Source organism: Calliphora vicina, chromosome X, assembly GCF_958450345.1.
Source record: "Calliphora vicina chromosome X, idCalVici1.1, whole genome shotgun sequence".
Classification (NCBI taxonomy): domain Eukaryota; kingdom Metazoa; phylum Arthropoda; class Insecta; order Diptera; family Calliphoridae; genus Calliphora; species Calliphora vicina.
The window spans coordinates 8085593-8229771 of record NC_088785.1 but is presented as its reverse complement, the minus strand read 5'-3'; the positions used below and the strand labels follow the sequence as shown (position 1 = coordinate 8229771).

Below are 144179 nucleotides of genomic sequence, written 5' to 3'. Positions count from 1 at the left end.
TGAAGTGCCACTGTGTTCCGGTGTTTGCCAATTGTTCTACCAAATCCTTTGGAAGGGAAGACCGACAACGATTGTTTAAGATTTGTAGCTCTTTATTGGCACCAATAAAATTGGTACCACAATCGAAATACAAGTCAGTGCAGATTCCGCGACGTGCTGTGAATCTTCGAAATGCAGCTACAAAAGACTCAGTAGATAAACTCGTAACGCCTTCTAGATGCACTGCCTTGGTCACCATACAAATGAAAAGACAAATATATCCTTTTGTGGTCACGGTATTTCGAGCGGTGGATTGTTTTATCGTAATAGGACCAGCGTAATCTACTCCACTATGTTTAAAGGGCCTGCTTGGTTGAATTCTCACTGCAGGAAGTTCTCCCATTATTTGCTGTGCTGCTTTTGCCTTATACTTAAAACACGTAATACAGCGTTTTTGAACACTTTTTGCCATATTTCTGGCTGAAAGAATCCAGAATGTTCGTGAAACGTAAGCCTGAATTTGTATAAGACCACCATGAAGGGTTTTAATATGTGCATCTATAAAAATCAAACGAGATAAGGGATTAGTTTTCGATAAAATAATTGGATGTTTTAAATCATAATGAAACTTTGCTTTGTTAATCCGTCCACCGACACGCATGATACCAAATTCATCTAAATAAGGACATAAGTTTAAAATGTTGCTACTTTTTGGAAGAGGTTTGTTATTCATTAGGTTTTTGATGTCATCATAAAATTCAATTTGAGAAATTTGTATTAATATCCTCAATGAACGTTGAAGTTCATACGTTTTTAGGAATCCTGCTTCTCTACAGTCCTTTTTTGTTCTGAATCGTAAAATGTAGGCGGTAACTCGTATTAACTTATTAAACGAAGAAAATTTAGTTAAAATTTCTGGAGACGTAAGATTTTCTCAATTCTGAAGTAGTTTGGTAAGTCTCAGTGGGTTGTGTTGGCCAGTAACTAGAGGATAGAGATAACCATTTTGGTCCAGTCCACCATAATTTATGATTCACCAATTCTAATGCACTTACACCACGTGATGCACAGTCAGCTGGATTACTTTGACTGCTAATATATCGCCACTGACTGCTATTAGAGAAACTTTGTATTTCAGCGACACGATTACCGACAAATACAGTCCATTTTGAGGATTCTCCCCTTATCCAGCATAATACCGCCATACTGTCTGTCCAATAACAAATATTAATAACCTTAAAATTTAATTGTTTTTGAATTTTGTTCATTAGTTTCACCAGCAAAACTGCCCCACACAACTCCAGTTTTGGTATGGTTAGCTTTTTTAATGGCGAAACTTTCGTTTTAGATTGAATAAGATTCACTGTAGATAACCCACTGTGATCAATTAAAACTTTCACATAGATTGCGGCAGCATACGCCGATTGTGAGGAATCACAAAATCCATGCAGCTCCACTCGACTGTTTTGTAAACCACCGAGCCAACGAGGTATTCTTATTTTTTCTAAATGCTTTAATTGTGATATATATTGGTTCCAAGAATAATTAATATGTGTTGGTACCACATCTTTCCAGTCGATACCTTCAAGCCACAATTTTTGAAATGTAATTTTAGCATTTACAGTTACAGGGGACAGCCAACCCAATGGGTCATATAGCTTAGCAGCATCGGATAAAATACCACATTTAGTTAAATTTTCTTGAATTTTAAAATTTACCTTAAACGAGAATGTATCACTTATTGTATCCCATTCTAAGCCTAGCGCCTTTACCACATTTTGTTTATCTAGTCCAATTTTGTTTGCATTTTCCTTATAGTCGTCTGGAATGTTCGACATTAATTGATCAGAATTTGACGTCCACTTTCTTAATTTAAATCCACCGGAGGCTAACAGTTTTATTAGTTGATCTTGTAGACGAATTGCACAATCTAATGAATCGGCACCTGAAATAACATCGTCGACGTATGTGTCATAACGTAGAGTATCACTTGCTAGTAAATATGAATCCTTTTCATCTTGTGCTAACTGGTGCAATACTCTAATAGAAAGGTATGGAGCGGGAGAAGTACCATATGTTACTGTTCGAAGTTTGTAAATTGAAATTTTCGATTCAGTAGTGTGTCGCCAATCTTTTCGATGTCCGCTCTAAATGCAATTTTGAAACGACGCCATCTATTGATTATTGCTGACAGATAATTTTGAAGAGCAGGGCCTGGTGACAATTCTTCATTTAATGATGGGTAGGGAAAACGTCTGCTACTACCATCAAACACAACACGTAGTTTTGTTGTTGAACTACTTTCGCGTAAAACGCCATGATGGGGAAGAAAAAATACGTGAGGTTTAAGATCTTGAGGGTAAATACCAACTTTAACCATATGACCCAATGTTTCGTATTCGGCCATAAAATTTCGATATTCAGTAGCTAATTTTGGGTCTTTAATAAATTTGCTTTCCATATGTTTCAGGCGTTTTAAAGCATTATAATCTGTATGTTGAAAGACGGTTAACCGACATCGAAAAAACCGGTTAAACCGGTTAACCGGCATATATGTGTAGAAAACATAAAATGTCAAATAAAGCTTTAAAATTTTTAATTTTTAGTAGTCAGTAATGTTTAATATTAAATAACTATAAATATACAAAAGTGCTAAGTCCATTTATTTTGTAAAAATTTCAAAATTATTATCTCAGTCAATCGAATTGAGTATAACTATGTTACTAAATATATAATACTTGTTTTAATTATTGGTTTATTCATTAAATTTCAACCAGAAAAATGTAAATCATAAATTGTATATTATAATAAATATTTGATAATTTTGAAATTTATTATCTGTGAAATGAAACAGAAAATGTTACAAGACAAAAAAAAAGACCTATAGCGCACTTCTTCTTCGCTGTGATTATTTGTCATTATAAAAAAACTCCATAATCAGATTTCAAAAATATTTCAAATAATGGATTTCAGAGCGTTTTTGTCTCTCCTGTAATATTTCTGAAAAGTTGACGAAATGATTAATAAATTAAAATTTTAAGAACAAAACACACTAATGAAGTCAAATTTATTGAAAGAAGTTATGTACATCGAATTCAATTTAACGTTTGGTAAAATCATCACTAAGTTTTAATAAATCATAAGTAAGATTTAGTCTAAACTTATAGAATTATGCGGAATTTAATTTTTAATAGTTTCATTATGTGAAATTTATTCTGAAAAAGATTTTAAGTAAACTCATCGTCCTCCACTATTTAGGATCATTGTAATTCTTAGAAAATATTAATCTAAAGAGGTTTGTATTGTATGTCAGCAGTTTAGGTTTCAAATCAGACCAATAATGTGTATACAATGAATATTAAAAATACACAAAAACGTGAGATTTATTAATTTTAGTCCCAAATTTTAAAAACCGGTTAACCGAGTGATAAAAACCGGATAAACCGGTTAACCGAAAATCAACATTTTAAATTAACCGGTTCGCAAAAAACCGAGATTTCGATGAAAAACCGGTTTTTCGGTTAACCGGTTAACCGGTTTATAAACACTATTCGTTAATGAAGGTAAAACATAGGCGCTACTTTGAAGTTAAAGTTGGAGTTATATTTAGATGTTATTGTAAAGTTTACATATTTCTTTGTTGTAATAGTTTTACCACTTATACCATGAATTTGTGCAAAAGTATTATGTTTTTTCATTTTTAAAGTCTGTACAGCATTTTCCGTTATTAGAGTCGCTTGTGCACCTTGATCTAATAGTGCACGAATAGCAAAAATTCCGTTATTTGTTTCAAACAGAACTTTGACTGTTGCTAGTAATACTTGAGGTGAGTTTATATTATTAAGTACAGATAAATTGCAATTAAAAGTAGATTCATTTAGAAGAGGTTGTGAAGAATTAGCTTGACTTTCTTGGTTAGGTACAATGTTTGAATTAGGTGTAGGTTCTTGAAATTCGTTATGAATGATAGTGTGGTGTCGTTGCTGACACAACTGACAACATGTTTGTAAACGACATTCATCAGCAAAATGACCTGGGTGAAGGCAATTTTTACAAAGGCGTTTTGAAAATATTAAATTACGTTTGGCAGGTGAAGAAAGCGCGGCAAATTTAAAACATTTATAAAGTAGGTGTCGTTTCTCGCAGCAAGGACAATTTTCATCATTTGCAGTAGTTAAATGAACACGATGATTTTGAGGACGAACGGAATATTTAGACAAACGGGTGAACGTATCAGCTCCTGGTTGTAAATGGTCACTAATTGACTCTAGGGTACGGAATGTGGTTTCTAAAAAAATAAATAGTTCTTTAATGTTAGGAATTTCTTTCGAAGCTTTTAAAGACTGCTCCCATTCCTTGCGAGATTGAACATCCAACTTTCCGACTGTCATGTAAATTAAAATTGCGTCCCAATTGTCACAATTTACTTCTACCGTATTTAGAAGAGATATACAATTTCTTGTGTTATCCAAAATATGTTTGATAGAATCACATGAGCCATCAGAAGATGGGATATTAAATAATTTACGAAGATGGTGTTCTACTATTTTACGTTTATTATGGTATCTTTCGTTTAATGCTAACCATGCCAGATCATAGCTTGTATCTGAAGATGGATATTCCGATACTATCGAAAGTGGCGTTTCATTGCAAGAACTTCGCAAATAATAAAATTTTTGTACTTTAGAAAGTGAGGTGTTGTTGTGCACTAAAGAGATAAATAAGTCTCTATATGAAACCCAATCCAATTAGTCACCTGAGAATATTTGTAGATCTATTTTCGGTAATCTAACCTCAGCACATACAGATTCATTTCTTTGTGTTAAAGTTGGAGTGCTAAAAGTACTAGAAGTTTGTGTTAATCCTTGTTGTAGCTGAGAACGAATAATTATTTTAAAAGATATTTACGATTTTTGTGATTTAGGGATGTAAATGAGTTCACAATATTGGTTTAATTACACAGGGGAAAAGAAATTTTGGTGACGGAAATTTCAACTACGTTTTGTACGAGTTGATGAACCCTCAGTACAATGTTAAACATGTTTTTTTCCAGTCAGCTCGCGTTTTCGAAATATCACGGTTTTTATATTCACATTACATACCCTATTTTTTGGCATTTTTCTTATAAATTTTGGGTAATGCAGCTTAGAATATGAAATTTTAAATTACTTCTTTAGGTAATTTAAATCTAACTGCAGCAATAGAAATTTGAATTTTTTAATTACGTGATATACAAAAGTTAAAAACATGACGTTTCCAATAAATTTTTTTTGGTTATTTTTTTTAGCATTTTGGTTATTTTTTTAAACAAACTTGGTTACAGATATTTTGAGGTTGTGGTAACACTGTTCACTATTAAAATAGAGAGAGAATTTTATAATGTGTTCTCAAAAGAGCAACTCTCTCACGCGTACACAGAACCAGTGTTGCCATATATTTTTTGAAGAAAACTTTTTATTTCTAAAAAAAAAACTTTTTTTTCAACAAAAAAACTTTTTTAAGTACATTCTAAAATTACAAAACCCAATTCGTACATATATGTAATCAAACTGAGATAATTTATGTGAATTTAGTGCTGGAGACACTTTCAATATATTCAAATCAATCTCCCCATTTAGTGAATGAATTTGGGGACTATCATTTTGAAATTATCGGTTCAACTTAATTTTCCAAAAAAAACTTTTTTTAAAAAATAAAACTTTTTGCGTCTCAAAAACCTTGAAAAAAAGGGAAAACTTGACATATGGTAACACTGCACAGAACACATATTGTACAAAAACAACAACCACGTTGTTTGAGCAAATTGCGTTTGCGCTTATTTAATTTTTGTTGTTTGCTATTGTCAGCAAATAATTGAGCAACGCAACCACTCCCATCAAGGCGAATCTAAAGAAGGTGACGCGCAAGATGCATTTAATAAGGTGCCATCGGCAGCACAGCTGATTATAGAAATAGCTCTCACAAATGTCAAACTACATATATACAAAATATTCGCCCGTACGCCCGTATGTCAAACTCTATATATAAAAAATAAGTGAATTCGCCTGTATTTATTTCAATTCGCCAATGCAGTCACCTTGTTAAATACGCCTTGGTGACGCGAGAACTAAAACATGTATAAAAACAACAGGTACTTTGTTTTTTTCAAAGTTGCCTCTTGTTGTTTTTGCTTTTGGGTTTGCTGTATTTTTCGCCACAACAACCACAAGTGAATTGACCGTTCACTTGTCTAAACAATTCGCCTTGACTCCCATATTGTTATTCTATTTTGTTTAGCCGTTTTTAACCATGAAAGTAAATAACAAACATTTCAGAAAAAGCTTTTTGTTCGATTGTTGTGTTTAATTCTTTTAATACCCCTGTCGGACTTTTATGAGCTGACTCAAAATCAAGTTGACTTATTGCTAACTCATTTACAACTAACTTCTGAAGTAACTCAATATTGATGCAGAGATGAGCTATTTGTTGTTTAAAACATCTGACTTCTTCTCGATAAGTATTCAACTAACTTTTGACTCCCTCAAAGCTGATGCAGAAATAAACAAACATTAAAGAGAGTAAAAAGCAAATAAGAAAAAATAAGTTCAAGGCGAATTCATATAAGGTGTTCACATTAGCCCAGCTGATCATCAGCTGTTTTATCCAAACTGTCAAAATTTATATGTGTGTGTTTGTATTTGTGTTTTTAATGCGTCCACTCAAAGTAAATTAATAAAGTAGCGACAGTACTACAACAAATACAACATTTACAAAAACCACAAGCAATTTTGTTTTTGGTTTAAGGTCTGAGCTGTCAAAGTTGCCTGTTGTTGTTTTTGCTTTTGGGCTTGTTGTATTTTTCGCCCCAACAACCACAAGTGAATTGACAGTTCAGACCAAAGTAAAAAAAATAGTCAGCTGTTCTACTGAGTCTACTTTATTAATTTACTTTGCGTCCACTTTTTTCTGTTGTTTTATATACAATTTCTTCTGTTTCTCCACGCGTTTGAACTCATCATTGAACATTTTAACATCCTCCACATAAAATGAAGCAATAAAAATATATATTACACCAGTTTTTTGTTAAATTCCACTTTAATATTGAATTCGCCTTACTTGTGTTTTTTGACAGATTGGGTAAAAAGCAAAAACAAAATGTATGTTGTTTTTGTATTGTTGTATTTGTTGTAGGGATGAGTACACCTTATATGAATTCGCCTTGAATAAGTTCTATATATTTTTTCTTCATGATCATGACAGTTAAAACTGTATATATTTGTTTTGTTTTCATTTTTAATAAGTTTGTCTAGAAATTTGAGGTGGACCACATACGCAAACGGCTTAAAAATGTCGCTTTTTATTAATTTCAGCACATTTCTAATTACTTTGTCTGGTTTCTTCTACATTATCTCGAACTGCATCTATTAAATGCTACGATAAGTAGAAAATGAACGAAGTCACTCGAAAGTACAATCTTCTATATATATAAAAGAGTAACGTTACTGACTGACTGACTGACTGACTGACTGACTGATTCATCATCGCACAGCCCAAACGGCTGAAGCTAGAATCACGAAATTTTAACTGTGGGTTCCTCCCTCCCCAAAACGATCCGATAAGAAGGGATTTTTGGAAATTCGAACGTTTAGGGGGTAAAAAAGGGTAAAAACGGGTAAATTCGGTAACCTTATATCTTCAAAACTAATAAAGATACAAAAAAACTTAAAATTGCATGTTACTCCATTTAAAAAATAAGCTGACAGGTGTTTCGTACTTTTTCGAAATTCGAAACATTTAGGGGAGAAAACGGGTAAAAACTGTATTTTGGTACTTTTTTTGCACCCTATGTATCTTTTAAACCAATAAACATAGAAACAAATTTTAAATCGTATTCTTTAACTATCAAAAAATAAAAAATATAAATTTGGTACTTTTTGGAAATTCGAACCCCTAAGGGATAAAAATTGTATTTATTTTTGGTTTGGATAAAATATGTTTTTCTATAATTTGACATAGACATAATAATATTTTATTATGATCTCCCACCACGATACAGAAATTTATTTGAATTAAATTTTACCAAAGCAATGGGGATAAAAAAGGTACCAAAAAGGGGATAAAATCGGGAAAATACATTTTATTTGAAATTATTAAGCCAATTTTGATAATTTTTTTAACATTGGTTCCTGGATTCATACACAAATTAACTAACAGGGTGTTATTTGGAACTCGAGTGCCAAGGTGTATATTGGGCCAAATCCGGGTAAACAGTTTGGTACTTTTTTAAAACATATTTTTTCTTGGGCACATTAACACAGATTTTAATATTTTGAGACATGTCTGTAGCATAAACAATTTTGGCAAAATAGAATATTTTTAAAGTTCGAACTTGAGGGGTGTTCGAGGAAGAAAAGGGAAATTGGTACTTTTCTCCTAATGGTACTTTTTTAATATTTTAAATTATTTCACTTATCGACATTAAAGTTAGCTGATTTGTATCTGAGTGAAGTTTGTGTTAGGCATAGGGTATAATATTTAGGTACCAAAATGTGTGAACTGAACTATAGGTACTTTTTTGTTCTTCTAATGGTACTTTTTTGAAATTTCTATAACAATGGACTTAGAAACATGAAATTAAACATATACGGTCCTAAGTGAGTGAGAATTCTAGGGGGAGACTTTTTGGTACTTTTTCTTTATTGGAATGGTACTTTTTGTAATTTCTTCACCAATGAACCTAGAAACATAAAGTAAAGCTTATATATAAACCGAGTGATTAGGAAACCACAAGTGTGGGTTTTTTGGTACTTTTTCTATATTATAATGGTACTTTTTTGAATTTTGTATAACTATGGACTTAGAAACATGAAAATAAGCATATATGGTCCTAAGTGAGTGAGAATTCTAGGGGGATACTTTTTGGTACTTTTTCTTTATTAGAATGGTACTTTTTGTAATTTCTTCACCAATGAACCTAGAAACATGAAATATAGCTTACATGGGCAAGAGTGGGTGGGAATCCACACGTGGCTGCTTTTTGGTACTTTTTCTATATTATAATGGTACTTTTTGAATTTTCTGTAATAAAGGACCTAGAAACATGAAATTAAGCGTATATGGTCCTATGTGAGTGAAAATTCAAGCGGATACTTCATGGTACTTTTTTTTATTATAATGGTACTTTTTTTAATTTTGTATAACAATGGACTTAGAAACATGAAATTAAGCATATACGGTCCTAAGTCAGTGAGAATTCTAGGGGGAGACTTTTTGGTACTTTTTCTCTATTCGAATGGTACTTTTTGTAATTTCTTCACCAATGAACCTAGAAACATGAAGTAAAGCTTATATGGACCGGAGTGAGTGGAAATCCACAAGTGCCTGATTTTGGTATTTTTATATATTGTAGCGGTACTTTTTGAATTTTCTGTAATAATGGACATAAAAATATGAAATTAATCGTATATGTTCTAAAGTGAGTGAGAATTCTAGGGATAGACTTTTTGGTACTTTTTCTTTATTCGAATGGTACTTTTTGTAATTTCTTCACCAATTAACCTAAAACCATGAAATTAAGCTTATATGGACCGGAGTGAGTGGGAAACCACAAGTGGGGGCTTTTTGGTACTTTTTATATATTCTAATGGTACTTTTTGAATTTTCTGTAATAATGGACATAGAAATATGAAATTAGGCGTCTATGGTCCCAAGTGAGTGAAAATTCAAGGCCATACTTCTTGGTACTTTTTCTTTGTTCTCATATGTACTTTTGTGAATTTACTGTAATGAACCTAGCGTTTCCAAAAAACCAAAGAATTTAAAACTGCGGTTTCGTTTTTTTTTTGGGTTTTGTGATAATTTTTAAATATTAATTGTTATAGAAACAAAATTAGTTGATAATAGGAAAGGCTATACAAATTTAAAATTCAAACTTGACGGGTTATGGTTTAGTGAATGCGAATTCAAAAGCGATAATCAATGGTACTATTTGTTTATTGCAATGGTACTTTTTGAATATTTTATAATAATTTTAGGCACACATGATTCTGAATGAATTTGAATTCACAAAAGGTGTCTTTAGTGGTAACTTTCTTTTGCAATTTCTATAATAATGGACCCAGAAATATGAAATTAGACATTTACAATTAGATTCACAAAGGGAGACTTAATAGTACTATTTCATTCTTCTAATTGGGGTGGCGAAGCGCACCGGGTCAGCTAGTCTAATATATAAAAAGAAGTTTACACTTTGATTTCAACACTAACTGCGGAAACGGGTTGACCGATTTCAACCAAAATTTCAGGGTACTTAGATTTTCCTATATATTCAGCGAAAAAATTAAAACCAATCAAATTAATATTAAAATATAAAGTTAAACAATGATAAAAAAAATTTCACTAACCACAAGCTAGCTCATTGTGAGTTAGCTTGTGGTTAGCTGAAACTTATGCAGAATGACTTATTTAAATTAACTATAAGTTAACTTGTAAAACCTAATCATTAATTAGTCAGTTCATAGCTAACTTATAGTGCCCTCATACTTTATGTGCCACAAGCTAACTCATAATGAGTTAGCTTGTGGTTAGCTGAAACTTATGCATAGTGAGTGAGTACTGACTCGCTGTGATGACACTACATGGAAAAACTGAATAGGGATTTACAAGGGAAATGAGCTAGTTTTTTAGTCACCTGTGACTCATTTCTGATTGACCATTAGTTAGTTTTAAGTTAACTCAAAGTCCGACTGGGACCTTTAAAGTTTATGGGCAAACACATACCACCATGAGTATATTTGTGTGCGTTAAGCAGCAGAGAGATGACTGACTGCACTGACTGTAATAAAAGAGAGAAAATCATAAACATAAAAAAATCCGCAATATAACCTTGCTTCTACAAATGCTAAACAGAAACTGATTTGATTTTGATCTCTGAGATCGTAACAAAGCAACAAACAAGTGGTCAAGGCGAATTCATACAAGGTGGTGGTAGTTCTACAAAAACAACAAATGTCAAAAAACAAAAATTAAACAAATATGTATTAAAACTAAATATAGTGTAGATAATTGAATAGTGAGGGCTTTACTTATTTATGCAAAATATAAATATTTTGTTAATTAGCTTTGAATATATAGATGTTGAAGTATAAAAACAAGCTTTGACAGATGTTAGAACCAAACAAGCGAAAAAAGAGTAATCAGCTGATTGACTGACTCCACCTTGTATAAATTCGCCTTGCAAGTGGTCATTTCAGTAAAACACAGACACACTAATACACACAAGCTTATAGTGTAGGTGTGTCAACAAAGCGTCAGCAGAATTTTTTGGCCTATGCACGCGTGCATTAGAATCCCAATTTTGCCCATGTTAAAGTTTAAACATAAGTGACAAGGCTATATACATACATATATGTAAGTTTGTCATTCCGTTTGCAATTTCTATAAAATTTTATGAAATTTCAACAGATTATGTAAACGATTCTATATTGGATTTGCTGTTACGGTTCCATATGTGTTCTCCTATTTTAAGATTTTCTTTTCTTTAAATCTTATATACAGGGATGGAAAATTATATTTTTGTTCCGTATTAAAATAGTATTAAAAAATTACTTTCATCATCACCAGAGTACTTAAAATTTTAATATTTTCATATTACAGCAGCTTTATTTGTTATCACAAAATTTTGTTATTTTTTTTTTGTTATCACAAAATTGTCTATACAAAGTGCTGTTGAATACGAGATTTTCTATAGAAAATGCTGTTATAATAGAAAAGATTTTTAAAAAAAATGCTTTTTTTCATACGATTTTCTATAGAAAATACTGTTATACACAACATGTCCAAAAAATATAGTTAGAGACAAGATTTTCTACAGAAAAATATTTTATTTCCTATAGAAAAATGTTACACTCAAGATTTTCAACAGAAAATATAGTTATACCTACTTAAGATTTTCTACAGAAAATATTGTTACGTTTTAACCTTTTCAAAACGCTGGTTTATTTCCTTTAAATAAACCGGATACTTTTGATTGCAAATAAAAGCCGTTTAGTAGTTTAAAAATTGTAACAACTCTTTATTTATTAAAAATGTACAACAATCACAGAATTAAATAGCCACTCAATGTTTTTTTATACACGTTTATAAATTCTCAGAATTACAGACACAATTTATAATGTACACGAATTGACTTGAAAAACACAACACACTTTAAGGCACTTAGATGATGTTTATTCGAAAAGCGTCTCTGATAAACTCACTAACGACTGCAACCTCTGCCACTATTTATAACTCTGCATTACCATCTAGAAAGTACTTTAACTGTCAAAGTTCGAATATTCTAGATCATACGCCATCTGTGGTGTACTTTCTTCAATGTTCTTTTACTGATTATTCGAAATCGAATACAGCGTTGCCAACTTACAATCAAATCAACTGAAAGCTTTTATTTAATAATACCCACAGATATGTTACAGTTTTACAGCACTGTTACTTGAAAGCATTATGCTACTTTTAAATCAGCCCTTAAAATCGTTATAATTGAATTCAAGTACAATTTCGTAACACTGCCCCCGCTTAAGCCTGTTCGTCCCGAATAGGCATAGATTCACTTCTCCCATAGGCAGCTAGTCGTTTCATATGTTAAACTTTAATTCCCGATATCGGTCTTCCACATTTCCGTATTCTATAAACCATGTCGTCCAATTTCTTAATTACCCTATGTGGTCCAGTGATTCATTAATTTGGATGACAAACCCTTATTACGTTGTGAGCTATATCTGGTTTTCATTTGGTCATTTGTCATTTTAATTCGTCTCCGAACGAGTTCATGCATTTCTTTTTCTGCTGAAGCACCTTCACTCATCTTGGAACCCGGCCTGGTGATCTTTTCTCTGCGGGACAGACCAAGCACTCCAACAGGAACCATTCCGTCGTTGCACTGTTCAACGAGGGCCTCCATTGTTACATGGCCACTTCTCACATCCGCTGGTTCCAACACCAACAAACCATAATCCTCCACTTCCTCACGGGCCCATACCAAATCCTCTGACTGCGGTGGCAACCTTTTGTGCTCAACAAAAACTAACTTTCTTACTTGAGACTTGCTCTCATATCCGATGTCAACTTTGGATATGACTTTTTGTCCCATATCCAAAGTAATACTGTGACTAATCATGAAGTCTGCACCAATGATTACTTCGTCCACAATATCGGCAACAACAAAGACATGATTTACGCTAATACCACCAATAGTTAGTAGCGGTGCGTAGACTTACATTGCAAATTGGTTCCATCGATTTCTTTACTAAATCTGTTCTGATGATAGACTGCGACGCTCCCGTGTCCATAGTAAGGATGTGCTTCCGACCGTTGATGTACCCACTAGCAGTAAGATTGTTATTTTCCTGCTGCAGTACTGATATGGAGATGGTAGGGCCATCAGGTGTGGGTGTCAGATCCTGTCCCTCAGTGCTAGCTCGCTTTAAAGGTAGCTCCTGTAATACTTGATGATTCACCAGCTGGTTATTTCTTGATGGTGAAACATATCTGATTCGCTTTCTTGGTGCTCTGCAGTTTCGCTGAATGTGACCCATTTTTCCACAGTTATAACATTTAACTTTGGCTTTAGTTTGTCTCTTACTTAAAGCCTTTAAAACTGCCTCTTTTAATTCCTTTAATTCGTTGACCATACTTCTATCATTTTCAGTGCCATCCTCGATTTTCCGCACATTACACACCCGGGGCTTTGAAATTATCTCATTGGCATTCTGCACTCTACCACGCAATTCCATTCGGTATATTTCTTTCATGTGTTCTCCACCATACTTACGTTGTAGAGCAGAGGTTCGCAAAAATAAATCCTCTCACCAATACACTTACTCTCACCAACACATTCAATTCTTTATTTTATTCAGTGCACCTACAAACACACAAATACAAAAACTGAAAAAATAAAGAAAAAGTCATACACCAATGCTCATGCGTATTCCTAGTTGTCTCGTTGAGTGGACAACGACTACTAAAATGTAAGAGCATAAGAATACGTGTGATTTGATTCTGCACAATTGTGCTATGGGCTGCGCATTACTGTTGTAGAGCATCCATTATGTCATCATAGCTATTTCTGTTACTTGCTGGTACGCTTTCAAGAACTATTGCTGCGTTCCCTTTCAAGGCTAAAATCAATTCTATAGCTTTTTCTTCATTGTTCCACATGTTTCTAATGGCAACTGTAACTGGAACTTGAACACATTAAATGGTGTAGTGCCATCAAAACTAGGGGCCTTTATTCTACTAGAGGATTCTGGAATAATTCGTACCGCTCCTTCTTGATACTGATGACTATTCACTTTTGTTACCAAGTCGGACACCTTTTTGTCAATTTCATCCATTCTGTTGTTAATAACTGCTCCTTCTTGACATTGAACATTATTCACTTTTGTTTCTAAGTCCGAAACCTTTTTATCAATGGCATCCACTCTGCAGTTAATAACCTCAGACATTTCCTGAATTTTCTCATCTGTTACTCTAGAAGATTCTTGAAGTTTCGCTTCCATTTCCGCTAAGTGTTTAATAGTTTCTTTGACTTCAGCTTTAACCTCAGAACGAAGTTTCTCATTGTCGGCAAGAAGTTTCTCATTGTTGACTCTAGAAGTTTCTTGAACTTCAGCTAACAGCTTCTCGTTGTTTACTTGAGTTTTTTCTAAGATGGTTCTAGAATTTTCGTTGAATTTCGCTTCCAGGTTCTCGTTGTTTACTTTAGAAGTTTCTTTAACTTCTTTAAATTTCTCCATCATAACAGCAAACATTGTGGATAAATCCATGCTGCTTGTTGTTGCACGGGTAGAAACTTCCATTTCTTCCTTATACTCAAATTCTTAAGCACCGATGTCAATATCACGCCGCTTGAATTCGTCTATCAGCCTCTTCTGCAATTCTGCCTTGTTACCTGCTGTTGGTAGCTCCAACTTACTCAATTCTTTCTTGAGTTGTTCAACTTTTAGTTCCTCAAACTTCATGCTTATTAATTTGCAATCCCACTTCTGACAACAATTGTTACGTTTTAACCTTTTCAAAACGCTGGTTTAGTTCCTTTAAATAAACCGGATACTTTTGATTGCAAATAAAAGCCGCTTAGTAGTTTAAAAATTGTAACAACTCTTTATTTATTAAAAATGTACAACAATCAGAGAATTAAATAGCCACTCAATGTTTTTTATACACGTTTATAAATTCTCAGAATTACAGACACAATTTATAATGTACACGAATTGACTTGAAAAACACAACACATTTTAAGGCACTTAGATGATGTTTATTCGAAAAGCGTCTCTGATAAACTCACTAACGACTACAACCTCTGCCACTATTTATAACTCTGCATTACCATCTAGAAAGCTCTTTAACTGTCAAAGTTCGAATATTCTAGATCATACGCCATCTGTGGTGTACTTTCTACAATGTTCTTTAACTGATTATTCGAAATCGAATACAGCATTGCCAACTTACAATCAAATCAACTGAAAGCTTTTATTTAACAATGACCACAGATATGTTACAGTTTTACAGCACTGTTACTTGAAAGCATTATGCTACTTTTAAATCAGCCTTTAAAATCGTTATATTTGAATTCAAGTACAATTTCGTAACAATATTGTTATACACAAGTTTTTCTACAGAAAATATTGTTACACACAAGCTTTTCTATAGAGAATATTGTTATACATAAGATTTTCTATTGAAAATATTGTTATACACAAGATTTTCTATAGAACATATTGTTATACACAAGATTTTCTACAGAAAATATTGTTATACACAAGATTTTCTACAGAAAATATTGTTATACACAAGATTTTCTACAGAAAATATTGTTATACTCAAGATTTTCCACAGAAAATATTGTTATACTCAAGATGTCCTATTCTACAGAAAATATAGTTATAGACAAGATTTTCTATAGAAAATATAGTTATAGACAAGATTTCTATTGTGTATAAAAAGATTTTCTATAGAAAATATTGTTATACACAAGATTTTCTATAGAAAATATTGTTATACACAAGATTTTCTATAGAAAATATTGTTATACACAAGATTTTCTATAGAAAATATTGTTATACACAAGATTTTCTATAGAAAATATTGTTATACACAAGATTTTCTATAGAAAATATTGTTATACACAAGATTTTCTATAGAAAATATTGTTATACACAAGATTTTCTATAGAAAATATTGTTATACACAAGATTTTCTATAGAAAATATTGTTATACACAAGATTTTCTATAGAAAATATTGTTATACACAAGATTTTCTATAGAAAATATTTTTATACACAAGATTTTCTATAGAAAATATTGTTATACACAAGATTTTCTATAGAAAATATTGTTATATACAAGATTTTCTATAGAAAATATTGTTATACACAAGATTTTCTATAGAAAATATTGCAATACACAAGATTTTCTATAGAAAATATTGTTATACACAAGATTTTCTATAGAAAATATTATTATACACAAGATTTTCTATAGAAAATATGGTTATACACAAGATTTTCTATAGAAAATATTGTTATACACAAGATTTTCCACCGAAAATATTGTTATACACAAGATTTTCCACAGAAAATATTATTATACACACGATTTTCTATAGAAAATATTGTTATACACAAGATTTTCCACAGAAAATATTGTTATACACAAGATTTTCCACAGAAAATATTGTTATACACAAGATTTTCCACAGAAAATATTGTTATACACAAGATTTTCCACAGAAAATATTGTTATACAGAAGATTTTCCACAGAAAATATTGTTATACAGAAGATTTTCCACAGAAAATATTGTTATACAGAAGATTTTCCACAGAAAATATTGTTATACACAAGTTTTTTCACAGAAAATATTGTTATACACAAGATTTTCCACAGAAAATATTGTTACGAATTGAATTCAAATATAACGATTTTAAGGGCTGATTTAAAAGTAGCATAATGCTTTCAAATAACAGCGCTGTAATGGCAGACTGTAACATATCTGTGGGCATTGTTAAATAAAAGCTTTCAGTTGATTTGATCGTAAGTTGGCAACGCTGTATTCGAATATTCAGTTAAAGAACATTGTAGAAAGTACACCACAGATGGCGTATGATCTAGAATATTCGAACTTTGACAGTTAAAGAGCTTTCTAGATGGTAATGCAGTGTTATAAATAGTGGCAGAGGTTGCAGTCGTGAGTGAGTTTATCAGAAACGCTTTTCGAATAAACATCATCTAAGTGCCTTAAAGTGTGTTGTGTTTTTCAAGTAAATTCGTGTACATTATAAATTGTGTCTGTAATTCTGAGAATTTATAAACGTGTATAAAAAACATTGAGTGGCTATTTAATTATGTTGTTGTTGTACATTTTAAAGAAATAAAGAGTTGTTACCATTTTCAAACTACTAAACGGCTTTTATTTGCAATTAAAAGTATCCGGTTTATTTAAAGGAAATAAACCAAACGTTTTGAAAAGATTAAAACGTAACAATTGGTGTCAGAAGTGGGATTGCAAAATAATAAGCATGAAGTTTGAGGAACTAAAAGTTGAACAACTTAAGAAAGAACTGAGTAAGTTGGAGTTATCAACAGCAGGTAATAAGGCGGAATTGCAGAAAAGGCTCATAGATGAATTTAAGCTCCGTGATATTGACATCGGTGCTTACGAATTCGAGTATAAGGAAGAAATGGAAGTTTCTACACGTTCAACAACAAGCAGCTTAGATTTAAGCACAATGTTCTCGGCTATGATGGAAAAAAAGGAAACAGCCAACCAGAAACTTCTGTCTGAAGTTAAAGAAGTTCAAGAAACTTCTAAAGTAAACAACGAGAACCTGGAAGCGAAAATGAACGAAAATTCGAAACAGCTTGCGAAGGTTAAAACTGAACTTCTTGCTGAAGTTAAAGAAGAAAATAAAATAATGGAAATGAAATTTCAAGAAACTTCTAGAGTCAACAACGAGAAACTTCTTGCCGACAATGAGAAACTTCGTGCTGAGGTTAAAGCTGAAGTCAAATAAACTATCAAACACTTAGCTGAAATGGAAGCGAAACTTCAAGAATCCTCTAGAGCTACAGATGAAAAAATTCAGGAAATGTCTGAGGTTTTTAATAGCAGAGTGGATGTCGTTGACAAAAAGGTGTCCGAATTAGAGAGCGGCCTAGAAAAACAATCCCAAGATGTTGATAATAAATTTCTCGATCTGGAAATGAAAATTAATAATCTTCAATGCCAAGACGGACCGGTGCGAATTATTTCAGAAACATCGAGTAGAATAAAGGCTCCTAGTTTTGATGGCAGCACACCATTTAATGTTTTCCAGTTCCAGTTTGATACAGTTGCCAAAAGAAATGTATGGAGTAATGAAGAAAGAGCTATAGAATTGATTTTGGCCTTGAAAGGAAACGCAGCAATAGTTCTTGAAAGCGTACCAGTAAGTAACAGAAATAGCTATGATGACATAATGGATGCTCTACAACGTAAGTATGGTGGAGAACACATGAAAGAAATATACCGAATGGAATTGCGTGGTAGAGTACAAAAACCTAATGAGACGCTACAAGACTTTGCGGCAGAAATCGAACGTTTGATGCAGCTTACATATCCAGACGAAAACCATCCGTTATTGGACCATTTCAAGATTGAGGCATTTGTGAATGGGCTTCGTGACCCTGATGTAAAACATGCGGTTTATGCCACACGGAAGTCAACATTTGCGGAAACCGTTTCATTCGCGTTGGCACAAGAAACAGCAAAATTAATGTCTAAGCCGCAAATATGCAAGGTACGGAATATCGAGGTTATAGCTGAAAATGAGAGAAATATATTCAGTGAAATAAAAGAGGCAGTTTTAGAGGCTTTAAATGAGAAGAAAGGTAAAGCTAAAATCAAATGCTATAACTGTGGAAAAACTGGTCATATTCAGCGAAACTGCAAAGCACCGAGAAAACGAACCAGATCTGTTTCGCCTCCAAGAAACAACCAGCCGTCAAATCATCAATCGTCACAAGAATCACATTTAAACTAAAACGAGCTAGCACTATGGGGCGAGAGCTAGCTCCCACATCTGAGGGCCCCATAATCTCCATATCAGTAATGCAGCAGAAAAATAGCAATCTTACGGCTAGTGGATACATCAACGGACAGAAGCACATTTTTACTATAGACACAGGAGCGTCGCAGTCCATTGCCAAGCCCGATTTAGTCAAAAACACAATTAAACCATTACGTGGGGTAAGTCTGCGCACAGCTACTGGGGAGCCAGCCACTGTCTATGGTAAAGTAAATGTGAAAGTAACCATTGCCAATGTTAGCGTCAATCATGTATTTATTGTTGCCGATATTGTGGACAAAGTAATCATTGGTGCTGATTTCATGATTACTCACGGCATTACTTTGGATATGGGACAAAAAGTTATGATTTGGCGAAATGTGGAAATACCCCTTGACGTCGGATATGAAAATAGGACTCAAGTAAGAAAGCTAGTTACCGTCGAGCATCAGAGACTACCACCACAGTCAGAAACTTTAGTATGGGCCTGTATGGAGGGAGATTGTGAGGACAACAGTTTGTGGGTGGTAGAATCAGCAGAAATAAAAAGTGATCTTATAACAGCAAAAGCCCTCGTTAAACCCTCCAACAACAAAATAGTTCCTGTAAGAGTGCTTAACCTGTCCAGCTCTGTAAAAGTCGTTAAGCCAAATTCCGAAATAGGTCGATGCACTTCAGCAGAGGCAGTAATCAATTGCGAGAAAAACCCGGAACATGCCAATAAATCCACCAAGGAACACGAGCTACTAGCGGAATATGTGGGGAAATGGGTAGGAGGATTAGCGCCGCCCGATAGAAATAAGGCCAAGCAGCTTCTGAAGAAACATACCTCGGTCTTCGCCTTAAAAAGTCAAAGCCAAGGTAGAACGGCAATTGTAAAGCATCAAATAAATACTGGCGAAGCGAGGCCCATAAAGCAGGCGCCCAGAAGTATTCCTCTAGCAAAACGAAGTGAGGTGAAGGAGTTGGTTAACGAAATGGAGCGGTATAGAGTAATCGAACCATCTTCAAGTCCTTGGAGCTCGCCTGTTGTGTTAGTTAAAAAGAAAGACGGCAGCACTAGGTTTTGCGTCGATTATAGAAAGCTGAACGACGTTACCAAAAAAGACAGCTACCCGCTACCAAGAATTGACGACACCCTGGACACATTAGCTGGAACAAAGTGGTTCTCCACATTGGACTTGCAAAGTGGTTATTGGCAGGTAGAGATTGCAGAAAAAGACAAAGAGAAAACTGCGTTTAGTGCTAGTGATGGATTATGGCAGTTTAATGTGATGCCCTTTGGACTCTGCAATGCTCCAGCCACATTCGAGCGTTTAATGGAACATGTGTTGAAAGGACGTCACTGGAAGACATGTTTGGTGTACCTCGATGACAAAATTGTCATGGGGAAGTCTTTCGATGAACACTTGAAAAACCTTGAAGAAGTCCTTAAACGAATAGCAGCGGCTGGACTAAAACTTAGCGTAAAGAAATGTGCATTGTTCCAGAAAGAAGTTAAGTATTTAGGGCATCGCGTAACAGCAGACGGCATATCAACAGATGAGGATAAAATACAAATGGCCAGAGATATATACAATACCCAATCAGGAAGCTAAAACGGTTATAAGCGTATTTGTGAACAACTGGGTGTGTCGCTATGGTGTTCCACTGGAGTTGCACTCGGATCAGGGTAGAAATTTTGAATCCGCCGTATTCAAGGAAATGTGCGATGTATACGGAATAAGAAAAACCAGAACAACGCCAATGCATCCTCAATCTGATGGCATGGTCGAAAGATTCAATCGCACCCTGGAGGAATATTTAAGAAGAGTGGTCAGTGCACACCAGAAGGACTGGGATGAACACATACCAAAATTTCTATTGGCATACAGGTCAGCTGTTCATGACTCAACCTCCCGAACACCTGCAAAAATTGTCTTCGGGACAGAACTCAAGTTGCCTGGTGATTTAGAATTCGGTATTAAGCCCTCATCAAATAATGAAAACACTTCCCAAGAGCAAGATGACCTTAACGAACTTCACGAATTCGTAAGCAGATGAATAAAAATTACCAGCGACAAAATGAATGCCAGATACGATCGAGCAGCGAATTCTGAGGGATTTAATGAAGGCCAACTTGTACTGCTGTATAACCCACAACGCAAGAAAGGACTGTCTCCCAAACTACAAACCCATTGGGATGGACCATACAGGGTGATGGGAGAAGTGAATCTATGCCTATTCGGGACGAACAGGCTTAAGCGGGGGGCAGTGTTACGAAATTGTACTTGAATTCAAATATAACGATTTTAAGGGCTGATTTAAAAGTAGCATAATGCTTTCAAATAACAGCGCTGTAATGGCAGACTGTAACATATCTGTGGGCATTGTTAAATAAAAGCTTTCAGTTGATTTGATCGTAAGTTGGCAACGCTGTATTCGAATATTCAGTTAAAGAACATTGTAGAAAGTACACCACAGATGGCGTATGATCTAGAATATTCGAACTTTGACAGTTAAAGAGCTTTCTAGATGGTAATGCAGTGTTATAAATAGTGGCAGAGGTTGCAGTCGTGAGTGAGTTTATCAGAAACGCTTTTCGAATAAACATCATCTAAGTGCCTTAAAGTGTGTTGTGTTTTTCAAGTAAATTCGTGTACATTATAAATTGTGTCTGTAATTCTGAGAATTTATAAACGTGTATAAAAAACATTGAGTGGCTATTTAATTCTGTTGTTGTACATTTTAAAGAAATAAAGAGTTGTTACCATTTTCAAACTACTAAACGGCATTTATTTGCAATCAAAAGTATCCGGTTTATTTAAAGGAAATAAACCAAACGTTTTGAAAAGGTTAAAACGTAACAATATTGTTGTACACAAGATTTTCCACAGAAAATATTGTTATACACAAGATTTTCCACAGAAAATATTGTTATACACAAGATTTTCCACAGAAAATATTGTTATACTCAAGATTTTCCACAGAAAATATTGTTATACACAAGATTGATTTTCTATAGAAAATATTGTTATACACAAGATTGATTTTCTATAGAAAATATTGTTATACACAAGATTGATTTTCTATAGAAAATATTGTTATACACAAGATTGATTTTCTATAGAAAATATTGTTATACACAAGATTTTCCACAGAAAATATTGTTATACTCAAGATTTTCTACAGAAAATATTGTTATACACAAGATGTCCTATTCTACAGAAAATATAGTTATAGACAAGATTTTCTATAGAAAATATTGTTATACACAACATGTCCTATTCCACAGAAAATATAGTTATAGACAAGATTTTCTCAAGAAAATTATTATACCCTTTACCATGAGTGGCAAGGATATATAAGTTTGTCATTCCGTTTGTATTTTCTACATTTTTCCTTTGCGACATAGCCATGTCCGTCTGTGGGTTGAAATCGACTTTCCGAAGAAATCGGTCCACAAATGTCTGAAATATATTTTTGACCTATATTACTGTATTACTGAGTCATTAATATAGACAATATGGATATCTAACGATAGATATTTCAAAGAGCTTTGCAACGACGTATATAAGACCATAGTAAGTTGGACCTACAATGGGTCAAAATCGAAAAAATAATTTTTAACCCGAATTGGTTTTTTCACTAAGTTTAAAAAAAAAATTAAAAAACAATTTGGAAAAAAAAATTCAAAAAATTATAAACATAAAATTTAATTTTTGTTTACCTAAAAATATTTAAAATTTTTATTTTAAAGTATAATTTGTTGAAGGGTATTTAAGATTAGGCACAGCCGAATATAGCTGTCTTACTTGTTTTCACTAATTTCTTTGTTTTTAGTTTTGGTACTTAAATAAATTAAATATGTATGAATTAATTGCAACGAATCATAGAAAGAATAAATTTTACATTAATGACAACTGAACTGACAGATTATTGCTCAGCAGTAATTGTTCAGGCAATCAGTAGAGCAATCATTGCGCAATGGATTGCTACATATCAAATTTGACAATTATTGTTTCAATTTTCAATCAAGAAAACAGCTGATTACATATTTTTGCACAATTTGTACTAAAATTGTTTTCAAGATGCGTGCAGCCTACGTCACTGGTTTAAATATTTATAAATTTTAATAAACAGTACAGTAATTTTGACTTACCTGCACAACCAACTTTGCACGATATTTTGTGCAGGTAAGATAAAAATGCAGTTAACCTTAATACACTTACGTGCTCATTGATGCTGGTAAGTGCATTTACAGTTTACTGCCCAAAAAAGCAACTAACGGCAAATAATTTACATGAAGCTTTGTGATTTTTCCGTCTAAACATAACGACAAATTTGTTATTTTAGCTACGTTTCAATTATATGCAAAATGCTCTTAAGTGAAAGGCAGGTAAGTCAAAACTACTGTATATGTAAAATAATATCAAGAAAAGCTTTATCGTGTGGCTGCAGGATAATAGAAAATAAATACTACATATAACATAAAATACATATATTATTAAATTTTCATGCAAATATTACAAAATCCTGAACTTGAAAAATATTTTCTTACACTACGTCTACAACTGCCATGAAATGATTAACATGATGCTAGTGTTGGGTATATACTCATCATTTTAGGCTTTTATCAATGTTTTAATACGGTTGTTAAGCCATGTGATTTAACAACTCTCTTATAACATCATGTTTTAACAGCATTTCGTGTCTGTTGTAGACGGGGTGTTATTATAATAAATGTAAATACCAGGGCACACTTAGATAGGTGACTGCGATGAAACAGCTGATTATTTTTTTTATTCAGTTTGAATTGTCAATTCACTTGTGGTTGTTGTGGCGAAAAATACAACAAACCTAAAAGCAAAAACAACAACAGCAAAAACAACAACAGTCAACAACAGTTCACCTACTTTTTAACAAAAACAAAGTACCTGTTGTTTTTGTATTGTTGTAGTGATGCAGTCACCTTTTTTAGTGTGCCCTGGTTAAAAACTATCGACCAAGGCAAGGCGTATTAACAAGGTGAGTGCGTCCCGGCAACAAATACAACAATGCAAAAACAACAGGCAATTTGTTTTTGTTAAAATGTACGGTAAATGTCAAAATCAAGGCGAATTAAAATATTACTATGTTATTTACAATAACAAATGTAAACATAAACAAAGTTTGACACAAAGTAAATTAATAAAGTAGACTCAGTACCAAAGTAAATTAATAAAGTAGACTCAGTAGAACAGCTGACTATTTTTTTTACTTTGGTCTGAACTGTCAATTCACTTGTGGTTGTTGTGGCGAAAAATACAACAAGCCCAAAAGCAAAAACAACAACAGGCAACTTTGACAGCTCAGACCTTAAACCAAAAACAAAATTGCTTGTGGTTTTTGTAAATGTTGTATTTGTTGTAGTACTGTCGCTACTTTATTAATTTACTTTGGTTTGACATATAGTGTACATAAAACCACAGCGAATTAAGAAACAGCTGATTTTATACACTCACCTTGTTAATACGCCTTGGACCAAGGTATATTAATTATAAGGTAGTGTTTTTCGCCGTGGTGCAGAATCAATGTCAAACTTTGTTTACATTTTGTAAATGTCAAACTTTGTTTTGCTGTTAAATTCGTTTATGTTTTAAAACCAATAATAATACTACACGAAATTAGTTTTATTTTTAAAAACATCAAATTAAATGACAAACAGATTTAAATTTATAAACAGTTTTTGTTTAACAAAAATTCGCTTTGATTTATTTGTGGGCTGTTTTTGACATTTTTCCTTGACAGCCAATTCGCCTTCAAATGCATGCACAATGTCAAACTACATATAAAAAATTATAACCAATTCGCTCGGTATCAAGGTGCATTTAATAAGGTGCCATCGGCAGCACAGCTGATTATAGAAATAGTACGCACAAATGTCAAACTACATATATAAAAAATATTCGCCCGTACGCCCGTATGTCAAACTCTATATATAAAAAATAAGTGAATTCGCCTGTATTTATTTCAATTCGCCACTGCTGTCACCTTGTTAAATACGCCTTGCTTGGTATTCTGAATTCGCCGATGACACTACCTTATCAAAGTAAATTGACAGCAGTGGCGAATTGAAATAAATACAGGCGAATTCACTTATTTTTTATATATAGAGTTTGACATACGGACGTACGGGCTAATATTTTTTATATATGTAGTTTGACATTTGTGCGTGCTATTTCTATAATCAGCTGTGCTGCCGATGGCATCTTATTAAATGCACCTTGGTCTGAACCAAGGCGAATTTATATACTAGGTGGTGTTGATTCTACAACATTTACAAAAACCACATGCAATTTGTTTTTGTTTATGTTTTGTTACTTTTACGTTTGTTATAGCATTCGCCGCAACAAACACAAGATAATTTGACAGCTCAATCCTCTAAACAACATTAATCAGCTGTGCTATCAACACCACCTGGTATATAAATTCGCCTTGGTCTGAACTGTCAATTCACTTGTGATTGTTGTGGCGAAAAATACAACAAGCCCAAAAGCAAAAACAACAACAGGCAACTTTGACAGCTCAGACCTTAAACCAAAAACAAAATTTCTTGTGGTTTTTGTAAATGTTGATTTGTTGTAGTACTGTCGCTACCAAGGCGAATTTATACAAGGTGGAGTCAGTCAAACAGCTGATGATTTTTTTTTCGCTTTTTGGTTCTAACAACTGTCAAAGTTTTTTTTTATATTTAAATATCTACATATTCTAAGCTTATTAAAAAAAAATTTTTGTTTACATAAATAATTAAAGCCCTCACTATTCAATTATCTACACTATATTAAGTTTAAATACTTATTTGTTTAATTTTTCATTTTGGTTTTTTGACATTTGTTAAGACCAATCGTTGTTTTTGTAGAACTGACACCACCTTTTATGAATTCGCCTTGGTCGCTACTTTATTAATTTACTTTGTAACAATTAATTATTAAATTAATTTACTTTGCTTTGTAATATACCAAGGTGCATTTAATAAGGTGCCATCGGCAGCACAGCTGATTATAGAAATAGTACGCACAAATGTCAAACTACATATATAAAAAATATTCGCCCGTACAACAGGCAACTTTGACAGCTCAGACCTTAAACCAAAAACAAAATTGCTTGTGGTTTTTGTAAATGTTGTATTTGTTGTAGTACTGTCGCTACTTTATTAATTTACTTTGGCTGTCACCTTGTTAAATACGCCTTGGTAATATACCTTGCTATCGACGACAGCCATTCATTTTTTGTTCACCCAGCCGCCGCCGATGAAAATTCTACGACGACTTGGATCTCTGTGCTCGGTTTGTTTTCTTATTGTTCATTTTGAATTACTTAAATTAGGAAAAAAATATCGTGCGAATGCGTGTGAGTAGACCTTAATTAGGTTCTCTTTCTCGTGAAAAACTCAAAATGAAATACATAAAAGATTTTTAATTAATTTATCGCCATGAATAAAAAAGTAACGTGAATTAAAAATGGATAGTTGTAAAAGATATATAAAATCTACAAAACAATAACATAATATATAGACAATAATGTTTTAGTGTAAGAAACAACATTTGTTTATTTCATAAACCCATTTTGTGTATGCATTGACATACATGTCCATTTGAGACAAATACGACATCATAAAAAATACTTTTTCGTGTAAAATGTTTTTGGGAATTTCTTTATATCCTTAAAATGGTAAATATTTTCTGAAAAATTGTTTTATTACAAAGTTATTTAAATGGCTTGTTAGGAACAAATCTAATATGCGCGTATATTCAATTCTTAAAAAACTTACCGCAGTCGAATTTTTTTTATACCTAACATACAAATATTTCGATTTCGGTATTTTTTCGTCACCAATAATTTGAATTAAAAAATTTCGTCATTTTTTCTTTATGGTAAAAGTTTTCAATTTTGCATTATGTGAAAAAAGTTGGTAATATGGTACTGTTTATTAACATGAAACCAAAAATTCCTTTTTGAATTTATGACAGTATGTACATCAGAAAATTTTGATATACAGGATAAGTGATTTCAGCGAAGCCGGTGTTCGATAATCTCCAGAGTTTTAAGTCTCTTCACCCGGCCAGAAAATTTTATGAAGTAATTAATAATAGAGCCCGGAACAAATGAATATCCCTGTAACGCTGTATATTTTATTTTTTTTTTGCTGTTGATAGTATCTGGAGAATATCGAACACCGGCTTCGATAAAAATACATTTATAGCCATTATTACAACATGCCGTTATAGTTAAAGTTACCTTTAATGGTACTTTTTTCTATTGCTTAAAGTTACCTTTAACTATAACGGCAAGTTGTAATAATGGCCCTTAGTGTCAATATTTTCATAAATGGCATATAGATTTAAAATGTGGTTTTCATTTCGCAATGTTAATAAATTTTACGGTATTGCATATCAGATGAAAGATATTCTGAAGCTCTACCCAACTATACTCATATATAGCTATAACCCGGTGAGCTTCGCTATCCATACTGTAATGATTTACAATATATTTAGTCTATCTAAAATTAGTTTCTAATATAATAAAAAGTATATTATTTATTTCTTATTTTCTAACCATAATATGAATTGTAATAAAATAGAAAAGTTTAGAACAATTAAAATACAAGCTGATTTTGTAATGATTTTGATGCGCAAATATAAAATATAGTACTAAGATCAGCTTAACAAATATGAACTGTGTTAAACATTTGGTTTACATCTCAACTAGCCCATAGACTAGAGAAATCTGTTGGAACTGACTCTATTCCTGTTCGTTTTATTAGGGATATATATCCTTACACATCCAGCTTTATTAAAAAACATTACTATTTGCTGTTGTTGTAGCAGCAGTGATTGCTGAGTTAACATCCCTTGGCCGAGTAAACTCGGGTCATACTGGTGCGTAGAACCGGTTGTCGTGGGAATTAAGTTTTTAGGTAATTAAGTCTGCTGTTATATCGTTTATTAACTTTACATTTTATACCATGAAACATTTTTTGAGAAACCGTTGAATTTATAGATAGCTTCTGTTCATAAAGAGTGTTCATTATAGCATCATCTCTCAGCAAATTGGATTCATTTCGTCTTAATGCTTCCACTGCATCCTTAATGGGGTTTAAAACATCCAATAATATTTCTAAATTTGAAACAAGGCCTTCATTAAACAAAGATGTTAAATTTTAATCTATTAAAGTTTTCTTTAATTAATTTTAAATAATTCCCGGGAACCCAAATTTAGGAAATTTTCATAAGATTTCCTACATTTAATGGACTTAAGACGAATTCTATATTGTTAAGACTTAAAAGACTGGTCTAGTAGAACACGTGATTTGACATATTCTAGATATTCATCATTGGTCGTTTTGTATGAAAGTCACTAGATTGTGGAATACAATGATTTCGTACCAAGACCGGAGATTTTCACACTCCTTATTTGCATTGAAAAACATTTTCCTGACAAATTTTTACTACTTTGTATATTTATTTATAGGAAATAGGAAGAGAGTAGTTCGTTCCTTCTGCTACCAAGAAAACATAGAACAAAGTTCGCGACGCTTTACATTATATACAAAATGAACAACTGAGATGTTTTTAATCTTCGTAATCGTTTTAGAAATATACATTTTTTTCGCTGCATTTTCCAATTTTTTTAAAAAAAAAACAAAAATTAAAAATTTTCCTAAAAAATAATTTTCGTTTGCCAAAAAAAAATTATATTTCTAAAACAACTGTGGAGATTAAAAAAAAGTTTTAGACTTACTTAAAGGTAATTATTCTATTGCGGAATTTCGCTTTGTTTTAGTTTATTCAATAAGCTAAACCGTTTTTGAGTTATGCGAATATATCGAGCCTTTAGCGTCAAATTATCGCAAGCGACATTTTCTAAATTTTTTTTATTGCAGAAATTAAAATTTCCTCAAAGTAGGACACCTCGGATATGTTACATTTTTAAATCGATCCTATTTCTTCGTTTGTGTTCCGATTTCAATAGATATAGAATCTTTTCATCGAGCGCTACAAAAGACCTGGCCGTAGCTATCAATTACCTCTTATAGCTTAGGAGATATTCGCATTTGAAAATTAAATTTTCAACAGTTTTACCCAGCCTACTCCATTTTTTTGATAATAGAAAAAGAAGTGTTTAAAAATAAAAAAATTTTTTATGTAAAATTAAAATTTAGGGCAAAAATTCTCAAATCGCATATTCGATATTAAAACACAGTAACCGATTTTAGATGGCCCAATATGCTTTTAATTATTTTTTAAAGGGTTTCAATAACTCAGACCCTGGTATGGATATTATAGTCAAAAAACTAAAAATTTCCATTTTTGGGATTTTTCAAGAATTTTTGTGGAATTGCGGGATTGCTGATAATACATTTCAAAATTCGTTTTTATTTTTCCATTTTGAATAGAAAATTTTACATAACTGTGAAATTTCATTAAAAACTATTCATAAATAACAATTTTATTTCAATTGGAAAAATTTTTATCTATGCAAAAATTCAATAAAAAACTTTATTTGTCATATTTTTCAATAAAGTATTGTATTTAAAATTTTTTTTCAAATTTTTTCCATGAATTTTTAATTGTCAAAAGTTATAAATATTTTTGAAAAATCGACAAATAGCTTGAAAGAAATTATATTATATCGCATCATAACATTTTTAATTTTATGTATAAATTTCAAAATAATCGAAAAAACCTTCTCCTGTATCTCGAAAATACGAGTTAACCTAAAACTGTTGGCACCACTGAATTCGGAGTACCCGAATTAGTTTAACCCACCGGGTGCCCCGCTTGACAGATTTTTAAACTAGCACAGTGTAATCAATACATTAGTAATAAAATATAAATTCATTTAATTTTTTATTTTTAGGACGGATGGATTTTCGATGTGCAGTTGAGCCTACTCATGCAGCTAAAGTTTTGACACAATAATGTGGCAAATTTCAAAGTACATCGCCATATTCTCTTCACAACTAGCAAAAGACTGAATTCATAATATAAAATAATAAGATTTTACTGCCAATTTATGAACAATTATCCGAATATTTGAGGCGTAATGAATTGAATAGAAAAATATTTTGAAAAATAACTCAAACGTCATTAATTTGTATATGGAAAAGTTGAAAGGAAACCATATTGCCTCATTACAAATATAAAGAGAGTTAGCACGAAATTAAATTTAGAAACAAACAAAAATTTACTGTATATATGCATTTTTTATTATTACAACTGTATTATTAGTTAAGGAAGAGAATATAAGTATTTATAAGATTAAGCATTTAATTTTTATAATATATGTATATAAGGAGTTACATAGAAATATGACGTTCGAAACGACAAGCTATAGTAAAGATAAATCGAGATCTGTTTTATTTTATGAAATCAAATTTAAAAGGAAAATAATAACTAACACAGAATGTTCCCCTCTAAACGCACGTCAAAGAAAAACAAATATCTTTTTTGGTTTTCCTATACGAATACTGTTGTACGGAATACATTGGTTGATCCTGTGGTCTTCAATCGTAGCGGTAGTGGTAGAGTGTTTGGGAGCACAGCATACAACTAAAAATTGGAATTCTACACAAACTCAAGTATTTTCATCTGGCGAAATCGTCGCTCAATTTACCTTACCTCAGATAACAACAGGTCATGGTGAGAAACAATCTGTTACTTCACTTGATGGACTGCCAACCACCTCAACTATTACGTCAAGTACTGGAAATTATTCATCAACTGGATCATCGTCTACTACAACTGCAAATGGCAGTTCAAAGAATTATCTAACACATTTGGCGTACGATTACAAACGTAATGTTTTTTATGCGGGAGCAACAAACAAAATTTTACAATTAAATGAAAATCTAAGAGTGTTGTCGCAAGCCTTAACGGGCCCCAAAAACGATTCTCCTCAGTGCCATGCCAGCGGTTGTTCGGAAGATGTTGAGACTTCACTCGTAAATAATCACAATAAGATTCTTATTGTGAGCTATTCTCAAGGGGATGGCATATTGATTGCCTGTGGTAGCGTGCGTCAAGGGGCCTGTGATATATATAATTTAGCACGGTTTCCAAAAAATCCACTATTCATCGATATACCTTTGGCGGCGAATGATGAGTTTGCCTCGACGTATGCCTTTGTCGGACCTGCAAAGTATTCGTGGAAAAAGGAAGATATTTTGTATGTCGGTACAACATTTACCAATGTGGGAGACTACAGACATGATGTACCTGCGATATCTTCGAGACGTCTAGAGGATTTAAACTATGCCGAATTCGAAATCAAACAATCTATTATAAATATTGATGTTAAGTATAGAGACCATTTTCTGGTCGATTACGTTTATGGGTTCAATTCATCAGAGTACGCCTACTTTACTATAGTTCAAAAGCGTTCTCACTTGGCCGAAGAAGCTGGATATGTTACACGCTTGGCGCGTATCTGTATTACCGACTCAAACTATGACAGTTATACCGAAATTACCATACAATGTTTGGCTACGCATAATAATGTTGATTATAATATTTTACGTGATGCTAAAATTACTGAAGCCGGTCAAAAGTTGGCCCAACAAATGGGTATCAAAAGAGGTGAACATGTTTTGGTAGCAATTTTTTCACCTTCCCGCGAAATAACAAATCAGCCTCAAGATAAATCTGCGATGTGTATTTACAGCCTAAAAGAAATAGAAGAAGTATTCAACGAGAATATACATCTATGCTTTAATGGCACAATAAAGGATCGTAATTTGGGATATATATCGGGCACGATAGATGACGGCCGCTGTCCTGGTGTAGGTTTTATTAATATGTATTTAATTGTTATTCAGGATATCAATATATTGTATTATTTTTTTTAATTCTAGACAACTGGCAATGTGTACAGCTTTTGTAATGTTGGACTTAAAATAAGTGGAGTTTCACCCATATCGTCTCATGCGCTATTCCACTTTGATAATGTTTCTATAACATCTGTAACGGCAACTACAACTGGACCACATTCATTAGCTTTTCTCGGTACAGACAAGGGTCAAATAAAAAAAGTATTGATTTCTGGTCATCATCCTGGTGAATATGAAGAAATAATGGTAGATTCGGGTAACCAAATACTGCAGGATACTATGATGTCACCTAAAAAAGATTTTCTCTATGTGCTATCTAAACATAAGGTATGTACTCGGAATTCTATTTTAAAATATTCGATCAATATTTGTCGAACTTTTTTCAAGCATAAACTATTGATGGTACTATTTTAAAAATTATTTATGAAACAAATTCCGTTTAAAAAATATGTCTAGAGTTCTAATATTTACTATCAAACCTTGTTTTCCAACTTATTATAAAATAAGTCAAGTAAATATATACAATTTTATTTAGATACACCCAGTAAGCAATGTTTCGCACTTTTTATCGAACTTATTTCGAATTAAAATCGAAAATATAGATTTATTATTATGCTCTATTCAAAGCAGAATAATTTTCGACACCCAGTTCTTAGTTTAGTTTTGTTTATATAAAATTTTATTTTTTCAATTTTCAATTTACCTATACATATATTCGAATTTTATTGATTTAATTTCAATACAAAGAAGCCTTCGTGGCCAAATACTACATGTATTGTTAAGAATATATCTATGTATGTAAGTAATATAAGTAAATATTTAAAATAGAAAATTAACTATATAAAAGGCTCCCCAGCCATATAAATATTGCATCAAATTTAAAATTAAAAGCTTCTTTAGCCAAAGTTTTAACAATATAAATGGATAAAGATATAAAAATTAAGTTGTATAGTTTAATTTTGACTTCTATTAAAGTAGTCCAAGAGTTTATTTGTGTATTTAAGGTAAGAATACGAAAAAAGTTTGAGATCAATAGGAAGTATACTCCAAGTTCGGTGAATTCTTATCAAAAAGTGGAACATCAATCTGAATGTTGCGTGTTGAATTAATAAAATAAACATATTTAAAAGTAATTGAGGTTGTCTATATCTCATGATTTTGTAAAAGTGAAGCAAAATACGTAGGTTAAGATAATCATTTAATTTAAATTTCAAAAATATAGGAACAAGCGCCGAAACTCGATCATGTTCTTGTTTATTTACATTAAAAACATAGCGTAAAGTTTTTCTGACCACTTCCTCAATAATATTCAAATTATAGGCCCAAGTCCCAGAAAAAACCTCAAGGCAGTAGTTAACACGTGACATTATTAGTGAAAAGGCCAGTCGACTGCTGGTGTGTTTTGGTGTATAAGCTTTTAAACTGTACAGATTTCTCAAGACCAGACAGCATGAATTAGCTGGAATTAACATGATCCGAAAATTTGAGTTTCGCGTCTAAAATAACACCAAGACATTTTAGAGAATCAGTAAAGCAAATTTCACGACCACTGATGAATAATCTGGGGGATGACAAATTTCTATTAGATGAATTAAATTTTATAGCTTTTGATTTGGTAGGATTGATCTCAAGCGAGTTCATATACATTCAAATAGATATAGAGTTGAGGTGATCATTTAAGGAATTTTCAAAATTGATTTGTCATCAGCAAAAACATAGGGTTGACATTTGCTATTTTTCATAATTGAAATGTCATCATTCAAATAGATAAGAAATAATATAGATCCAAGAACTGACCCTTGGGGTACCCCCGAAGTAACTAGACCAGTACTAGAACAAGATTCATTTAAGAAAACGTATTGGAATCGATCAATGAGATATGTATATATTAATTTGAATGCTGATTTCGAAAAACTGAAGTTCTCATGGAGCTTTTTTTTATATTATATATTTTTATACCCTTCACCTTCGTGAGAAGGGTATATATAAGTTTGTCAATCCGTTTGTAATTTCTACATTTTTCATTTCCGACCCTATAAAGTATATATATTCTGGATCCTTATAGATAGCGGAGTCGATTAAGCCATGTCCGTCTGTCTGTTGAAATCAATTTTCTGAAGGCCCCAGATATCTCCAGGATCCAAATCTTCAACAATTCTGTCAGACATACTTTCGAGAATTTTGCTATTTAAAATCAGCAAAATCCGTCCATAAATAACGGAGATATGAGCAAAAATCCGAGACAACCTCTGAAAATTTCATCAAAAAACACAATGTATTGTGTTTTTTTGACAAAAAAGCAACAAAACGTATGTTTTTGGATGTGCATGCTTTGCGTATTTTGTTTTTCTTTTGTGTTTTGTTTCTTTTGGCGTTGTTGTTTTTTATACAATTAAACGTATGTTTGGATCAGCGTTGCCACTGAACAAATCTTATTCCTACCAAATTTTTGTCAAAAAACTACCAAAATCGTTTTAAACCTACCATTTTTTTAAAATCATATACATATGTATGTATGTTAAGAATAAAAAATAAGTTTTGATTTTATTAGACATACTTTCTGCCAGTTCTGCTGCTCTTATACCATTTACGTCATAAAAACGTGATATAAAATACAATTTTAAACTGTCCCATTGTTCTATAATTCTTGCAATAACACCTTCTAAAGATAACCATCTTGTTTGGCAAACACCTAATATTTTATGAGATTTTACAGAACAGTATTCCTGAAATTCTTTAAGCTCGTTAATTCTTTTGGGACTATGAGAGAAAAAAGTATATATATTACCACAAAGAAGCTCATTATTTTTTGGCAACAAGTTACATGCATAACTGGAGCAGAGTTGGAGTGAGTGACATGTGCACTTAATGTAAAACAAGTCAGTTTCATTAGTAAGTAACGTCACCAGCCATAACGTTAGCACCGTCTGTAACCAATCCGATCAAGTTTTTTAAAGGAACGTTATGTGTAGGGTTTTTATCCCGGTACAAATTTCCCGGAAATTTTGCCAATTTTTCACTACCCGATTCCCGGGATTTTTAGTCGGGAATCCCGGGAATTAAAAACTGACGAAAATACATTGAAAACAACTAAGAACTCCATTTCGCCAACAAACAGTGAAAAGTTTTTTTTACAGTTTTTTGCTTATATTCTTATATTCTTTAAATTTCTTCTTCAAATCCATAACAAAATAGCTTCTCAAATTTATTAATTGATTAAATTTTTCTTCAATTCAAATCTAGTACAAAAAGGCTTAAGAAAAATTTTTTCAATTAATTTTGTAAATGATTTGATTTAACAAAAATTTAATCATTCAAAGTTTGAATAAATTCTGTTATTAATTAACTTTAAATTTAATTCAGTTTAAACAAAGGCTTTGGAATGAATCTAAAAAATTAAATATTAGGAATGGATTTATGGAATAAAAGGCTGACATTTTTCAATTACGGATTAAGATTTTAGTGAATTAAGCTCAAATTTTATTAATTAATTCGAAGCTCTGATATTTAATAATTATAAGTTTATATATGTATGAAATTTGGCTATAATATTCCTACAGTATCTTTATATATTTCGGGAATAGCCGGGTACCCGGGAATGTAGAAAAAATTTTCCGATTCCCGGGAATCAAAAAAGGTCGGGAAATTAAAAACCCTGTTATGTGCCGAAAAGAAATCTGTTATAAGTTGGAAAATTGAAACTGCATCTGCCTTAGTGATCTCTAATAATGCGATAAATCTATCTTGTAAATAAATACTTTTTGATCCAACCTACCAAAAATCAATTTAAACTACCTTCCTACCAAACGAAAAAAATCCTACCAAATTTGGTAGGAAAAGCCCAAAACGGCAACGCTGGTTTGGATGTGTGTTGGTTTCATTGGCTTGCGTATTTTGTTTTTGTTTTTTCTTTTGGTGTTTTGTTTCGTTTGGCGTTGTTGTTGTTTTTTGTGTTCTTGATAAATTTAGGATGCTGTACGCTGAAAGTGGGCAATGTACATACATATATACTAATTATAAAAAATAATAATGCATCCACAACAAAGGTGAAGGGTATATAAGATTCGGCATAGCCGAATATAGCACTCTTACTTGTTATATTTATAACCGGTTATGGCCAATAGGCTAGGTTGTTGAAAATAAATAAAATATGTTTGCGAAGAAATAAAATTTTATATAAACATTATTCAATAACATATTCCTAAAAAATATAGTTTAAAGCTAGGTACTCTGTTCAAAATTCCGTGCGAAATGCTGTCAAACTACATATAAAATATTTGGAATGAAATATATGCGAAATAATTTCGCAAAAGCAGTACTCTGTTTTTATTGTGGAAAACATGTGAAATACATCTGGCAACCTTATTTTTCCACACGAAATAACATAAGCAGCACTTCTTTCGCACGAAATTAAAACTGTCAAACAGCATATAAAATTTTTCGCATGAAAAAACCATAATTTTTCGCAAATATGAACAGAGTAAAATGCTTAAGACGAAAAATGGATGGAGTACTTCTTAAAAAAAGTTCAGTAAATTTTTGATGTTTATTAACTATCAACAACATTGTTGGATAATAATAAAGGCATTGAAAATTAATAATTTCAAGAAAAACTTGCTAGATGAAATTGGTTGAACATGGAAACCAAACATTATTTTTAATATCGAAAAAGGTATAAATTGTTATAAAAATTAGGATCAGAATGAAAACCATTTTTCGACTCTTTATCGCTCTGCACTCTACATAGGAAATCACGCACATTCTCGCTATGATAATAATTCTATATTGAAGAAATTTTACAACTGATCCCAGTGAACTGAGTTTAAAGGAAGAATTCTACTTGTGGAAGCTTAGTACCGGAATTCTGTAACTTTTGTCGTTAAGTAATCAAAATTCGTTAGTTAAAAACATTTATCGTTAAGAGATATTCCGAATTAAATTTTTCGGATTATTTTCGTTAAAAATAGTCGGTAGATAACGACATTTGTCGGTAGGTTAAAGACAAATAAAATGTTCTAGTTGAGCCATAACGATAATTGTTTGGAAGTTAGTTTTTTAACATAAATATTTGAAATAAGTTGTTCTTTGAAAGTACGATTGGTCAACCTTTTTGTATTCGTTAGATACGGACTGCTTTGAGTTTTAAATATACATTAATTATCATTTTAAAATAAATTTGGACATAGATTATATTGCTTTTAGAAAATAGTATTCGAATTTTAAGAGCAATTTTTATATGTGTTAGGAGTTAACCAGGGTTAACCAATATACAATCTGGCATCCTTATTTTATACTGTCACATTTGAATTTAGCTTTTCAGTATTGTAGCCAAGGCGTATTTATACAAGGTGGAGTCAGTCAAACAGCTGATAACTCTTTTTTTTCGCTTTTTGGTTATAACAATTGTCAAAGCTTGTTTTTATATTAAAATATCTACATATTCTAAGCTTATTAACTAAATATTTATTTTTTACATAAATAAGTAAAGCCCTAACTATTCAATTATCTACACCAGTCATGCCCAAGCCCTATACTCTTGTTGCTCATTTGTTTTTGTAAATGCTCTTAGCTATAGGCTGTGTGTTTTGTATACTCACTAGAGCACTCATCACTAGCAATACAAAATACACAAACAACTTTGTCTTATTATTTTTTTGTCGTTCTTCAAAGCAACAACACTTTCGTATGCTTTGCTGGTAAACATTGACGACTGCGATCATCAATGTAGATTTTGTTTTTGTTTGAAATTGAGTTTTTTTTTTCTTTGTATGAATTGGTTTTAACAACAAAAAATATTGAATAAAAAGTAGTTTTTCTTTAAATGTATTGGTGTTTACTCTTCCATAAGGAACTTGTGGGCACCCCTGATCTACACTATATAAAGTTTTAATACTTATTTGTTTCATTTTTAATTTTTGGTTTTTGACATTTGTTAAGACCAATTGTTGTTTTTGTTGAACTGCCACCACCTTATATGAATTCGCCTTGATTGTAGCTTAACCGTCCATCTCAACTAAGCGTCTTTCATATTTTCTTTAATAAATATAGTTTAAGTTAAATATTAAAAGTTGTCTTTTATTTACAGTGAATGTCACTTAAAATCGTACACCATCGTAGTAAAATTTTATTCATTAGTTTTAGAAAGTTGATGTTTTGGAAATATTTTAAATTGCTATTTTTATATTGTGTGTGCTATTACCTATCAGAAAATTGGGTATAATTTTAATTGCCCTTATCCACAAATAAAAAAATTGGGTAAGACTGTCAGTGCCCAGAATATCAACGCTTCATTTAAAATCGTAAAGGCACTAAGAAATAGCAAATGATACCCTACAAAGTATTAGGATTATTTAATATTAACATTTTTTTTAATTTTTAAAGTTTTAATTATAATTTAATATAATTGTACGAATTTAAGTGAAATATGAATTTTGTGATGTTCATTAATTTTCATCAATATTTTTGTAACGAATTGAGGTTTTGTTAACTTTTTTGTTGAAATACATATTTTTTGTTCCAATTAATAAAATGACTTTTAATTTTTTATATAATCACCTATTATTGACTGTATAATTTCATAATATTTAAAAAAAATATGTTGTACGATTTTGAGTGACACTCACTGTATATACTTTTAAAAGTACAATACGGGGCATAATATCCATATTTAACACATTTCTGGAGTGTATAGTGTTTATCCCTATATTCAAACTTCTTAGAGACAATATAAACCATATTTGGCGATGTAATACGAGTATAACCTTATTTATATAAGGTTAAAAAATCGTTTTTAAGACCGTATTCTAAGAAGGAAATTCATCCGAATTTGTTGACTGTCCTTATAACAACACATATCTAAATTCTGAATCAATGATCACTTTTGGCACTTTTGATTTTTAGAAAAAAAAGGTCGCTCCGATTAGATTGTTCATTAATTGCCTTACTGTAAGTCGAGTGCCATTACAAATACGCAAACAATCATACAAACAAACACACATTGACTTTTATATATATATATATAAGGGTTTCAAATGTATACAAATTTTAACATTTACTTAATATTGTTGGTAGTCCGCGCTCTTCTGTACTAAAAATTAATATTGATAGCTGCTATAGCTTTCCCTATATATAATTTGTCATTATATCTATGGAAGGTGCCACGCCCACTTTTGCTAGTTTGTCCATTTTTGGCCTAAATATGTAATTCATACAAAGTTTCATTGCTTTACATATCAAAATTAGACACATAGATATGATTTTTAGTATTTAGTTTGTATGGGATGTGCCACGCCCACTATTGATAGTCCGCCCATTCTTGTCCTAACTATTAATATTGATGATAGAATAACCGTGCAAAATTTATGGACTCTATCTCTTATTGTATCCCATATAATAGATTTTAATTATCATCATATGGGAGGTGCCACGCCCTCTGTGGCTTCTACTCCCATTTTGGCCTCAAATATTTATACAAACGGAGGACTATAGCTATTATAGTTTCCAAAATATTTGATATTTAAAATTAACTTTGTATGGGAGGTACCACGCCCACTTGAAAATTCAAAACAAAAATACAGTCAAAATTTCAAGCAAATCTGGTTAGCCGTTTAGCCGTCTATAGACGTCAAACCAACAAATATACATATAAACACACATTCACTTTTATATATGGGGCATTTCACGTCAAGTGAACCAACTTTTGAAATCGATGTCTTCCGATCGATGAAATTTGCACCAATGTTAGTTCTATTGGATAGTAATTCGGACACCATTTTTCAACAAGATCGGTCAAGAACTCTCTGAGTTATAGGAGGTCAAAATTTGACATTTTGGCCAAACAGGTGTTTTTTTTATCCATATAACTTATTACCTATTGTTCTTAGCAAAATGTGTCCCAAATAGTTTAGATAGCTATTTATGCAATCTTTCGAAAAAAAAAATTAAAAAAATTTAATAAAATATTTTTGATTTTTTTTTTAAATCAAAAATATTTTTGACTTTTTTTTTCAAAATGGGCCCTTTTTATTTTTTTTTTTTATTTTTTTTAAGAAAGCTTAGGTCTTTTCCTAAGCGACCTATATGGTCGCTTAGTGGGATGCGAGTGGGATATCTATCAAAAAAAATATTTTGTAACTCAAGATTTAAAATTTTTGAATTTTTTTGCAAAATCAAAAACTTTGTTGACTTTTTTAAAAAAATGGACCCATTTTTTAATTTTTTTTTTTGCTCAGAAGAAAGCTTATGTGTTTTCCTTTAACACCCTTTTTGTCGCTTAGTGGGATGCGAGTGGGATATCTATAAAAAAAATGTTTTGTAACTCAAGACATACAATTTTTTACTTTTTTTTTAAAAATCAAAAACCTTTTTGACTTTTTTTTTCCAAAATGAACTCTTTTTTTATTAATTTTTTTTTCTCAAAAGAAAGCTTAGGTATTTCCTTTAAAACATTTTTGGGCGCTTAGTGGGATGCGAGTGGGATATCTATCAAAATAAATGTTTTGTAACTCAAGACAAAGGTTTTTAAATTTGCACTATTTTAATTTTTTTCATATTTGTGTGTAAACCTTAAAAATTAAACTTACGCAGAGAAACTAGACACATTAGCCTTTCCGATGGTATGTAACATACCCAACTAAAATTTCATAGCCTCGATACTGTAATACCCATAATATGTTAACCTCAGGAATAAAAATCACTTTTTTTCTATGGAAATGTTGAATAATTTAATTTTGTTATTTATTTGTAATAATAATTAATTTAATATATAATAATAATAATAATAATAATAAAAAGATGAATAATTTAGTAAAATTTAATCTTAATCACAATAGATCAATTTATATAATAACTATTTTTACACTTAATTTATGAAGATTTTAAATTTTCAAATATCCATACTTTTATCCTCCTTATTTGTCACCTTTATTAGCTGCTTTTTTTTTGTCAATCCTTTCTTGGCGTTATTAGATTCAGCTACTGATTTCGCTGCTGGCTTCTTTTTTGGCTTTGGAAAGAAATCGCATTGAGTAGATGCAGAAAACTTTTTTAATTTGAGTCTTCCATCGACAAGCGGTATGAAAGCATGGTATTGAGCAGTGCCATCGATTGTTACCGCAGCATCGAATCTGCTCTTTAGTGTTTTCAATGTTTCCTCATGATCCTCTTTGCTACTAAAAACTATTTTAGTTTCTTTACAATAATTCTTTGCCCAATGGAATAAAGCAGTCGCATCTAAGATGCGATCTTGATGAGAGCACTGGAGGCTATACTTCGCTGCATTTCTTTTGAGGTTTGCTCCAATACCATCACATGCTCCTTTACCATGAGCAGTAGGATGAAAATGCCACTCAGCTGGCATTCCAAAATCTTTTTCATGAGCTGTAAGATTTGCGAAGCTACTTTTGTTTTTAAAATGTTGATGAGCTCCGTCCGAATTTAAGGCAATCGCGGTAATGGTGTAAATCTTCTGATGAATCATCTTTTAAGTAATTTAAGTTGATTTCCTTCAACATCAATTTAACATTTTCATGGTAAATACAAACACATACTGTGTGAGTTCCGCTGCTTCCTGCCAAAACGCAATGTTTTGGCCTCAGTTGTGTAAATTTTGTGAATCCAATTTTGACATCCTCGTATTCAGATTGAAATGTTGCGAATAATTCATTCAGGTTACAGAGAACCATTCTCTTCTGCATTTGAACTTTCTTGCCATCTATTCGTACAGACATCCAGTCTTTCATCCCTGGCATCAGGCGACTCATATCATCTCGCTGATAAAACTGAGTTATTAGAGATTTAGTATCGCACTCCAAAGTTTTTCCCTTCTTTTTGTTTGGGAGTGTGAGAATCCCATGCTCAGCAACCAATTGTTTAGCAATTCTTGCTTTTCGTTGAGACGGTCCAAACTCAGTCATTGTTTTTGCAGAACTCCATGTTCTTGGAGCAAGCGTGAGAAGTTGAATTCTTTCAGCTTCACTCTGTGACGTTTTGTATTTCTCTTTTATTTGTTCAAGAACTTCTACTGCATCCTTATGGTATTGGTTTCGACACTCATTCGTTGAATTTGAAAAGTTAGAATAACCATCATCATCAACAGTTCTGTCTTCATTCTCGGAATTACTTTTGTCTTCATCTGGAATAACTTCAACGCAAGGCTCATTACTATTCAAATTCGGTAATTCGTTCAACTTTCCGAGCTCTTTCCTGCATGATCCACAAATTTTCAATCGTTTTGACAGCGTAGGGAATTTTTTTAATAAGCCGTCGGAAATATTTCGCATATCTGATGATCTGTGCTTCATTTTGTTAAAGGGATTAAAACAAAAAGACGAATAAATTTCATTTTCAACCTTAGCCTTTTTAGAAGTCGTAGACATTTTGAATTTTGTAAGTATTTATGTAAATAAAACACGTCTTAACTTTAACGCTGTTTCTAAAAAACTGATTTCCGTATGTCTTCAGAATGACAATAAATAGTTTTTTAAGATCATATAGGTAGTACGTTTTAATGAATGAGTCTAAAATCTTTTATTAGGGTCAAGAAGGGCTTACATACTAATGTACCTAGTTTAACCAAATGTTACAAATAATAATAAAAATAAACCACCATATAAATAACATACCTGTCAACTTCTACCTCTCCACCCACTTCTTAAAGTCAAATGTCATAAAATAATAAATAAACTGGTACTTCGGAGAAGGGCCATAAAATATTTCCACTTGATTCCAAAAATTTGTTTCTGGGGCACCTGATATTTTAACAATGAAAATCACGTGCGCTGAAAACTACCCCTAGGATTGACTAAAAAAGCCGCAAGATACAAAACTCAGACAAATTTTGGGGGTGGAAAATTAATAGCGGTCGGCCTCATATTGCACCCCTCCAGTGGCTATTATCGGTCAGTTGTTGTGGTTTTTATTTTTAAGGTTTTAGAAACACTTACACACAAATATGAAAAAAATCAATTTAAAAACATTTGTCTTGAGTTACAAAACATTTATTTTGATAGATATCCCACTCGCATCCCACTAAGCGACCAAAAAGGTTTTAAAGGAAAAGACCTAAGCTTTCTTTTGAGAAAAAAAATTAATAAAAAAAGTGTCCATTTTGGAAAAAAAAAAGTCAAAAAGGTTTTTGATTTTTCAAAAAAAAGTAAAAAATTGTATGTCTTGAGTTACAAAACATTTTTTTTATAGATATCCCACTCGCATCCCACTAAGCGACAAAAAGGGTGTTAAAGGAAAACACATAAGCTTTCTTCTGAGCAAAAAAAAAAATTAAAAAATGGGTCCATTTTTTTAAAAAAAGTCAACAAAGTTTTTGATTTTGCAAAAAAATTCAAAAATTTTAAATCTTGAGTTACAAAATATTTTTTTTGATAGATATCCCACTCGCATCCCACTAAGCGACCATATAGGTCGCTTAGGAAAAGACCTAAGCTTTCTTAAAAAAAAAAAAAAATAAAAAGGGACCATTTTGAAAAAAAAAGTCAAAAATATTTTTGATTTAAAAAAAAAAAATCAAAAATATTTTATTAAATTTTTTTAATTTTTTTTTTCGAAAGATTGCATAAATAGCTATCTAAACTATTTGGGACACATTTTGCTAAGAACAATAGGTAATAAGTTATATGGATAAAAAAAACACCTGTTTGGCCAAAATGTCAAATTTTGACCTCCTATAACTCAGAGAGTTCTTGACCGATCTTGTTGAAAAATGGTGTCCGAATTACTATCCAATAGAACTAACATTGGTGCAAATTTCATCGCGATCGGAAGACATCGATTTCAAAAGTTGGTTCACTTGACGTGAAATGCCCCATATATATAGATGTGATTATTTATTCACTCGGCTACAATTTTATCTACAAACATGAAAAAATAGTGAACATTTTAGTAAATAAAAATGATTTTTTTAATTTGAAAAATATTATTATAAAAAGTTACAGAATTGCGGTACTGGGCAGTAATTTGATGCTAGTCAAAACCTAAAGTAGATACATAAGTATGTTTATTTCAAAAACAATTATATTTAAAAATGTTTAAATATTTGTTATTTTTTTTATTTAAGAATATTGAAGCGTTAAATTTGACAATCAAAGTACAAAAAAAGTCAGCGTTGCATTGTATAAAATATACAATTTCAAACAATTGCATTCACAATAACGTAAGAATCTTCTTCGAAATTGACGTTCATACAGAACGACAACGGTGATGCCAAATGGTAAAAAAAAACGCCAGAAACGCTGGGTTCTTTATTGCGGAATTTGGTCCATTCCAAAAACGATGGTTTCAGTATGAAACAATGTTGTTAATATAACAAAACTGTTATATTAATATAACATAAGTTATAATGAATATACTAATTAATTAGTATGAGTTAAAATAAATTCAAACAAACATAGAAATTGTAGAAAACATTTACTATTGTTATGTAAAATTGTATATTTTTCTTCTTATAGGAATACTTTGCTATTAATTTACTAGAGTAAATTAAAAAGACAATAACAAGACGAAAATTGCGACCAGCGCAAAAATATGTACATATAAAAGGTTATACATAAAACATAAATAAGACAATACAAACTAACGTATCACAGACATGTTTATATATACATAAAGAGGACTTTGCGTTAAACTTAAATTTTAAAATTAGATTTTTTAAAAAAATTAAAAAGTAATGAGAAAATATTGAGATCGTTAAGTTTCAATAAATACTTAATAAATTAAAGTTAGGAATATTGAGGTTATTAGACCATGTGTGGTTAATTTTCAATCTGTTGATCAATGTGATTTTGTGCGTTTTATAAAATTAGGGCCTTTGTTATTTCTAATCCAGTATCTAGTATCAAGTTTTAAATTAGTGAATTAAATATAATAAACTGTTAGGTTAATCTTTCAATATAGTGAAATATTTCACTGTTCAACTATCATTAGTGCTGTATTTTTTATGCACTATCAAATTTGAGTTTTAGTGAACAATTGTTCAACTTCACTATCAATTGTTTAGAGGTGCTGTTATTTTTCAATAACCACTATTGCAAATCTACTCAAGTACATCGGCGAGGAACTTGTATAGATTAATGAAGTAATTTAAGTTGGATAGACTGGTAATCCGACATATTTTATACTTAAATTTGGGTTTGGTGAGTCTAGTAAGTCATTGACCAAGAGTCGATCGTATTGTGTGAGAATCACTATGATATCGTTACATGGCCTTCGTTCCACTCTTTGTTAGCCTTAAGAAACATTGCCTAGAAAATTTAAAGATTTCAAAATATTACATATATAATATATTTCTTTCTCATATTGAATTAAATATACATATACATAAATGAATATAATATTGTAGCAATAGCCAACTGGGCCTTAAAAGACTCGCAGCACTTTTTGAACTATAGGCGATTTATCTATATATATAAAAGAGTAACGTTACTGACTGACTGACTGACTGACTGACTGATTCATCATCGCACAGCCCAAACGGCTGAAGCTAGAATCACGAAATTTTAACTGTGGGTTCCTCCCTCCCCAAAACGATCCGATAAGAAGGGATTTTTGGAAATTCGAACGTTTAGGGGGTAAAAAAGGGTAAAAACGGGTAAATTCGGTAACCTTATATCTTCAAAACTAATAAAGATACAAAAAAACTTAAAATAGCATGTTACTCCATTTAAAAAATAAGCTGACAGGTGTTTCGTACTTTTTGGAAATTCGAAACTTTTAGGGGAGAAAACGGGTAAAAACTGTATTTTGGTACTTTTTTTGCACCCTATGTATCTTTTAAACCAATAAACATAGAAACAAATTTTAAATCGTATTCTTTAACTAACAAAAAATAAAAAATATAAGTTTGGTACTTTTTGGAAATTCGAACCTTTAAGGGATAAAAATTGTGTTAATTTTTGGTACTTTTTCATAAAATATGTTTTTCTATAATTTGACATATGAGCTCCCACCACGTTACAGAAATTTATTTGAATGAAATTGTACCACCTCAATGGGGATAAAAAAGGTACCAAAAAGGGGATAAAATCGGGAAAATACATTATATTTGAAATTATTAAGCCAATTTTGATAATTTTTTTTAACGTTGGTTCCTGGATTCATACAAAAATTAACTAACAGCGTGTTATTTGGAACTCGAGTACCGAGGTGTATATTGGGCCAAATCCGGGTAAACAGTTTGGTACTTTTTTTAAAACATATTTATTCTTGGGCACATTAACACAGATTTTAATATTTTGATACATGCCTATAGCATAAACAATTTTGGCAAAATGGAATATTTTTAAATTTCAAACTTGAGGGGTGTTCAAGTAAGAAAAGGGAAATTGGTACTTTTCTCCTTATGGTACTTTTTTAAAATTTTAAATTATTTCAGTTATCGACATTAAAGTTAGCTGATATTTATTTGAGTGAAGTTAGTGTTAGGAATAGGGGATAATATTTAGGTACCAAAATGTGTGAACTGTACTATAGGTACTTTTTTGTTCATCTAATGGTACTTTTTTGAAATTTCTATAATAATGGACTTATAAACATGAAATTAAACATATATGGTCCTAAGTGAGTGAGAATTCTAGCGGGAGACTTTTTGGTACTTTTTCTTTATTGGAATGGTACTTTTTGTAATTTCTTCACCAATGAACCTAGAAACATGAAATAAAGCTTATATATAAACCGAGTGAGTGGAAAACCACAAGTGTGGGTTTTTTGGTACTTTTTCTATATTCTAATGGTACTTTTTTGAATTTTCTATAACTATGGACTTAGAAACATGAAATTAAGCATATATGGTCATAAGTGAGTGAGAATTCTAGGGGGAGACTTTTTGGTACTTTTTCTTTATTCTAATGGTACTTTTTGAATTTTCTATAACTATGGACTTAGAAACATGAAATTAAGCATATATGGTCCTAAGTAAGTGATAATTCTAGGGGGAGACTTTTTGGTACTTTTTCTTTATTCGATTGGTACTTTTTGTAATTTCTTCACCAATGAACCTAGAAACATGAAATAAAGCTTATATGGAACCGAGTGAGTGGGAAACCACAAGTGTGGGCTTTTTGGTCCTTTTTCTATATTCTAATGGTACTTTTTTGAATTTTCTATAACAATGGACTTAGAGACATGAAATTAAGCATATATGGTCCTAAGTGAGTGAGAATTCTAGGGGGAGACTTTTTGGTACTTTTTCTTTATTCGAATGGTACTTTTTGTAATTTCTTCACCAATGAACCTAAAAACATGAAATTAAGACCGGAGTGAGTGGGAATCTACAAGTGACTGCTTTTTGGTACTTTTTCTATATTCGAATGGTACTTTTTGAATTTTCTGTAATAATGGACATAGAAATATGAAGTTAAGCATATATGGTCCTAAGTGAGTGAGAATTCTAGGGGGAGACTTTTTGGTACTTTTTCTTTATTCGAATGGTATTTTTTGTAATTTCTTCACCAATGAACCTAAAAACATGAAATTAAGACCGGAGTGAGTGGGAATCTACAAGTGACTGCTTTTTGGTACATTTTCTATATTCGAATGGTACTTTTTGAATTTTCTGTAATAATGGACATAGAAATATGAAGTTAAGCATATATGGTCCTAAGTGAGTGAGAATTCTAGGGGGAGACTTTTTGGTACTTTTTGTTTATTCTAATAGTACTTTTTTGAATTTTCTATAACAATGAACTTAGAAACATGAAATTAAGCATATATGGTCCTAAGTAAGTGAGAATTCTATGGGGAGACTTTGTGGTACTTTTTCTTTATTCGATTGGTACTTTTTGTAATTTCTTCACCAATGAACCTAGAAACATGAAATAAAGCTTATATGGAACCGAGTGAGTGGGAAACTACAAGTGGGTGCTTTTTGGTACTTTTTCTATATTCTAATGGTACTTTTTGAATTTTCTATAATATAATGGATCTAAATATGAAACTAAGCGTATATGGTCCTAAGTGATTGAAAATTCAAGCGGATACCTCATGGTACCTTTTGTTTATTCTAATGGTACTTTTTTTTAATTTTCTATAGCAATGGACTTAAAAACATGAAATTAAGCATACATGGTCCTAAGTGAGTTAGAATTCTAGGGTAGACTTTTTGGTACTTTTTCTTTATTCGAATGGTACTTTTTGTAATTTCTTCACCAATGAACCTTGAAATATAAAATAAAGGTTATATGGACCAGAGTGAGAGGGAATCCGCAAGTGGCTGCTTTTTGGTACTTTTTCTATATTCTAATGGTACTTTTTTGAATTTTCTATAACAATGGACTTATAAACATGAAATTAAACATATATGGTCCTAAGTGAGTGAGAATTCTAAGGGGAGACTTTTTGGTACTTTTTCTTTATTCGAATGGTACTTTTTGTAATTTCTTCACCAATGAACCTAGAATCATGAAATAAAGCTTATATGAACCCGAGTGACTGGAAAACGACAAGTGTATACTTTTTAGTACTTTTTCTATATTATAATGGTACTTTTTTTTAATTTTCTATAGCAATGGACTTAAAAACATGAAATTAAGCATACATGGTTCTAAGTGAGTTAGAATTCTAGGGGAGACTTTTTGGTACTTTTTCTTTATTCGAATGGTACTTTTTGTAATTTCTACACCAATGAACCTAAAGCCATGAAATTAAGCTTATATGGACCCGAGTGAGTGGGAAACCACAAGTGGGGGATTTTTGGTACTTTTTATATATTCTAATGGTACTTTTTTTGAATTTCCTATAATAATGGACCTAGACTTTCCAAAAAATCGAAGAATTTCAAAACCGCGGTTTCGGTTTTAAAAAATTAAAAACCGATCGGTTTCGGTTTTGTGATAATTTATTAAATCTTAAGTATTATAGAAACAAAATTAGTTGATAATATAGGAAATGATATACAAATCTAAAATTCAAACTTGACGGGTTATGGTTTAGTGAATGCGAATTTAAAAGTGATAATCAATGGTACTATTTCCTTATTGCAATGGCACTTTTTGAATATTCTATAATAATGGACCCAGAAATATGAAATTAGACATTTACAATTAGATTCACAAAGTGAGACTTGATAGTACTATTTCTTTCTTCTAATTGGGGTGGCGAAGCGCACCGGGTCAGCTAGTAATTTTATATTCTTCCTATTGATTTGTATGTAACTATTGAAAAGTATAATGAATAAACAATACTATTTTTTTTAGATAACCAAAATACGAATTGAACATTGTTCTGTTTACACGAACTGTTCTTCTTGCCTTGAGTCGCGCGACCCCTTCTGTGGTTGGTGTTCTTTGGAGAAGCGTTGTACCGTGCGTTCCACATGTCAAAAGGATACTTCTGCTGCTCGTTGGTTATCATTAGGCAGTGGTCAACAATGTATTGATTTTGAGTCAATATCACCCGATAAAATACCTATTACAGAAGTCACGCAAGTGCAACTAACCATTCGCACTTTACCAGAGCCATTCAATGGGAAGTATCGTTGTGTATTCGGCAATTCGACGCCCATAGATGCTGAAGTTCTTGAAAATGGATTATCGTGTATGACACCACCATTGTCCCAACGACCGCTTATTGCACCGAATACGGATCATGTTTTAGTTCCATTGTCTGTACACAGTTCGGAAACAAACAAAGATTTTGTCACACGGTCGTTTGCTTTTTTTGACTGTTCACGACACAGTACTTGTCAAACCTGTGTACACAGTTCGTGGGATTGTAATTGGTGTATTTATGATAATAAATGTGTGCACAAAATGCAGCAATGTCGTAACTTGGAGAAAGTTATTGTTAAAGAGTTGGAATGTCCTCATTTGAAAAAGACCGAAGAACCAATACTATTGCCTGTACGAGTTCCAAAGGAAATACGTTTCGAAATTGAGAACCTGCCGAAACCAAAGAATGCTCATTCAGGTTTTTTGTGTACCGTCCAAATAGAAGCAGCTCAAATGTTATTACCGGCTCGTATTGAAAACAACCGAATAGTGGTGTGTGAAAAAACACCATATTTCTATGAAACAAATACATATGAATATCAAGCTAAAGTGGATATCACCTGGAATCGCCAACATTACATAGATACGGCCATTGTTACACTGTACAAATGTGATGTGCTGGGATCACATCGTGAACATGCCGATTGCAGTTTATGTGTTACGAGAAATCCGATATACCAATGTGCCTGGTGTGCGAATTCGTGTGTCTACAACGAATCGTGTTCGACAATAACGTCACTAAATAATAATTTAGACATGGACGTATCATCGTCATCATCATCACTACTGTTGCCTTCAACCCATAACTTTGAGTTGTCAAAATTTAATGAATGTCCTAGACCTCGTATAGATATGATTAAACCATTGTTTGGTCCTATCGAAGGTGGTACTCTTGTAACAATTGAAGGTAGTAACCTGGGTATACGAGAAGAAGATGTAAAGGGTAAAATATCCATAGGATCTGTACCTTGTGAATTGGTCAATTATGAAATTTCGGTTAAAATCGAATGCCGTACGGGTGCCGTTAGTCATGAGCTAACTGCACCCGTCAAAGTTTTCAATGATGCCGGCTTTACCGAGTCTAGTGTACAATTTCAATTTAAGGATATACAATTGAATGGTTTAACACCAACCGTGGGTCCTAAATCCGGTGGCACTAAGATTACTTTAATGGGTAAATATTTGAACATCGGTTCAAACATACGTGCATTTTTAGATGAGTATGAATGTCATATAAATATGATACAGGCCTCATCATCACGCTTAACATGCATTACTTCGGAGGCTACGCAACCCGAACCAATCAGAATTTTGCGCCTAATGGTCGATGGAGCCAATCGCACATACACATGCCAATTGCCCCAGCTACAACAGAATATGCGCTCACTTTATGATCAACAAATTTTGTTTCATAATAATTACCATTACAATTTGCCCTCTCTTCCAATGCCCTGCTCAATATTCAATTACACCCAAGATCCCACCATTATGGAGATTAAACCATTACGCAGTTTTGCCAGCGGTGGTCGGCTCTTGACAGTGCATGGCATGTATTTAGATTCAATACAAAAACCAGAACTAGAAGTGTTTTATGAAGGTGAACGCCTAAATAAGACTACTTGCGCCGTTATAAATTCCAGCCAAATGGAATGTCCATCACCGGCAGTATCTCGAAAGTTTTTAGCATATAAAAACACTTTAGACCAACAAAGAGATATTGTCCGCCATAATCAAGCTACTGCATCATCTTCATCACTTCCATCCAGTTATAATTCCCCAAGCAAGCGAAATGTTCTTTATAATAGTGATATGTCTTATATTTATAGTACAACCGGAAATATTAATAATAACAACGATGGTTTTTATCAAGCCCAGGATGTGGCGGCTTTTGTAAAAATACGCGAAATCCAGTTAAATCTTCAGCTGGGGTTCAATATGGACAATGTTCAGTGGGTTAAGGACTTAAATAAATTTTTTCCCAGCCTAAGAAGTTCGATTGTATATGTTCAAGATCCTAAGTATCATCCATTTAATGAAAATCTAAAACTTTACAAGGGTGATACGCTGGTAATTGAAGGAGAAATGTTAAATGTTGCTGCAGATGAATCAGATGTTATAGTTACCATAGGAACGGCACAATGCAATGTAACCAGCCTAACGCTTACCCAATTATTGTGTACCCCACCTGAAAAACAACCGGCACCAACAAATGAAAATGGTGTAGTACAAATTAATGATTTACCCCTTGTTGTAGTGAATGTCGGTCGCAACATGCGCTTCGTAATAGGTCACATAAAGTATGACCTACTTAAACCCTACACCTTTTCACACGCCATGTGGGTCATTGTTTTTACAATTCTTATTGTTGTTGTGCTCTTCATAATTGTTTTATTCATATACCGACGAAAGACTACCCATGCTGAGAGGGAATATAAACGCATACAAATTCAAATGATTACATTGGAGAGTAACGTACGTTCGGAATGTAAACAGGCATTTGCAGAATTACAAACGGATATGACAGATTTAACTGCCGATTTGGAAACATCTGGTATACCCACCTTAGATCATATTAACTACATCATGAAAGTATTTTTTCCAGGCGTAACAGATCATCCCATATTGAATTCTCCAAAGGTAAGTGTTTTTTATGTATGTATATTAGGGAGGTTTTTTAATCTTTCATTGGAAGTGCGTGTCGGATTAGTGTGGCACTTGGCATTAAACTCATTGGCTCTGAAGTTTCGAAATGCGTTTAGAAGAGGAAAATTGTATTTTTAAGTTTTTCCTAACAATTGTTACTAATTTTTGCCAATATGCATATGAAAATTGCATAATGAAAATTTAAATGCAGTTTAACTTGTTAGCATAATGTTAAATGTATTCATGACGAGTTTTTAAACATCAACTAAATTATCACAATTCAGGTCAGAAATTGTTTTTATCAATCTTTTTACTTTTAATAAGTAAACAAATTGTTTTCCATAAAATAAAATACTTTTTGTCAGTTTTTCGAGTTCAGTTTTTTTAATAAAATATTTTTATTAATTCATGTTTATTTTCGATATTTCTTTATCCGTCGGATATCATTTTCAAGAAAATTAGTAACAATTATACATGATAAAAACGTCATAACATCTCCGCACTTATTATTGCATTTATTATTCCTATTATTTTCCATTTTTACTTAAATAAAAAAAAGAAAAAATTTAATTTAAAATTTATTTTTTTCAATTTATTTATATACACATTTTACAGTTGTTTTCATAAGTTAAAACGAAAACCAAACCAAACATTTAGCTATCTGTTGCAAAAGTTTGCAGATCGTGGCATCAGTAGAGCACAAATTTACTGCATTTACGACCATACTCTTCCTCTCAAAAGTATGTGAATTATCAAGATTCTCTGTATTAGAAATAAATTTATAGGACACAATAATGTTATGGGCAATCCACATTTGAACATTCCAGATGAATTATACTTTCCTGTCCGCATTAGCATTAATAAATTTCAAGTTTACAACACAATCAGCAGGTTACAACACAATACAATACATTAAGAGCTAGTTTCTTACTTGTCAGTTAAACTCATCTTAACACGCTGTTATATTAAACCTAAAAAATATTTTGCCGGGATTTAACCAATGCTTGTGTTTTTTTTTGACTTTAAGATTAAATGGCAAACTATTAAAGTTATATGCCAGGATATTCCACAGTTTTCCTGTCTCGACTTATACCTTCGTATAAGAAGCAGGTATGTACTATGAAATTTTGATTTCGAGTTTTTAAATAATGGTGCTCCACCAGGTTATTCTTCACTAATGAATTTTGTATGGTTCAATTGAGTTTTAATGGGTCTCCTCCAATGAGTTTTGAATTGCCCTCCACCAGGTTTCTCTTCACAAAATATGTATATCAACTGTGTCTTCTCATAACCTCAAATCAAGGTTATAACAAAACGAACGCATGTGGATTAACATAAACGACTCAAAACTGTGAAAACAGTTATGCGACACATAAAATCAATACTAATGCGACGTGAGACGCAGATCTCTCGAAAGCCAAACAACAAAAATCGGCCTGACTGTCCTTAAGAGATAATGGCGATGACGCGCGAGTTGTTCCTCAACTCAGACCTGCTCCACGACTGAATGGTTGTGTTTCTCACTAATGGATTAATTCTAAAAATTTGTAATTCCTTAAAATTTTTCATATAAATATGGAAGTTAACCCTGCATCTCCTTTGGGTCAAAATGACCCAAAAACTGTATTATCGCCAAACTTCGGAAAAAATGCAAATTTTTCAGATATTTTAAAAATTTTGCTACTAAATAAATAATTTTGCAATTGAATGCAAAAGAATCGAAATATGTACGCAATTATCGTTGTAATGAGATATAAATGACAAAATTTGGTTAAAAAATGTTAAAGTTATTACAAATTCGCCAGACCATTAAATTGTTTCAGGCCACTTGAACAAAAAATTAACATATTTCGAGAAAAATTAAAATATAAGCTAATTATACCCTTCACCTTCGTGAGAAGGGTAATATACAGTATTGGCCATAACTAAAGCATGATTTTTTTTCATATGGTATTTTTTTGTATAAAATCATAGTTTTAAATATCTATTATGTATTATTTTCATTTGTTAATATGTTTAGTATTGATAAACAAATACTTTCAAAGTTAACCTTTCTATAAGAGGTAACTTAAAATCAAAAAATATTTTAAGGTAGAAAATGAAACGGACAAAACTAAAGCACCCCTTCAAGGATATACTATAAAAAAAATTTTAGTTAATTTTTTGTTGCAAATCCTTTGTTTTGGATGGCACAAGAACATCTCTTGGCATAGAAGGTAATATGTTTTTATGGCGTTTTTCAAATTTTCCTTCCCAGGCAATTTTAACGGCATGAAATAAATCGTGAAAATTTCCAATCCTTATTTCAACAATTTTCACGATTTATTTTCATATTAACTATGTGCCAAAAGTTCTCAATAGGATTGAGATCGGGAGATTGACCAGGCCAATGAAGAACTAGAATCTTATTGCTGTGAAGCCAAGTCTTACAAACTTTGGAGGGGTGCTTAGGATCGTTATCCTGTTGGAAGCTCCCTATAATTGACATCTCTTCACTGGCATAAGGCAACATTACAGCTTTCAATACATCACGGTACATGAACCGATCCATAATCCCATAAATTTTATGATTTGGCCCAAATTCTTGACCAGAAAAGCAACCCCAGACCATTACATTGCCTCCTCCATGTTTAATTGTTCCTTTGCAATACCTAGGATTCAGTCTTCCTCCTTTTGGTCTGCGTACACGCCTTATTCCAGCGGAACTTTTTAAGTTGTATTTGGATTCGGCAGGGAACAGTACTGTCTTTAATTTTTGGACACTCCAGTCGATGTGGGCTTTGGCAAATTTCAGTCTAGCTTTCTTGTTCTTAGCTGATAGAAATGTTTTTTTTTTGCTGTCATCAGCTGAATAATCGGGCTTCTACTACTCTTCTACGGATTGTTCTTTCGCTAACGCATAATCTTAAACTTGTTCGTACTTGAATAGCTGATGCTGTAGGATCTTTTTGTATTGCTCTTTTGATCAAGAAATCATAATATCGTGTTTTTTTCGCGAACGACCTCCAAAATGCACCGGAGATTATCGACTAGTCTTAAAAAATTTTGAAACGAGCCTGGAAATAACTGATCTGTTAATTGAATATTTGTTACTAAATTCATGTAGTGATAAGCCCGTCTTCCAGTCTTCAATAACTTTAATTTTAAATTTACTGGAGTACTTGTTCCTTGTCATTGTTTTTTTTGCAATAAACTCTATAAAACTTAAATTTTGCACACTACGTCTTCCTATATTTTTATCTTTTGGAATTTTTAAGTCCATTCATTGTGATTCCCGATAACTCACATTGCAAATATGCAGTACCGAGTCAAATTTTTAAACATCTTATAAGAAGGTGCTTTTGTTTTGTCCGTTGAGTTTTGAGTTTTTATATGATTTATCATTTTAAATTAATTTTTAATAAAATTATCTTTTACTAAATGTATATTAAATGAACATTAACAATATTAGTTAATAAAATATATACAAAATACATCCCAAAAAAGCCGTTTTTATGAAAAAAAATTATGATTTCAAAAAATCCATTGAGGGGGTGCTTTAGTTATGGCCAATGCTGTAAGTTTGTCATTCCGTTTGTAATTTCTACATTTTTCATTTCCGACCCTATAAAGTATATATATTCTAGATCCTTATAGATAGCGGAGTCGATTAAGCCATGTCCGTCTGTCTGTCTGTCTGTTGAAATCAATTTTCTGAAGACCCCACATATCTTCGGGATCCAAAATCAAAATTTTTAACCCGAATTTTTTTTTCAACAAAAAAAATTTTTAAAATTTAAAAAAAAAATTTAAATAACAATCGATTTTTTTTTTCCAAAAAATTAAAAAAAAAACAACTGGAAAAAAAATTAAATTTTGTTTACCTAAAAATATTTAAAATTTTGAAGTATAATTTGGTGAAGGGTATATAAGATTCGGCACAGCCGAATATAGCACTCTTACTTGTTTTTATTTAATATATATTCGTATTTACTTGTGTATGTGTTTTTGTCTTCGTTGGATACCGTTAACCTATTTACAGGTATGGCCAAAAAAAATATTTTTTTTAACGGCTGTTTCAAATCTCCATTTTAAAATTTTTAAAAATTTTCTTAAACAAATTTCAGAATTTTTTGATATCACATTGGCATTTATTGAGATCAAAATAGGGAATAAAAATATGAAAAAAACTTTTAAAATCACGAAAAACACAGCCATTTTGACCCCAAGGGCTCTTAAAGGATTAAATCCATTTTTGCACTGTTGCTGTAAATGTTAGACCCCAATGTATATTTTGCTCAAGTTTCATTAAAATCGGCCCAAAAATATATATCATTTCGCTATCTTTTCTTTAGAAATTCCAAATATTGAAAAATTTTACCTTTGACCTACACGATTTAGGGTTATCGTTTTCCGATTTTAGTAAAACTTTCAGACCGAATTTAAATTACAAGGACTATAATATTATGAATAGGTTTTACTTAAAATTTTTAACATTAAGGAAATTTGGCTCATTCGCCTAAATATGGGCAAAAAATTTGTTTTTCTTGAAAATCGCAAAATTTAAATCGCAGGTACGGAAAAACTGTAAGAGGTATTGACATAATTTTTTAATATTTTTATTCCCTATTTTGATCTCAATAAATCCCAATGTGATGATAAAAAAATTCTGAAATTTCTTTAACAAAATTTTTAAAAATTTGAAAATGGAGATTCGAAACGGCCGTTAAAAAAAATATTTTTTTTTGGCCATACCTGCGAATAGGTTAACGATATCCTACGAAGACAAAAACTCATACACAAGTAAATACGGATATATTTTAAATAAAAATTAGCTTTTTTTTAATTTTTCTCGAAATATGTTAATTTTTTTCCTAAATTTTTTGTTCAAGTGGCCTGAAACACGTTAATGGTCTGGCGAATTTGTAATAACTTTAACATTTTTTAACCAAATTTTGTCATTTATATCTCATTACAACGATAATTACGTACATATTTCGATTCTTTTGCATTCAATTGCAAAAGTATTTATTTAGTAGCAACATTTTTAAAATATCTGAAAATTTTTTCCGAATTTTGGCGATAATACAGTTTTTGGGTAATTTTGACCCAAAGGAGATGCAGGGTTAACTTCAAAAAAAAAATTTTTTAATGTAATATTCATTAATATAAATAAATCTATATATTTCTAGAAAACAATGCAGAAATTTAACGAGTTTCACCTATTTATTCCATATAAATAGTAAAATTTTGCATATATCTGAAATTTGATCCAGAAATCGTTGACCGATATTGCTCAAATTTTCAGCACTTAACTTTTAGGTCTAGTGTCATAATATTCCACCCGGCATTCTTCAAAATTTTAACAAAAAATTTTTTCCATACAACTGATTGTGACTCTAATAGTTATATGATGCATGGAAAATTGGAATGTGTAAACACAACTATGTACACATAGGATGTTTTGACAAATGCAACGTTTTTTCAAATTTTTTCAAAAATGTCGACTTAAGCTACTCTTCCATATGACTACAGAAATAATCCTTAATAATGTCCAAAATATGGAATTCATCCACATGTGTCAAGACTAAATTTAGCACGATGTTTTATACATTATCGTAAATTCCTTCTGCATCAAGTAGTTCTTATATGTGGATAGTTGATGTGGAAGGAAAAAAATATCGAAACTAATTAATTGTTTTTTTTTTTCAGTTACGCATGAATAGCCCACACACTAATTATGACACAGCCATGTTACAATTTGAGCAACTAATTAGCAACAAATATTTTGTATTAACTTTCATCGAGACATTGGAAGCCCAAAAATCATTCAATATACGAGACAAGTAAGTATATAAATAAAATATTTAGTTACGGGGAAAATATTATCAGCTGACTTAAAATAAATACATATATTTTAGCTACTTTTTCAGAGGAATTGTTAAAATATAACCAACTAAAGCAATTCAATGTTATTATTGCTAATGCACGATTTAGAAAATTTTCGGCGGGTAGTACGATTAAATTTATGTTTTTATATTTATTTTTCAAGGATCACAATTTAAAACAAATAAACGTTCCATTTTTTTTGGTTCTTAATTTTTAGGTATATTAAATTAAAAAATATTTAAAAAAAACCTAAACTTACCGCTAAGTTCCCCTTTATGGGTTTCTATTACAGTCAGAATCAAATGTACCCAAAGAATACTCTATTTTGGCGATGCAAATCTTCGTCCATTTGCTCAAGTTAAATTATGTTTATATTCGGCTGCGTTGAATCTTATATACCCACCACCAATATAATACTGACAAACACCAATATTTGTGCTTTTTTATAAAAACATTTATCTGTTTCATCCGATTTGGTCAATTTCGCCTCACTAGATTCATGCATTTAGGTGTTATCTTTAGCAAAATATGTATAGTGGAAAGTTGATCTTCACATATGTACATTAGACCTGCCCTTAAGAAGGCCAATCTATTGAATGTTGTGAATTGGGAAATGCTTACGTACATACTTTCATGTACATTAGGCTGGGTCGAATTGTATGGACTATCGGTTCATGTCAAGTTAACCAACTTTTGAAATCGATGCCTTCGATCGGGATGAAATTTGCACCAATGTTAGTTCTATTGGTCGGTAATTCAGACACAATCAAAATATTTGGGGCACATTTTTCTAAGAACTTTTTCGAGAACTCTTGGGGTCAAAATTTGACATTTTGGACAAGCAGGTGTTTTTTTTACCATCCATGTAACTTATTACCTCTTGTTCTTAGAAAAATGTGCCCCAAATATTTTAGATACATAGCTATTTCTTCAACCTTTCGAAAAAAGAAAGCTTAGATACTCTCCTTGAAGACCTATTTGGTCGCTTATTGGGATGCGAGTGGGATATCTATCACAATAAATATTTTGTAACTCAAAACATGCAATTTTTGACTTTTTTTGAAAGCTTTCGAAAAAAAAATATAAACATTTTTTTATATTTTTTTTCCGAAATCAAAACTTTTTTGAAAACTGATTTTGTTGGCTTAAAACAGTTAAAAAACATTTATTTTGATAGATATCGAACTCGCATCCCACTAAGCCACCAAATAGGTCTTTGAGGAAAACAACTAAGCTTTTTGAGTAGGTTTGGTTATAAAGGCAGTTAGTTTCAACCAGCTCAATTGGGTCCATGAATTGGTCCCTTTGTGTTACCCTAACGAATCCATCCTCCTGACATCCAGAGTAGATAGATCCGCTAGGCCGTGCAAGAACGGACTACCTATTGTCGCAGTCCGAGCCCCTGCTAGGGCAGGGAAAAGACAGAGGATATGTTCAACCGTCTCATCCTCGTCTTCATCATGGCAACTCCTACAGAAGTCATTATATGGAGTATTCAATCTCCTAGCATGCGCACCTATCAAGCAGTGCCCCGTGAGCACCGATATCAGAGCTCGTAGCCTAGCCCGATGTAGCCCCGTGAGGGACATTGACCTATGATGGTCAATTGCTCTATAAGAGATATTTTCATAATTTTTTCACATTTTTATTCCCTATTATATTCTTAATAAATCCCAATGAGATGATCAAAAGATTCTGAAATTTGTTTAACAAAATTTTTAAAAATTTGAAAATGGAGTTTTGAAACTGCCGTTAAAAAAATTTTATTTTTTTGTTCATACCTAATAATAGGTTGTTAATTAAATTACAAAAGTAATTTTTTAATGGCAAAATTTTTACAAAAACTGAAAAAATGCATTTTTTCCCCTTGTAAATGCATCTCAAAACTTCAGAGGGCTTGCGGCACGTCTTAACCCCAACCTAAAATTTTTTCAGGATGATTTTTTTACTAATGTTCACCAAACTGGGGGGTGAGAATGGCCAAAATCCAACTTTCGCCTAGAGCCGAAAGAATAGTATCTGGAGTCACACTGTCACCTCTCTATTCGCTTGTGGCGTACGGTTGATTTTTAAGAGAAAAAATAAAAATAAAAAAGCGTGTTAGTGTTTACAGTTACTTTTTACTGTGGAATTTTCTACAAAATAATAAAGATCTGTAATTTCGATTTGAATTGGTTTTTATTTTCCCAATTTTTACGTGATTATTAATATCTTAGTTGCGTGTTAAAAAAATCTCGAGGAAGCTGCGTCCCCTGTTGCTCACACATCACTGTATTATATATGTCTGCTTCGTCTTCAAAAGCACATTTATTAATAATCAAAAAAGGATGTACATTAGTGATCTTAAAAATAGTTAGTACTAAAATACTGTTTACTAGTTACCAATGACAGTGTTGTCATATATAACTTATTAGTAACATTAGGGTGGTTACTATATATGTAACATCCCCCTTTTTTTAAATAAATGTATTTATAATACTTAAAATACTTAAAAAATAAATTTTTACAAATTTAGCCTATATAGGCGGTATTATTTTTCTACCATATTTTGAGGTATAAAATTCATTATTATCATTATTAGAAATATTTTCATTATTTACATTTTCATTGTGATTTATATTATTATTTTCATTATTTATCATTGAATTATTGTTATCATTATCATTACTAACATTAAAATCAAAATAAATATTTTCATTATTATTATAATTAAAATTATGTTTTTTCATAGATTTGTTCATAATATTGTTGGATTTCCGAGATGTTGTCTTCATTATGTGTTGCCTATTTCTTCTGTATACTACACCCTTTTCATCATCTATCAAAAATGATCTTGGTTCCTTACATTTTCTCAAAATTTTACCTTTAAACCAAACTGACATTGGATTTGTCTTGAAATATATCTGTTCACCTATTTCAATTGGTTTTAAAGTAACTGAATTTCTATTGTAATTTTTCGATGATCTTAATTGTTTTTGTTTTAAAAATTCATTCATTTTTTTCGATTTACCAATTTCGGTTTTAAATTATCTGTAACAGATGGTAATTTGGTGCGTAATTTTCTACTCATAAGCAATTCAGCAGGACTTGGCATATTGTCTCTTGATACTGTACGGTATTGTAATAATGATACGTATGGATCTGAACCAGAGTCTTTACATTTATACAAAATATTTTTTATCGTCTGAATAGATCTTTCTGCAAGACCGTTAGATCGTGGTAAGTAGGGACTTGACGTTATATTTTCAATACCCCAATCAAGACAAAATTTTTTAAATTCTTTCGAATTAAAGGGCGGTCCATTATCTGAAATTAAAATTGTTAGAATTCCGTGTCTAGCGAAAACTGATTTTAATTTCGTTATGACATTTACAGATGAGTAACCAGAACTTAAAAGTTCTATTTCAAAAAATTTCGAATAATAATCAACAATTATCAAGTACATCTTTTTATCAAATTCGAACAAATCACATCCTAATTTGTACCAAGGTATGTGTATAATCTCATGATTTTTTAAATCTTGTTTAGGATTAGCATTTCTGTAAGTTAGACAACTATTACAATTTGAAACCATATTATAAATATCGCTATTTATGTTAGGCCAATAAATCGAGCCACTTTCCAAATTTTGGCAACCTCCTCATGACCCTCATGGACATATTCTAACATTTTCGACCTTAAATTCCTTGGAATTAATATACGTTTGCTTTTAAACAGAATACCTTTTACTTCACTTAAATCATCTTTAACTGAGTAAAATGGTTTTACATCTTCATCTATGTCTTTCTTGTTATTTGGCCAACCCTCTTTTAGATATTTCTTAAGTTTCTGAAAAACTTCATCATTTTCAGTTTCCTTTCTAATGTTCTCAATTTCTATATCAGGTAGTGCTATTTGGCAAATTAATGAATTACATTGTAAATCAATGTCTTTATCTAGATCAGAAAGTATCTTTGCCTTAAGTGGGGCCCTAGACAAGGTATCAGCTATAAACAGATCCTTGCCTGGCTTATAAACCACTGTTAAATTGTACGATAGTAATCTCAACATAAATCTTTGTAGACGTGTAGGAATGTTATATAAAGGTTTGTTGAACAACGGGACAAGAAGCTTGTGATCTGTTTCAACAGTCACATTTCTTCCATATATGTACTGATGGAAACGTGTGCAACCAAACAAAATGGCAAATAATTCCTTTTCAATCTGCGGGTAATTTATTTGACTTTCAGTCAATGATGCAGATGCATATGCTATTGGGTTGTTACCATGCATAATAACTGCTCCTACTGCAAATTTAGACGCATCGACTGATAACGTTAATGGTTTTTCCGTATCATAGTACGTTAAAACAGGTGCTTCAAATTCAATTTGTTGTTCATTATTCCAACACCAGACTGTATCATCTTTCAAAAGATCTCTCAAATGCTTATTTTTGGACGACAAATTATCTATAAAAGATCCTAAATAGGTAATCATACCTAAGAAGCGTTGTAATTCTTGTTTATTTGTTGGTACTGGCATTGCCAAAATAGATTCAATTCGTCCTTCATCTGGTCTTACACCACCCATTAAAAATGTGTCCAATAAACTTAATTTCCTTCTTTAAAAAAATTGATTTTGTCTTGTTAAATCTCAAGCCTACCAACTTGCCTCTTTCCAGGACTTTATTTAAAATTTCATTATGTTTATCAACACTTGGTGCATGGATCAAAAAATCGTCCATATATATCACTAATCCTGATATATCACCGAAAAGTCTTATCATTTCACCATGAAAGATTTCAGGTGCTGAACTAATGCCAAACGGCAGACGTAAAAACCGATACCTCCCGAACGGAGTGTTAAATGTGCACAATCTAGATGATTCCTCATCTAGCTGAACCATCCAGAAGCCAGAATTTGCATCTAGTCGACTAAAAATATTAGAACCACTCATACGTGATTTACACTCGTCAATTGTGGGAAAATCAAATCTAGGCCTATTTATTACCTTATTCAGATTACGTGGATCTAAACCAGCGAAATGCAACAGTTTTTAGGTATTGTAGTTGTATGAGTTGAGAATTATTCTCTGGCAAAAACAAATAGCTGAAATAATGAAATAAACAATCATAAAAGCGTAACACAACCTGCTTCTATCAATGCTCATGCGAGACTGACTGTTTTTGTACAATGTGTGTGCTTGCGTACATGTGAAAATAAAAACAAGAGAGCTCATTTGAGAGCTCATTGCATTTCGCTGATCTAAACATAATCTTAGACTACCATTCGCCTTTGTGACTAACACGACTGAGTTTACCCAGTCTGTAGGCTCTTTTACCTCAACAATTACTTTTAATTTTTCCATCCTTTCAAGTTCCTCCTTTAAAGGCTTGTGAAGGCTAAATGGTACACGACGCGGTGGGTCAATAACTGGCTGACAATTTTGTTTAAGCTGTAAATGACACTTTTCCTTAAGACACCCTAACCCATGAAACATATCTTTATATTTTTCCAAAATGGTTTCACAATTTATTGTATTGACTCTTTTGATTAAATTCATTTTCGAGGCCATTTCTAAACCTAGAATATTGTTACACTTCATGTTTACAATATAAAAATAAGTTTCATAAACTATTTTATTAAATGAAAATTCTGTGAAAATTTTTCCAACAACCGGTATCCTTTCACCACTAAAAGTAAATATATTATTGTATACCTTATAATCGATCTTACGAATATCCAAATTGTTGACAGTGTTGATGGACATCAAGTTCGTCTGAGCTCCGGTATCCACCTGGCAAATTACGTTCTTACCATTTACATCGATGTTGACATTCCATATGTTGTTGCTACTCATTTGTTTGTTGTTGTTTATCTCCTCGTTGATGATTGTTTCATTAAGCGATCCCACAAAAAGATTTTCTTCATCCGAATTTTAATTTTCACCAATCTTTTTGACAAACTTCTTTGGTTGTTGTTTTTTACCATAGGATTTCAAAAAACACATTTTTGCATAATGGTTTGCTTTTCCGCATGCATGACAAACTGCACCCTCTGCTGGACATTTATTTTTGTGAGTTTGACCACACCTTTTACATAACACCGACTTATCATATTGTTGTATTGGTTTATGTTGTTGTTTTTGTTGATAAGTATGGTTGTTTTTGTTTTTTCTATGTTGTAGGGCTGCTACCATCGAGTCTTCTGTTTTTTCACCATGTATGCTGGCCATATTTTCTTTTGCCATTTCCATACTTTTGGCAATTTCCAAAGCCTTTGACCATTCTATTGAGCCTTCACTCAATAATCTTTCTTTTACATTTTTGTAACTATCCGACAGGCCGCAAATAAAAATATCTTTGACCAGACTTTGTCTTAGTGTGTCGAAACCACAGGTGTTGCTTAGATTTTCAAAGGCAGTTGAATACTGCACTATTGACTCCTCCGTTTTTTGTCGGCGGGTAAAAAACGTATGACGTTCCATGGCCAAATTTACCTTCGGTATAAAATGTAATTCAAACCTTTTTAGTAAATTCTCATATTTAATAGTATCAATCTCCTCATTAAACGAATTAAAAATCTCGAGGCACTGCGGTCCCATGTTGTGCAACAATAACGCCACCTTTCTCTTATCGGACTGCAAATCTAAATTGGAAGCCAATAAGTAGATCTTAAATTGTTTGCTCCAATTTTTCCATTCCACGGCCACGTTATGTGCCTTTATGTTAAACGGTAGCATGGTAGAGGCAAACATAACCTCTTTTTCCGCTGGCACGTTGTCCGGCATCTTATAAAAATATTATTGTTTTAATTTGTTTTATTAAAAAAAACCAAAACGACAGAATTTTGTTTTTAAAACTTTAGACACAATTTTGTTTTAAATTGTTTTTTGTTTTATTTTAAAAGTTTTATTTTTCTATTTAATAGCGTTCGGCAACCCGACACTTGACACCATATTATATATGTCTGCTTCGTCTTCAAAAGCACATTTATTAATAATCAAAAAAGGATGTACATTAGTGATCTTAAAAATAGTTAGTACTAAAATACTGTTTACTAGTTACCAATGACAGTGTTGTCATATATAACTTAGTAATATTAGGGTGGTTACTATATATGTAACACACTGTACCTCAGTTTTTGAGTAATTTGAGATCTAAAATGGCGGCTTCAAGATGCGCTGGAATGGATTTAGTTCCGGATTTATGTAATGAAGTTGAGGTTGTACCCAATGGACAATCTGGGGTATCTCAGGGTGACACTATAATTTCTAGACAAAATTTTTACCCGGGGGATCATGAGGGTGATTTTTTAGTTTTGGTTGATTCCTCTAATGTTGACCCTGACAATGAGAAGATTCGTAATTCTCTCTTTCTATATCAGAAGATTAGGAAGGTAAGGATTTGAGTCAGATTGGTTTGAAGGATTTTATTCCAGATACCATTATTTATTCTTATGGGGTGATTCATGGCATTCCTTTGGAGTTGTCGGAAGATTATATTTGTGAGTCTGCAACTTCTGACGTTCATATTGTGTCTGCTAAGAGGTTTGTTAAAAAGGATAAGGACAGTGGTAAGGAAACGCCAACGTACTCTGTGAAGATTGGTTTTCGCTCAGGCAACATTCCGGAGCACATTATTTTGGATTTTTCTCATATTAAAGTTAATATTTACTATCCTCCACATTTGTGGTCGCCTTGGTCACACATCTAAACGTTGTCGTTCCAAGAAGAGATGTTTGAATTGTTCTAATGAGATTTGTGATGGCAATTGCATTAAGAAGTGTCTTTTGTGTGGAGGTCTATCTCATTCTAGCAGAGATAGGAAATTGTGTCCCAAATGGCGCGAGAAGGATGATATTTTGAAAATTATGACCATTAAACGCCTCCCTAGAACTGAGGTGATAAAATCATATTCGACTAATCAGTTTGATATATTTAATGAATATGATGGGAATTTCCCATCCCTACCCGTGGCTAAGTCTACCCCTGTGAAGGATAGGGATCAGGAAGTTAATAGGATTCTTACCAGACGGAGATATAATCGTGTAGTGTATGCGAAGCCTCCACCCCCACATAATAAAGCTAAGGTTTCGGATTTTGAGAAAATCTTTGCTGAATTCTCCTCTTTTGTTAAGGAATTCTTTACCAAGGAGGGCAGTGGTTCCCACCTTCGTGTAAATTAAACGTTGATGTTTGTTTATTTTCTAAGATTTTTAAAGTTGACGATTCAGATCCCAACTGTAAACTTTTGAATTACAATATTTTTTCCAAAACTCGTCCTGATAATTATGGCGGTTGTGCATATGCGTCAGGAAATCTATACATGCCAGAAGGATTGGTTTTTCAACCAATCTGGATGTGATTATTGTAAAAACCCTTAATTTGGACCAAAACTTTACTTTTGTATCGATCTACTTTCCACCAAGTCTATCCACTGACACTTGTGCAGCTGAATTGTCCCGTTTATTGTCTTTTCTTGAGGGCATGCGCAATGTTATAATGGGAGGAGATTTCAACGCTCGTCATTCCCTTTGGGGTGACAGGCTGGACTCTTCCCGAGTCCAGAATGATGGTTCCATCACTTTTCTTCCTCATTTAGATAGCGACAGAGGGACTGTTTTAGATTTGACCTTTGCTAGACTATCTTCTCTATCAGTCCAATGCGAACTTGTCCCATGTGGCCTGGCGGTTCCCATCATTTTCCTATTATCATTGAGATTGGTGCTGTTGAGGTTTCACCGACCAAATTTCTTTCTAAACGCAGACTCTTGTAGAATCTGTCGACAATAGAACTGGAACCAGATATGGATTGTATTACGAACTCCCTTAGGAATGAAATTTCTATTGCAACATTCAAGTCCGGTAAATTTGTGCCCAAGGCTTGGTGGAATGGTGGTCTTTCATGTCTCTACAGGAAACATATTGCAGTAAGGAGTAAGGCTCTTAAGTATCCAACACAGGAGAATCTGGAGGATTCTGTAAATGCTTCGAAAGCCTGGAAATTGGCGGCTCGGAAAGCTAAAAGTAATGATTACAAAAAAAGAATAGAGGAAGTGAATAATCAACCAAATACTGCTGCTGCATGGCGTTTTGTCAATAGTTTGAAGGATTACAACTCCAATGGACCCTCGATGTGGGACGATGATGCTAATGGTTCTTTCTTGAGGCATTTGGCGGATCAAGTTTCATCTAGGGATCGTTTTGTTTTCTCTACTTCTAGGCCATCGGATATGAATATTACACCTTTTTAATTTAAGGAGTTCACTGATGTTCTTGACTCAAGGAAACGAGCCTCTGCGGGGGGTCTGGATCGAGTCACTTATGATATGGTTAAATCCTTGTCTGTTGCATCTAAGGAGTCTCTTTTACACGTTTTCAATCATTTGTTTCTTGATTTTACTTTGCATCCACATTGGAGGAAGATAAAGGTTGTTCCCATTCCCAAGAGGCATGTTTCACTAGATGATTTTAGGAACTTTATGCCGATTGCTCTCATCTCAGTTTTTTTGAAGTTGTTGAATATGATGGCAAATAAAAGGTTGACTAAGGCTGTCGATGCTTTGGGAGTCTTACCCGCTCGTTCCTTTGCTTACAGAGGGGAAATGTCGACGACAACGTGTTTGAATGAGTTTCTTTTCAGGGTGTCATATCTCAAGTCAACGGGTTTGAGAGTTGTGTTGGCATTTATCGATATCAGCAATGCCTACGACTGTGTGAATGTTTCCATACTAAGAAACATTCTACTCAGTCAGGCTATTTCGTTGGATTTGATTGATTGGATATCATGTTTTCTCTCTGAAAGGGAGCTGTGTATGGGTAATATGTCCGTCAGTGTTTTTAATGGACTTCCTCAGGGAAGTTGCCTCAGTCCGATACTTTTTAACCTATACACTGCTGGTATTCACTCTCTTGAGGATGATAGGACCCTGATTTTTCAGTATTCGGATGATTTTCTGATTCTCTCTTTTGATTCTTTTTTTGACCAGGTAGTATCTAACCTTGATTATAAAGTTGGTCAATTTCGATCGATCTGTTCCTCCCTTAATTTGCGTATTAATTCATCAAAGACCAAATGTATGTTTTTTGGCAGACGGGCTAATTTTGATATGGGACTCACTGTGGATGGTTGTCCTATTACCCAGGTGAATTCGCTTAAGTATCTTGGTCTGACCATCAGAAATACTTTGACTGTTAATGATCATTATGATCGTGTTTTGAGGGAATCCTCTTCAGCTACCAATCTTATACATATACAAATACAAGGATATTTTTGACTCGATTCCGTCACTTTGTGAATGTGGCACTAGTGACAAGATTAGGATTATTATTAACAGGAACAGAGGTATGTCGAAGGTGGTCCTTGGAGCTCACTATCGTTCGTCGGTTGATTTCTATAAAATGAGGAATTTTACTTTGGTTGCTGCTGACTCCTCGATAATGAACAAAGGCACTGGATGTGCTGTTTTTATACCCTTCAGCTTCGTAAGAAGGGTATATATAAGTTTGTCATTCCGTTTGTAATTTCTACATTTTTCATTTCCGACCCTATAAAGTATATATATTCTGGATCCTTATAGATAGCGGAGTCGATTAAGCCATGTCCGTCTGTCTGTCTGTCTGTCTGTCTGTCTGTCTGTCTGTCTGTCTGTCTGTCTGTCTGTCTGTCTGTCTGTCTGTCTGTCTGTCTGTCTGTCTGTCTGTCTGTCTGTCTGTCTGTCTGTCTGTCTGTCTGTCTGTTGAAATCAGTTTTCTGAAGACCCCAGATATGTTCGGGATCCAAATCTTCAATAATTCGGTCAGACATGCTTTCGAGAATTTTGCTATTTAAAATCAGCAAAATCGGTCCACAAATGGCTGAGATATGAGGAAAAAACCAAGACAACCTCGATTTTTGACCAATTTTTGACCTACATCTGGATTACTAAGACATTAATATAGACAATATGGATATCTAATGATAGATATTTCAAAGACATTTGCAACGACGTATATAAGACCATATTAAGTTGGACCTACAATGGGTCAAAATCGGGAAAAAAATTTTTAACCCGAATTTTTTTTTTCAAAAAAAAAATTTAAAAAACCAAAAAAAAAAATTTTAAAATTTTAAAAAAAAAAAATTTTAAATTTAAAAAAAAAAAAAAAATTTAAAATAAATTTTTTTCCAAAAAATGAAAAAAAACAACTAAAAAAAATTAAATTTTGTTTACCTAAAAATATTTAAAATTTTGAAGTATAATTTGGTGAAGGGTATATAAGATTCGGCACAGCCGAATATAGCACTCTTACTTGTTAATTTTACGAAACGTTAAATTGAATTTGATGTACATACCTTCTTTCAATAAATTTGACTTCAGTCGTGCGTTTTGTTCTTAAAATTTTAATTTATTAATCATTTCGTTAGCTTAGTGTACAAAGTGCTTTTCCGAAATATTGAAATCCATGATTTGAATTCTGATAATGGAGTTTTATTAGTTATTTGGTATGATTTATAATAACAAATAATCACAGCTAAGATGAATCGCGTTTGCATCTTCTAGGTCCTTTTTTGGGACTTGTAACATTTTCTGTTTCATATCAAAAATTCGAGGTGATAATAAATTTCAAAATTATCAAATATTTAATTAATTTTACATTTTTTGGTTGAAATTTAATGAAAAAAACAATAATTAAAACAAGTATTATATATTTAGTAACATATTTATACTCAATTCCATTTGACTGAGATAATAATTGTGAAATTTTTACAAAATAGAATGGACTTTGCACTTTTGTATATTTATAGTTATTTAATATTAACCATTATTCCAGGCTACTAAAAACTAAAAATGTCAAAGTTGTGCTTTATTGGACATTTTATGTTTTCTACATATATATGACGGTTAACCGGTTTTTTCGATATCGGTTAACCGAAAAACCGGTTTTCTAAAAAATGCCAATTTTCGGTTAACCGACAAACCGGTTTTTTAAAAAGTCGGTTTTTTATAAACACTAGTTGCAGATCAGCCGGAATGACGCCTTCAGGACCCGGAGATTTATATGGGTCAAAAAATATCATTTTGGAAAAAAAGTTCAATTTTGCAAAAAAAAAAAATCAAAAATTGTATGTCTTGAGTTACAAAATATTTATTTTGATTGATATCCCACTCGCATCCCACTAAGCGACCACAAAGGTTTTCGAGGAAAAGGCCTAAGCTTTCTTTTGAGCAAAAAAAAAAATTAAAAAAGTTCCATTTAGAAAAAAAACTCAACAAAGTTTTTGATTTTGCAAAAAAGTAAAAAAAAAATGTTTTGAGTTACAAAACATTTATTTTGATAGATATCGAACTCGCATCCATCTGAGCGACCAAACAGGTCTTCAAGGAAAATATCTAAGCTTTCTTTTTAGAGAAAAAATGGACCATTTTGAAAAAAAAATCAAAAAAGTTTTTGATTTCGGAAAAAAAATATTAAAAATTTGCTTGATTTTTTTTTTTCAAAATTGGCCCTATTTTTCTCTAAAAAGATAAGTTACATGGATGAGAAAAACACCTGCTGGGCCAAAATGAGCCCTTCTAAATCAGAGAGTTCTCGACCGATCTTGTTGAAAAATTGTGGCTGAATAACTATCCAATAGAACTAACCTTGGTGCAAATTTCACCCCGATCGGAAGACAACGATTTCAAAAGTTGTTGAAATATTTAAACTATAGAACATTGAACATATTTTTAAGCTTTCTTTGGAAAATAAGTATTTTTTATACAAGACTTTTAAAATCAACAAGTTGATAACACCATTAGTAAATGTCACGTAAAAACGTAATGAAATTCTAAATTTTACATTAAATTTTATCACTATAACTGCTCCAACTACTTTACACTCAACAGAAACGATTACATTACGGTCGGTTAATCCACTGTAAATTTTTAACTTAAAAATGTTATTGCTATAAAATTATAAGGAAAATTGTAAACATACTCGTGTTACGCTAACAATCATAAATTATCGATTTGCATTAAAAAAATTCAAATTTAATATATTGTTGGTTAAGATATTTTCGCTGTTAGGGATTTGTCGCTGATAGTGACTGACGACTTAAAGAGTATAAGAATATGTGTATTTTTAGCTGGATGGTTATTTTGGAAACAATCTTTTTATGAATGGGTGATAAAAAACTTAATGATAATAACTTAATCTTTTATTTCAGGGTCAATGTTGCATCTCTTTTAATGATTGTACTGATGAACAAAATGGAATATGCTACAGAAATTTTAAAATGTTTACTGTTACGTTTAGTTGACAAGTCGGTGTGTAGTAAGCATCCACAATTGATGTTGCGCCGTACAGAAAGTGTCGTTGAAAAAATGTTAACCAATTACATGGCTATTTGCATGTATGATTATTTAAAGGAATATGCTGGATCAAGCTTGTTTTTATTGTTTAAAGCTATTAAACATCAAATTGAAAAAGGTCTGGTTGACGCCATAACCCACGATGGCCGCTACTCGTTGTCAGAGGAGAGACTTTTGCATGAACAAATACCACATTCAGTGGTTGTGTTGCACATCGTACAAGATGATTTAGACGAAAAGGTGCAATGTAAAGTTTTAGATTGGGACACTATATCGCAAGTTAAAAGCAAAATTTTGGATGCCCTCTTTAAAAACACACCGTTTTCAATGAGGCCATCAGTGCATGAAGTAGACTTAGAATGGCGTCACGGTCGTGGTGGTCATTTGATACTGCAGGATGAGGATTTAACAACGAAAACCATTAATTGTTGGAAACGTTTGAATACATTATCACACTATGGTGTTAAGGAATCGGCAGTTATGAGTTTAGTTGCCAGACAAAACGATGGTTTTAATATGCCGTATACAAAACAACAACCCCACCCATACAATAATTGTAAGTTATATTTTGCATATACATATTTCTTTCATATACATTTTTATATATATATATATATGTATATTAGAGTGTTCCAAGATTGTATGGACGAAAAAAACTTTCTAGGTACAGGCCGTCCCCCCCTCTAGAATTGTTCTATGTATTGTAGAAACACGTTGTGTAAAATATTAGGATGATAGGATAACGTTAACTGGTGGCGCAACGACGCTGAAGTTTTGAGGTGCATTTACAAGGTGAAAATATGCAATTTTTTGAGTTTTTGTAAAAATTTTGCCATTAAATAATGACTTTTACAATTGAATTTAAAAGAATCGAAATGTGCACGTAATTGTCGTTATAATAAGATATAAAAGACAAAAATTGGTGAAAAAATGTTAAAGTTATTAAAAAATCGCCAGGCCATTAACGTGTCTCAGGCCACTAGAACAAGAAATTTATGAACAAAATTAACATATTTTGAGAAATATTAAAATAAAAGCTTATTTTTACTTAAAATATATCCATATTTACTTGTATATGAGTTTTTGTCCTCGTAGGATACCGTTAACCTATTCGCAGGTATGACCAAAAAAATTAAATTTTTTTAACGGCAGTTTCAAAACTCCAATTTCAAATTTTTAAAAATTTTGTTAAACAAATTTCAGAATTTTTTGATCATCACATGGGGATTTATTGACAACATAATAGGAAATAAAAATTTGAAAAAAGTATGTCAATACCTCCTATAGTTTTTCCGTACCTGCGATATAAATTTTGCGATTTTCGAGAAAAACTTATTTTTTGGCCATATTTTGGAGAATGACCAGAATTTCCTTAATGTAATGATTTTTAAGTAAAAGCTATTCAGAATAATATAGTCCAGGTTATTCTAAATATAGTCTGAAAGTTTTACTAAAATCGGAAAACTTTAACCCTTAAATCGTGAAGGTCAAAGTTAAATTTTTTCAATATTTGGAATTTCTCATGGAAAGATAGCGAAATGTTATATATTTTTGGGCCGATTTTGATGAAACTTAAGAAAAATATAAAATGAAGTCTAGTATTCACAATAACAGTACAAAAATGGAAATTAACCCTTAAGAGTATATATATATATATATATATATATATATATTAAATTTTTTTAAATGTTGAAACGGTACCCGCTGAAAACTTTCGTAACCTAAAATACCACCAAAAAAATGTTTTGCTTGCTCTAAGAAAGGCAACCCGTGCCGACTTTCGATTTAGTTTTGAGGTGCATTTACAAGGGCCGATTTTGATGAAACTTAAGAAAAATATAAAATGAAGTCTCGTATTTACAATAACAGTACAAAAATGGAAATTAAGCCTTAATAACACTTGGGGTCCAAATGAGCCTGAACTTTTAAAATCACGAAAAACATAGTCATTTTGACCCCAAGTGCTCTTAAGGGTTAATTTCCATTTTTGTGCTGTTATTGTAAATACTAGACTTCATTCTATATTTTTCTTAAGTTTCATCAAAATCGGCCAAAAAAAATGTAATATTTCGCTATCTTTCCAAATATTGAAAAAATTTACCTTTAACCTTCACGATTTAAGGGTTAACATTTTTCTATTTTAGGAAAACTTTCAGACTATATTTAAAATTACCTGGACTATAATATTCTGAACAGATTTTACTTAAAATTAATAACAGTAAGGAAATTGGGCTCATTCGCCAATATATGGCCAAAAAATTAGTTTTTCTCGAAAATCGCAAAATTTATATCGCAGGTACGGAAAAACTATAGGAGGTATTGACATACTTTTTTAACATTTTTATGTAAAATAAATCCCCATGTGATGATCTAAAAATTCTTCAAAATATGTTAATTTTGTTCCTCCTACATTTCTTGTTCTAGTGGCCTGAGACACATTAATGGCCTGGCGATTTTTTAATAACTTTAACATTTTTTAACCAATTTTTATATTTATATCTTATTAGAACGTAATACTATTCTTAGATAATGATATTTTTTAATCGGACGACAGAGTAAGAGTTTGGAGAAGGCAAAACACTGAATTGGAAAATAACAATATAGTAAATACTGTCAAACATGGTGGAGAAGGGGTCATGTTGTGGGGTTGCATGGCTGCATCTGGTGTAGGAAACTTAGCTTTCTTCGACGGTTCAATGGACAAAACAGTGTACCTTAATATTTTAAATGAAAACCTACAACAATGTGCTCTAAAGTTAAAGCTTGGGAATATTTCGGTTATCAACAGTACAATGACCCCAAACACACAGCCCAGCCCCAGGTGATTGACTCCTCCGCAATCACCTGACATGAATCCTATAGAACATCTGTGGTATAAATTTGCCGAACGTGTAGGAAAGCACCATATTATTAGTAAGACTCAACTTAAAGACGTCCTGTTACAAGAATGGCAAAATATTGGAGCTGATGTCACCAAAAATTGGTCGATTCAATGCCAAGACGATTAAAAGAAGTCATTAAAAAGATAGGTTACCCCACAAAATATTAAACTATTAAAAAAAACTATTTTCCTATTAAAAATTAGAAACTGTGTGAATATTTGTGTCTCCTTAAAATCGAACTTCGAAACATTAGTTAATTTTTTTTTTCTGAAATGTGCCAACTTATGTTTAGTTTTTTCATATATTTCAATAAGTTATACGTAAATAAATATTTTTTTGAAACCCGTACGAAAGTTGTGGCCTTCGTTTAAAAAATATGGAAGACTAAAAATAAATCTGTATGCTGTGTGAATATTTAAGTTCGGCACTGTAAATGTTTTTAATATCAATTTCCATACAAAATTTTCAGTTTTCTTATAATTTTCTCATTTCCTTACAAAGTTACAAAAGCATTCTTGAATAATTTCCTCCGATTTCAAAACCATAAGTTTTGTATTCAATTTAAAGATCATTTAATTATTTATAAAAAATTAAAATTTTATGTAAATTTGTATATTAAAAATTACGTTATCCAAAAGTTCGGTGTACATATTTGTATGATTTGATTATTTTCCATCAAAAATTTAATATAACACCAAATTTTTGTTAAATATTTATTTTGGTTTTTTTATGAAAAATACGTGGTTTTTCTCGAGTTCAGTGCTTTTTAAAATTAAAACGCTGATATTATCTTTTGTTTGCTTTATTTTTAATTATATGAATTAATTTTTAGTTTGTTATTAAATATGAATTGCTTATTCCCAGCAAAAACTTTACTTACCTAGTCAGCCAGCAAGTATAATTGGAGCAAAGCGATAACTACTTATTATTTGACTGAAACACTACTTACCGTTGTTCGAGATTTTTAAAAAATTCAGGGGTCAAGCTTACAAATGTACTTACAATCAGTTGAGAAATAAGTAGTAAATTCACAACAAGAATATGTAGCTAAAAAAAAAAACACAAAAAATATTGCCTTGTGTGGGAATCGAACAGTCACATTATTTGCTTGTGTTTGATAGTCAAGCTGCTAACTCACTGCTCCATGTACGAGTTATTTTATTGTAAGTTAACAATAGTTTTAACATCAACATATAAATGAATATGATATGAACAAAAAAATTAATGGCTTTGACAGGTGGCGAACCACTAACCTCCCGTTTTCCAGTCAATCACACTAGATAGCTGTGCTAAATGCAAAAGTTCATTACCAGCCTGCATAAAAATAAGTACTTATTCTAGTAAATAAAATAATGTGCTGGGTAACCATCACTCCTTACAAAAGAATGCATGAAATAACTAGTGGTCATTACAAAAATTCACAAAATTTTTCCTGGGTTGTTTCCAAATTGATTTAATTCAATGAATAGATTTTTATTTTGTTTTGTTATATTTATATTAAATATATTGTTTTCATAGTTGAATTGTATGTTTTTCAATGTAAAGTGGTACGAAATATTTTTATAAGTTAAATTTGATAGTATAACAACTTTAAAATTAAAAATTGAAACACAAACATGATCATGATAACTATAATGTTTATGATTTCATTTAGTCGTTTCTAAATTTTGCTATACATATTAGAGTGACAATCAGTTGTATGGAAAACAATTTTTGTTAAAATTTTGAAGAGTGCCGGGTGGAATATTGTGACACTAGGCCTAAATGTTAAGTGCTGAAAATTTGAGCCAAATCGGGCAACGATTTCTGGACGCGCATCGAGGTCAAAGTTCAGATATATGCAAAATTTTACTGTTAATATGGAATAAATAGGTGAAACTCGTTAACTTTCTGCATTGTTTTCTAGAAATATGTAGATTTATTTATATTAATGAATATTACATTAAAAAAAAAGTTTTGGAAATTAACCCTGTATCTCATTTGGTTCAAAATGACCCAATACTGTATTATCGCCAAAATTAGAGAAAAATGCAAATTTTTCAGTTTTTGAAAAAATGTTGCTACTAAATAAATACTTTTGCAATTGAATGCAAAAGAATCGAAATATGTACGTAATTATCGTTGTAATGAAATATAAATGACAAAATTTGATTAAAAAATGTTAAAGTTATTACAAATTCGCCAGACCATTACCATTTCGCTATCTTTTCATTAGAAATTCCAAATATTGAAAAATTTGACCTTTGACCTTCACGATTCAAAGGTAATCGTTTTCCGATTTTAGTAAAACTTTCAGAACAAATTTAAAATTATAAGGACTATAATATTATGAATAGGTTTTACTTAAAATTTATAACAGTAAGGAAATTGGACTCATTCGCCTAAATATGGACAAAAAATTAGTTTTTCTTGAAAAACGCAAAATTTCAATCGCAGGTACGGAAAAACTGTAAGAGGTATTGACATAATTTTTTCATATTTTTATTCCCTATTTTGATCTCAATAAACCCCAATGTGATGATCGAAAAAATCTGAAATTTGTTTAACAAAATTTTTAAAAATTTGAAAATGGAGTTTTGAAACTGCCGTTAAAAAAATTATTTTTTTTGGCCATACCTGCGAATAGGTTAACGGTATCCTACGAAGACAAAAACTTATATACAAGTAAATATGGACATATTTTAAGTAAAAATGAGCTTTTATTTTAATTTTTCTCGAAATATCTTAATTATTTTCCTAAATTTTTTGTTCAAGTGGCCTGAAACACGTTAATGGTCTGGCGAATTTGTAATAACTTTAACATTTTTTAACCAAATTTTGTCACTTATATCTCATTACAACGATAATTACGTACACATTTCGATTCTTTTGCATTCAATTGCAAAAGTATTTATTTAGTAGCAAAATTTTTAAAATATCTGAAAAATTTGCATTTTTTCCGAATTTTGGCGATAATACAGTTTTTGGGTCATTTTGACACAAAGGAGATGCAGGGTTAACTTCCAAAAAAAATTTTTAATGTAATATTCATTAATATAAATAATTCTATACATTTCTAGAAAACAATGCAGAAATTTAACGAGTTTCACCTATTTATTCCATATAAATAGTATAATTTTGCATATATCTGAACTTTGACCTCGATGCGCGTCCAGAAATCGTTGCCCGATTTGGCTCAAATTTTCAGCACTTAACATTTAGGCCTAGTGTCACAATATTCCACCCGGCACTCTTTGAAATCTAAAAAAAAAAAATCGGCTGTCACTCTAATACATATGTATATTTATTGTATTGATCAAAATAACAAATTAAAGTGGATAAGATCAAAATTCTTATATATAATTTAAAATTAATTATGAACAAGTAAGAGAACTATATTCGGATGTGCCGAATCTTATATACCCTTCAACAAATTATTAAAATTTTAAATTTAAAAAAAAAATTCAAAATAATTTTTTTAATTTTTTCAAAATTACTTTTTAATTTTTTTTAAAACATTTATTTTTTTTTTTAATTATTAGTGAAATATTTTTTTTTTTTCAATTATTGAAAAAAAATTTATGACAAAAGCTTTTTTTTGGTTAAAAAAAATATTTTTCCCGATTTTGACCCATTGTAGACCCGACTTACTATAACGTCTCTGCAAAGAACTTTCAAATATCTATCATTAGATATCCATAATGTCGATATTAACGACATAGTAATCCAGATATAGATAAAAAATAGTCCAAAAATGGTGGTTGTCCTGGTTTTTATACCCTACACCACCATAGTGGGGAGGGTATTATGCGTTTGTGCAGATGTTTGTAACGCCCAAAAATATTAGTCTAACACCCACCTTAAAGTATACCGATCGACTTAGAATCACTTTCTGAGTGATGTCCGTCCGTCCGTCTGGTCGGCTGGCTGGCTGGCTGGCTGGCTGTCCATGTAAACCTTGTGCGCAGAGTACAGGTCGTAATTTTGAAGATATTTCGATCAAATTTGGTATATATTATTTTTTCAGCCCAAGGACCAAGCCTATTGAAACTGGCTGAAATCGGTCCATTATTTCACCTAGCCCCCATACAAATGTCCTCCCGAAATTGGACTTCATCGGTCATAAATGTTTAATTTATATATGTATCTCCACAAATTCCGCTCCAAATAAGTTTTATATACACAAAATTCATATCACCAAATTTTGTTACGATCGGTCCATAATTAGTCATAGCTCCCATATAGACCCGCTTCCGAAAATCACTTTAACGTGCATAAATCGCTTAAAAATGTTGGTAAACACACAAAATTCAACATAGTTAACTTTAATATAGACATAAATCACACGACCGAATTTCATGGTGATCGGTCCATAATTGGTCATAGCCCCCATATAAGGCCCACTTCCAAAAATCACTTAAAAATATAAATTGTTGAAATTTTAAAAGAAAATTTTTTTTACTCTTTTACTTAGTGTAGGGTATTATATGGTCGGGCTTGACTGACCATACTTTCTTACTTGTTTTCCTTATATCTCAACCATTTGTGGGCCGATTTTAAATTGCATAACGATCCAGAATTGTGGGGTCGCAAATGAAAATTGTAAAAATTATAAACGAAATGACAAACTTATATATACCCTTGCCACTCATGGTGAAGGGTATAAAAACATATGCGATGATTTTTTAAGTTGTTTTTCTTTTTATTAAAATATTAATACTTCATAACAGTGGAACGCAGAAAAATCTGCCAAAGAAAATTACGAACAAATTTTCGTAATCAAGAAAAAACAAGTTAGAGTACTATATTCGGCTATGGCGAATCTTAAATACCCTCCACCTAAATATGATGAGAATTATAGAACATAGCTCCATATTTCGGGTAGAAATTTGTATGGGGCTAGGAGAAATTATGGACCGATTCTTACCATTTTCAACAGAATTTTTGGAAGTGATAGTGTTTTACACAGACAGACGGATGTAGATAAATTTAGGAAAGTTGACCCTTATGCTGTTACTATCCTTGCTTACTATCCGGAACTGAAAAAAAGTGGAAATAAATCTGTTAATTAATCAAGAATAAAAAGCCAACATATCAGTTACTCATGAAAGCACATGTGCAATTGTCGTTTCAAACAAATTGTAAAATGTACGTCAAAGCAGTTTTATCATACCTTCAATAGTTTCTAAAAAAATACACTGGTCCACATTAGACGCATAGTCCACAATACCCGAAGTTACACCATATGTTATTTTGTTTAAAAAATTCGTGAACTTGATGATACTTTGTTTTAAATTTGGTTATAACTTGGTTATTTTTGATAGTAACATTTTAAAATTTTGTACACATATGTAATATGTAGTGATGTACTGATTCGTAATCAATAATAAAATCAATTTCGAATTATTTTATGATACTGTTACGAAATTGTACTTGAATTCAAATATAACGATTTTAACGGCTGATTTAAAAGTAGCCTAATGTTTTCAAATAACAGTGCTGTAATAGCAAACTGTAACATATCTGTAGGCATTATTAACATTGAATAAAAGCTTTCAGTTGACCATTGATCGTAAGTTGGCAACGCTGTTTGCTGCGACCGTATATTCGAATTCGAATATTCAGTTAAAGAACATTGTAGAAAGTACACCACAGACGGCGTATGTATTAGAAACCTCTAGACAGTTAAAGAGAAATCTAGAGTGCAGATGGCAGTGTTATAAATAGTGGCAGAGGTTGCAGTCGTTAGTCAGTTTTATCAGAGACGCTTTTCGAATAAACATCAACTGAGTGTCTTAAAGTGTGCTGTATTTTTCAAGTGAATTCGTGTACATTATAAAGTGTCTGTATTTCTGAGAATTTATAAACGTGTATAAAAAAACATTGAGTGACTATTTAATTCTGTTGTTGTACATTTTTAAATAAATAAAGAGTTGTTTCAATTTTCAAACTACTAAACGGCTTTTATTTGCAATCAAAAGTATGCGGTTTATTTAAAGGAAATAAACCAGCGTTTTAAAAAGGTTCACCACTTATACATAACTTTTGAAAACTTTGAATTTATGTTTGTTACTTAATAATTGCATTTTTTCGTTTATTTAGTTTATTACATCAATAATTCTCAATCCCATATTATAATGAACGACATTGAATCCGGCCTACAACAACCGCGTGTTTATCATTTAATAAAACCCTTAATGCCCGATCATTATATGAACATGAAGAATTCAGCGATATCATCGGGAGGAATTAACACCAATAATCCGGGATCAGCATGTGCGAGTTCTGGTGACCGTACTCATAAAACCATACCTGAGGTTTATTTAACACGACTGTTGGCAGCTAAAGGCACTATACAAAAATTCGTTGATGATTTTTTTGCCACAATATTGACAGTTAATGAGGAATTGCCTCCGGCGGTTAAATGGTTATTTGATTTACTAGATGAAGCCGCTCGAAGACACGACATATATGATACCGATATTGTTCACGCATGGAAGTCAAACAGTTTACCTTTAAGATTTTGGGTTAATTTTATAAAGAATCCTGATTTTATATTTGATGTAAATAAAACAGTTACAGTTGATGCCAGTCTGAGTGGAATTGCCCAAGCATTTATGGACGCTTGCTCAACTACTGAACATAGGTTGGGTAAAGATTCGCCCTCTAATAAATTATTATTTGCCAAGGTAAGTTTATCCAATTCTAATATGTCATTAGCAGGGCAACCAAAAATATGTTTTTTTTTTCATATTTTATTTATTGTATCTTCACAAAATAATGTGAACTATCAATAATTTGTTCAAATCTTAAATCTAAATATTATTTTTTTTATTTACGTCCCACCACAGTTGGACGAAAAATTTTGTTTAATTTATAGATCCTATCATTAGCGCAGGTCTGTTGGATTCCTTCTTCTTAGTCGGATGTAGCCATTACTTCTCATTAATGTTCGTGCAAGTGGGTTTGGGTGAACTTCTAACTTTTTCAAATATGACTCCGCTTGTTTTTTTATTTCATTTTTCACCAGGGAGACACCTAGGTCCTTATGAATGTTAATATTTCTCACATACCAAGGCGCTGCTGTTATCATTCGTAATATTTTATTTTGGAATCTTTGAATTTTTTCAATATTAGAAGCTGAGGCCGTGCCCCATAATTGAATTCCATAGCACCATATGGGTTTTATTATTGAGCTGTACAGCAAAAGTTTGCAATCTAAACTGTATCTCGAGTTTTTACCAATTAGCCAGTAAATTTGTAGTAATTTTAACTTCATTTGAGTCAATTTCGTATCTATATGCTTTTTCCAGGTAAGACGTCGGTCTAGATGCAGACCTAGATATTTAACTTCAGTTTGTTGAGGTATTATATGATTATTTATTAGGATTGGAGGGCACGATTCTCTACGCAATGTGAATGTAAGATGTATACATTTTTGCTCGTTTACTTTTATTCTCCATTGTTTTAACCACCTTTCTATGTCGAGTATATGGTCTTGTAACAGTACAGATGCTTCTTGGGGGTTTTCATGAATGGCTAGTATAGCTGTGTGATCAGCAAAAGTAGATATGTGGGTTCGACTGTTTGTAGGCATATCACAAGTATATAGCAAATATAGGAAGGGACCCAGTATACTTCCTTGGGGTACGCCTGCTTCAATAGGCTGTGGTGAACTTATGAAGTCTCCCTCTTTAAGAACGAACTTTCGATGACTTAAATAACTTTCTAGAAGCTTGTGTGTGTTCACTGGTAAATATTGTTTTTTTTCTTCAAATGTCTTGGATATGATTTCTACCAACCTGTGACTTTATTCTATGGTGTTATGTTTTTCTCGAAATCCGAATTGATGAGTTGGAATACAATCAAAATGATTCACTATCGGCTTTAACTTGTGCATTAACAGTTTTTCAAATAGCTTTGATATATTTGACAATAGGCTAATGGGTCTATATGATTCTACTTTACTGTGATCTTTTCCCGGCTTAGGTATCATTGTAACTAAAGAAACCTTCCATTCTGGTGGATAATATTCAAGGCGTAATATAGCATTAAAAATAAATAGGATTATTCTTAATGCAATTTGGGGTAGCTCGAGGAGCATCTTGTTACTGATTTTATCAATACCAGGTGATTTTTTGGAGTTTAAATCAACAATAGTCTTGACAATCTCTGAAATCTCAAAACGAAGTGGTTCAGCTGCAGTACTATGGGGTAAAGTAGGTGTTAACTCTATTATGTCGTTTGACTCGTTTGGGGAAAATACATTCTTTAGATGACTAATAGGGTTTTTACACTTACGTACATTTTGGCGAAACGTATGAAAGATGTTGAAAACTTGAAAGATTTGTTCACACTTGCAACATCTAACATCTACCATCAGTAAAATTGCAAAAATATTAAAAATCATATTGTTTTAATGAAAACAAAATGAATTGAGACTGGTTTTCTTTTTATACTATCAAATTAAATAAGAAAATAATTTCACAAACCCATTTCAAACAAATAAAATTATTATTATACATTATACAAATATTTGTTTACATTTTTTTTTAATATAAATTTTATTAGTGGTGACACTAAAATAATCGAAAGATGTTAGGTGGAACGAAATGAGATAGGAACATTTTTTAAAGATGTAGAAAGATGTTGGCACTCAGCCCTGTGTAATTCTTATGGGAAGATGTTAACATCTTTGCAAATTGATGGTAGATGTTAGATGTGCGCTAGTGTAAAAACCCTATAACAAACAGGTTTCCTTTTTCAGTATCGTTTCTCGCCCAGCCTCCACTAGAATTACGTAGAGGAGGTCTGCTCATAACAGGTCTTTTTAATTTTTTTGTAGCTCGCCATAGAGAGTAGTTTGAGTACTGGGTGGCATCTAAGTTCTCCAGATATTTATTAATCGATTCAGTTTTGCGTTTGTGAAGAAGCATACTGAGGCGTTTGCGACATTTTCTAAGCTCCGTTTTAAGTTGAGGGGATCTATAGAGTTGCCACTCTCGACGAACTCTTCTTTTTTCAGCTAATAACTGTTCAATGTCTGCAGAATAGAGTCTATTGTATCTTATTTGTTGGGTTATTTGAGTGGCGTGTTCAACAGCAAGTTTTAAGTTTTGTTCAAAATTTTTGAGTGAGATATCGATATCTTCTGGTGTTCTTAGAGATATATTTTCTGTACTGTGTGTGCTAATATATTTTCTGTATTTCAACCAATTTATTTTCGTGCTTGATATTGCAGAGTGACCAGTCGGGGATACTATTTCTAGGGGGTTCAATAGAGTAACGAAGGTGGGTGAGTGATCCGAGGATAATTCTAATGAAGATTTAACCTGTATTAGTTCCATTGGTAAATTTTTTGTAACTGCAAAATCAATGACATTGGGTATTTTGCTTGGGTCAGTAGGCCAGTATGTTGGTTCTCCGCTCGACAGCACATTCAATTTCAATTTAGAAATTGTATTAAACAAAGCGCGACCTTTCGGGGTTACAAGTCTTGATCCCCAGTGAGTATGCTTAGCATTATAATCGCCAGATGCCAGGAATCGGGGTCCTAGTGATTCGTAAAAATGTTCATATTTGTTTTCAGTAATCGAAAACCTTGGAGGTGAATATATCGACGAAATTAGTAGGTTTCTGTAGCAATCATCCAAACAGATTGTCGTAGCTTGAAGATAATCTTCACAAATATCACACATTGAATGGTGTTTGATACGGGTTTTAATTAAAATTCCAGAGCCTCCACATGCTCTATCTCTTGGATCATTTGTGCCATAAAAAACATATCCATTTATCTTAAATAAACTTCTAGACGTCAAATGGGTTTCCGAAACTAACATTATATCAATTTCATGACTTTTTAGAAAATACTCGAGTTCGTTTTTATGTTGGCGAATGCCGTTTGCGTTCCAAAAACATATTCTTAGGCAGTTCATGGTCTGTTAAGCACAGCCTGCAATAACATTGATTGCATCTTAAGCATTTCTTGCATCATGTTACTCATTGAGTTTGTAAAGTTATTTACCGATTGCACAAGAGTTTCTATTGTAGATTCTAGTCTGGTAAAATTTAAAATTGGCGTTTGCTCTCTTACCTCTGGGTTCATATTTTGGTTTTGTGGTTGACGGACTTGCGTCTGAGTTTGGTTGTTTCTTAGTACATTAGCATATGTTTCTTTGTTGTCATATGTCTGTTGCAACAGGGGGTAGTTCATATTGATGTTATTTAATGGCTGAGCGGGGAAAATCTTCGGTTTATGGCTTTGTGATTTTTTAGTTCGCTGTGTGGATTTGTGGATTTGTTACATAGGGATGTGTTATGCAACTCTCCACAAATAACACATACGGGTGGCAATTTGCAATATGCCTTGGTGTGTCCATATTCTTGGCAATTCATACATTGGACGGGGCCAAATCGTTTATGTGGTTCTTCTACCGTAATTTTTCGATGCAATAAGTACTTCAGGTTATATATGGGATGTGTTTCATTTTTTTTTCAGGCTTATGTCACCGGGTTCAAGTTCAACACGGAATAGTGGTTGGGGTTTTTTTTTCGCGATTTCTAATGTTTATCACATTTTTTGTCTTAAAACCTTTATCTTCTAAGCTTTGCTTTATTTCGAGTGGTTCAACATTACAGTCAATACCCTTTATTACAACTTGTAGACCCTTGCTTCCTTTCAGCTGATAAGTGTAAAAACTTTTCTTTTGAGTTTCAAAATCTGTTACAACCTTTCTATAATCGTTTTCAATATTGACCTGTATTTTAGTTTCATGAATCGTGCCTTTCTTGATTGGGATAACGTAAAAAGAGTTCTCACCTATTAATGATATCAGGCTCTGAACCAGTGAGTTTGAATTATTTTCTCTCAAGTAAATTGGGGGTGGTTTTATAGAGGTAATTTTATTTACTGGTTCATCTGTTTCACATTCCAGAATAGAAAAACGATTTCCTTATATAATTTAGCCAAGGGTGCCGCTTTCGAAGACTTGGGACTTCGTGCCCTTTTTAATACTGTAACGTACCGGTCCATTCCAACCTGTATTTGGGATTTGCTATCTTTATTTAATAGTTGACTAATCTTGGGTATTGCGCCGCTTAATGGGTTAATTTTAATTGTAGTCGGTGTGGTGGATTTCGTTTCTGAAGCTGATATTGCTAGCATACTTTCAGGCGTAAATAAAGTATTTGTATTTTTTGGTAACTCCAGATTAACAGCTGTTGGGTTTTCTTTAGTTTGACAATCATTAGTTGTTGACAATGCGGGGGAACAAGAACGAGAACGGTTAACAGACTTGGCGGTTAAAAACAAGCTGTCATCTATTCTTCTGTTTGTTTTGTTTTTATTTTTTTCATCTGCATTAACTGTTACGTATGCATTTCTGCCGTTTACACTCAACCTTCGCTCACTGTTTTCGTTTAAGAGACTCATTAAAGAGTAGTTGTAAATAATTTAGTTAACACTCTTGATCTTTATTTAATGTTAATGTACAAAAAAGGTTCAAAAAAGAAATAAAGAATTTTCTTTACTTATTTGTCTTTTAGTTTATGTTTTGATTTTTTTTTTTTTATTTAATATTATTAAAATATAAGCGTCCTTTCGCGTTAATAAAAAACAGGTGTAATTTATATTTATTTCCCGATAAAAACATTAGGATAACGAATTAACTGGGAGTAAAAAATAGAACACGTCCAATCTCTATCACAGTCGACACATTATCGTTAAAAAAGTATATACGTGGATATCGATAAACGATACAATGGATGAGAAAGGAAGAAACATAGGAAATGTCACGGTATTTTGAGTCCCAGTGATAAAACTTGAACAAAAAGTTTTTTTTAATTGCCGCAGTCTTAAATAGAACTAATTATTCCACTATTGTAAGGCTCTTTTATAATTCTATTTATATTTTTAGAAGACGAATTCAGATGTTAATGTAGATACATGATGAATGCTCCAAAATCCTTTGCAATTTTTTACCAAAAAATTACACGCTATTCACAGAGTTTTTGAAACATTATTAAAATGATAAAAAAAAGCTTTTAAAGCTTTATATAGAATAGAAACATTTGGAGAATTATTGTGTACATCCTCAGTAGGGATCCTATAAACATTGGGACACATGGATTGAGAATGTATAATATTATGCCACTAATTACTAAAAAAAGTTTGAAGTATTAAGCAGTTTAAAAGATATATATATATATATTAATTCCTGTTGTTCCTATAAGGAGCATAGGGCCGTAAAAGATGGGACAAATCAATTGACTATGATTGTCTAAGAAACTCGGAAATCTAAAACAAAGATTTAGTTAAAAAAAATCGATATTTAATCCTATAATAACCAATTTTAATTTATGAGCTCAATATTTTATTTACTTCATATATATTTTTATACCCTTCACCTTCGTGAGAAGGGTATATATAAGTTTGTCATTCCGTTTGTAATTTCTACATTTTTCATTTCCGACCCTATAAAGTATATATATTCTGGATCCTTATAGATAGCGGAGTCGATTAAGCCATGTCCGTCTGTCTGTCTGTCTGTCTGTCTGTTGAAATCAGTTTTCTGAAGACCCCAGATATCTTCGGGATCCAAATCTTCAATAATTCTGTCAGACATGCTTTCGAGAATTTTGCTATTTAAAATCAGCAAAATCGGTCCACAAATGGCTGAGATATGAGTAAAAAACGAAGACAACCTCGATTTTTGACCTATTTTTGACCTATATCTGGATTACTAAGACATTAATATAGACAATATGGATATCTAATGATAGATATTTCAAAGTCATTTGCAACGACGTATATAAGACCATAGTAAGTTGGACCTACAATGGGTCAAAATCGGAAAAAAAAATTTTAACCCGAATTTTTTTTTCACAAAAAAAACAAAAAAAAAATTTAAATTTAAAAAAAAATAATTTAAATTAAAAAAAAAAAAATTTAAAAACAAAAAAAAAAATTTTTTTCCAAAAAATTAAAAAAACAACTGGAAAAAAATAAAATTTTGTTTACCTAAAAATATTTAAAATTTTGAAGTATAATTTGGTGAAGGGTATATAAGATTCGGCACAGCCGAATATAGCACTCTTACTTGTTTTAATGAAATTTTTAAATCAAACAATAACCAACTATTTTTAATTTATACATAGAATTAAAAATTTTGTGATGCGATATAATATAATTTCGTTCAAGCTATTTGTCTATTTTTCAAAAATATTTATAACTTTTGACAATTAAAAATTCATACTTTATTGAAAAATATGACAAAAAATATTTTTTATTGAATTTTTGCACAGATAAAAATTTTTCGAATTGAATTGAAATTAAATTTTTATTTATAAATAGTTTTTAATGAAATTTCACAGTTATGTAGATTTTTCTATTCAAAGAGAATTTTTGCCCTAAAGTTTAATTTTACATAAAAAATAGGTGTTTTTGAATGGACCTGGTCCCCTCGGTAACAACAATTTTTAATTTTTTTTTCATTTAAAATATTTTATGAAAACTTTGCTTTCAGAAAGTATAAATTCCTTATACATCTTCTTAGAAATTTTTTGCGATAAATTAAAAAGAAAAAAAGTTATTTTTTTCCCAAAAAATTAGCGAAAAATCGCCTTTTTAAAATTTTATAAATTCAAATGCATATAACTTTGGACTTAGTCATAACTGAAGAAAGTCGTATACGCTGTTATCAAAAAACTGGAGTAGGGTGGGTAAAAATGTTGAAAATTTAATTTTTAAATACGAATATCTCCTAAGCTATAAGAGATAATTGACAGATTTTTGACAGGTTTTTTGTAGTGCTCGATGAGAAGATTCTATAAATCGGAACTCAAACGAAGAAATATGATCGTTTTAAAAATGTAACATACCCGAGGTGTCCTAATTTGAGGACCCTTGGTCACGCCCCTTGTGGGTCCATGACGTCCACATTCAAAACTTAAACTCGACAACACTTCTTCTTTGCGCATGTGAAATTTCATTCAAACCAATCTAATCATTTAGAAGTTATAGATTTATTTCCCTCTTTTTTTTCTATACCACTATGTGTCGCTTACGATAAAATTCGTTTACTGTAAAATGTAAACATTAACTTACGATAAAATCTTACCCCCTATATTTTTGAAGTTATTAACAATTTTGATATTCTGAGAACGATAAAACATCAGTCGGTCCATAAAGTTTTAATTTCTGCAATAAAACAATTTAGAAAATGTCGCTTTGGCGCTAAGGGCTCGATATTATGAAATGTTTGCACAAAATTAATCATTTTATAAAAAGAAACATCAGAGATTATTTTTTTAAAAAGAAAGTTCTTCTAAACTGTTCCATTATCAAACTGTCACACCCAGATGATTATGGTGTTTTCCAACAACCTCAAATGGCGGTCATTTCTAAAGTGAACAAATTTCCCAATGTTTTTAAATTAAAACTAAATTAGTTTTTGGACCTTTTAAAATGGAAGAGTTTTTGTAGATTATTTAAAATAAAAAGCGAGAAAACTAAGGTCATGAAACTCAAATAAAATTAGATTAAATTTCTTAAATATTTGCAATTCGAAATTTTAATTTTCCATCCCTCTATCTCTGCATTCTTCATTTACAACTAGAGATGCTAAACGGGGAATCCTGTTCCCGAAAATCCCGGGGTTTTCGGGATTTTCTAAATCCCGAAGCCCGGGTTGTTAAGCTCAACTCCTGCTACAATATAGTTAATAAAGGAAAACGATATTTTTGGTTTTCCTTGAGTGGGGCTCTAGAAAATCAATTCTTCAACTTTTTTGTAAGTTATCTAACAAAACTCAATTGAAATCCTCTTCAAATAAAATTAATTTTATCTCAGATGAGGAGCTCGAACAAAATGAAAATATTTCGATTGCTAAAAGGCTAAAAGATATTATTAATAAATGTAAAAACCCCAAATAACAATAACGAAACGAAATTATAATGTAGATTTTCAACTTGTAAAAGAAATACATCATTTTATTTCTGAAGGAACAAGAGGAAAATACTTGCAGATTTGTTATAAGTATTTGCAAACGGGTTTGCCAATGTGAAAGATGTTTTTCGGCATCAGCATATGTCGTAAACAAAATTCGTTCCAGAATGGAAGATGAAACCATAGATGCAATAGTATTCTTAAGAAGCTATTTAAAATAAACACTTTATATACTAAAGTACGGTTTTTCACCAGTATGTCGATTTTTTTTCACGAAAAATCGTATAGCAGAAACGCATTCTACGGAAAATTCTAAGAAGAAACCAGGGGTCTAAAATCAAACCAAATCCTATCGCATTTCGTCTTTTATCCAATGATATTTCAGTATATATATTTTTTATATTTAATAGTTTTTTTATTGGATAAAAGACGAAATGCGCAAGATAGGATTTGATTTTAGACCTATGGTTTCTTGGGGATAATTTCATAGAATTTTGCGTAGATTGCGTTTCTGCTATACGATTTTTTACATCTTGATCGTCCATACAAATCGACCCGGCCTAATGTACATACTTTATTGTTATTTCTTCTTATATAATGACTCATGCAAGTATTTTATGCTTTTTAGTGTCTAATAAAAATGAATTGCTAAATAAAAAATTTACTTTCAATTGTAAAGACATAATTATGTACGTTTCTTTCTTATAATTTTCGTGATTTTAGATTTCCCGAAAATACCGATTCTTTACCAAATCCCGAACCCCGGGATTTTTAAAAATCAGTCCCGATTAGCATCTCTATTTACAACCTTTTGACGCTATTCCCAACGAACATTTATTTATTGTACGTACGCTATTTTTTTGTATTTCAATATTAATAAGAGAGAGTTACTCACTAGCATAAATATGAGCATTTCCACCGAGACCAGAAAATTAAAAGTTTTTGAAAATACTTTGTTTTATCGTATTTTCATAGAAAAACAATCAAATTTAAATAATGTAAAGAAATTTTTCATTTATTCATAATCCATTTCGGGCTATTCTTATGCAAAGTCGCTCAAGGGCAACATATCTCATTTGAGTATTTATAATGTACGTTTTGTTTTAATACAAGTTCTTAAAGAGAGACATTATACATTGACTTCTGATATCTATAACCTTTCTGAGGGTAAAAAGAGTCCAAAAAGAATGCATAATAAACTATGCGATTGCAAATAACTAAGTTTTTGCTTTGCATTATCACATGAATAAAGTTTATCAAATACTAGCTGACCCGGTGCGCTTCGCCACCCCAATTAGAAGAAAGAAATAGTACTATCAAGTCTCACTTTGTGAATCTAATTGTAAATGTCCAATTTCATATTTCTGGGTCCATTATTATAGAAAATGCAAAATGTGTTCCTAATTTTAAATTTTTAGGTTTATTATTATAAAATATTCAATAAGTACCATTGCAATAAGGAAATAGTACCATTGATTATCACTATTAAATTCGCATTCACTAAACCATAACCCGTCAAGTTTGAATTTTAGATTTGTATATCATTTCCTATATTATCAACTAATTTTGTTTCTATAATACTTAATATTTAATAAATTATCACAAAACCGAAACCGATCGGTTTTTAATTTTTTAAAATCGAAACCGCGGTTTTGAAATTCTTCGATTTTTTGGAAACTCTAGGTCCATTATTATAGGAAATTCAAAAAGTACCATTAGAATATATAAAAAGTTCCAAAAATTCCCCACTTGTGGTTTCCCACTCACACGGGTCCATATAAGCTTAATTTCATGGCTTTAGGTTCATTGGTGAAGAAATTACAAAAAGTACCATTCGAATAAAGAAAAAGTACCAAAAAGTCTCCCCCTAGAATTCTCACTCACTTAGGACCATATATGTTTAATTTCATGTCTCTAAGTCCATTGTTAAAGAAAATTCAAAAAAGTACCATTAGAATATAGGAAAAGTACCAAAAGGCAGGCACTTGTGGATTCCCACTCACTCTGGTCCATATAACCTTTATTTCATGTTTCTCGGTTCATTGGTGAAGAAATTACAAAAAGTACCATTCGAATAAAGAAAAAGTACCAAAAAGTCGCCCCCTAGAATTCTAACTCACTTAGGACCATGTATGCATAATTTCATGTTTCTAAGTTCATTGTTATAGAAAATTCAAAAAAGTACCATTAGAATAAACAAAAAGTACCAAAAAGTCTCCCCCTAGAATTCTCACTCACTTAGGACCATATATGCTTAACTTCATACTTCTATGTCCGTTATTACAGAAAATTCAAAAAGTACCATTAGAATAAAGAAAAAGTACCAAAAAGCAGTCACTTGTAGATTCCCACCCACTCCGGTCCATATAAGCTTAATTTCATGTTTTTAGGTTCATTGGTGAAGAAATTACAAAAAGTACCATTCGAATAAAGAAAAAATACCAAAAAGTATCCCCCTAGAATTCTCACTCACTTAGGACCATATATGTATAATTTCGTGTTTCTAAGTCCATTGTTATAGAAAATTCAAAAAAGTACCATTAGAATATAGGAAAAGTACCAAAAGGCAGGCACTTATGGATTCCCACTCGCTCTGGTCCATATAACCTTTATTTCATGTTTCTAGGTTCATTGGTGAAGAAATTACAAAAAGTACCATTCGAATAAAGAAAAAGTACCAAAAAGTCGCCCCCTAGAATTCTAACTCACTTAGGACCATGTATGCTTAATTTCATGTTTCTAAGTTCATTGTTATAGAAAATTCAAAAAAGTACCATTAGAATAAACAAAAAGTACCAAAAAGTCTCCCCCTAGAATTCTCACTCACTTAGGACCATATATGCTTAACTTCATACTTCTATGTCCGTTATTACAGAAAATTCAAAAAGTACCATTAGAATAAAGAAAAAGTACCAAAAAGCAGTCATTTGTAGATTCCCACTCACTCCGGTCCATATAAGCTTAATTTCATGTTTTTAGGTTCATTGGTGAAGAAATTACAAAAAGTACCATTCGAATAAAGAAAAAATACCAAAAAGTATCCCCCTAGAATTCTCACTCACTTAGGACCATATATGTTTAATTTCATGTCTCTAAGTCCATTGTTAAAGAAAATTCAAAAAAGTACCATTAGAATATATAAAAAGTACCAAAAAGCACCCACTTGTAGTTGACCACTCACTCCGGTCCATATAACCTTTATTTCATGTTTCTAGGTTCATTGGTGAAGAAATTACAAAAAGTACCATTCGAATAAAGAAAAAGTACCAAAAAGTCGCCCCCTAGAATTCTAACTCACTTAGGACCATGTATGCTTAATTTCATGTTTCTAAGTTCATTGTTATAGAAAATTCAAAAAAGTACCATTAGAATAAACAAAAAGTACCAAAAAGTCTCCCCCTAGAATTCTCACTCACTTAGGACCATATATGCTTAACTTCATACTTCTATGTCCGTTATTACAGAAAATTCAAAAAGTACCATTAGAATAAAGAAAAAGTACCAAAAAGCAGTCACTTGTAGATTCCCACTCACTCCGGTCCATATAAGCTTAATTTCATGTTTTTAGGTTCATTGGTGAAGAAATTACAAAAAGTACCATTCGAATAAAGAAAAAATACCAAAAAGTATCCCCCTAGAATTCTCACTCACTTAGGACCATATATGTTTAATTTCATGTCTCTAAGTCCATTGTTAAAGAAAATTCAAAAAAGTACCATTAGAATATATAAAAAGTACCAAAAAGCACCCACTTGTAGTTGACCACTCACTCCGGTCCATATAGCCTTTATTTCATGTTTCTATGTCCATTGGTGAAGAAATTACAAAAAGTACCAAAAAGTCTCCCCCTAGAATTCTCACTCACTTAGGACCATATATGTTTAATTTCATGTTTATAATTCCATTGTTATAGAAAATTCAAAAAAGTACCATTAGAATAAACAAAAAGTACCAAAAAGTCTCCCCCTAGAATTCTCACTCACTTAGGACCATATATGCTTAACTTCATACTTCTATGTCCATTATTACAGAAAATTCAAAAAGTACCATTAGAATAAAGAAAAAGTACCAAAATGCAGTCACTTGTAGATTCCCACTCACTCCGGTCCATATAAGCTTAATTTCATGTTTTTAGGTTCATTGGTGAAGAAATTACAAAAAGTACCATTCGAATAAAGAAAAAGTACCAAAAAGTCTCCCCCTAGAATTCTCACTTACTTAGGACCATATATGCTTAATTTCATGTTTCTAAGTCTATAGTTATAGAAAATTCAAAAAAGTACCATTAGAATATAGAAAAAGTACCAAAAAACCCACACTTGTGGTTTCCCACTAACTCGGTTTATATATAAGCTTTATTTCATGTTTCTAGGTTCATTGGTGAAGAAATTACAAAAAGTACCATTCCAATAAAGAAAAAGTACCAAAAAGTCTCCCCCTAGAATTCTCACTCACTTAGGACCATATATGCTTACTTTCATGTTTCTAAGTCCATTGTTATAGAAATATCAAAAAAGTACCATTAGAAGAACAAAAAAGTACCTATAGTACAGTTCACACATTTTGGTACCTAAATATTATCCCCTATTCCTAACACTAACTTCACTCAGATACATATCAGCTAAATTTAATGTCAATAACTGAAATAATTTAAAATGTTAAAAAAGTACCAATTTCCCTTTTCTTCCTTGAACACCCCTCAAGTTTGAAATTTAAAAATATTCCATTTTGCCAAATTGTTTATGCTACAGGCATGTCTCAAAATATTAAAATCTGTGTTAATGTGCCCAAGAATAAATATGTTTTAAAAAAAGTACCAAACTGTTTACCCGGATTTGGCCCAATATACACATTGGTACTCGAGTTCCAAATAACACCCTGTTAGTTAATTTTTGTATGAATCCAGAAACCAACGTTAAAAAAATTATCAAAATAGGCTTAATAATTTCAAATAATATATTTTCCCGATTTTATCCCCTTTTTGGTACCTTTTTTATCCCTATTGAGGTGGTACAATTTTATTCAAATAAATTTCTGTAACGTGGTGGGAGCTCATAATAAAATATTCGTATGTCTATGTCAAATTATAAGAAAACATATTTTATGAAAAAGTACCAAAAATAAACACAATTTTTATCCCTTAAGGGTTCGAATTTCCAAAAAGTACCAAACTTATATTTTTTATTTTTTGATAATTAAAGAATACGATTTAAAATTTGATTCTATGGTTATTGGTTTAAAAGATACACAGGGTGCCAAAAAAGTACCAAAATACAGTTTTTACCCGTTTTCTCCCCTAAAAGTTTCGAATTTCGAAAAAGTACGAAACTCCTGTCAGCTTATTTTTTGAGTGGAGTAACATGCAATTTTAAGTTTTTTTGTATCTTTATTAGTTTTGAAGATATAAGGTTACCGAATTTACCCGTTTTTACCCTTTTTTACCCCCTAAACTTTCGAATTTCCAAAAATCCCTTCTTATCGGATCGTTTTGGGTAGGGAGGAACCCACAGTTAAAATTTCGTGATTCTAGCTTCAGCCGTTTGGGCTGTGCGATGATGAATCAGTCAGTCAGTCAGTCAGTCAGTAACGTTACTCTTTTATATATATAGATTATAATAAATTGTAGTAGTTTTGTTTCATATTTTTACACAATTCTTGGAATAATTCTTCCTTCTCTAAGTATTTTAGCTTATCCTCATAATCAAGGCGAATCAACAAATACAACATGGCAAAAATAATATGTTTTTATAGTAAGAATTGTGCTAAATTCCCAAATTACTGATAAATTCACTGACATTTATTGTTGGGGATAATCGAGTTCCTTTGCGCATTTCACTGGTTGCTTAGGCCTGATCATCAGGAAACCTTTTCCCAAAAGGCTTTAGAAAATCTAAAGATATTATACAAATCAAACTATAGAGTGAATGAGAATTATAGACCTCAAGCTTTATTTGTAAAAATATTGTTACGAAATTGTACTTGAATTCAAATATAACGATTTTAAGGGCTGATTTAAAAGTAGCATAATGCTTTCAAATAACAGTGCTGTAATAGCAAACTGTAACATATCTGTGGGCATTATTAACATTCATTTAACAAAAAGCTTTCAGTTGACCATTGATCGTAAGTTGGCAACGCTGTTTGCTGCGACCGTATATTCGAATTCGAATATTCAGTTAAAGAATATTGTAGAAATAGAGCTTTCTAGATGGTAATGCAGTGTTATAAATAGTGGCAGAGGTTGCAGTCGTGAGTCAGTTTATCAGAGACGCTTTTCGAATAAACATCAACTGAGTGCCTTAAAGTGTGTTGTGTTTTTCAAGTAAATTCGTGTACATTATAAATTGTGTCTGTATTTCTGCGAATTTACAAACGTGTATAAAACATAGTTGGGGGTAGAGCACTAAATGTTGATTGAAATCAGCATTGCACTATCACTCACTAAAATTGCAAAAAATTTTGTTTGCTCTATTTTTTATCGGCTTTAGTGATAATGCTTATTTCTTAACTAGCACTAAAAAAATAGTGATAATTTTTTAACTATCACTAAACGAAGATTTAGTGCAATAATCTGCACTACAATTAATTAGTGCAAAATCACTAAATTTTCAAAAATGAGTAGTCATGAATTATTGAAGGCAGAATTGCAGAGAAGGCTCATGGATGAATTTAAGCGGCGTGATATTGACATTGGAGCTTATGAATTCGAGTATAAAGAAGAAATGGAAGTTTATGCACGTGCAACAACAAGCAGCATGGATTTAAGCACAATGTTTGCTGCTATGATGGAAAAATTGAAGGAAGTTAAAGCTGAAGTTCAGGAAAATTCTAGAGAAGTTCAAGAAACATCTAATGTAAACAGCGAGAAACTTCTTGCTGAAGTTAAAGAAGAAAATAAAATAATGGAAATGAAACTTCAAGAAACTTCAAAAGCAAACAATGAGAAACTTCTTGCCGACAATGAGAAACTTCGTGCTGAGGTTGAAGCTGAAGTCAAAGGAACTATCAAACACTTAGCTGAAATGGAAGCGAAACTTCAAGAATCCTCTCGACCTACAGATGAGAAAATTCAGGAAATGTCTGAGGTTATTAACAGCAGAGTGGATGTCATTGACAAAAAGGTGTCCGAATTAGAGAGCGCCCTAGAAAAACAATCCCAAGATGTTGATAATAAATTTCTCGATCTGGAAATGAAAATTAATAATCTTCAATGCCAAGACGGACCGTTGCGAATTATTTCAGAAACATCGAGTAGAATAAAGGCTCCTAGTTTTGATGGCAGCACACCATTTAATGTTTTCAAGTTCCAGTTTGATACAGTTGCCAAGAGAAATGTATGGAGTAATGAAGAAAGAGCTATAGAATTGATTTTGGCCTTGAAAGGGAACGCAGCAATAGTTCTTGAAAGCGTACCAGTAAGTAACAGAAATTGCTCTACAACTTAAGTACAGTGGCGAACATAAAAAAGGATTATACCGAATGGAATTGCGTGGTAGAGTGCAGAATGTCAATGAGACGCTACAAGATTTTGCGATGGAAATCGAGCGTTTGCTACAGCTTATTTATTCAGGGGAGAACCATCCGATTTTGGAGCATTTGAAGATAGAGGCATTTGTAAATGATATTCGCGATCCAGAGATAAAATATGCGGTATGTGCCACACCAAAGTCATCATTCTTTGAAACCGTCTCATTCGTGCTGTTACAAGAAATAGCAAAGATAATTTCAAAGCCCCAGATGTGTAATGTGCGGAAAATCGAGGTTGTCGCTGAAAATGATAGAAGTATGGTCAACGAATTAAAGGAATTAAAAGAGGCAGTTTTACAGGCTTTAAGTAAGAGACAAACTAAAGACAAAGTTAAATGTAATAACTGCGGAAAAATGGGTCACATTCAGCGAAACTGCAGAGCACCAAGAAAGAGAATCAGATATGTAACAGCATCAAGAAATAACCAGCTGGTGAATCATCAAGCATTACAGGAGCCACCTTTAAAGCGAGCTTGCACTGAGGGACAGGATCTGACACCCACACCTGATGGCCCTACCATCTCCATATCAGTACTGCAGCAGGAAAATAACAATCTTACTGCTAGTGGGTACATCAACGGTCGGAAGCACATCCTTACTATGGACACGTGAGCGTCGCAGTCTATCATCAGAACAGATTTAGTATAGAAATCGATGGAACCAATTTGCAATGTAAGTCTACGCACCGCTACTGGAGAGCCTGCCGCTGTCCATGGTAAAGTTAATGTGAAACTAACTATTGGTGGTATTAGCGTAAATCATGTCTTTGTTGTGGCTGATATTGTGGACGAAGTAATCATTGGTGCAGACTTCATGATTAATCACAGCATTACTTTGGATATGGGACAAAAAGTCATGAATTGGCGAAATTTTAAAATACCCCTTGACGTCGGATATGAGAGCAAGTTCAAGTAAGAAAGTTAGTTTTTGTTGAGCACAAAAGGTTGCCACCGCAGTCAGAGGATTTGGTATGGGCCCGTGAGGAAGTGGAGGATTGTATAGACAATGGTTTGATGGTGTTGGAACCAGCGCATGTGAGAAGTGGCCATGTAACAATGGAGGCCCTCGTTGAACAGTGCAGCGACGGAAGAGAAAATATCATCAGGCCGGGTTCCAAGATGGGTGAAGGTGCTTCAGCAGAAAAAGAAATGCATAAACTCGTTCGGAGATGAATTAAAATGACCAAATGAAAACCAGATATAGCTCACAACGTAATAAGGGTTTGTCATCCAAATTAACGAGAAATCAAGAAATTAGACGACATGGTTTATAGAATACGGAAATGTGGAAGACCGATATCGGGAATTAAAGTGGAACATCTGAAACGACTAGCTGCCTATGGGACAAGTGAATCTATGCCTATTTGGGACGAACAGGCTTAAGCGGGGGTCAGTGTTACGAAATTGTACTGATTTAAAAGTAGCATAATGCTTTCAAATAACAGTGCTGTAACAGCAAACTGTAACATATCTGTGGGCATTATTAAATAAAAGCTTTCAGTTGGCCATTGATCGTAAGTTGGCAACGCTGTTTGCTGCGACCGTATATTCGAATTCGAATATTCAGTGTCTGTATTTCTGCGAAAAAAACATTGAGTGACTATTTACCATTTTCAAACTACTAAACGGCTTTTATTTGCAATCAAAAGTATCCGGCTTATTTAAAGGAAATAAACCAAACATTTTGAAAAGGTTAAAACGTAACAATATCAAAGTTTAAAATTTTGTTTCGGGGAAAAATTCGGCAAAATGTCAAAATCTGCTGATGATAAATAAAAATTGTAAACAAATACTTTATTTTAAAAATAATGAATAATTTGTAATTGTTTAGATGAAAAATCTATAAATTTTACATATGCGTTTCATGGAACAACTTGTACTTCATATAATTCAGTAAAATAACAGTAAAAACAAATTAAAATTAAAACTGTGCTAAAGAAATTGATTTATTCAATAATACTTTAATTTTTTAGTGATAAATTCATAATTTTTTATACATTATAATTTAATGACAGCTAACAATTGTAAACAAATAAGAAATTTTAGGAGTTTAACGAATAAGGCGAATTCCAAAATAAAAGTCAGCTGATCTCGCGATGTCACCTTAATAGATTCGTCTTGCTCATTATTTTGAGATTTTTGGAACTTATTTAAAGCATTAAAGGTTTTTTCTCCAGCAACAAGTTCCAAGTTTGATCAGTCAAGAATTTTGTCATTGAGACATCTGTGTTCATAAGAGAATTCTTCATAAAGTAGTGAAGTGAATTCTTCATAATGTAATGGTCTGTGAATTCCCAAATACATCGACAATTGAATTTGACTTATCAGCGCATGTTTTTAAAACATCACCATTTACATGAAGATCCGTAAATGACATATTATTGCCTTTAACGGATTTTGTTTGTTTAAAATTTTGACCATGATTAATTGAATTTTCGAATTGTAATCCCTACATCTTTGATATTTTCTTTTGTACTTATTTCTCTAACTAATTAACATCTATTAAATCAACAAATGGAGATATATAAGCAAAAAACGCGACAACCACGATTTGTCCACCTATTGTTCACCAACATTTTTTTCAACGAAATTTTTTCTTTTCACCATTTTTTTAACGCAGCTTTTTTACGTAAAATAAATATTAATATTTACTTCAAGTATACTTTGTTAAAAGGTATATACGATTCGGCACAACCGAATATAGCACTCTAACTAGTACTGTTGTAATTTATGCCACAAACAAAATAATTTCACCACCCCCAAAAAAACCCTCCATGTTTAATGGTTTTTGTAGTATATTTTGGATTGTATTCGAGTTTTGAGGACGTCTGACGTATGAGCGAGAACCTTTTCCACCAAACATAATAAATTTACTTTCATCTGTCCATAAAATATTCTTCCACTTTTGGACTGGAAAATTTTGATGTTCCTTCATGCGCTTGGCGATATGCTTTGCGTTTAAAAGAGGGACCTTTCTTGGACTGCACGCTTTTAAATTATGAGACATGTGCGAACTGTTTGTACTGTCGTTATATTAAAGTCCTTTATTAGTTCGGTTGCAGCTTTGAAAGGATTCTTTTTGCTCTTGCGGATCAATCTTTTGACGTGAAGCGGGGTCAGGACTCGTTTTCTTCCACGTTTTTTTTAGCCTTTTCCTTACAATTAATTACGTTGTGAATCATTTTGTTAGAACAACCAACTAATCGACCAACTTCTCTATAAGATTTTCCATCCGATATTAGGGGTTGCGTTTCGCTACCCCTATCGTAAATAAAATAAAAATTAAAAAATTTGAAAGGATTTTATAAAAAAAATAAATCAATACCGAACATTTTTTACCAAACTATCTAAAATAATAAGAGAGCTATTCGGACATAGTTTGAAGAATGTTGCAATTATAGTTCTCAAGATGTTTAGAAAAACTATTTTCTTTGTATGTTAGGTGACTCACCCCCCTTTCCGACCCCTGCAATTTTTGGTTAACATGTTAACAGCCCACAGCCCATATGGGCTGTTCAACGAAACAATTTTCAAGCCCACATATGTATGGTCTGTGGACTCTTAAAGCGATTTATAGGAGATTTTGTTTCATGGTGTCCACAGTCCATTAAAAACACCATTTTATCTATTTATATACATTTTAAAAGATGTAGATATTTATATTTATTGGAGTTTCGCCAGATATTCGAAAATAACTTTTTACTTTGTATGGGAGGTGCCACACCCCTTGTTCGGATCCATTAAATTTTTGGTTAGACTTCATGCACTGATAAGAAATTGATTCGCATAAAGTTTGAAGACTGTCACAATTATAGGTCTGCAGATATTCGAAAATAATATTTTACTTTGTTTGGATGATGCCACGCCCATTTATCCAATTCCGCCCATTTTCAAAGATGCGTATTGAAAAAGTATCCTATTGTTCCTTCCAGATATAGAGAAACATACAGTTAAAATTTCAAGAGGATCGGTCCAGTGGTTTAGGCTCCTATAAGTCACAAACAAAAAAATAAACAGACATACAGTGGTGGTCAAAACATATGCAACTAGCAACAGAATTTTACAAAAGTTGTATAAATTAGTTTTAAAGGTAAACAAAAATATAAATTTGCTTATAATATTTTTTTATTAATGCGTTAAAAATAAGAATATGAAATTGAAATCAGAATTTTTTGCATTGAAAAGAAAAAAAATTAAAAAAACTACGTATGGGTTGATATTTCATTGGCCAAAACATATGCAACTAATTGCTTCGAAAACATTTATGTCTATAAAACTTAATATTTGTATTATATTATAAGCAAATTTATATTTTTGTTTACCTTTAAAACTATTTTATACAACTTTTGTAAAATTCTGTTGCTAGTTGCTTATGTTTTGACCACCACTGTACATTCATTTTTATATGTATACTAGCTGAAACCGGTCCGCGTAACTCACACTTAGAAAACATCTGTTTTATATTGCATTTCGATCTCGATCTCGATTTTAATATACAGTGTCGGACAAAGTCGGTGATGCAACCTTCAATGTTAATACATGTGGTGGCATTCTCTGTGGTTCCAATGAATTCAAAAATTCAGTAAGATAATAGACGGCTTGTTCTTCGTTCATTACTGTGTCAATCGATTTGCATATTATTGTTTCGCCAGGCAGTTTCAATTGAATTTGGTCATTGAGCTTGTCAACATCATAATTTGTTGGTGCCAAAATTGCACGTTTCCACAGGGAATCCGAATTTTTGTAGTTGTTTGTAAGACTTTGGAATACCTTCTCGACAACGGCTTGAATATTCATTTGCATTTGCCAGAAGTTCGGGAACGAAATCTCATTTGTGACGGGATCAATTGGAATTTTTCCATTTCCGATGTCCAATAATTGTTTTGAGAATGTTTCGGCAGAAGGGTATTGCAGCAAATGCAAACGCATGTTCATTGATAGCGTTCGGCTTCTGTAGATTCATTTCCAGTGAAATAAATTTAAAGGAACATCGCATCATCATTGGGAAGCGGGAGCAATGATACAATTTTGTGGTACATTTGGCCTTGAACATTAAAGGTGGACAAGAAGCCGACGTTATTTGAAAGCATGACTTGCAATTTTGGATATTTTGAAGAAAGTGCTTGGAAATAGAATTGGCGAATAACTTTACAAGTTTTAAATACATAAATATAATTACATATATTACAGTGTTTTAGGAGTAAAGCTTTTATGTTTTTAATGTTGATTATTTTTAAAAGTTCTGGCAGGCATATTTTTCCGAATAAATGAATGAGCTAAAAGCTGCAGTTGAAAATTAGATGTTTTATATTTATGGGCATAGGTGGCATTGCTGTTGAAGTGATCGATTGAAAATGTGGTTATGTGTGATTAATGTGTGTCCTTATCTTAGACGGCTATAAATTTGAATATCACGTCTTGAAGATTCTTTTGGATATAAAGGTGGGATTTTATGCGGATTAAACATTTTGTAATGGTGTTGATAGTTTGTCCAATATTCCATTTCTTCTTCTTTATTCTTATTAAAAATAGTTCGTTGAACATCCGTTTTGTTAGAAGAGCCATATGTTATAATAGGGGCAAAAGTAGCATATTTGGATGCTTCGTCTGCTACAGTGTTTCCCATGATACCTATATGACCAGGGATCCACATAAGTTTAAATTTTGTGTGATATTTTGTCAGGCAATCTCTTATTTTTGATATATTGTCGATTTGGAGTCTGAGCAAATTATGAATTTTCCCTTTATATTCTTGTATTTGCTTAAAGTGTGAAGAATTGCTAAGGCTTCAGCAGTAAAAATTTAACAACTTGTATCCAATAAGCAAGAAATTCGGTTTCTAGGTAATTATTTATAATTGCAAATGATGTAGAAAATGTTGTTTTGGAGCCATCAGTGTAAAGGAATTTCCAGTTGCGACTTTTATAAGTTAAAGATATTTCACTGAATGTTGATATATACTCTGTATTTGATGTTTTATCTTTGGATAAGTGGATTAGGGGCCAAATCACCGCATTCGAAATCGAGTACTTTGTCATCGAAATGTAGCTAACGTGGATTACGGCAGTCGTTATCGAAACGTATTTACTCGAAGTTGTACTCGATTGGTAATCTCTTATCGAAAAGAAACAAACACTGCCGTTTTGTGGTTAAACTAAACAAATCAACCAAAACTATATTTTCTCAAAAAAAAAAAACTGATATTTTCTCAAAATTTGTGTAAAAAATATACAAATTTTATTTTAAAATTGTAAAATTTTGGGCCACAATATGTTTTGTATTTTGTTTACATTTTTCACAACTTTGCACATGGTACTTTGTACTAATCAAAGTAAAAAACATTCTGAAATTTGCCACTGGCCGATGATGAGGAATTCAAAAAAACATTTGGATCCATTTTTATTAAAAGTGTATTTTTTTCACAATTTATCACAAATTTATTTATTTTGTTTTCCTTTTTTGTTTTGTTTTCTTATTGTCATATGCTTCGGCAATGTAAAAAATAGTAGTAGGTAATATAAATTACGATCGACTACCGTGATCCAAAATATTGCAGCCATCGAAATTTGTTTCTACACGAACGTGCACTCGATTTCGAATGCCGAGATTTGCCCCTAGATCTGGAATGAAGCTGGTATTTTTTAATTACCACTGGTGTTCCAATGCTGTATATATTTTTTGAGGTTTTAATTGAATGTCCATTTCAGAAGCAAATTTAAGTGTCAAGAATATAGAGAGAGGTAACGTGGAGTTCGTTGCGATAAGATAGTACTAATTCTACCTATAAGGCCTTGTTCCGAAGGGAATATAATTTTAGTAATGAGATTAGTGGTGAGTATTTTAAAGCGTTGTTTTAATGAGGGTAACCCAGATTCAGCCATTAAATTAGGTATTGGTGTTGTTTTAAGTGCTCCTATTGCTAGTCTGATGGCTTGATTATAAAGGGGGTATATTTTTTTAATTGGGAGTTAGATGCTTTGCCGTATATGTTTAGGCCATATTCAAGTTTAGCTAAGATAATACTGCGAACAATATTTAAGGAAGTAATTGGATGGGAGTTACCACGTCTTGCTGTTATGCATTTTATGAGGTTTAATCTTTTGAAGATATTATTTTTTAAATGTTCGATGTATGTTGACCAAGTGTAAGTTCTGTTAAATATTATTCCTAGTATTTTTAATGATTCAACTTCGTCTATTTTGTTTCCTTGTTTGGTAATATTTGTGCTATTGCAGGATCGTTTTTGACATATATGAAGAAGCTTGGTTTTGTTAAAAGATATTTTAGCACCAGTATTTGTACACCAAGTATTTAATGATGTAAATACGGAATTAACTTCATCTTGTATGTTTATATTTTCCTTGTACTTGCATATTAAATATAAATCATCTGCATATATGACGTGTTTGAAAAATTTTTTTTTAGATATTATAGTATTTAGTTTATTTGTTGCAATTTGGAACAATAAATACCACAGATAGCTATTGAGGCTATATAGCCTTGACGGATTCCATTGTGTAAAGGTTTGATATATGAAAGGCAGTTATTTAATTTTACTCTTAATTTTCTATTTGTTAGAAATGCGTATATATATGTAGGTGATGATATATTTTTTTTTTTTAAATTTCCATTCTTTTAGTTGAGAGATGATTGTGTATATGCCAATGCGGTCGAAAGCCTTTTCAAAATCTATAGATAAAATAGATACATGGTTGTGATAGATAAGGCTGATGCCGAAATATGGTCTATATAAGTTAAAGCATCTATAGTACTTCTGTTGGGTTTATATGCAACTTGATGTATGCTTAACAGTTTATTTCTATGTAGAAACCAAGATATTCTTGTAGCTATAATTTTTTCTAAGGTTTTAGATAGACATGAAATTAAAGAAATTGGTCGGTCGAGGTTATATCATTGTTTGGTTTGGGGATTGGAATTATTGTTGAGATCTTCGCAACGCAACTGAAGTTCGGTTGCCATCCATAATCGACACATTTATCAAAACAGGGAGTTTTGCCTTTTAAGGTGGAAAGCGTTGATTTTATCTGAAATAAGTGATGTTTTCTTCCAAAACTTTATACGATTGGTTTAGTTAATAATTTGTTGTAATATTAACAGCTTCTTTAGAATGTTTAAATTCATTACTGAAATTATCGTCACAAGATTGATTTGACTAGTTTTCAGATAAAAGATTCGCAATTTCTGTAGAATCCGAAATAGTTGAGTTGCTTTTATTTTTATTTATTTATTCATTTTCAATGAATTATAGCCTATAAGGCCAATTAAATTCAGGTTTACATATGGCAGTAAGTATAACAAATTACTATAAAAAATCTTAACTAAATTTAAAATTTAAAAAAATTTTTGTTAAAAAAGATACATATAAATTTATAAATTAAATAGCACAAATAATGATACTTTATTAATTTTCTTTTATTAATGTTATTTGATAAATTAGTACTTAGTTTTGATAAATCAGTATTAGAATTGTACAATAAAACGTATATTACTAGTGGTATTGATCCCAGTTTACGTACATTAAGTCAAATTTTCGTAATTGGTGTGTGGGGATTTATTTGTTGAGTAAATTGGAAAAAAGATTCTCTTTTGGCAAGTTTGCTTTTAAATTTAAAGACTGCATTTGCTTTTTTTTTGTAAATTAGTAAATTTTCAGGAGTAGGATGTTTTTTACATTGGTTAAAAAACCTTTATTTGGAATTCCGAAGATTTTGTAATTCATTTGACCAGGTATATTTATGCCTTTTAATTTTGTTGAAATGAGCATTTGCTGCTGATTTTATAATTTTTTAAAACAGTGCGGCCTCTTTGTTATCTTTATTTGATACGATTTTAGTTACTGAATTCATTAGAAACTGTTGAAATTTTGACCAATCTGATTTTTCGATATTATAACGTATTATGTTTGTGTTATTCTGATGAGTGTGTATATTTTTCTTTATTGCTACATGGATTGAGCGCTAAGCCTCCCGATATTAAAGATAGATTAATATGGGTAAAAGTTGATCTAGTGGAGAAGTGTGTTGGCCTGCCATCATTTAATAATATGAGATTTGAGTTAGTGAGAAGATGTTCAATTAAAGAGCCTCTTTGGGTTGTGTGTTGTGATCCCCATAGTTGAGAGTAAGCATTAAATCTATTAAAATTATTGTATTATTACAGTTGCTTGATAAAATTGATGATAGTTCCGTAGTATTTAGTTGTTCGGAGGGATGTAAGTAGATTGATATAACTTTTAGTTTAAAACCAATATATATAATAATAATCTGTTGCTTTTAAAATAATATATTTAAGATTATTTTTAAAAAATAAAGCTGATCCACCACGTTTTCCCGTAGTGCAATGAGAAAGTGATGCATTATAGCCGTTAATTTTTATAGGATTAGTACCATGGTGTGTTTCCTGTAGATCAATAATTAACGTCGACGGCACCAAAATGGTATTTGCGAAGTCAATATCGATAACAATTGTTAACTATTGACAGCAATTTGCAATTATCTAAGGCGCGTTAAAGTCGACATTGACTGAAAACGAGTATTTTCTGTCGACACGATATTTGACAACGACTCATACAAAAATTAAAAATAGTTGCGATTAGAGAAATTAAAAAAAATAAAATCAACAATGGAAGCAATTTGAAACCGTAATGGCAGAACTTAGAGCTGCAATTTATTTATTCTTTAATTATTTTTTTTATTTATTTTTTTTATTTCATTTATTTTTAAACATGGAACTCCGGCTTAAGTCAATTCTATTGACACTTTTCAAATCACTTAAAAATTTTGCTATTAGCGGAGTTATCTATTGTAAACAAAATAAAAAAGTTTTTCCTGCCACGTACTACCATAGTGTAAACAATTATTTCGCCCGGCCGAGTGCCGACTGCATATGAAATATTTACCAGCGAAGCCGGTGTTCGAAATATTCAAATCATTGGTTCTTTTCATTACATTGAAGCTTAAGGATTTGTTTATTTCACTGGAATAGAAAAAGGCATTTTTTATACGAAAAATAAATAAAATTCAAAAGCTGTCACGAAATGCATAGGGATGATCCTTATTTCTTTTAGATTATCGATAACGAGTCGACATCAACACAACATTGTTAGCAAATACCAATTTATCGTCGAGTTGATGTCCATGTCGACTCGAAGTGACAACGATTACAAAGTGATGTCGACAACGACATACATAATAGGGGTGAATATCTGGTGAATTGTCATGTATGTAGTTGTAGTTATGATGAAGGTTATTGTTAAAACCATTTAATTCCATGGATATCAAAATCCATTTTGCATATATATCCATTTTGCAGGTAAAATAATTTGCTTAAAACTCCATGTCAGAAAGTGAGGAGTCTATTTCAGGTCTCATGTCGCTGATTTTACAAGGATTGTATGAGCTATATATAGATGAAAGTGATTTTTTATATTTGGATGAGGTAGTTGGTTTATCTGAAGATTTGTCTTTTTAAGCTATTTGGATGATGTGTATGTTTTTTAGATTGTAAAGTGTTATCGGTATTTGTAAGAGAGATCTTATTGTTTTGTAGCATTTGTTGTTGCACAAATTGTTTCAGTACTTTGTGTAAGATTAGCGGTATTATTAATTGTTGTTGATGTCTTCAATTTATTTTTTCAGTTTTTAAATCTTCTGTTGATATTTCTAAGCTTTTTGTGTTTGGTATTTGTATTGATGCTTCTTTGTAAGAACAGTTTGTTAGTATCTTTATTTTTAAATTTTATTGGCGCTGTTTAAAAACTGGTCAGTTTTTGATAGTGGAACGGTGTGCGTAATGCACTGTATTTTAGTGCAGGGTATTGGGTCGTGTAATGCTGAGGAGGAAATATCACAATTTTGAATACCACTACAGTGTGTCCTAACTTAAAGCATTGCTTACATTGGATGGGATTAGGTATATATGGCTTGACCTTACAGTTTAAAAATCCAATCTTTATTTCATTAGGTAGTTTGTATAGATTAAAGCTTAAAATATGAAGAGAGGTGTTGGTCTTTAAAGCCGTCGACGATTTCTTCTTCTTTGAGATTTTTAAGTGTTGGAGCAAAAATTTCACCTTTAATCACATTCAGAGTTGGATGTAGAGAACTTCCTATTGGACATACTCCTAGTAAATTGGTTGCTTTTAAAAGTGTTTGGTTTGGGCTTCATTCTTCGTAAGAATTAGCAGATTGCCGTCCTTAGTGAATGAAATTTTTTGTGTTGGTTCACTGGAAATACCTTCTAGAGCTTTCGAGACAAGGAATATATTGAAGCTTTGTATCGGTTTGTCACTAATTTTGCTTTTTAACAGTATAAATTTGGGGCATTGATGTTTAGAGTTGTTTATTGTTTTTTCGCCGATTTTGGGAAAATCAAACGAGTTGTTATGGTTTAAATTATTATTGTTTTTTTCGTTTTGGTGGTGGATTATGATGCCCGCAAATAAAATTTTTTCAATTAACTCTAATGTACATACATATACTGAAATATCACTGGATAAGAGACGAAATGCGCAAGATAGGATTTGATTTTAGACCTATGGTTTCTTGGGGAAAATTTCTTAGAATTTTCCGTAGATTGAGTTTTAGATATACGATTTTTCGTACAATATTTTTTAATGTACAATATTTTTTAATTACTGTAAATTTTTTATATCATGATTATATATTTTCTTCTATCAAATAATTTTGAATTTTTACTTTTCATAGGATATTCCCCAATATCGTAAAATGGTTAAACAATTCTACCGAGATGTGGCTAGATTGCCGCAAATTAGTGATCAGGAAATGAGTACTGCCATGCAGCAATTATCTATTCAACAAAATGACGAATTTGATACTATAGCAGCTCTAAAAGAGCTGTATATATACGTTACCAAATATAATGATCAGGTAATTAAAAACAATCTAAGGAAAAGTTGAATGTTTCAACAAATTAAATGTTTTATTTTTCATTCTTAGATAATAAATGCCTTAGAAAATGATATAAATTGTAAAAAAATGCATTTGGCATATAAATTGGAAAATGTGGCATTTACTTTAGAAGGTGAAGAGACTTCTGCCTGCTGACACTCATTGAAATTGCATGAAATTATACACACGGATGAAGTTTTCCAAAAATATAATAATATTGAACATGAACGTAATGTTTTAAATATGTCTTTTACAGCTGCGTTATTAGATTATTCCAAAGCTCCCTTAAAGCTGGTAAGTACAAACATATACAGTATTGGCCATAACTAAGCACCCCCTCAATTGATTTTTTCAAATCATATTTTTTTTGATAAAAACGGCTTTTTTGGGATGTATTTTGTATATATTTTATTAACTAATATTGTTAATGTTCATTTAATATTCATTTAGTAAAAGATAATTTTATTAAAAATTAATTTAAAATGATAAATCATATAAAAACTCAAAACGCAACGGACAAAACAAAAGCACCCTCTTATAAGATGTTTAAAAATTTGACACGGTACTGCATATTTGCAATGTGAATTATCGGGATTCACAATGAATGGACTTAAAATTCCAAAAGATAAAAATATAGGAAGACGTAGTGTGCAAAATTTAAGTTTTATACAGTTTATTGTGAAAAAAACAATGACAAGGAACAAGTACTCCAGTAAATTTAAAATTAAAATTATTGAAGACTGGAAGACGGGCTTATACTACATGAATTTAGTAAAAAATATTAAATTAACAGATCAGTTATTTCCAGGCTCTTTTCAAAATTTTTTAAGACTGTTCGAAAATCTCCAGTGCATTCTGGAGGTCGTTCGCGAAAACAAAACACGATATTATGATTCCTTGATCAAAAGAGCAATACAAAAAGATCCTTCAGCATCAGCTATTCAAGTACGAACAAGTTTAAGATTATGCGTTAGCGAAAGAACAATCCGTAGAAGAGTAGTAGAAGCCCGATTATTCAGCTGATGACAGCAAAAAAAAACATTTCTATCAGCTAAGAACAAGAAACCTAGACTGAAATTTGCCAAAGCCCACATCGATTGGAGTGTCCAAAAATTAAAGACAGTACTGTTCCCTGCCGAATCCAAATACAACTTAAAAAGTTCCGCTGGAATAAGGCGTGTACGCAGACCAAAAGGAGGAAGACTGAATCCTAAGTATTGCAAAGGAACAATTAAACACGGAGGAGGCAATGTAATGGTCTGGGGTTGCTTTTCTGGTCAAGGATTTGGGCCAAATCATAAAATTTATGGGATTATGGATCGGTTCATGTACCGTGATGTATTGAAAGCTGTAATGTTGCCTTTTGTCAGTGAAGAGATGCCAATTATAGGGAGCTTCCAACAGGATAACGATCCTAAGCACCCCTCCAAAGTTTGTAAGACTTGGCTACACAGCAATAAGATTCAAGTTCTTCATTGGCCTGGTCAATCTCCCGATCTCAATCCTATTGAGAACTTGTGGCACATTGTTAATATTAAAATAAATGGTGAAAATTGTTGAAATAAGGATCGGAAATTTTCACGATTTATTTCATGCCGTTAAAAAAGTCTGGGAAGGAATATCGAAAAACGCCATAAAAACATATTATCTTCTATGCCAAGAGATGTTCTTGTGCCATCCAAAACAAAGGATTTCCAACAAAAAATTAACTAAATTTTTTTTTATAGGATATCCTTGAAGGTGTGCTTTAGTTTTGTCCGTTTCATTTTCTACCTTAAAATATTTTTTGATTTTAAGTTACCTCTTATAGAAAGGTTAACTTTGAAAGTATTTGTTTATCAATAATAAACATATTAACAAATGAAAATAATACATAATAGATATTTAAAACTTTGTTTTTATACAAAAAAATACCATATGAAAAAATGCACTGAGGGGGTATGCGTATATAAACATTAGTTTTAAATATATCGTACATTTGTATGTTCGTAAACGTGATAGCGTCAGCTTAGACCGAAGGATAAATAATAATAATAACACAGTGATATACAAGTGAACGAAAAAATATGCTGGGGTTCTCATGTAGTTCTGTTTTGTTGGAGTCTATAGTGTTCGGAAATACTTATGTTTCGGAAAACTACTTTAGTATATTTTTGTTTTACTAAAATAAGAAACAAATATTTTACTGCCACAGGACCAACACGTGATGAAAATGAAAAAATTTTGAAAAGTAGAGTTAAATAATTTTTTTCCCAAGGATTCAAAAACCATTTGTTAGGACATTATTATTATAAATATAATACTAAAATAAAAATGTTATATCTTTTAATCGATAGACATACAAATTTAAATAAATAAAATAAGGTAATTGTTGTTAAATCTATATTGCAGGCCATAGCCTTACATTCATGTTTCATTTTGAGAATATGTGACAATAAAAAACACATATAAAAAGATTCCGCATTAGCCAGAAAAAGCTTCTTTAACTTAGAGTTTCGTGTTCGTTTTTAACCCTAACCGGGTTTTCAAGGCCGAAAACGATAATCATTTTAATTACCATAATTGGTTTTCGGTTTTTACTATTGAAACTAATTGTGAATTCTTACGGCCTAATTAGTTTGTACGTTCCGTTCCGTAACGAATCAGCCGTTTTGTTTTTAGCTTAGGGGAAGTAGTGTATGTCGTTAGTTTTTCTGTAACGTTGCCGTTCTGTTGCGGATGAATCTGTTGAAAACAGAATCTTGTCCGCAACGTTAAGTGACAGCTATAACAGCTGATATCATATACAGACAATAATGCTAACAATATGAAAGCAGTGGTGCCAACATTTTTTGAAAGGGAAATATTTATTTTTTACAAAAAAATAAAATATTTTCAAAAAAACATTGAAATTTAATAAAATAAATATAAATTTCTTCTAATGTATGTAAAAAAATTAGTTTAAATTAAATCATTAACAAGCAATATAACTATGTATGTATTTATAAAAATGTTCACAATAATATGTTGACGGTCTAAATACAAAAAATAGTAACAAAATCACCAAGTTGGTTTTTTGGTTATTATTTTAAAAACAGCTGATACGATCTTACGGAAAAACTAACTACAATATAACAGCATTCAGAACGGCACAGAACAGAAACGTTACAGAACGCAAAGACTAATGGAGCCTTTACTCATTCAGGATCACACGTATCTAGTTTCAAGTTTATTGATTCATTGTAATGTGGATTCTAGAATAAAACAAGAGAGCTATATTCGGCTGTGCCGAATTTTATATACCCTTCACCAAAATATACTTTAAAATAAAAATTTTAAATATTTTCAGGTAAACAAAATTTAATTTTTTTTCCAGTTGTTTTTTTGAAATTGTTTTTTAAATTTTTTTTTTAAATTTAATAATTTTTTTTTAATTTTAAAAAAAAAGATTTTTTAGTTTTTAAATTTTTTTATACCCTTCACCATGAGTGGCAAGGGTATATATAAGTTTGTCATTCCGTTTGTAATTTCTACATTTTTCATTTGCGACCCCACAAAGTATATAGCCAGCAGTTTGAAAAGTGCCAATTGGAAACCTTGCACTAGCCGTAATACTTCTACAACTAACTAGTTCGATGTGGCTACTAAAGTGGAAGTTAAATGGTTATCATTTGCACTACATTTCACCAGCATATTCAGTAATAAACAATAGTCTGATATTTGTCTTTAGTTTTTGAAAATAAATTCAAGAAAAATAAAATCCTCTAAAATATACCACTTCGATGGCCACATGTAATGCTGAATGTGGCCGCTTGTGTTTTCGTTCTCACTGATGATGTAAAAAATGCTAAAATTGAGAGTAGACTCACATGTTATTCTTAATAACAATTAGAGAGCAGTACAAATAAGAGCTCTGTGGTTTAGTGGTTAGAGCATTTGACTAGAAAACGAAAGGTTATGTGTTCAACCCCGCTCTCAGAAAAAAATATTTTTTCTTTTTTTTTCAAATGCTGGAGTATTTTCACTATTGAATTTAATAGTGAAGTGTTATGCAGAGTGTGCCAATCGGCCACTTGCAATGACATCCCCGTGTTAAATTCACCAGTCAATAACGTTGCGAGTGGGTTGAAAATTCACTAGTAGTAGTTCTTAGTGGCCAACGAATTCGACGTAGCGGAACTAGTGCAATGAACTGCAGGGTATATTCTGAATCGTTATAGATAGCGGAGTCGATATAGCCATATCCGTCTGTGTGTTGAAATCAACTTTCTGAAGCCCCCAAATAACTTACATACACGAATGATACATCAATATCTCCGAAATTCTTCCGGCTCGGTTGCTATTTAAAATCGAGAAAATCGGTCCAGTGAAAAACGGTAGGTGAAAAAAAATTTGGTGAAAAAAAAAATTCGGGTTAACAAATATTTTTTCCGATTTTGACCCATTGTAGGTCCAACTATGGTCTTATATACGTCGTTGCACAGGTCTTTGAAATATCTATCATTAGATATCCATATTGTCTATATTAATGATTTAGTAATCCAGATATGGGTCAAAAATAGGTAAAAAATCGAGGTTGTCCTGGTTTTTTCCTTATATCTCAGCCATTTGTGGACCGATTTTCTCGATTTTAAATAGCAACCGATATTGATGTATCATTCGTGTATGTAAGTTATTTGGGGGCTTTAGAAAGTTGATTTCAACACACAGACGGACATGGCTATATCGACTCCGCTATCTATAACGATTCAGAATATATATACTTTGTGGGGTCGCAAATGAAAAATGTAGAAATTACAAACGGAATGACAAGCTTATATATATCCTTGCCACTCATGGTGAAGGGTATAAAAATACCATAAAGACCGACATTTTGTATTCTCATTCAGCATCATGAATGCCTAATTTTAAATTTTTGGATCCATTATTATAGAAAATACAAATACATTAAAAGCTAGTTTCTGGGATAAAGATAATCTACATTCTTCGTTTAAACCTAAATTAAACTAAAAATTGTGTTTCTCACTTATTGTTTATTTACTATATAATCTCGGTTTAACTGAACATCATTGGCGAGTTAAACCAATGAATATATAGAATATAGAATGTGCATGTGAATGAAAACCAAAATATTTTTGAAAAAAAAATACAAGATGATGGGGAAGACAAAAGGGAAAGAAGCACAACAAAGAGCGTAACAATGCTCTCATTCTCTTGTTGTTTATGAGATCTTTTAATTCTCATTTATTCAGCCTATATATGTGCTTGTGTATGTATGAGTGTGTATTAAAAACGTAAAAATAAAACAAAAACCTAACAAAAGAATTTTTGTTTCTTGCAATTTTTGTGAAAATAACCTTCTTAAAAGCAAATGTGACCGATTGTGTAATTGTAGGGCAAGAGCATGTGTTTTATTGTTGTACAGATAAAACTATATCGATTCGCACCGAAATTCAGATGCTGTTTTTATCTAAAATTAAAGAATTATAGGAATATAAAAATAACAACATAAACTGCCTTGTTCATAAAAAATATTTTGTTTATTAAAGCGGCACGGCCACACAATGCTTTTGGGGTCTTTTGTCAAACCATGTTGTATATTTATTTCATAGCTGTGCAGTAGAAATATTCTTATTAAATATATTTAAAAAGAGATTAAAATAAAACATATTATTATTCCTTCTTAAGGAATTTTGTTTGGTTTTTATTTAATCACGTTGCTTGGAAATTAAATAAATTTAGTTCTCATATAATCGGAATAAATTTAATTTATTTCTAATTTTATTTCTATTCACAAATGTAAAGAAAGATACATACAAACATTTTTTTTTATATTTGTAAGAAAATTCAAAATATTTTTCCACTTTATATTTTTTAGCATCAAAAAGTATTTAATGATGATATCAATCACCCTAGTAAAATTAACAAAGTTATTATATTTTAGTAAATTAAATCATTCGTTAGATAAAATTTGTATTTTTCTTTTCTTGGAACTTCCTTTTTCTAAAGATCAAGGGCAATGCTTTCGGAGGAGTACTAATAGTAGAAAGTCCAAAACTTCTATTCTGTATTGAGAACAAACGTCGGCAAACCACTCTGGGGTCAAGCGTTTACACGACTCAATAATAAAAGATTTTATACCAAGGGGCTCAGATTTAAAGATTTTATGAAATATTAAAATATGTCTTTTGCTTGCATCCATTAGTTTGAATGATGGAGCAGCTAGATTTCCAAAATCTGTAAGCGACTGATAATTTTTAAAATATATAAAAAGTTCGGTTGCTGCTGTAAGAACTTCATCCATCTTTCTCAATTCGTCACTACATTTTTCGCATTGTAATTTTGGAATGACTTTAAATGCTACGTATCCAACAAAGTATCTCATAGAAACTAGTTCGCAATTTATAGCTGCAGAATTTTCAAAAACATCTTCCAAAAAATAATCTGCATATATGTGGCTCTCAAAATCAATATTGTCAATTTTATCGCAACTTGGTTCTTTATGTTCAATACATAAATCTGCTTCAAAGTCAGCATCAACATTCGTTATCCCGTCGTGTACAAGTTCACAGTTGCTAGAAGAGCTTGACTGAACTATTTTAGTCATCATAATTTTTGTCAAAATTTTGTCATTAAGAAATATACATCACCACCTTCCTTTAAAATATCATCCGTTAATATAAGAACTGATTTAAGAGTGAGCTTCATCCCATTTAAAAAGAAAACACGCTTCTTTTGATCCACAAACACCACATTTTCTAAATATTCCAAAAAAAAATTTAATAGATTTATGTGCTTCACTGTTAAGCTGAATTGCAGATCTGTAGCAATTATCACCATAAAGAGAGGCACTATTAAGACAATCGAAAATCTTTGAAACTGAAATGTTTTATAAAAAATATTGTATAATATATAAATATCATATGACTGTAAAAATTATTTAAAAAATGAATTTTCATTGAAATATGTTGAAAAAACCTCTTGATGGGTTTGCGCGGGTTTTGTTACCTAGAAGAATTATTTAAAAATATGAATTTTCGTTGAAAAATTTTGAAAAAACTCTTTTTTATGATGGGGTTTCGCGCGTTTTGTTACCTGAATGAAACAAACAGGCTTATTAGGCAGTAAAAGACCATAAAATGTTGGCACAATAATTTCACTGCCTGTTTTAGAAAATAAAAATTTCCATTTGGGAATTTATATTGAAAACAAACACAAATTTTAGTTTTTTATTGTCGTTTCAATATATATTCCCAAACGAAAATTTTTATTTTACTTTCAAAAAACAGGGAAAAACCCATAAAAACAAACGGTTCCAATATGGTTTCGGCATTCCGGAGCAATAGCAACGTTAACTGCATTAATAATATAATTGTAGAGAAAACACTTCACATTTTTCTCTTTTAATGGTATTAATGCAGGTCTCTAGATTGTAAGTACGTAATTAAATTGTCTACAAAAAGGGAACTATAACTCGGTGCGAATCGATATAATTTAATTTTTACAAAAATAAAACACATACTCTTGCCCTACAATTACACAATCGGTCGCATTAGCTCTTACGTTGGTTATTTGCACATAAATTGTTTGACAACAAAGAAAATTCAAGTAATAAGTTTTGATACTTTTTTAGCAAAATAAACAAAAAAAAACACACATACATACACATAAATAAATTGGATTGTAAAAAGAGCAAACATGTGTATGTATTAATGCATGTGGATTTTTGCTCTCTTCAGTTCTCTAAGTGTGATCAAAAACCAACTCTCATATAATTTCGAGAGCGAAATTATATGATAGCGGGTCGTAATGATACAACCCGCCATCAGGGCTGTCAGATGTGGCGATTTCTCGCCACACGTGGCGATTTTTCATTGCCTTTGGCGACCAAAATTTCCAATTGGCGACATGGCGATTTACAGACTAGTTGGCGATTTATTTAGCGATTTTTTAACAAATTATTTGTTTTTCTTGAAATATTTTTTTGATATGTATTAACCCAATAGTTAATAATATTAATCATTTATAATCTGATCATATGGATGCAGGTAGCATACATGATCAAATAGTTTCAACAATATTAATTTTTTCTTCTAAAATGTTTAAGCCGTCATTTTTAAATACTAATGGAAATATTGATAACTGAATATGCTCATTAAAATTGGCTATTGGTTCGACGGATTCTTTGGAATCAGGAATATATCGATTTTGGTACAAAATTTGAAATGGAATTACAAAATATAAAAATGGAGGAATATGATGTAGAAATTTTAAAAGAAAATTGTTTTTTGTACTTAAAAAGCTTAAAATGCTTAAACGGTTATCAGAAAATATTACTATTTTTAAAGTATATAATGAATTTTCAATATTGAAATGAAATGGAACTTTTCGGTAGTCCAAAATTCATTAACTTTATTTTTCAATCCAAAAGTATCTGCAGGGGAATGTGAATTGCGATGGTCAAAATTAGCATATATCAATTGGACTCAGATTTTTAAAGGTGAAATTCCAACAAAATTTGTTAGATGTTTGGCCACAAGTTTACAATTATTGAGATGCAGGTGGAACATTTCTCTTAAAGACTTAGCATTGGCCATTCTTAATATGTTAATTTTACCAACCAGCAACGCTTGCGTAGAAAGAGAATTTCAATATAAACTTTTAGATTCATTGATAAGAATAGTTAGTTATATGAATGTTAATAAATTTTGTTGCAATTCATTTCAGCCTACAGATAAAATGTTAAAAAAGTTTAATTTTAATACAATGTATACTTTTGATATCAATTTAATATAAATAACTAATGCACTAGATTTAAACCGAAATAGATTGACTTTATAATACATAAAATTAGTATGTGTGCATGTATTTATTTGGCGATTCTTCGTTTAGCTTTTGGCGATGGAGGAAAAAAAATTACAACCCTGCCCGCCATAAGAAATTTTCCTTATACATGATGCGCAATCTATATGATTTATATTCTTTGGTTAAACCTAAGTATAAAATGCCAAAGCACAAACAGATGAAATATAAAATAAACAATTCAGCACATTTCTTTATTAACATCAATATAATTTTTAACAACATTTTATATAGTTTAATGTCACTTTTTCTTTTACAAAGTTAAAATTTACAAAAAAAGTTATGTACTTGCTTTTTCTTATACAATTTTAAGTATTGCCATATTTATATGAAAAAATTTGAGGAATGCACATGAGATTTGACTGAAAAGTATGGCAATGCTTACAAAATTAATCCATTAGTGGGAAACACAATCATTGGTTAAATCCCGGCAAAATATGTTTCAGGTTTAATATAACAGCGTGTTAAGCTGAGTTTAACTGACAAGTAAGAAACTTTTGTGAATTCTAACACATTCAGAATCATGTTTGAAACGGTCGTCGAAAGTGATATTGAGGATGCCATTTATAATGACTACGTTGAAATAGATGAATGCCATGATCTTAAAATATATACATATATATAAGTGAAGTTATTAACCGCCTAAGTAAGAGTTGCAAATTATTTAATAAATCTAATGATAAACACGAAATATGCAAATTTACGTCTTGTTGCAAGAAAAACATGGAGTTCGTCTTATACATGATGTTAAACATCGTTCGACATCTTTGTCTAAAGCCTAGTACTCTGTTCATATTAGCGAAAAATTATGGTTTTTTCATGCGAAAAATTTTACATGATGTTGGACAGCTAGCTGTTGGTTTTAATTTCGTGCGAAAAACAAATTTGTTAAATTATCAAAAATAGATTTAAATTAATAAGAAAGTGTGTTTGTGTTCCTTTTCTTTTGATTTGAGTGAAAGAGCATATGAGTTCTCATGATGAGACTGCTAGGCTCAGCTTAAACGGCAGAAATGCATACATATTTCTCAGTGGGGAGAGTGATCATATATAACTGATCGCAATTACAACAAACATTATTTAACCGCCAAACCTATTGAGAGAGCTCGCTTTTGTTCCCCCGCTCTTCAATTATATGATGCAAATAATATGCAATCAATATCACCGAAAAATTATTGTATATAATATAGCACAAAAGAGAATACAAAAGATTCCAATATAAAGAACAATACGCCTGTGTTAAACACAACAACAACATCAGAGTTAAACATGTATACTCAAGCTTTAAGTAAACCACAGAAAACAAATTCTAGTGAGAACGCAAGTGCAATTAAAACCGTAAGTAGTAATAATGGTGCATCGAAGGGTGCCATTCCAAAGGATGTAAAAAATGTAACCACAACAAAACCGGCAGTATTACCAGGTATGCTTAGATATATAAATATTAATAAAAGAATTTTAAGTCCTCAAAAAAGGAGACACCTGTTAAAAAGCAGAAACTAACTACAAGTCCCTTGATAATAATCGTTACGCACTTTTGAGTGAAGATGACAATATTCAGTCTGTTAAAAATGGTAATTCTAATCAGAAACCATTAAAGCCACCACCAATTCCAATAATTTGGTAAAAATATTAATTGATCTTGTTGGAAAAAATAATTTCCACATCGTCCCAATAAGAAAAGGTGGTGTGCATGAAACAAAAATAGTCATATACACTGAGGAGGATTATAAAAAATCTCTCAATACTTAAACGACTGCATGACAAATTTCTACACATATCAGCTGAAAATTAGTAAGGGCCCTTTAGTGGTCATAAAGGGTATAGAGTCCAGTGTAGAAATAACGATATAAAACGAAAGTAGTAATAAATATATTTAACAGAGACAAAACTCCTCAACCAATGTTTAGAGTAGAGAGATCCAGATGATAAAAAACTAAAAAGGAATGAAACTCACCCAATATACTCTCTTCGTTATTTACTGAATCGTAGAATAACTATAGAGGAACCTCTCAAGCGAAACCGACCTGTCCAGTGTGGTAACTGTCAAGAGTTTGGACATACGAGAAATTATTGTACCCTACGTACTGTATGTGTTGCATGCGGAGACTTGCATTCTTCATCACAATGTGATATTATCCAAAAGGGTCTCAACAAAAATGTGGAAACTGTGGTGGCGACCATACGGCGAATTATCGGTGTTGCCCAGTTTACAAAGAATTATTAAAAAGATTGAGAGAGAGGCGTCAACCAAAGAGAGATGACTTTTTTGTTCCATCTGCGGTTAACATAGATGTTCCTACACCAGTAAATTTAGTAGCCCGTAATAATGAAAATAAAACTCTACTACAATGAATGCAAATTTCCCACAATTAAACACGGCTAAATCTGGAACCAGCTCTTACGCTGGTGTTTTGAAGTCAGAAAATAAGCAGCCTAATATACCCCAAAATACGGGAGGGTTAGAAAACCTGTTACAAGCGCTTACACAAAATATCACATCTCTTAATCATAACATGACTAACATAATGTCAACCATGCAAAAACTCAATACAAGGGCTTTTGAGAGCGCAGAACCAAATGCTTCAAATCCTCCTATCAAAAAAATGAGTTTCTTGAAAGTTTGTTTTTGGAATGCAAACGGTTTGAACCAACATAAATCTGATGTCAATTTTTGAGACACACCTTACAAATAGATACAACTTTAATATTCCAGGATTTTCATTCCATAACACAAATCATCCCGACGGAAAAGCTCATGGTGGTACTGGTATCTTGATTAAAAGCCGTTTAAAACATTATGCCCTAGATGAATTTTCAAAAGAATATATGCAAGCAACTTCCATACGACTGGAATGTTTATTTGGAAATCTTACAGTGAGTTCAATATATTGCCCCCCACGATTTTCGATGACTAAGGACAAATTTGAAGAATTCTTTGATACTCTAGGATATCGTTTCCTGGCATGTGGTGATTACAATGCGAAACATACATACTGGGGTTCACGGCTAATTAACCCTAGAGGAAGACAGCTCTACAAAGCCCTAGTCGACAGTAAGAATTGCCTGGATGTCATATTCCCTGGCCAACCAACATACTGGCCTACTGATCCTAGGAAGATTCCTGACCTTATAGACTTTGCCATATCCAGAAATGTAGATAGAAATTCAATATCTACGGAAATATCTTTTGATTTATTTTCTGACCATTCACCCGTAATAGTCACCTATTATGGGATAAATATAGCAAAATCTCCTGAAAATATTCCGTTTTACAAAACAAATTGGCTTAAATTCAAAAAGTTCATCAGTAGCCATATCCACACAAATCCAAATATACAGTGTGAGGGAGAGATAAACGAATGCGTCAATGACATCATTAATTACTTCGGCCAAAAATGCATATTTCTAATTCAGATATTGAACGATTGCTTCTCGAAAAGAGAAAGCTTAGAAGAGAGTGGCAACAAAATAGATCACCTGCTGCAAAGCAGAGGCTGTACATCGCTACTAGAAGACTGAAGAGAGCCCTTTGTTTAGAAGATGATCGCAGAAACGGAAGATACATTGAGAGCTTGACGAATACTAAACATACGAACTTTTCTCTTTGGAAAGCCACACGTAACATCAAACCACCGGTAGAGGGAAAAACTCCGTTGAGAAAAGCTGACTGTAATTGGGCAAGAAATGCTAAGGACAAAGCATTAATTTTTGCCGAGCACCTACGTAATGTATTTAAGGCAAATCCACCCGGATGATCATATCAGAGTAAGTCCCGAGGACGATCGAAAAGTTAACAAAAATAACATAAATACAAAAAATCTCCAGGATATGACAAAATTACGCCATCCATGATTAAAAACCTACCGAATATAGCTATAATCGTGCTATCTGTATTGTTTTCAGCGATCATTAGACTAGGCGTTTTCCCAACAAATTGGAAAATTGTATAAGTCTACTGCCATGCATATCAAAGTTATTTGAGAAAATATTGCAATGTAAAATTATGCCATACTTAAATAACCAAAATATTATCCCAGTTCATCAATTTGGTTTTCGTGAACAACATGGAACCATTGAACAAGTTAATAGATTGACTGGAGAGATCAGAAAATCTTTTGAAAATAAAAAATACTGCTGTGCTATCTTTTTGGACATCGCCCAGGCCTTCGACAAGGTGTGGCATAAGGGGTTAATTCACAAAATTAAGTGTCTACTGCCATCAAGTACGCATCGATTGCTGGAGTCATACATATCAGACAGAGTTTTTAGAGTGAAATATTGCGATTATGTAACAGGAAATTATGAAATTAAAGCTGGTGTTCCACAGGGGAGTGTTCTCGGACCAACACTTTATTTGATATTTACTTCTGACTTGCCTGTGTGTGATAGACTTACCATATCAACATTCGCTGATGATACGGCAATACTAAGCTCACATGCAGATCCGCAGGTAGCTTCTACGAAATTGGTCAATTATCTGAGACTCGTGGAGATATGGTTGAGTAACTGGAGAATACGAGTAAATGAACTCAAAAGTAAAACACATCACATTTACTCTCAGAAGGGGTGACTGTCCACCTATCACACTAAATAACAAAAACATTCCACAGACAGATACTGTTACATACCTTGGTATTCACTTGGATAGACGACCTACTTTGCGTCGTCATATAGAAGCCAAGAAACTTCACATGAAGTTAAGAGCCTCTAGCCTTCACTGGTTACTCAATCACCAATCATAATTAAGCCTTGACTATAAAGTCATCCTGTATAAATGTGTTTTAAAACCAATCTGGACATATGTAATCCAATTGTGGGGAACGGCCAGTAATTCCAGTATTGAACTTATACAGAGGGCCCAATCGAGAATTCTTAGGACAATGACAGGTGCACCTTGGTACATAAGAAATGAGAACATCCATAGAGACCTACACGTACCGTTAGTTAAAGATGAATTCAAGAATTTCCGTGAGAAATACATCATGAAATTGCGGAACCACCCGAACCCGCTTGCAAGACATCTCACACAGACCCAAACAAGATCAAGGCTTCGTAGAGCCGATCTACCACCCCGCTAAGATGTGTCCCATATGAACATTAACGCTCCCGTCAGAGAGCATTTAATTTTAATTGTAGTTATAAGATTCGATAAATAAATAAACGTAAAAAAAAACAAAATAAGTGCTGCGTATGTTATTTCGTGTGGAAAAATAAGGTTGTCTATTTGTATTTCACATGTTTTCCACAATAAAAACAGAGTACTGCTTTTGCGAAATTATTTCGCATATATTTCATTCCAAATATTTTATATGTTGTTTGACAGCATTTTGCACGAAATTTTGAACAGAGTACCTAGCTTAACATGGTAATAAACTTTTTGCGTATTTATAAATACGTCAATCATGCTCTGTCTGACTTCAAATTAGCAACGTTCACTGACAAGGATATCAAACTTTGGACATATTTGTGTTATTCCCTAAGACCACTTGATTAAGCAAAGTTGATAGATAATAATAAAATTTGTTATAAATAATTTAGAAAAAGTGAATAATTCATTTACTAAAGAATTAGTTACTCATTTTAAAACCCGAATTAATGAACGACATAAAACAAAATCTTAATACGTTTATATTGCACTTGAATTGAGGATCATGTCCAACTAGCTCAAATTGTTTAAAGTATAGCTCCAAAACGGAAACTAAAGAGTTAGCTAGTCAATTGTTTTGTAGATTGTTCGGGAGGGAATCTGATGAAAATTTAATGATGGACTTTGTTTTCGAATGTTTTTTTTAACATTATCAATACTTGAATTGTTAACTTTCGACTAAATTTAAACGTGTGATTGAATTATTCGAAAAAGTTAAAATCTCTTATTCGAATTATTCGTTTTAATCGAACAAGAGAAAAATCGAATAATTTGAATACCCTAATTGATATGCAAACCAAATTCAGCACAGATAAGTTTTATATAAGCCGAACTCGCACCATCACTTCCGAAAATCAATTTAATTCGCATAAATCTCTTATATATACAGAAGCCATGTAACGATCGGTCCATAATTAGTCATATATCCGATATAAATTTAAAAAAAACTGTTTTTAATCATCTTCTCGGTGTAGGGTATCATATGGTCGGGCTGGACCGACTATACTTTCCTACTAGTTTTTTATTGAATTAATAAATATATTTAGATTTTTTTAACTTCTTGTTAGGTTTGATGCATTTCCCAGCAAAAACTTCGCTTACAAAGCTACAAATAATGTCTTTTATTTATTTATTTATTTTATTTTTATTTGTTTATTTCAAAACATGTAATATAAAGCCATACAGGCCAAAATAACAATATTACATAGAAGTAACAGTAATACCTGAAATATACACTATTAATACATTTATATATATAAAAACATTATAAAAATAATATTATAATAAATTCATTAAAAAGATTTAAATAATTCATAAAATTCATCGGCTCCCCAGCCAAAAATATATATATTAAAGATTAACAAAGTATTAGTCCCATTCAGTAGCAATGCGAAACCATGAGTTGAAATCGTAAAAACATGATAAAATTAATTTAACAAACATTAAAGGTTTGAAATAATTGCAAAAGTTTCAATCGTAATAAAAAAGGTAAATGATTCCACCATCGTGCAATTCGTACAACAAATGATTTCTCAAGAAAAATTAAGAAATTCTCGGTATATAAAGTTGTGGGTTCCTAGTCGATCGCGAAAACACAAAAGATCTATATAATGGCAATGGTCTACAACCTCGGATGACTTTGTAAAAAAGAAATAAATTACGATACTTAACAAAATCTGCAAAAGTGCATCCAAGAAAACGTAAAAAGTATTGAGAAATGTGCTCACGACGTCGAACATTAAAAATGAAACGTACCACCATATTAATCGAACGATTAACTCTTCCCAAATGCATAGCACATGTACCAGAAAAAAACTTCAAAACCGTATAAGATATGTGGCATTAGCAAAGCCCATGATAATCGAACTTTAACTCGGTAGGGTAAATACATATTAACAGAATAAATTTTACGTAGTATCCCAAAAATTCGAGAACTAATCAAATTAATATGATAAGTAAATGAAAGTTTAGTATCCAATATGACACCTAAGCACTTAAAGTGGTCCACAAAATCTATACGTACTCCACCTAAAAGCAGATCAAAATCCAGCATAAAACTATTTGTAGGACCAAACATGATAGCTTTGGTTTTGAAAGGGTTTATAGTCAAGTAGTTACAAGAAGTCCACTCCAGGACTCGTTCCAAGCTAAAATTAATATTATTCACCAATACATCTTCAAAATCAAAAGATCCCCTAAATAAGAAGAAAACGTCATCAGCAAATAAAAAAGTATCACACATTGTAGAATTAACAAAATAAGGTAGACTATTAATATACAACATGAATAAAAGAGGGCCTAAAACGGATCCCTGAGGAACTCCAGATGAGAGCGTATGTAAATCCGAACTAATACCATTCAAAACCACAAATTGTGACCTATCAGACAAATAAGAAAATATTAGCTTACATGCTGATCCAGAAAAATTGAACTCATTCCTAAGTTTTGCAATTAGTTTATAATGGTCCACCGAATCAAAAGCCTTTGAGAGATCTAGGGAAACAAGAACACTAATATTATCATTATTGACATTCTGTCGACTACCATCAGTCAATGTAAGAAGTAAGGATGTGGTGTTAAAACCCTTTCGAAACGCATATTGCTTCTCATAAATATCATTCGAAACTAAAGAAAGTATCTGACTCTTAATAATATACTCCACAACCTTGCAGGGAGAATTTAAATAGGCCGAAGATCATCAGGGCTACGAACAACATTAGTCTTCGGTATAAGAACAATCCTAGCAATTTTCCAATATGAGGGAAATTTAGGTGTAGTAAGAATAGTATTAACCAAAAATAAAATGTAATCAGATATAAATGGATAAATCAATTTAATAAATCGTATAGAAATACCATCAAAGCCAACTTATCTTGATCTAATTTTGTACAAGGCATCATACAATTCTTGTTCATTTACACAACGAAACGAAAAAGTATTACCAAAATCATCAAAGTTAAAACTGTCATGAGAATTTGAAGAACTCCTAGATACAAAAAAATCATTCAATTGATTAGCATCCCCCTCATAGTTTACAAAATCATCCCTAATGCACCCAGCACCCCTTAGTACCCTCATAATCCCGCAGAATCTAACCCATGAAATAATCTAGAAAAATGTCTTCGTTTAGCCCTACGTATCACGGTCTTAGCCTTATTGCGAAGTCTACAAAAAATTCTCCAGTTTACTACGGAACGATCAGACATATATGTACGGTAAGACAAATCTCTAACAGACCGAGCAAGCTTAATTTCCCTCGAATTCATCCAACTATCATTTCTATAACAAACTCTCTTCCTTACAATAGGAACACATATAAAAAGTAAGTTAATAAGATTAGAAATTGAAGAACATTGATCATTGACATCACCAGAAAAAAATTCAGAAAAGTCGAAATTAGACAAACATAAATGTATATCATTCCAGTCAATGGAATTAAAATCACGGTATTCAAAATATTCCACCAAGTGCTCAACCCTAATAAGAAAAGAGGAAAATATCAAATCATGGTGAGAAATAGATGGACATTGCATCTGATCAGATATGTAAACTATAGACATATCACTAAATAACCAGAAGTCAATTAGCGAACTAGATCCGTGAGCAACATCAAAATGTGAAGGCCGGGAGTTATGTTCAAAGACTTCCCGATAAGGGATAAATTCGCGTTATCTGCTTGGAACGGAAAGGATTCAAAGAGGATTAGAGTGTCTACGAGATGTTAGGGAGACATCACAGTCTGCAAAGACCTAGACGCATTATACTACTTCCACATCCATTAATTGTGTTCTTTGTAAAAACCAAGGCCATTCTGTGCGAGATTGTAAGCGACTCAAGAATCTTTCAATATCGGAAAGATTTTCAACTGGAAGTGCTTCCACTTCTAATAAGAGTGCGAATTTTGTTGGGACTTCTCAGCAAACCAACTCTAGCCCAATTAAAATCTCACAACCATCTACTTCTAGCGGCATCAACTCCTCAGTGTTCCACGTCTCACAGAATCGGACTGTTCTTTTAGGGACTACAATGGTGAATATACGTCACTAAGGTATGACATACCCAGCTCGAGCCCTCATTGACCCTGCTTCCGAAACTTCGTTTATTTCTGAACTGGTGCAGAATCGTTGAACTGGTGTAATATTTCGGGTGTAAACCATACGATTGCAGCAACTTCTAGAAAACTTTCGATTGAACAACTTCAAATATTTTAAGGACTACTACACTAGTTTTACATAATCACCCCTATCGCGAATCAATATTTCACATGAAATATATTCCCTTTCCCCATTTTCCTTAATAAACTTTGTTCACGTGAAAAAATTCCCCATATTATGAAATTTTTAGATGGAATTTTGTAAACAATAAACAGCTGTTACGAACAAAATCAACTATTGTGAATGAAATGTTCAGGGGAATATCACGATAGCAATTTTCCCTTAGAGGGAAATGGATATTTCATGGGATCATAAATTTCACATGTTTTTCACGATAGGTGTGAATATATCGGCAATTAGCGGATTCACAGTTTTTCGTCTGTAGACCCGTTGATCTACTTCTAGGTTCATTCATAGGAACGTTTTAGGAACTTTGTTAGATAAGGAAACGATCTTCGGCTGGATCATCACGAGTCCTGTTATTCAATCGTCGCACAATGTGTTTATAACTTTTGACACAGCCGGAATTTTGAAGGCGTTTTTTTTTGTTTGTTTTGATATATTAATTTGAGGCGGAATGTAGTTATGATGTTTAGAAAATTGATAGTTATTTTCTTAAAACTTACATAAGGTGATTTAGTAGGCATTAGAAACACATTCAATATGAATGGTGCTAATTTTAATATTTTTCAGAGTTAAATTAACTGAATCCTTCAAGTTATTTTTTAAATTTAATAAATCAAAATAAATGTTTGTGAAAAAAATCAAAAATTGTATGTCTTGAGTTACAAAATATTTATTTTGATAGATATCCCGCTCGCATCCCACTAAGCGACCAAAAGAGTCTTCAAGGAAAATATCTCAGATTTTGTTTGAGCTAAAAAAAAATTAAAAAAGGGTCCATTTTGAAATAAAAAGTCAACTCAGTTTTTGATTTTGCATAAAAAGTCAAAAATGTTATGTTTTGGGTTACAAAATATTTATTTTGATAGATATCCCACTCGCATCCCCACTAAGCGACCAAATAGGACTTCAAGGCAAATATCTAAGCTTTATTTTAAGAAAAAAAGTCCCATTTTAAAAAAAGTCAAAAAAGTTTTTGATTCCTTGTTCGTTGATACCATTAACCTTGTTTTATCTTCATTTACTACCAGACCCACTTTCGCCGACTGCTTTTGATACTGGTGAATGTTGCAGTTACCTCTCGCACATTCCGCCCCGTGATATCAATATCATCGGCATAAGCGAGTAGCATATTCTTTTTGTTGTAAATTGTTCCTGCTCTATGAACTGCAGGATGACGCAGGATTTTTTCCAACTTAATATTGAATAGATCACAGCATATATTATCACCTTGTCTAAAACTTCGTCTCTGAGAGGTGTTTTCTAATTTTAACCGATGATCTTGTATCAGTTAACGCCATTCTGCATAAGCGCATTAGCTTTGCAGATATACAAAACTCAGACATGGCTTTAAATAGTCGACGAACAGGTGATAGATGTCGATTTGTTTTTCTTGGGTCTTCTCCAGGAATGTAAATATCTGCTTGGTGGCCGATTTACCAGATCTAAAGCCACGTTGGTAGGGTCCTATTATTTCGCTGAATTTAGTTTTCAATCGTTCACATACTCACAGTCTTAAAAGTGAGTAAACACCACTGAATTATTGTTTTTTTAAGATAATGAAAATTATTAGAGTCCTACCTAAAACTATTTATTTAAGAACAGAACCTAATATTCAGCCTAATCTAAACCAAAACTTTTAAATTTTAATCGACGGATAGAATTTATGATTTTCATTATCTTAAAAAAATCAAACAATTCACTGGTGTTTACTCACTTTTGAGGATAAGCCAAAACTATAATAGGAAGTTGTCGATATGTATGATAAGAGTACGTGGACTAATTTTATATTTCAATATTAAAATTCAATTTAAAATTGCTATCATTAGTTTTAATAGTTTAACAAAAACATTGGTCTTGTAAATCAAAAATAAGAATTTTTTCTTTTAAAACTTCAAGAAATGCAATAATAATATTTTTTTTTTCTAATTTCAGCTTTCCACCTTTTATCATTTGGGAGTGCACGTGATTTCAACAAATGGAACTGGGGGGTTGAACGACTTAGAATATTTTAATTAAATACTCATATATATATATATATATTTTATGAGCTCCCAGATGAATATTTGTATTTTCGAATCTTCATTGTGATATTTTTTATAATTTCTTATATCTACTTATAAATAATTTTCTCGAAGTTCATGATATATAAATTAAGATTTTGCTTTGAAATCAACATTTATAACTACTTATTTATATATAATATATGTATATTAATGTTTTGATGTATTTAAGACATTTCATTTTATGAAATCAATAATATGGCAGTTAACTCTAGAAGAAAAACAAAAAATAGACTGTCATCGTTACAGTTTTTCATCACATTTAAGAAAAATATACCAGTACAAGGGATTTGTGTCATTTTAAATATGGTATGGTAGCACTTACATACGATATCATTCCTTGAACAATAAAAAATTTTATACAAATAAAGAGTTATAATTATTTTAATTAAATAAAATATTACCCCACAGTTTTTAATAAATCGGTTATATATATACTATCAACTAAAATTGCCGTCTTAGTAAGTATATACAAACGGTCCTGAAGTACCCGAAATTCAAAATTGAATTATTACCTCCTTTATAAAATTATATGCTTTGAACTTTTAATTTTTTCTAACAAAAATAAGTTATTTTTGGATTTTTAATTTTTCCATTTTTATTATTTCGAGCAGAAATGAAAGTTATTTTTTTATTTTTATTTTGTCAAGCTGAAATAAAATTTATTTCCTGGATTTCCTGGTTTTTAAACTTAAATGTGACACAAAATCGATCTTTCCGAATCGGAGTGGGATGAAACCAAACGCAAATGCAAGCGCTAAAGCCCTCACGGCTTTTTTTTAGTTCAGCGCTAAATTTTTTTACACGCATTTGAAGTTAGTGATTTTGGATTTTGGAACAAGAAAAAATCATTATAAATTTGATAAAACAATGCCTATCTATTTTTATTATCCCGGAAAGTTTTTTATATTTATTTTTACATAAAACTCACGATAGAGGGCGCTGCACAGTGGTGTAGAAAAAAGTGGGAAATAAATCTGTAACTTCTAAATTCTGTAACTTGGGCCCACCAAGGGCGCGGGCAGGGGTTCCCAAAGTAGGACACCTCGGTATGTTAAATATTTAATACAATAATATTTCTTCGTTTGCTCTCTGATTTAAAAAAAAATACATGTATAGAATCTCCTCGTCGAGCACTAAAAAAATCTTGTCTTAGCTATCAATTAACTTAGAAGATATTCGCATTTGAAAATTAAATTTTCAATATTTTTACCCATCCTACTTCAGTTTTTTATAACAGCGGGTCCAAATATTTCCCGATTTTCGCTATTTATATTTGACTAAAAACAAACATATATGTCAAATAAAAAAAGAATTGTTTAAAAATCATTACTGAGTCAAAAGTTATGTGCATTTGAATTTTAAAAATAAAAAAAGGTAACCTGTGAAGGGTAAAAAATGTAACGTATTCAAAACAAAACAATTCGGATCAGTGTACTCTTAGCCTTAACCTTGAAGGAAATTTACATCTTAACGACTCGCAGATTTCAAAAGAGAAATTTTCAAACCTAACCTATCGGTAATTCTTTTCCTTCATCATAATAAGTTGTGTAACTCCCAATCTATGGACATCATTAAAAATCAGAGATCGAAAATAACTCGCCCATATACAAAAAACCCAAATTGTGATTTATATTTTTGTGATAAAAATAAATCACTGAAAATAATAGTTATACAATGATTTATATTTACATGGTTTGGTATGACCTTTATTTGTTTTTGTTGATTTTTAATGGTTTGATGTGAGATAAACAATTCATTTGTCCTTGTTCTGAAGAACTGTTATTTTCTCTTTTATTTATATAAAATACCATATTGTTAGGCGTTCATATTGTTCTGATTACGATGATTTTCGTCAAACAACCCGAATGTGAACAAAAGAACGTAATAGAGCGTAAAAATACACACAATTCATTCAGTTTCTTGATGTTGTTGTGGATATTTTATTTTTTATCCAAAAGAGCACACAAATTAAATGCCTCTTTTTGCCTACCAATGAATATGATGAATATGAAGTAATGAATTTTGGCACCAAAAAATTATGATGTTGACAAGCTCAATGGCCAAATTCGATTGATACCGACTGCCTGGCGAAACAATAAAATGCAAATCGATTGACACAGCAATGAACGTCAATTATCCTACAGAATTTTTGAATTCATTGAAACCAGCCGGAATGCCACCACATGTATTAACATTAAAGGTTAATTAAAATCGAGATCGAGATGCTTTCAAATTTTTTTTTTACTTTCAAATACCAAAATTCCTAAACCGGGGAAAATGTGTTCCAAAAACTGATTTTTTTTAGAAAAGTGCCTACTTTGTGTGTGTACGACATTCATATGTTGAGTTGATTTTTATTCTGCGCTGTTTTACCAACACAACTAAAGCTTTGATGGTATGTGTTTGGGCACCACTGCTTCAAAGCATTAAAAATGGAAAGAAATATTTTAATAAAGTTATCAGCAGATTATTTATACTAATGAAATGATTAAGATTTAATCATGTCAATTTGAAGTGATTAACAAATCATTTAAATGTATGGATAATCATCTAGATTTTGATGTGATTAGAGCTTAATCACGTTTCAGATGATTAACTTTGCAAATGTAATCATAGTAAAAAGCTCCAAAACAAATACAGAAGATTAATACAACAAAAAAAGATTTAACCAAAATAGACCAATAACATGTTCATTATTAAAATTATTCCAAAAATTAGTGAATGTTCAGGGTTGTAACAGAATTCTATTCCGATCGAAAGTAGTATTAGTATTTTGCTTTGCATTTTTGGAGTAAAACCACCTTCCATTGAATTGAATTTTGTTTAATATTATTGGGTTTTCTTCATGTTTTAATTAACATCTTTACTTAATTTTTGATTTAATAAGCAAAACATCCCAATTCAAAATTAAAAAAAATAATTTATTGTTACGAAATTGTACTTGAATTCAAATATAACGATTTTAACGGCTGATTTAAAGTTACATTATGATTTCAAATAGCAGTGACTCTCAAAATGTAACATATCTGTGGGCATTATTAACATTGAATAAAAGGTTTGAGTTGATCATTGATCGTAGGTATGGCAACGCTGAATGTTTGCTGCGACTCGTATATTCGAATATACGAGTTTTGACAGTTACCCCCCGTTGCCACATGCAAGTAATTACTTGTAAGTAATGAATATATTCATAAAAAAAATTGAGTAATCCGTACTTAAATCAATCCGGAGCGGTGTCAATAGTAGGGTAAGTACGGATTTTCTTAAATCGAGTACAAAATACTTGATTCAAGTACGGATTCATCAAGCCCAAAAATCTTAATTTTAGCTCTCCATAAGTACGGCCGAGATTGAATTAATCCCTAAATACGCTGGATTTAAGAATTATAAACTTGATTTAAGCACGAATTCATACTTGATATAATCCATAAATCGGATTGATTTAAGAATGTCCGAGATTGAATTAATCGCAAAATGAGCTTGTTTCAAGAATTCTGAACTAGATTTAAGCACGAATTCGTACTTGATATAATCCAAAAATAGGATTGATTTAAGCTCGAATTCGTACTTGATGTAAGCCAAACTAAGATTGATTTAAGAAAAACACATTATTTTTTATTTTTAATAAATTTTATTTTGTTTTGCTTTAAAAATTTAACATTTAATAATCTTGCAATATGAGATAAAAAAATAAATATACAAATTAACAATAGTACTACCTTACTTAAAGCTCGTTCGCCATGGAAGTCATCTTCTTCAATTAGCCAGTTGTCAACTTTGGATTGGACAGAAATTGTGTTCTCATCGACGCCAAACTATAGAATAAGATTTAAGATTTGTTAAATTTTATTTGCAAAAATCAGTATTATTAAATGCTTACCAGAATTTTTTCCACTTAAAAGCTTCTTCCTAAATTCGATTCGAAGACCAAGAGGAGGTATTGCTTCCTTGATGTTTTCACCATTGCAAGCTGTTGTATGTTACCTGATAAGTTAAAAATATACAAACAAATGATATAATATGAAAATTGTTTATAAATTCATTTATAATATTAACTATACGATATTAAAGATTTACCCCCATATTCATAAACAATTTTCAAAGGTTTATAAAACAATATTTCCGTACAAAATTCGATTTATAAACCTTTGATAAATTTAAAAATTATTTATTAATATGAGGATAAATCATTAATATCGTATAGTTATTTTTATATTTGTTCTAAGTGACTGTACTTCTATTTTTGCAATAAGAAACATATTTTTCATTTGTGGTACAAAAATACCATCAATTCATCACAAACAGCTGTTATTATACTAATGCACACAACGACGCAAACAACAAATTTTGCACATATAAATACATATATAGGTGTTTGTGTGCCTATAATATAGACACACAAACATCAAGCACGAGAATTCTTAACCCTTTAATGCCGCTGGTATCTTTAAAGATACAACTATTCAAAAAATTACCACATATTCAGTTTCGATTAAAATAGCTTAACGTCTACTTTATATTGTTTATTATATAACAGGCCATAATTGAAAAAAATAATTTCAATTCTGTTTGATCTAGGCTATAAAAAACTTACATAAAAATAAAAAAATAAAAAATAAATTATTATAAATACCTTTGATTATTTTTAGTAATGGATATTATAATGGTTGAACATTTACAACTATAAAAAATATTAGATTGTGGTAAAATCAGTTCTTAATTGATAGTTCACTATTTGAATGAGTTCCTGACTATAGATTCTTCCCTGGACAGTATTAATCGGTTGTATATTTTAAGATACATTGGGCACTAGTAGCAAAAGTTTAATTTTCGTTACACTCTTATATTTTACTGACTAGTTGTGTATTTCCATTTATCTTTGAAAGAGAAGGATTGACACTTAGTGTATACTGGAATGATTTTATATTGTTTTTATAAGATATTATAATTAAGTTTTTTATGTAATTCATTACCTTATTGAGAAATTTTAATAAATATGGTAGAAAAATAATGACGATGACGTTTGTAAATTACTTTGTAATGGCGAAGGCATAAGTGACGACAGCATTGATGACAAAGAGGACGAAAGCGATAATTGTGAGGACCAAGGTGACATGTTGAATGAAAAGCCAGGTCGTATACAACTTATTGCAGATGAAGAAGATATGAATCAGAGTGATATTGACCTCAATTTATTCGTTCAGGACTACTTTCTCAACATGATCAATGATGATACAAATACGGGAGATTTGATTGAAGCGGAATCGAGTCACTTAGATATACTTGATTCTGAACATTCTTCTTCACTTGCTAATCTAAATTTACAAACCATTTCAATTTTATGTGATGGCAATTCCGATGTTCCAGCACAGGGATCTTCAATCATCCGCAAATATAGTGATAAGATTGCTACGAGAAGTACCCCGTTATCAAAACTACATAGTTTATTTTGACAATTATTACACTAATGGCACTAAGTAGTATTTTTGCGAACTTAGGGTATCCTGTCTGTTAGTACTAAGTATTCGCCGAAATTGAATAAAAAAAATGCAAACGTCCTGATGAAAAGGTAATGCTAAAATTGTATCGTGGAACTAGCGAAGAATATGTGTCACATATACATGTAATTGAGGTAGCTTCACTGTCATGGAAAGATAACCGAATTGTGAATTTAATCTCAAGTTATGTTGGCACAAAACCAATATCAGAATGCGTAGGAAATAATACATTGCAATCACCAACTGTAAAAAGAATTGATAAAAAGGAAAGAACGCATAAGATAATTTCATGCCTTCAAATTATTAAGGACTACAATTGCACATGGAAGGGGTCGATTTAATGGATAGCGCAATGGGTCGGTACAAAATACATATGAAAAGTCGAAAAAGGACAACAGAGTATTTTATCACCTTTCGGATATGACGGCTGTCAACTGCTGGCAATTATATAAATGAATCAATAAAAACAAAGCAAGATTTAAGGCTATACGTTTAATAGATTTTAAATTCGAAATTGCTGATGCCCTTTTCTCCTTTAATACCCAACAACCCCATCAAAGAGGTCAGTAGTCCACGTATTTAAACATATCGAGCCCTTAGCGCCAAATTATCGTAAGCGACATTTTCTAAATTTTTTTTTATTGCAAAAATTAAAATTTTATGGACCGACGATGTTTTAGCGTTCTCAGTACCGCAATTCTGTAACTTTTTATACTTTCCTACCGATGTCGTTAAGTAACGAAAACTATCGGTTGCTTTAACGAATTTAATATTCACTATTTGAAGTTAACGATATCTCTCGGTAATAAATTTTAACGACGAATATAGTTAAAAATATAAATGTCAATATTTTTAAAATTAAAAAATCATAAAAATATTTGTCGTGTGAATAAATAATCGCATTTATGTATATATAAAAATCAAGCATCACCTCACCCAAATATGTTCGCGAAACCTACTGAAAACAAAAATGGAAATTGAATATCGCCAAAAATGGAAATTGAATATAGGGATAAACATTATACACTCCAGAAATGTGTTAATTATGGATATTATGCCCCAAATAAAAGTTGCTCTTAAAATTCGAATATTATTTTCTAAAATTAATATAATTGGTCAATTCAGAACGTATCTTATCATGTCATATTGTCCTAATATTTCACAGTGGTTTGTATTGCTTTTCAAAATAAATATAATTGGTCAATTCACAAGGTCTCATAATGTCCTAATATTTCACAGTGGTTTTTATTGCTTTTCAAGCTAAAAAAGTCCTAAAATAATACTACTATGTATGCTATGTTTATCGTGTTATCGTAACCAGCCAGCAGAGACCTGCGCCGAATGCCTAAGAGTCGGTTAAGCCGAGCCGCCGAGACGAGATATGTTAGGACATTATGACAATATGACTGATAAGAGACCTTGTGAATTGACCAAATATATGTCCAAATTTATCTTAAAAAGATAATTAAAGCATGTTAATTTTTATATTAAAACCCAAAATCAGTCCGTATCTAACAAACACAAAAAAGTTGTCCAACCGTACTTTCAAAAAACAACTTATTTCGAATATTTATGTTACAAAACTAACTCCTAAACAATTATCGTTATGGCTTAACTAGAACATTTTATTTGTCGTTAACCTACCGACAAATTTCGTTATCTACCGACTATTTTTAACGAAAATAATCGATAAAATTTAATTCGGAATATCTCTTAACGATAAATATTGTTAACTAACGAATTTTGATTACTTAACGACAAAATTTTTTCGTTAAAAAGTTACAGAATTGCGGTACAGAATATCAAAATTGTTAATTACTTCAAAATTATAGGGGGTAAAATTTTATCGTAAGTCAATGTTTGCATTTTACAGTAAACGAATTTTATCGTAAGCGACACATAGTGGTATAGAAAAAAGAAGGAAATAAATCTGTAACTTCTAAATGAATGGTTAGATTGGTTTGAATGAAATTTCACATGCGCAAAGAAAAAGTGCTGTCGAGTTTAATGAATCTGTAACTTCTAAATGAATGGTTAGATTGGTTTGAATGAAATTTCACATGCGCAAAGAAAAAGTGCTGTCGAGTTTAATGAATCTGAACCTCATGGGCCCATCAGGGCCGCGACCAAGGGTCCTCAAAGTAGGACACCTCGGGTATGTTACATTTTAAAAATTTGTATTACCGAAGGGACCAGGTCCATTCAAAAAACACCTATTTTTATGTAAAATTAAACTTTAGGGCAAAAATTCTCAAATCGCATATGTATTCGATATCAAAATATAGTAACCGATTTTATATGGCCCAATATGCTTTTAATTATTTTGTAAATGGTTCCGATAACTCCGACCCTGCTATGGATATTATAGCCAAAAAACACTAAAAATTTCCATTTTTGGGATTTTTCAACACTTTAATTTAATTCAAACAAATTTCGTTATAAAAATTAATGAATTTAATTTTATCTTTTAAGATACAACCAGTTTTTTTAAGATAATTTCGTAAAAAAAAATTTAAAAAAAAAAATAAAAACGTAGTTGTTAATTTTTGAATATTTTACATTAAATATATTTTTTTCATAAAAATCGGAAAGCTTGGGCATTTAAGGGTTAAACTAAGAACAAAATGCTTGTATTATTTGTTTACAAGTGCACACTTTGTTGTTTGCGTCTTAAAAAACCTTTTTCTAAACGATATGCACAACTACATACAAATGCAAAAATATTTCTTATTGAAAAAATTTGTACATACCCTGCAGTTCATTGCACTAGTTCCGCTACGTCGAATTCGTTGGCCACTAAGAACTACTACTAGTGAATTTTCAACCCACTCGCAACGTTATTGACTGGTGAATTTAACACGGGGATGTCATTGCAAGTGGCTGATTGGCACACTCTGCATAACATTTCACTATTAAATTCAATAGTGAAAATACTCCAGCATTTGAGAAAAAAAGAAAAAATAAATTTTTCTGAGAGTCGTGTTGAACACATAACCTCTAACCACTAAACCACAGAGCTCTTATTTGTACTGCTCTCTAATTGTTATTAAGAACAACATGTGAGTCTACTCTCTATTTTTGCATTTTCTACATCATCACTAAGAATGAAAACACAAACGGCCACATTCAGCATTACATGTGGCCATCGAAGTGGTATATTTTAGATGAATTTATTTTCAAAAACTTAGGACAAATAGCAGACTATTGTTTATTACTGAATATGCTGGTGAAATGTAGTGCAAGTGATAACCATTTAACTACCACTTTAGCAGCCACATCGAACTAGTTAGTTGTAGAAGTAGTAATATAGCTAGTGCAAGGTTTTCAATTATCACTTTTCAAACTGCTGGGTACATAACACGTTGTACCGTTATTTTTTTTTTGTAATAATTTGTTGCAAATTCAACAGTCTATTTGTAAAACATAATATAGTAAGCAAAAAGAAAACATGTAAAAAGAAACTTATCCAAAGTTTTCGATTGACTTGCTGTATTATGTTTTATAAATAGAATAACTGTATTATTTATAAATAAATCACTAATTATTTATAATAAATAAATTATAGACTTACCTTTTAAATACCCATAAACTATGGGCTGATGAAACTCCTGGAGAAGAACTTGCAACGCATAGTGTAGACACACGAAAATATATTTTTCAGTAATTTTATAATGACAACACGGCAATACTTATTATTTTCTATTAATTCGTTCAACATAGCAATTTTAGCAAGAACATTCGTTGTTGGCGACATTTTCAAAATGAACTTGCAACGCATAGTGTAGACACACAAACAATTTTGTGGTTTTTTGGTGTTTTTCGATGATAATACGTATACGTATTTTTCGTCAAATATTTGTCATATGTGACAAATGAGATTTTGAGATAGTAGCTTTTCTTGTTTGACCGCTAGAACCATAGAGAATTATACATAGAGACGAGACACTCCGATATGTCAAACAAAAAAACAACAAATCATATGTTTGATACAACAAAACAATACATTGACTAGCATGTATTTTGTTGTTGCAAGAGATAGGTTTTTGACAACAGACTTAGGTTTTTGACAATTACGTCTCGTCTCTATGTTACCCTATGGCTAGAACTTTAAAACCAAAATGGAAAAACAAACTGCAATTGAAACAAGAGAGTAACTCATGAAATTTAAATATGAACGCAAATTGGTACATGAAATCGCCATGTGCCGGAAGACCAAAACGCCTTAACAACCTTGAAGTACGATCAATTCTGAGATCTGTTAAGAAAGAACCCACCAAGGCGAATTAATACAAGATGATGTCAGTTCTACAAAAACAACGATTGGTCTTAACAAATGTCAAAAAACCAAAATGACAAATTTAAATATAAAAACAAGCTTTAACAGTTGTTAGAACCAAAAAGCGAAAAAAAAATTATCAGCTGTTTGACTGACTCCACCTTGTATAAATTCGTCTTGGAACCCACAGTAAGTGCATTTACATCAGACATGAGCAGCCCATACCACAATTGTGGAAAATCGTATGCTCTTACATCCACTCAACGAGACAACTAGGAATACCAAGGCGAATTTATATACCAGGTGGTGTCGATTCTACAACATTTACAAAAACCACATGAAATTTGTTTTTGTTTATGTGGTTTAAGCATTAATCAGCTGTGCTAACAACACCACCTGTACCGCAATTCTGTAACTTTTTATACTTTCCTACCGATGTCGTTAAGTAACGAAAAATATCTGTTGCTTTAACGAATTTAATATTCACTATTTGAAGTTAACGATATCTCTCGGTAATACATTTTAACGACGAATATAGTTAAAAATATAAATGTCAATATTTTTAAAATTAAAAAAATCATAAAAATATTTACTATTTTTTCGTGTTTGCAGATAAATTCGTAGTCGTGTGAATAAATAATCGCATTTATATATAAAACTCAAGCATCAGCTCACCCAAATATGTTCGCGAAACATACTGAAAACAAAAGAACAAGAGTTTTTTTCTACAAATAAAAGTAACCCAGTGTAATACATATGTCTATGCCACCACAAGTGATCATTGATTCAGAATTTAGATATGTGTTGTTATAAGGACAGTCGACAAATTCCAACGAATTTCCTTCTTAGAATACGGTCTTGTATAAGTTTGTACTCGTATCACATCGCCAAATATGGTTTAAAATGCTCACTAGGAAATTTTAATATAGGGATAAACATTATACACACCAGAAATGGGATACTTATGGATATTATGCCCCAAATAAAAGTTGCTCTTAAAATTCGAATACTATTTTCTAAAATTAATATAATTGGTCAATTCACAAGGTCTCTTATCATGTCATATTGTCCTAATATTTCACAGTGGTTTTTATTGCTTTTCAATCAAAAAAAATTTCCTAAAATAATACTATGTATGCTATGTTGATTGTGTTATCGTAACCAGCCAACAGAGACCTGCGCCGAATGCCTAAGAGTTGGTTAAGCCGAGCCGCCGAGACGAGATATATTAGGACAATATGACAGATAAGAGACCTTGTGAATTGACCAAGTATATGTCCAAATTTATCTTAAAAAGGTAATTAAAACATGTTAATTTTTATATTTAAAACTCAAATCAGTCCGTATCTAACAAAAACAAAATAGTTGACCAACCGTACTTTCAAAGAACAACTTATTTCGAATATTTATGTTACAAAACTAACTCCTAAACAATTATCGTTATGGCTTAACTAGAACATTTTATTTGTCGTTAACCTACCGACAAATTTCGTTATCTACCGACTACTTTTAACGAAAATAATCGGTAAAATTTAATTCGGAATATCTCTTAACGATAAATATTGTTAACTAACGAATTTTGATTACTTAACTACAAAATTTTGTCGTTAAAAAGTTACGGAATTGCGGTACTGGTATATAAATGCGCCTTTGTTTGCAACTAAATGAGTTATTTGTATTTTTTACGCTCTTGATGTGTGTTTTGTTTACTTTCGGGTTGTGTACCAGTGATGGGATTTGTAGCACAATTGTGCCATTTTTGGCACATTACGTTTTGAGTGGCACTATGGCACAATCGATACTATTTTGGCACTTTTTATACTTTTCAAAATAAATCTAAAAATATAGTTTTGAGCATTAATTTCGGAAATGGATATTCAAAATTATCAAGTTCTCTTTGTTGAGCAATATTTTAAAAATAACGAAGCTCTGCGGGATACCATGTATGTAGACATCTTCGATTTTCTGTAAATATCACTGATTGTCACAAAATATACCCAAAAAAAGGTTATAGGCTCTTTGAATTAATATTTTTTCTTAAAGTTTGCTGATCTTATTTTCTAATTCATTTTAACCCTTTGTTAGTCGCAATTTTTTTCAATCGAGACTAGTCGCAATGTATCAAATTGATATCAATAAAAAAAGCGCGTTTGAAAATAATCTCCTCTCTTTTTATTTCGAAAACATAAAAAAAATTTATGTTCAAAGTATTTAAAAGTGAAATAAAAATAAAATTGCTGTGAAACAATTTACAATAATTTTTTTTTGCCTGTATCAACCAGACCAACGGAGGGTTAAGAAGATTGGAGTAAAATGCTGTTAAAATGGAAAATTTTCATAAATAAACAAAATAATGTAGAAATGATTAAGAATATTTAAAACTTTATTTCGAATAGCTATTTGATGCAAATTCCATTTTAAAGCGATCATAATTTCTAAAGTGTAATTTAATCTCAGTAAAATTTGATAAAGTTAACTTAAAGTAATTGAATAAAAGGCTATGAATATTTTTATTAACTTTAGTATTGTACAATATGAAATTCAAATTTATCAATCCGACCAGATACAGTTTGAATATAATCATTGGCGCATATTCATAAATCATATCTAAAGTCGGAACTAGTAAAACAGAAACTAAAAAATAGTTCATAGATAGTTGTAGAAACTAAAAAATAGTTCATAGATAGTTGTAGATCTTATTCACAATTCATAACTAAATTAGTTACTGCTTTGACATGTAGAGAAAACAAAATGTCGATAATATTTTGATCTATATATACTGTAATTAATTAAAAGGCTTATAAAGCTATTAAAAAACTATTTTGTACTCTAAAAAGTACATACAAAATTTATAGGTATATGCAAATCAATTAAAATAAGGGCATGTAAAATTAAATTTTTCAATAGAACATCTCTAGATTATTTTCTTTTTGTATAGATGTATTAAAATGAAATCAATCAGCTGTTTTTTTGAATGTATTAGTTAGTTGGCATTTCGTTACAACTTTACCCATGATTAAGTGCAAACTAATTGTGCTGAAAGTAACCAATTGTGAATAACTTAAATAGGTACTTAAAAAAGTTAACACTTGGTGATCGTTTATGAATATGCGCCATTATTTCCATCTTGATGAATTCGTTAATTATTATTATTTACACGTTTAGGGCAGCTTTTGACTTGAAGATTAAGTGCCAAATAATAATCAGATTAGTTAATCCAAAAATAAAAATAATCTAACGTTAATCTACTTGTTTTTGTGTTCTAGTTTAAAGTTCGTAGTATTGTCATATATAACTTCAAAAAATATGGATAATAAGAAGAAAATTGTAGCTGACTGTGTGTGTTGAGAAAATAAATTGGAAACAAATCCATAAAGCAAATTAAAACAAAAAATCTATTTAAATAATATGATTTTAAATCTCCTAAATCTTCCTTAGCGCTTGAATGATCCATTTGTTTATGTTTTAATAAACATTTTTTTTTATATTAGCGGTTTACTTTCGAAAAGTAGTTTTGGCACTATTGATACAATTTTGGCATAATTTATACATCAATTTGGCACTAAATATAAATATTCAAATCCCATCACTGTTGCGTACGTGTAAATTGATGAAAATGTTCGTAATCTCAACAATATGAACGCACTTCACTGGTCTATATGGTGTAGTTCCGAGAGAAAAGCCCCACATTTTCAAACGAAATAAAGAGCGACGTCGAGAATTCCAAAACAAGTATAAAAACCAAGAAAAATCGTTTTGGAATAATGTACTGTTTGCTAGGGTATTCAATCGATTAACCGATTAATTTTGGACGGTTAACTGTTCGAATAATTTAAAATTGCTGATTTTCAAATAACAAATAAACCGATTAATTTGTGTCGATTAGCCGATTATCCGAAATTCCTTTTTTTTTAACTTTAACATATTTTTTTGTATTTATTTTTCCGTTTCTATTCAAATACAAATTTCAAATTAAAAATAAAAATATATATAGTAGATGTTAATATTTTTCTAATTTGTATTTATCCCAAATTTTTACTTGTCAAATATCTCATACAAAAAATAATAGACTTTTTTGAAAACTGATAAAACTATATGAAAGATTATAGAACGGCGCATATTTTGTATTACTCAGTTCAAAAAACACGGATTTTGAGTTATGACGTTGTTGCAGCAAATGAGCGATATATATGCAAAAATTATCTCAAATACCATATTTGCTGTTTTTTTATGTTTTTGTACACAAAATTCGTTGTTGTATTTTCAATTTAAAATTAAAATATAAATTATTCGGTTAATCGAATAATTTTAAATTAACCGATTATTAACCGAATAAATCCAAACACGGATTAATTATTTGCTCGATTAACCGATTAAACCAGAAACCCGATTAATTGAATACCCTACTGTTTACGGACGAAAGCAAGTTTGAGATTTTCGTAAGTAAAAAAAGAATTAAAATTTGAAAAGCAAAAATCAAGGGTTCGACCAAAAAATGTACTATCCACCGTAAAGCATGGTGGTGGTTCGGTGATGGTGTGTGGGGTGTATGGGGGCAAGTGGCGTGGGAAAACTCATATTTATTGATATTTTGATGACAAAAACCGATTACATAAACATTCTAAATTAAAACTTGGTACCAAGCGTTAGAAAATTAAATCTAGACCGTACCTAAAACTAACAACAGGATAACGATACGAACCATACCTCTAAACATGTTAAAGTATACGTGTTGTATCATACACTGAAACAATTGGACCACCCCCCAAAGTCACCGGATCAAATCCCATTGTACATCTGTGAGAGTATTTGGGCAGACAGTTCTGAAAAAGAAATATTACCTGAAAAGACTCCATAAAGGAAATCCATCAGGAAGAGCGGTCCAAAATCCCAACAGAGGTGATATCAAAATTGGTAGAAACAATGCCAAGGAGCCTTGAAACAGTTTTAAAAGTCAAAGGATGTTAAATAAAATACTAAACACTTTTTTTTAAAATTTTCCTAAGCTGTACACTTTCTTTTGACGCGTTAAAAATGCAGTATTTTTGTTTATGTTGTTACTGATGAACTAAGTTAGTTTTTTTTTTTATATATTGTAAGAGAACAATTAAATATTTTGTTAAATATACTAGAACTTGAAAAAAAATGTTTTTTAATATGTAAATAAAACATTTTAAATGTTGAAACAAGTTGTACACTTTCTCTTGACGCTGACTGTATACTGTCAAAATTTATAAAAATTTAAAGCTGTGACGTAGGCTGCACGCAACTTGAAAACAATTTTACTACAAATTGTATAAAAAAATGTAATCACCTGTTTTCTTGATTGAAAATGAGAAATTGCATGCAAGTTCGTTTCAATTCTTAAAATTGTGAGTGTATTAGTAAAAATGTGTGAGTGTATTATAACATGAAAGGCAAATCATGATCGTGTAACCCCAAGTTAACAGAATTAATTGGAATCTAACGAAGGTAAAACAAATCTAATGGAAATTGAAGCCAAATGACAAATGGTGATAGATTTGTATATAACCAAAATTGGAAATCGAGTCAATTTATCTCTTTATATTGTTACGAAATT

General features: G+C 31.6%; 1 protein-coding gene across 1 annotated transcript; it reads left to right on the top strand.

The window, feature by feature from the left end:
• The first annotated feature begins 26411 nt into the window (after positions 1 to 26411).
• On the top strand, positions 26412 to 129219 carry PlexB (plexin B). The gene is made up of 10 exons (XM_065514718.1): positions 26412 to 26752; positions 29942 to 31862; positions 31935 to 32237; positions 49112 to 52042; positions 57740 to 57873; positions 71086 to 71786; positions 80194 to 80780; positions 108288 to 108470; positions 108540 to 108785; positions 128694 to 129219. Exons 2-9 carry the CDS (start codon positions 30393 to 30395, stop codon positions 108645 to 108647), a joined length of 6417 nt encoding a protein of 2138 aa, XP_065370790.1. The 5' UTR covers positions 26412 to 26752; positions 29942 to 30392; the 3' UTR covers positions 108648 to 108785; positions 128694 to 129219.
• The last annotated feature ends 14960 nt before the right edge of the window (positions 129220 to 144179 follow it).

What these genes read in the sequence shown, in the direction of transcription:
- PlexB (XM_065514718.1), top strand. Translation starts at nt 30,393, where the DNA reads ATGACGTTCGAAACGACAAGCTATAGTAAAGATAAATCGAGATCTGTT. An exon ending in ATGACGGCCGCTGTCCTGGT is followed by an intron (nt 31,863 to 31,934) that starts GTAGGTTTTATT and finishes TTTTAATTCTAG; the next exon opens with ACAACTGGCAATGTGTACAG. An exon ending in TTACCAAATATAATGATCAG is followed by an intron (nt 108,471 to 108,539) that starts GTAATTAAAAAC and finishes TTTCATTCTTAG; the next exon opens with ATAATAAATGCCTTAGAAAA.